Source organism: Zophobas morio, unplaced genomic scaffold (assembly GCF_036711695.1).
Source record: "Zophobas morio isolate AGI-343-1 ecotype UQ-CSIRO unplaced genomic scaffold, CSIRO_AGI_Zmor_V1 ptg000033l, whole genome shotgun sequence".
Lineage (NCBI taxonomy): Eukaryota > Metazoa > Arthropoda > Insecta > Coleoptera > Tenebrionidae > Zophobas > Zophobas morio.
The window spans coordinates 134,279-256,174 of record NW_026972138.1 but is presented as its reverse complement, the minus strand read 5'-3'; the positions used below and the strand labels follow the sequence as shown (position 1 = coordinate 256,174).

Below are 121,896 nucleotides of genomic sequence, written 5' to 3'. Positions count from 1 at the left end.
TAAAATTAGTTAATAATAATAATAAAATATTAAAACATAATTAACCGGATAAAAATAAGTTACATTTATTGTACAAGAATATTTACTACACAGTAACAATCCTTCGCCTGAATAGCAAAAATTTAATCTAATGTAAAACAAAAAGTAACAATATATCATCAATTATATTTAAGGCACAAATATGAACATTTCAAAATAAGTGGAAGAACCAACAATAACATAATTACTTTAATCACTTCAACAATGTAAATATTTACAAAGTTTTTGAATTCACTTATATATAGATACATATTAAAAATTTCAAAAGTGAATTAAAAAAAAAATGGACAAACAAAAAATTCTTGGCACCTGAAATCTTGATCCCAAACGACATTATAAATGAGAAAATCTGAAGACATGTTAAAAAATGTGACTAGATGATGCCTAACTTGATACAGTAAATTTTTTTTATCAAATTTGAGCAGTGATGATTGTTTTGATGACTAGTTAGACTTGCTATACGCAGAAACAAAACAAAAATGTTCATAATGCTTTCCACAGTACACTAGAGAAAATGCATATAAATAAATGTAAAACTTATTCTACCATAAAAATGATTAGTTCTGTTATGTCCGAGTTCCATATTCGAGACGAAAAATTCCACACTCAGGCGGACATGAGCAAGCATTATTTGATTATACTCATAATATGTTTTTAATATTTGTACTTAAATTCTAACTAGCAAATTTTAATTCACCTAAAGTGTAATATCTGATGCGTTCTTTACGTTCAGATCTTACTGTTCGAACGGAATAAAATCTGTAAATAATATCATAATAAATAAATTAACAGTGAGCATTCATTGTATAAAATATAAATGTATAACTTAAAAGAAAACAATAGTTTCATACAAATATGCAATAAGGCACTTGAATTTTAATATAAACGGACTATCGTGGAAGTCCTTTGTTAGTGTATGTGCAAATTGAGTTCCCTGTTTAATTTTACAAGGAGCTTAAAGTGGTCGCGTAAAATTCGCTGGGAACATCCCTTTCTCCCCGGAAGTTTCTTTAATACCCATCAACCATCCCTCCTCCTTAAAAAGTAATATTCAAGGAAATTAATTTCAAAATGTATGATTGCAATTACCTGTTCTTCTGGATCATCATATTCTATTACTTGAATTATCTCTCCAACATCAAATGAAAGTTCATCAACATCTTCTCTGTTGTATTTATATGTTGCTTTTACTCTGTATAACACACCTGGTGGCAAATTATCAGTACTAGCACCTAGAAATTGATTTGCATTCAAATTATTTTTGTCCGAACAGACGATTTGAAAATTTAGTAGCGACTTTGACCAAAACTAACAAAAATGTGCATGGTTTAAAGTTTAATGGTGATATCTATTACAATACATGCATTTTTAATCTAATGGTACTTACCAACAGGAATGTCATAAAGTTCCTCGACTTTTTTATTGTTTGTTTGGGCATTGTTAATACTGGCTTTCTCATTAGCAGCTTGAGGAATGCTGGGTTCAGGGGAGGAAGGCTTACCATCGGGAGTAGTCGCACCGTTTATTTCTGGAGGAACAACTTTGGAAGGAGTAACAGGGGTTGTTGGTTCTACTGGAGTAGATGGAGGATTTGGTTCTGTTTTTGTGGGAGTGGTTGGAACGGCCGGATACAGTTGCGCAGTTTCACTTTTAGGAGAGTCTTTTTTAGTTGGGGATTGTGTAGGGTCTTCGGCTGCAAAACACACGCTCAAATTTAACACAACATAAACAATGTTAGTTAAAAAAAAAAAAAAGTTGTAAAACTTCGACCCAGAGTCGACGTTCTACTGTAACGTGAATTTTGTGCGTTTTTAATAATTCTACAAACCCAACGAAATGAAATTTAGAGTGAAATAATTTAGTTTTAGTAAATGTTGGGATAGTAGTGAAAGCCAACACATTAAGAACAATAATTATTACAATTTCAACTGGCAACGAAACACTTACGGTGCGGTGAAGTTATTGGAGAAATATTATTGATGATTAAAGGTGACGAATTCTTGCTCGATGGACGTGGCAAACTGGAACCATTTGTCTTTTTTACACTATACGATCCCCTTTGACTATCAGTCGCAAGTTTATCGACGACCGCTTCCAGTTCACCAAAAATCTGAAACGACTTTTTTCTGTTAGATCAACATTTGTTTAACTTTTCACAAACAGGAAGGTTTTGAGTTTAAAATAATTTATTGTAGAACACTGCTATACGTGTTTAGGTGGTATCCAGTAGCTTCTTCAGACAGAAGAGCTACTGGTTTAAATAGAATATTTAAATTTATATAGCTGAAATTAACACTAGTAAAAATATAACGGTTTAATAAATGTAACTGTCAGAGTCACAAGCAGACGAATAATATAATTTCCAAAGTTGAGTTCTTTTTCTAGAGGTAATATTTTTATAAACTGCTGCATAGTTCAAAACGTTATTAAATAACTATAAAGTATAACAAATCCAACTATTTCACTCCAAATAATTCTTTTACTTACAAACTTTGAAAACATTATTAATAGAAAATATGTATTGTTTCTTTTCAAAAATAGAAACGACTTCATAGTTCCGACATCTAGCAATATCACGATAAATGACTACGATAAAAAGATACCGATAACAAACTTAGTCGAACTTTTAGGTAATTTGATAAATTGCCATCAATGTTACTTCGATAAATTAAAAAAATCAAGTATTCAAGTCAAAATTACTTAAAAACTACTATCCGCACGTGAAATAATTCTACAAAGTGAAACTTGGTGAAAGACATCATAACATACAATTTTAAAATAAAGACGAGTACATGGAGTCCGTATAAAAAGTTTTGATAAGTAGTAAAAAATTATTCCACAATTAGTGGCGGTCGACAGCGTGGACTCGGCGATTACTAAATCATGTTCACTGGCTTTAAAGTGAGTTTTATCTCAAAGCTACGTGTGTATTTCAAATAATATTGGTATAAAACATACAATGAAATTTAAGCAAAGAAAAATGTTATTTACTACTTAATTTACATTACCAAAGTAAGTATTAATTAATTCTACACGACACTTACACCAGCACAATTAACTTACCTTAGCTGCTTCTGAGTGGAAAACGTGTTCGGCATTAAAAAGAGATTGTAAATTCGTCACAAGGAACAGTATTCTGGAATCATATAAAGCTGGAAGCTCGTCGTGTAATTCCGAATTTAACATTTCGTATGTTCGTTTGGCCTCTTCTAACTGTTCCCGACCCTTGGCGATCTTGGCATCATCCCTCTTTTTCATGTTCGTTTGAAGAGCTTGGAAACTGTGCCTTTGACTGTCATAATCTACCAATTTCCTACCCCTTTTGTCGATTTTTTTCTACAATAAAATCTATATATCCTGCATTGCAACTACTCATACCGACTCACCCTCATCTCCGGGAACTGACTCTGATAAGTATTCAACGGCAAAAGTACTTGGTCGGCTAACTTGTGGCTAAAATCTTGCCATAGCATATCTACCGATTGCGTTTGAACGTACAGCAAATCATGTCCAGTCCATTGACTCTCGTATGTTTCGCCGATCGCTTCCAACAGAGATTTTGAAGCTGCCTGTGCGGCTAACAAGTCCCAAATAAAATAATATTACGAATAAAAACAATTGTCAAAAGAATTGAAACTATTTGGATTTTATAGTATATAAGATTAGTATTAAGGTACACAGACAAATAAACTATCAATATGCTCAAAAATCAAAGTCACACAAGAAATCCAAATAATTTTAAAAAATCTACCAGCCTGTAAATTACCTCTTATACACCTTATGTAATTATTAAACTCTTTTTGTATTCTATTCGCAGCGTTCTGTTGTCTAGTGAAGTTTTGTAGGTGTTCGTCGAATATTTCGTCCGCTGTCCTATCGACCTTTCCTAAGTTTTGCAAGATCTAGAATTAAAGACAAAATTTAGCATGTTTTCTCAAATTGTTTTATTACTGACGAACATGAAACATACTTTATGACAACAAACTGCAATTTATAATCGCGAAGATTATCAACAAGTATACAACTGTATTATACGAAAAAATGTTAATTCCTGCAGCTCGGTGTATTTTTTTGTAAATAAAAATTTGCAAAATCTATTTTAAGCCAAGAAAACTTCCACAATTTCAGCCGCCAAAATACACCAAGGTCATAAAACCAACATGTAATGAAGCTAAAAGTGCACTTATTACCAAAATAAATTCAAGTGGTTAATGCTGCGAAGTTCATCACCCTATAAAACATCGATTTCGGGCGAAATTTGCTTTGCATACTGGAAAAGTTTTATGCCAAAGAAAAATCAACATGGACTACCTTGAATCAAAAGAGGAAATTGGGTGTTTATATGTTGACTTTGGATGTGTAATGATCGCAAGTTGACGTCAACTTTTAATTATTACACGTTCATCAAAAACCTATTTATTTACAATATGAAAATAGCTTTTCGTGTAATCCATGCATTCAAGTTGTCCATATTAACTAGAAATAGCACCGTGGCCAGTTTGTTCAGTTTACACGTTAGGTTTTTATTTTTAATTTAAAGTAACACGACGTTTTACATCACAATGTACTCAATAGTCGTTTTCCGCTCAAAATGCTATTATGCAACGCGACTCAATTGATAATTAAATTAAATTTCTTGTCCAAACGTCACAATAGGAGGCCTGTGCAGAGTGAGAAGGGACAAAACGCACAGCAAACGTTATAACGAGTGTACTATTAGTAGAAAATAAAACTGCCCACCTAATTACGAATTCTATTATGTGCGATTCCCAAATGATTCATGTTGTTATCATATTACATCAATACACAAGTACCTAGTTTGTATTCACTCAACAAACAACATGCGTTTATTATTTATAAAGAAGATCAATGGAAATTGCTACATTTTAATTATTGCAGTCACTCGTTTTTAATCTGCACGATTTTTTCAAAGTATACGTATCGTTGGATTTTGTTAGTTTTTTAAACTACTGTTTTTCTGCAATAAAAGCCTAATGTCTTGAAATGCAGTAAACGAATATTTATGATCAATTCTGCATTACCTACACACACATCATAACGATTTAATACTACAGTTTATTTTGAAATCTCGAAATATATCATCACCTGTTGCTTTAACCGATTTCTACACTTACAACTTACAACATTTCTGCTAGGAATCGGCGAAGCATTTCAACTTAAATGCATTCATAGCCGATGTTCGAATGTTACAAAAAAAGGACGAATTATGCAATTATGAAGGCAGAGATTATTGACTTAAACATATAGAGTGTCCCAAATATGTTCCCTAGAAAATAACTCCCTCATTAGTTGGAGGTATCAGTACGTGTTTAGTACGATTATAGACTAAGCAATACAACAATAAAAAAAAACATGTCAATTCGCCTTTCACAACCCTAATTTTTCACGTCTACTGTGATTAGTTTAAAGTGGACTCCAAAGTTACTACTCTGCGTACACGCAAAGACGAGCCCTAATTTTAGAAACAGCACTCCTTTTTCATCGCCACTCTTAACCCAATTGTCTCAAATTATAAATATTAGATACGCGTACGAGAAGTAAATAACTATTTACCCCCAAAACTTATAAAATGAAATCGAAGATTCCTGAAAGTAATTTTACTGTGAACTGTGACTAATTCCGTGTAAATTGAACATTTTAAATAAATTGAATTTATTTTAAGAGTACGTCCCGTAGTACAAATAACGCCATTTACAGAACAATTTCCTGCTTTCAACGTTAATTATTTAAATAATTGTAAACACGCAACATTGCTGAGCCGGTGAGGTGAACGTAACTTTTTATAGATTTTCAATGACATGTATAAGAATAATGAATTTATAACTATTATCAGAGGAATGTTTGTTGTCTGCGAACCATTCCCACAAGATATTATTATTTACAACTTTCTCGCTCATTTTACTCGAGTTGTTAGAACTGCAAGAAAGGCTTATTTGGAAATGTCAACTCGTTGATTTTAAGCGATTTTTCTCAGTTCACCTGTGAGCACACGCCTTAAAACTGTTATTACCTTCCATTCTTAGCCTGCGTGAGTGTATCCTCTACCCACAGTGGTTGCTTTACGAAACCACAAATGGAATGTGAAGATGTGTAGAGATAACGTTCTTCAGACAATACAACTTCGAAATCAAAGGAAAACGTAAAATAAAAGAGAACGTAACTTCGACGAAAAATATGTATTTGTTCAGCAATTATTACCACTCGAACTTGTAACTCAATCGAAAACAAGTTTCTCTCTTGATGCAAAACAATAATCGGTCTTCGCTGATTGTGAAAAGCATTTGCACCTGTCTGCGCCCTTTTGTAATCTTATAATGCCGCATTCTTCATGAAAATTTTTACTTGAAAGGTAGGTTACTTTGCAAGGAATGAGCGTGCATGTATGTACCTGCCCAAGTTTTTCTGCGACGTTCTCCTTTCAACAATAACTTTAGCTGGACTGCAGGTCATCTAGTGCTAACATTTCACGAATCTTGCACGGAGATGTGGAACAATTTCTCTTCGGCGAGTTGAATGTCTGATGATGGAACGAGACGTTAATTTCAACAGTATTAGGGTACGAAATTAGGAACTTTTCACGGACGTTTTAATTCTCAACAGTTAAGCAACTATTGTGATGACCATTTTGACGAATATGTAATGTCAACTTTTCTGGACGTCTCTTGCTTGCAGAATATGACAATGTCGGTGTCCCGTGACCGTCTTGTCATTGTTACAAAATGAAACACTGAATATGTATGCTGACATAGATTTATAAAATCATTATTATAAAGTTGTTGTTCTAATATTAAAAAAAAAAGAAAAACAAAGACAAAGGTCGCAGTACTCATAATCATAACAAAATCTGCAAAATTATTTGCAACGAATTTCCTTCGCTTCTGAAATACAACCAATACCGTAGTTTTTCTAAAAACTATAATATTACAGTCCATGTTGACCGGGCGCTGCAAATATGCCAAAAATGATACGTAATACATTGATTTTCGGAGAGGTTCTACAAATGGCGAACAAATAACCGAAGTTAAGGCAGATTACAAAGATACATACGGATCACACACCACTTTCAAGAAATTTCAGCGCTCAAGGTCAATGAAACAAATAAATTTACATCAAAGTACCCCCCCCCCCTAACGTAACTTATGCTTTATTTTTTGTTTAAAATTGTAAGAATCTTCAAAAATCATATCTCTCAAAAAAAAAATCCGGAAATAAATACAGGGTTTTCATAAATTATTCTAACATACAAGTGATCACTGATTTGTTTCATCTTTTTCGAAGTGTATAACTATGGTGGTAACGACGGTTTAAATTGTGTCATAATTACCCTAACAGATGACAAATTAACCATTTAATCGGAAAATTTGCAATATTTGGAGGTAAGAAACATTTACGAAAACCCTGTATAACGTAGAACGAGAAAGTTTTCTGCTGAACAGATGAACACTTTTTTTGTTCAAAAAATTACATTGAACAATGATTTGAAAATACAGGCCCAGTTTAAATTCGGAAACAACAAAAATTAACAAATTTTCAAACTACACCTCGTACGTATACGGCTACCGATAATCCACGTCGATGGCGGGATTTAAATAGTTAAAAGTGACGTCATCCATATCATCCTAATAACAGGTTTTCACGTGAAAAGTGCAATGTAGCTGTATATCCGTGTTATGAAGTAATTTTTTGATTATTCGATCTTCAACTTATAACATCGAGATTCTTGCCAGGGTACAGTCCATTAATTATGAACTTATCTCGAAACTCACGAAGCGTAAATAGTTGTCATAAGAAGCAAATTTACACTCAACTTCAATTTGCAAATTAAATTATGTTTACAAAGACGTAACCTATATTTATTTTTACGTACTCTTTGCACTACGAAAGCTGAAGATGTGTTAATTTGCTGGTTGTTTTCTTACTACCTTTTGCACCATGTTTTTTTTTTTTTTCTTTTTAATTGCATATTACCGACTCGAAGAATCACGTGCTACAAACATTATTACTAATGCAGTGGCACAATAATCCAAAGTTTAATTGTGGCAACAAATACTATTTGCTCCTTGGAAACAGGAATTTCGTTTTGAAGATATTGGACTTTTTTTGAACTTTTATATTTATATGTATCAAAGAAGGAAAGTATTTCGATAGTGTTTTGTTGGCTTGTTAACAATGGTGACGATCGTCTATTTATAACTCTCTGCAAATAAAGACGGTAAGCTATCACAATGAAGAATAGATAGTCACGTGCAGGATAAAATTTCACGAAAATACCGCATTTTTGTAAGAAGACCTTTTACATAAAAGATATCTACCACGTATGACAAATATTGGTTAGTGTTTTAACATTTACACAATGTCGGTCTAACAATTTATGTAAATGTATAATAACTGCCAACCGTGGAGGTAGAATCTTCGTCCTGCCAACAAACGACAGACAGCCGGATAATAGACCGAGTACAGACGTGAAAACGGGAGACCAATATTTGCGTATTATATAAGTTGTGAAACGTCGAGGAAATAACAAACTAAACATCAAAATAACCTACTATATACAATACTTCTTTGCAGCAAAAAAAAAATACAAACGTGCATTTTTTTTTAAGAAATTGCCAGGAAAAGTTTTTTCTTTTTTTATAGTAAACTGTCGTACGCAATTGTAAATCAGTTTGAAATTAAACTCAATAAAGAAATTTGGAAAATCTCCAAAGTCTAACGCGAACAGTTTTTGCTGCTGCCGGAAGTATGAAAACATTATTTTAAGAAAAAAAAAAAGTTTTTTCACCTTTACCTTTTATTTATAAACTCCCCAACTGACCTGTATTATCGTAGATTGCATAGTATCACAGTTACAATATTCATACGTCTCCCAAAATATGACAGTACCCGCATAAAAGCAATTGTTTTTAAACTATGTTACTAAACCGGTACGGTGATTTGATTAATCTTTAAACATCGACTTTGATTACAACCAACGGGTAACGGGGTATCAATTTCCTGATATATAATGTTGGATTTGTTTTTTCTTCCATTTGTAACAAAAATCTGATATTTTCATACGCAGTTAAAGGAAATACTTCCAATAAAAAAACTGAGACAATTTTACATTTATATTAACTTAAAATATAAGATCAAGCAGCACTTAATGATAATTTTTAATCAATCACAAACAGAACAGACTTCCACCGGGTTCGAAGCGTAATTACGCCCTATTTATAACCCAGCAAATGCTTGCTATTAAAAGAATATCTTGATTTAAACGTTGACATTCTCTTCTGACACGATTCTGAAATCTTCAGCGTTTGTCCAAGATATAAAATACAACTTTTCTTTATATGAAAACACAAAAATTATTCGCTTTTTTTAAGACATGTAGCTTATCAAAACTGTAAAACATCTGCAAAATTTCAAAGCATTCGGTTTTGCAAATCCAAAAGTAAATTGGAAAATGTTGTTTTATAATTTTGATTTTTTTTCCAAAAATCATTACGCTATCATAAACTACTACATAAACTACTAGTGTAGGACTATGTTATGTTATACAATTTAAAACCCTTTTATTATGTACAATTTTGAAGTGGCGTCATCACATTATTGGTGGCGACGAATATACAAATTTTGGTTAGCGTTTTACCATCTACACTTTCGGAGATTACCTGTATAATAGAAATCTGTGACGGACAGACAAACATACCGACAGAAGGAAACGGGAGACTTATTTCTTCGTACTGTACGGGTCATGAAAGGTCGAGAAAACGTAAAAGTAGAAGGTCGGCCGACAGACTCGATTACAATACTTCCTTCGCTTACGCTTGGGAAGTAAAAACATGTATTTTGCGCCTCCTATAAACGTGAATGATTCGAAAAACTAGATCAGAAAGAAACATCAACGTTTACAACAGGGTACTAATTTAAGAGCAATTATTCATAAAGTTATAAGTTATAAATAAGACGCAATCTAGAAGCTGGCGGAAACCTTGAGTATTTGACTGATTTATCTATCCATTACGTACTGTTTCACATTTTTTTTTTTTTTTTGATAATTAATAAAAATACGATATCTTCATCTTATCTGAAGATGAAGACTGTACATATCATGACAAAGAGAAAATATTGATATCTGCATCGATACATACATGTATACAAAAAGAAAGAACAAAGTTAATACAGCATGTTATTGAAAGGTACGTACAAAATAAAATCGGCAATTGGTCTCGAAGTATGGATGCTAAAAGTTAAAAAAAGTTCAGGTAAAAGTGTTCTCATTTTAGAGATAAAAATTATTAAAATTTATGTCCAAATTCGTTGTACGCCTCTGATAAAAAGATGATCTTTCGTTTCTATAGCAACATTTAGTCTTGACAAAAGTTTCATTGTTACAGTTTTCTAGGATTTACTAAAATAAATTAATTTTACTTATTTATCCTTCAGTAGCGTCTAAAAAGATTAGATCAGGGTTAATTTTACCCTTATAGTTTTGATAACACAAAATAAGTTTTTCAGACCTCTTGGACTTCGCGAAGAACTGTTGTACGTACCTTTAAATAACACCCTGTATAATCACTTCCATAAAAACTTGACAATTACAATATTATTATATCCAAAGTAAGTAAGGTGGATTATGTTGTGCAATACTGTTTACATAGCCCTAATTTTACACACAAAAAAATACGATCTATTAGGTTGGAGGATTATATGCGTTTATATTTATACCTTTTGGTATACACAAGGAGGAGAATCAGTCCCCATTGTTAGCTTTCCGTTTTTGCTCCTACAATTGTATGTTACGCAAGGTTACAAATTTTGTAACGTAATTTAAAAAAAAAAAAAAGGAACTTTGCGAGTGCAGTAGTATGATAGCAAATCACACAATGAAAATTTTAATTAGTTCAAATATTCTGAAGTATTCTTATCTCTTCCTGGCAATGATGGAACCCCTGGAGTGTGGAATTTCGGAGACAGAAAGTTTCGTTATTCTCTCCAACTTCAACTTCTTCTGTTCATATCCACAAAATTCCCGTTAAATGTAGTTACCATTTCTTTATTTTATATAAATTCCACGCTAATAATAAATATCTGACAAAATATGGTCAGTGTTCTCTATAGGCAAGAATAACAGAAATTGCTAATATTCAAGCGTACGGTAAGTAAAAAATTAGTATCCTGTGTTGTTTACTATTTGCGTAATCTATATAAGAATGACAAAATTCTGAATGTTGTTGAGTACACAATTATCGAAAATTACGTGATCAACTAATATAGGTAAGTATTCAATTTTAATTAGTTTCTAAATTTGACCTTCATCTATCAAAAAATGAGAAACAAAAAAATAAAATGGAAATCGCACATACCCAATTGCATTTTCGAGTTTTAGGGTTGAGTGTCGGTTATTCTTTTTTAGAACAAAAAGTACGAATGGAAGACATATACATACATAGGCATACCATACTCGACTATGCTGCTTATAAAATCACGCATAATTTGTCTAATTAAACCTGCGAAACGGAAAAGAATAATAACCCGTTCCTGTATCAATGAAATCAGTCAGACAAAAACTACACAGAAAGTCATTTCCTTTTATGTGAATTTTCTATACGACTAACAATAATTTATTGTGTCAAACATTAATATTGTAATCGGTAATCCAAGAGTTACAGTAAATAACGACAATTCGAAAATTAATGTAAAAGCAAACGACTTTAAAATCAGACTGCACAATAAAAAAAATAATAGCAATTATGACAAAGGCGTGAAATAAAATTAAAGTGTTTGTTTACATGAGTAATCAGTTTAAAACTGTGCTTAATTTCGAAACAAATTACGCGATTTCATCTGTTCTACGTGTAGGAACTCCAACCCAGAATTCGTTTAAAAATACACGGTGCTGTTTTTTCTTTTGTAGTTAAATATGTGTTCACAACTGTTTCTCGTTTTCTTTCCACACAAATCCACTTTAATTACTGTAATTTTCAAACTCAAAACTTCCAACATTGTGAATATCGTATTCATGCCGAATCTTGACATTTGAAAGTCGTGGTGGCAACACGTGGTTGCTATCAAAAGGAATGCAAATTTTGTAGAAAAAGTGTTGCCTCGTACGAATGCAAGTTTCCTTTCAAGCGAAAGAAGAAAGAAGATAATGACCAAATCACAAGTAAGGAAGGAATTATGAAGAAAACTTAGTACGCGCACACTAAAAGCTTGATAAAATATAAATCGCAGGCGTTTAAAGAAGTTTTACATTGAAATGGTAATGGTTATTATGCCAAATTGGAGTAATATTAAAACCAGCGTTGATTTTGTCGTAATGAATCGAAATAAGTAAACCGCTCACACCAAATAAGTTAAAATACAGTTACATCGGCGTCTAACAAACAAATCGTTCTAGGAATGCAGCAATCCATCGACGGACGAGTCGAGGTGTATCAGCGACCTAATTGCAAAACACGGTGAACATTGCATATTACTTAACTTTGCAATTGTTATCTTTTTAGTTTGAAGTCTGTTAGAAAATTCCTATAGAGAGGAGTCGGTTGCAAGTGCCAAGACGTGCTATTCTAAGGCCTGGCTATTTTATTTGGATGGCTCGGTCAACTATTGCTGAAGTTACGCGAATCACAAATAAAAATAGATGGCTCGAATTTACCAAAGACCATACTTTCATTCAACAAATCCAGCAGATTATTATTTTGACGGCAAATATTTGGGTCGATCAAGTGCGAGCGGTGTCGGATGATATAAGGAGGTGCTTCGCTGCATTGAAGGTTGGAAGATTTTTCATCGAAATTCGATTGTTTCGTTCGAGTGATCCAGCGGCGAATGAACAATTCCCAAAAACAATGATAAATTACGGATTTCTGAAATATAAAGGTTTGGCACACTTTCCGAGAAAGTAGGATATAAACACGCTGGAAAAAAGATTGCCTGGTGCTCAAGGCGAATTTTACGAATATATTCACGAAGATGGGCTACTTTTTCGGTGTGAAATTTACGCTGTGGTAAAGTTTTGATATCTTGGCGTATTTGGTAAGCTTGGGAATATTGTGGGCGAGCATGTAGGCTCCGACCAAGCAGACCGATGTTTGCAATAACTTAAAAAATAATTTACGACTGGTGTTTGTGCTAATTTACGATATATCAACAGTGATATTTCATGGGAAATAATTTGCCCGCGACGAAACACCTAGTTTCAAGGTAATTTCTAGTCGATACGGAGGAAAATACCTTAACAAGTGTCACAGAACGACTGTTAGTTGTCATTCAATACCTTTAATTACATTAGATTAATTTAAGACATAACCTAACTCAGTAATGAGTCACTGACCTTTTCTTTTGCTCTTCCTGCATGTTTCTGTACCGACTTGGCCAATAAAGATCCTCGACTTTCTGCCATTTCTTTGAATTTTGAAAATGTTCCGCCCAGACTTATCACAATTTCACTGGCACAATTATTTTTAATAAACGTCTTCTTAGTGATGCAAGCACAAAGGCCACAAGACGATCTACCACCGCGACAGTCTCGTCCACTGTATTACTTTTAGCTTTAGCTTTAGCCGCATATTATTTTAGTACATTTCAGGATGAAATAAACGTCTGGGAACTCGTGTAGGTAAAACAGGTCGAAATGGATCGTTGCTGAGACTGGCGGTAGGGGGAGCGATAGTAGGAGATTCTATACGAGGAATCGTCAAAAAATAGTCGAATTTATTATGGAGGAAGGAATAAAATTATTATATTCTTTCGTCCATGACTTATACTACCTATTGTTATTTTGATAACTTGCCTCGCCCCTGAAACAATCAGTTCTGCATAAGTGCATACTTGGATAAAGACTTATTTATTATTTATTCAGCGACAAGTGTAAACGGTTTTCTTTGTGTTGAAGATTTAGATTAAGTTTGATTAGAAAAATTGTTACAAAACAAAATCATGTTGCGCCAAAAAATTGAACGTTCATTTTTTCAATTTATTGTCTTATGGTTTCTACTAGTGAAACAAATAGTATATTAACCACGGTTGTAAAGCCACTTCTAGACCTCGCGCTTCAGAGCCCTCGACGCTGCGCGTCTCGGGTTCTAATTTGCGCTCGGTCACAGCACTCGGTCTAGAATGCTTGGCTTTGCAACCTTGGCTAATAATTATACTATTATAATGTCCGTACTTGTGTAGAAATGGTTTATAGGGATATACTTGTGATGCTGGACCATGAGGCCCCCGAAGTAAACGGACCCCTTCTGGCCTAAATGTAACGAAAAATAAAATTATTTGTTTTTAATTTGATTGTTACAAAAATATGATTTCGTCTTTGACTGACCGTTTGTTGACACATATGATCTTGAGATTGTGCAAAATGCAAAATTAGCCACTTCCCGGCGCTCCACTAACTTACGACTTGCAGCCAGGCTTCCACCTGCACAAACCACCTGAATTTTGTTTGCAGACTCGTTTCTCATTCTTATTAGACAACGAAATCACTAAAACAGCGGATAAAAATTGGTCTAAAGAGTTTAGACAGTACTTCCCTCGCTGTCGGGAACGTGACGACTGCATGCCTATTATGTTTTCTTTTCGCAGTAGATTTCAAAGCATTCGGTTTTGTAGTTCCTGAGTAAATCAATAAAATAAATTTACGCATTCATTTTTTTTTTTTGGGTCACCCGGTATATGCAAATTCAAAAAATATGAATGGAATGATAAATTACAAGTACAGACTTATCATATTTTGTATATTCTAGATAGGATTTATTCGGCAAACTTTTGAGCTGAGTCATCAGTTTTTTGGAGAAGATAACCAAATATATTTTGACTGCAAGATTTCAAAACCTTCGGTTCTGTAGTTCCTGACTGAATCAATAAAATATATTTACGCATTCATTTTTTTTTTGGGTCATCCTGTATTTGCAAATCGAAAAAATATGAACGGAATGATAAATCCCAAGAAGAGACTCATCATATTTTATACATTTGAGATAGAATTTATTCAGCAAAATTTTGTGGTGACGTCATAAATTTTTTAGGGGGGATGAGCAACACTTTGATCAAAAACTTACCATGCTTATGATAACTTTAAAACATCTTCAAGATTTCAAACCATTCGGTTTTGTAGTTCCTGAGTAAATCAATAAAACAAATTTACGCATTCATTAATTTTTTTGAGTCACCCGGTATATGCAAATCCAAAAAATATGAATGGAGTAATAAATCACAAGTACAGACTCACGATATTTTGTACAGTTTAGATAGGATTTATTTGGCAAATTTTCGAGCTGACGTCATCAATTTTTTGGAGGGGATAAGGAAATATAATATGACTAAACATTTATTATGCTTTTTATAACCTGAAAACATCTGCAAGATTTCAAAGCATTCGGTTTTGTAGTTCCTGATTAACTCAATAAAATAAATTCACGCATTCATTAAATTTTTTGAGTTACCCTGTATATGCAAATCGGACAAATTTGAATGGAATGACAAATCACAAGAAGAGACTCATCATATTTTGTACATTTTAGATGGGATTTATTCAGCAAAATTTAAGGGTGACGTTATCAATTTTTTTAGGAGGGATGAACAAATACATTTTGAACAAAAGTTTACTATGCTTATAATAACTTTAAAATATCTCTAAGATTTCACAGCATTCGATTCCGTAATTCCTGATTAAATCGATAAAATAAATTCACGCATTCATTTTTTTTTTTGAGTCATCCTGCATATGCAAATCCAAAAATATGAATGGAATGATAAATCACAAGTACAGACTCATCATATTTTGTACATTTTAGATAGGATTTATTCAGCAAAAGTTTGGGGTGACGTCATCAATTTTTTAGGGGGGATGAGCAAATACATTTTGATAAAAAATTTACCATGCTTATAATAACTTTAAAACATCTCCAAGATTTCAAAGCATTCGGTTCTGTAAATCCTGATTAAATCAATAAAATAAATTGACGCATTCATTAATTTTTTTCAGTCACCCTGTATATGCAAATCGAAAAAATTTGAATGGAATGATAAATCACAAGAAGAGACTCACCATATTTTGTACATTTTAGATAGGATTTATTCAGCAAAATTTTGTGGTGACGTCATAAATTTTTTAGGAGAGACGACCAAATACATTTTGATCAAAAATTTACCATGCTTATGATAATTTTAAAACATCTTCAAGATTTCAAAGCATTCGGTTTTGTAGTTCCTGAGTAAATCAGTAAAATAAATTTTGCACATTCATTAATTTTTACTTCCCGAGCGTAAGCAAAGGAAGTATTGTAATCGAGTCCGTCGGCCGACTCTCTACTTTTACGTTTTCTCGATCTTTCATGACCCCTAGAAGACGAAGAAATAGGTCTCCCATTTCCGTCTGTCTGTCCGTCTGTGCGTCTGTCCGTCTGTCCGTCCGTCTGTCCGTCCGTCTGTCCGTCTGTCCGTCTGCCGTCCCGGATTTTTATTAGACAGATAATCTCCGAAAGTACTCGACCGATTGTTGTGAAATTTTGTACTTATATTAAGAATATCATGTACATGTAGATGGTAAAACGCTAACCAAAATTTGTCTAATCATCACCACCACTAATGCGATGACGTCACTTCAAAATTGTACATAGTAAATGGGTTTTCAATTGTATAAAATAACATAGTCCTACACATGTAGTTTACAACTCTGAATCGACTTTTCACCCGAAACGTCCAGATTTTTGGAAAAAAAATCAAAATTATAAAACAACATTTTGAAATTTAATTTTTAATCTGCTAACCAGAATGCTTTGAAATGTTGCAGATGTTTTAAGGTTATAAAGAGCATAATAAATGTTTAGTCAAAATATATTTGCTTATCCCCTCCAAAAACTTGATGACGTCAGCTCGAAAGTTTGCCGAATAAATCATATCTAAAATGTACAAAATATGATGAGTCTGTACTTGTCATTTATCACTCCATTCATATTTTTTGGATTTACATATACAGAGTGACTCAAAAAAATTAATGAATGCGTAAATATATTTTATTGATTTAATCAGGAACTACAAAACGAATGCTCTGACATCTTGCAGATGTTTTAAGGTTATAAAGAGCATAATAAATGTTTAGTCAAAGTATATTTGCTTATCCCCTCCAAAAACTTGATGACGTCAGCTCGAAAATTTGCCGAATAAATCATATCTAAAATGTACAAAATATGATCAGTCTGTACTTGTGATCTATCACTCCATTCATATTTTTTGGATTTGCATATACAGGGTGATTCAAGAAAATAAATGAAAGCGTAAATTTATTTTACTGATTTACTCAGGAACTACAAAACCGAATGCTTCGAAATCTTGCAGATATTTTAAAATTATCATAAGCATGGTAAACTTTTGTTCAAAATGTATTTGTTCATCCCTCCTAAAAAAATTGATGACGTCACCCTTAAATTTTGCTGAATAAATCCTATCTAAAATGCAAAAAATATGATGAGTTTGTACTTGTGATTTATCATTCCATTCATATTTTTTAGATTTTCTTAAGAGGTGGTTCAAAAAAATTAATGAAGTCAATTTATTTTATTGATTAAATTAAAGGCAACACTTATTATTAGTATTACACCTCAACCAACCCAATTTGGTAGACACAAAATTTGTTAAAGGAAAAACTCGGTTGAAACATAAGGGTAGCACGCTTATTTACATCGACTTTAACATTACAGACGTGCATTTGTTTTATGCGTTCACTTGGTTCCGCGAATGTGAAATAGACATGTTTATAATCAACCAATTGTGAATTTCACCGTCCAGAATTAAAATAAAACCCAATGTTTTATATAATAAGCGGAAGTCGAAGCAATAAAACCGATGGTCGTTTTGTTTACAGTTTCTCTGTTTGACTCTCACGTATGCTGTTACGCTTGTCATCTTAAATTAAAAATGTTTATACATAAACGATTTTCAGTTGCCGTATACATGAGTAAATTGTTTCGTTATTTTCTTGATTATAAAAAATCAATATTCAAAACGACCCAATTCATTTTCCCGAAAATTTGGGAGTACAATAATTTTATTCTTAGTATTACACTACATCTATCCCAACTGATATACGTGTCCTTGCAAAAATGTTGATGACGTCATCGCATTTTTTTAAAATTCCCACTACAAAAATGTAATGAGAAAAAAACACAATAGCCATGCAGTCGTCAAGTTTCCGACAGCGAGGGAAGTACTGTCTGAACTCTTTAGACCAATTTTTTTGAGTCACCCTGTATATGCAAATCCTAAAAATACGAATGGAGTGATATATCACAAGTACAGACTTATCATATTTTGTACATTTTAGATAGGATTTATTCGGCAAACTTTTGAGCTGACGTCATCAATTTTTTGGAGAGGATAAACAAATATATTTTGACTAAAAATTTATTATGCTCTTTATAACCTTAAAACATATGCAAGATTTCAAAGCATTCGCTTTAACAGATTCAAAATTAAATTGCAAAATGTTATTTTATAATTTTGATTTTTTTTTCCAAAAATCTGGACGTTTCGGGTAAAAACTCTATTCGGAGTCATAAACTACATCTTTAGGACTACGAGTATGTTACCTTTACACAATTTAAAACCCATTTGCTATGGACAATTTTAAAGTGACGTCATCGCATTAGTGGTGGGGATGATTAGACAAATTTTGGTTAGCGTTTTACTATCTACATGATATTCTTAATATAAATACACAATTTGACAACAAACGGCCCAGTACTTTCGGAGATTATCTGTCTAATAAAAATCCAGACAGACGGACAGACAGATGGACAAACGGAAACGGGAGACCTATTTCTTCGTCTTGTAGGGGTCATGAAAGGTCGAGAAAACGTAAAAGTAGAGAGTCGGCCGACGGAAGTAAAAATACGTTTTGCCACACTCAACGCGTAAAAGATAAGCTCGGTGCGACGGACTGGTAAGTCCAATGCATATACTTCAGAGGCAAGGGAAGTTCTGTCTAAATAACTTTAGGCAAATTTTTTTATGTTAATCCGTATACCAACAAATAAAGGAGCATGCCACAATATTGATTTCATGCGAAATATACTAAGTGAAATTTTGAGATGACGTAATCAAATGTGAATGAACAAACAAATTTTAGTTATTGTTTTTCCATCTGCACGATAATCTCAAAGTACACTGAAAACTTCACACCTTCACAGTAATCAGTCCAATACTTTCGGAGATTATTGGTCTACAACCATCTCCGGGTTTTTTAAAATCGCCAGCAGCATCATAGGCCAGCAGATTGACGAGGATTGACAGACGTAAACAGAATAAGACAGACGCCGTCGTCAACAAGATGTGAAACTTCTAGAAAACATTGATCGCATTCAAAGTGCTTCTTTAGCTTATTCTCCAAAAGTAAAAATAATATTGATGTATACAAATTTGCAAAGCTATTTGCACCGACCTTCTGCACCACAGTGATTAGGAAGTAAAGTTCAATGCTAATAATTGTTTTTTTTTTTCATACGTTGTACAGAAACCTGTTTAATAAGACTTGTAGGACACAATTTTAGAAAACGTATGTATCTAAGCAGGTGTGGAAATGACTAACACCAGGTAGGGTTTCTCTATAGTTTATTTACAAACGGATATCTTACACGTGGAACAGGAGACGGTACCCATCTTCTTCGTTTCGATGTCGGCGGCAGAAGAGAGTACTTGCCGTACTCGCGCCTCCTTGTGTCCCCAGTTGGTCTCTGCGTCGGCGCCAGGCTAACCAATCACGAGTGGTGTTCGGTGAGCATATTGAGTTGCCTACTCGTAGGCGAGAGGAAGTAGTACGTGTGCGTTGTGTTGCCTACATTAACATCACAGCAACGCCACATACCCCCCCCCAAGTAACGGGTGACAGCTGTCAAAACGGCTGTCAGTTGTCATTCTCTGAAACGTGCGGGGAGCGTTGACCTGCGGCCTGACCTGGTGGTTTGAGTAACTTCCTGTGTTCGTACTGGGGATGGAGCCGGTGGTGGTTCTGGTTCTTGGAGAATAAAAGCGGGTTTTACTCTGTCGATATTCACTGTTGTTTCCCTACCGCCTACATTGACCTTTATTGTCTTAGCAGTACGAGACAGAACAAGGTGTGGACCGGTGTAGGGCTGTTGGAGCGGTCTTCGCACGGTGTCGTCTCTTAGGAAAACATGGCTACATTTACTGAGCTCTGTGTGGACGAAGGTGCTTTGCCTAATGTGGTGCGACGCTGGAGTTGGGCGAAGTTTCCTCATGTGGTCCCGTAGTTTTTCTACAAAGGTAGTGGGTTCTACGGATCTGTCGATATTGCTGAAAAAGAATTCGCCTGGGACTTTCAGTTGCGTTCCGTAGGTCAGCTCTGCTGGTGAGTGACCGATGTCTTCTTTGATGGCTGTACGTAACCCTAATAATACTGTAGGTAGAACGTCTAGCCAACTTTCTGCTTCATGGCACATGATGGCTGCCTTCATGGTTCGATGCCATCTCTCGATAAGGCCGTTGCTCTGGGGCCTATATGGCGTCGTCCGAGAGCGCTGAATGCCCAAAATTTTCGCCAAGGCATTCATGGTGGATGCTTCAAATTGTCGCCCTTGGTCGGTTGTAATTTGTCTTGGGCAACCGAATCTTGAAATCCATGTTTCGTAGAATGTCTTGGCGACTGTCTCTGCGGTCATGTCGGTCATGGGTGCGATCTCTGGCCACCTGGTGAAACGGTCAGACATAGTGAGGCAATACCTGTAGCTTTGAGAGGGAGGTAGCGGACCTACTATATCGATGTGCACATGTTGGAACCGTTCTGTGACGTCATCGAAATGCTGTAATGGGGCTTTGGTGTGTCGGCCAACTTTGGATCGCTGGCAAGGGATGCAGCTTCGTGCCCACTTCATTATGTGACTCTCCATAAATGGCCACACAAATCGCTTCTTGATGAGCTTACTGGTCGCTCGGCCGCTGGGGTGTGAGAGGTTGTGAAATCCTTCAAAAATTACTTTTCTCGAATCTTGTGGAACGTATGGTCTAACCACCCCCGTTGACGTGTCACACCAGATAGCTTTCTGGCCGGCCTGTGGGGTGAGTTTTTCTAACCGCAGGCTTGTTGTATCAGAGTTTAAAAGTGCTTTTAGTTCGGCGTCTTTTTCTTGTTCCTTGGCTAAGTCGTCGGTGTCAATGAACGTAGGAGTTGTGATTTCATTGACCCTTGAAAGTGTGTCTGCAACTGTGTTTTGTTCTCCTGAAATGTGGATAATGTTGGTGGAAAACTGGCCGATGAAATCTAGCTGCCTGACTTGTCTTGGGGATGCTTTGCCTGCTTTCTGCTGAAACGCGTAGATGAGGGGTTTGTGGTCGGTGAGTATGCAAAAGTCTCTGCCTTCCACCATGTGCCTGAAGAATTTTATGGTTTCGTAAACTGCAAGCAGCTCACGATCGTATGCGCTGTAGTTGCGCTGCTCCTTGCTAAGTTTTCTGGAGAAGAAACCTAAAGGTTGCCAGGTCCCATTGGAGTGCTGCTCTAGTACGCCCCCGATTGCGTAATCAGAAGCATCGGTGATAATTCTGAGCGGCAGATTTTCGGCGGGATGTGCCAGAAGCGCGGCGTTGGCTAACTCTGTCTTGCACGTTTCAAAAGCGGCTTCAGCTTCTTCTGTCCACTCGACTATTGTTTTGTCATTCTTCCGCGCGTTGTTCAGATATTGGTGAAGTGGTGTTTGGGTCTGGGCTGCGTGGGGAATGAAACGTCGGTAGAAGTTGATCATGCCAAGGAACCGTCGCAGATCTTGAACTGTCTTTGGTTTGGGGAATTCGCGGATTGCACTGACCGACGTCTCAAGTGGTTTGGTTCCACTCCCGGAAATCGTATGTCCTAAATATTTCACTTCGGCTTCACCAAACACGCACTTGGTCGGGTTAATCACTATGTGATGCTCCCGTAACCTAGAAAATAACATTTTTAGATGTTCGACGTGCTCTGCTTCATCTCGGGAGAACACTAAGATGTCGTCTATATACACGTAGCAGAAATCAAGGTCACTTATTAGAGAGTTCAGGTGTCTTTGGAAAGTCTGTGCGGCATTACGTAGTCCGAACGTCATAACTGTAAACTCGAAGAGCCCGAACGGAGTGCACACGGCTGTTTTAGGGACGTCTTCTTCAGCCACGGGAATTTGATGGTATGCGCGCACTAGGTCTATGGTGGAGAACACACTTTTACCTTCGAGTCTGTAGGTGAAGTCCTGTATATGAGGGATGGGGTAGCTGTCAGGCACTGTCACGTTGTTTAGGCGCCTATAGTCGCCACATGGACGCCATTCACCAGGGAGTTTCTTTGGGACAAGGTGAAGCGGACTAGCCCAAGGGCTCTTGGATGGTCGGCACCAGCCCTGTTCCATCATATATTGGAATTCGGCTTTCGCCACTCTCAACTTCTCGGGTGCAAGCCTGCGAGGAGCTTCTGCGACCGGGGGACCTCTGGTGATGATGTGGTGGAACACGTTGCCCCTGTGCTTCGTTCCAGGTGGCGGTGGGCGTGTAATTTCTGCGAAATCCGCTAGCAGTGCGTGATATGGCGTCGTCTTGGCCACTGTCGTGATCTGAGGCGACTTGCATATAGCCAGGGTTCCGCGAGTTGATAAGAGGGTGGCTGCGTCTACGAGGCGTCGGTTGCGGAGATCAGGTAGGAGATTGTGATGCCTCAGGAAGTCTGCTCCGATGATGGGTTTGCCTACGTCTGCCACTATAAATACCCACTTGAACGGACGTTTCAGCTTGAGATCAAGGAACATTAGCTTTTGGCCGTATGTTCTGATCGCGCTGTCGTTGGCCGCGAAGAGCGTTGTCTCAGCTGGGCTGAGATGTTGTCTGCCTGAGAACAATCTCTTGGGTAACACGGAAACTTCTGCCCCCGTGTCGATTAAATATCGGGTACCTGATTTTGGGTCGGTGATGAAGAGGCGTTGTGTTTGCGCTGCGTCGTGGACCACCTCAATCGTCGACGGCGCCTCTAGTTTAACGGCCTTTTGTAGTCACAGGGTTTGGCGCATCTTCTGGCGTTTGCTCCGAACCGATTGTGATAATAGCAGATATTATCGTCCTGCGGATTCGACCTTGACCTAAATTTGGCGCGATTCCAGTTTTCGCCTTGCCCATGGCGCCTTCTGTCGTCTGCGAGTTGGTTTACTGTGGTCGATAAAGTTACGAACTGCTTCTGCAGTGCCGTAATGGCGGCAGCCATTCCATCTTCTTGCGCCGATGTAACGGTTTGAGAGGCGTGCGCGGAGGTACCGCGATTTAGGGCACCAATATTTGCTGTGATGGCGCTGGTATGGTGGATTTCGGTCAATTTGTCCGCTATGGTCGCCATTTTGTCCAGCGTTTCTTTATCATTTGCGGCGAGGATCATCTGTAGTTGTGGGGGTAAACGCTGCAACCACAGAGTCTTGAGGACGTCACCGCTGATCCCCTTACCCGCTAGGGCTTCCATTTCTCTTAGTAGTTGTGACGGCTGCTTGTCCTCTAACTCTATTTCGTACATGAGCTTCCGTAGTCGTTTTTCGGGGGTGTCTGCATAGGCGGCGATCAATCTGGATTTTATGCTTTCGTACTTTGTCTCTTCTGTTGGGGGGTTGGCGACCAAATCGGCAACCGGCTGGAGCGTCGCGCAGTCTAAGGCGGTTACCACGGTCCAGTACTTGGTCTGGTCGGACCTGATTCTCGCGCAATTAAATTGGGCTTCGACTTGTGCAAACCAAAGCACCGGGTCTCGCTGCCAGAATGTCGGTAGCTTCAGATTTGAACCACTTCTTACCTCATCAAGGGCTTGTTTGTTGGAGATGGTAGCCAGTTGTGTCTGGAACTGGCAAATTATTTCTTGTTGTTCCTGCAGTTTCTTTTGCATTTCTTCCATGGTGCTAGCTCTTCCTATTTTCTTTCCGGGGTCACCAATGTGGAAATGACTAACACCAGGTAGGGTTTCTCTATAGTTTATTTACAAACGGATATCTTACACGTGGAACAGGAGACGGTACCCATCTTCTTCGTTTCGATGTCGGCGGCAGAAGAGAGTACTTGCCGTACTCGCGCCTCCTTGTGTCCCCAGTTGGTCTCTGCGTCGGCGCCAGGCTAACCAATCACGAGTGGTGTTCGGTGAGCATATTGAGTTGCCTACTCGTAGGCGAGAGGAAGTAGTACGTGTGCGTTGTGTTGCCTACATTAACATCACAGCAACGCCACACAGGGTTTCTGTCAATTTAAAAACAGCACTTAAATAATTCATAAACTCTGAAGTCATCTAACATCCAAGTTGGTGGGTCTATAACACTCACAGCAGACTTTGAAACGTGTACACAGACGAGAGACAACTGAAATTGCAGCGTCTTAAATGACATTCCACGTCCCCACATGTAGTGGTGCGGCCACGCCCACATTAACAGTCGGTGAATAGAAGAATAACTGCAACAACTGTGTATCCACTTCCACTTTCATTCCACTGGTAAAAAATAATATTTAACTGACTATAGAACACGTAAAAAGTAATATTTTTGCAGATGTTTAACAGCAAAGGTGAAATTGCCACTGACTTGAAATATATTTTTTGTTCACTACTTAGCCCTGACGGTTTTCGTGTTAAAAAAAAAAAAACAATTATACTAAAACTGTGTATTTAACTGAAATTACAAGAGATTATCCATTACACAAGATATAGCATATTCCACTAATTCATTGAAAGATCTATATTTTAAAATCTGAGAATAGATTTAATAAGTAACAACAAAATACCAATAATTAAGGAATTGTTGAGCATTGTTTTGTGATGTTCATCTAGTTACAAAAAAAAATGCCTATTTTGTTTCCACTAGCAAATTTAATTAAATCCATTGCATCTTTCTTAACAAAATTATTTGTTAATTTTTACACATGTTATTTTTTATGACCGCATGTAGACACAGCGCAGTACTAGTGGAAAAAAATAAGGAATATACTATATTTACTAAAAAATTCATTTTTGTTAATGCTTAAGAAATTCCCCAATTAGAAATATAGTTTTGATATTCATATCTATATATAAGTTAAATTTGATACAGAAGGCTTCATAACAGACAATATTAAAATTTCTTTCGCAGATTAATACTAAAATGTATAAAATGTTAAAAATTTTGTACTGTATATATTCATGTTTTATGTCTATTATGACTCCTAGCTGTAATACCATTAACAAAATGACGTCAACATAGCTTAATATTAACAATAAACTTCACTTATGTGTTCTTCTTATTTGACGAGTGCATTAAATGTTTGAAAAAGTAACAACTGTCTACAGCAACGTTTCCAAACTAAATGAAGTTTATTGAACTACCACGTTAAAAAAATAACAAAAGATAAAAAACCAATAACTTAGCTATGTAAACGTACTAAACTACTAATACATATAATCTATATTGGAACAAGTGTTCCTGTACAAAATATATTTCCATCATTGACTTACATTAACAACAACTGGCTGCTACAAGGAAATACTTTACAACTATAATAAAACTACTACATTTTCAATTTTTGGAAATTTAGAATATCAATTTAGTAAATTATTATAGACGTATCAGTAATCTGATTTTTTGTAAAGTATGATACCACAGCCAGGGGTGACGTCTCTTCTCGCAAAATGGAGACACAATCATTGGTCAATTTTTAGTTCATATCACTACTTAAAACACATTTTAATTTCCCTCACCATCCTCTAATTTTCTCTTTTTACCCCTTGAAACTGTAAACACATATGGTAAAAATTATAACATTTGAAATAACAATACTCACCATCAGGTGATTGTGTTTCTTCTTCACCAGCCTCTTCCTCTTCCTCTTCTTCAATTCCATCCTCTTCCTCCTCTTCCTCACCAGCTTCATAGTCACCCTCGTCAGAAAGTTCATCTAAATTTTCTGAATAAACAGCACCTAATCCAACACTGTCCTCTAACTCATCATCGTCCTCAGAACTTCCCTCCTCCTCAGACTCGTCATCATTGCCATTGACTTCTTCTTCAGCATCACTATCCTCTGCTTCACAGTCTTCTGCATCAAATCTATAGAAAATATTATATACTAAAGTGATTCAAAACTTTCAGTCGTAGGCAGATCTCATCAAAACAGAAGAGACAGGACTATACCCAGAAAGAAGTTTGGCTAAACTTCTGAGTCATAAATTGCATTAAGAGGACATTATTTAAAAATTTAAATTTAATGCATCAAACAAGAATTTATTTAAAAATTCAGTCCCAGATATGTGTACATTATTTGTTTTTCTCAAATACTAAAGTATTGTAATAGCAAGCCATAAAAAATCTAATTTGTGTGACTAATGTGTAAAATTAATATTTCTCCCTGAACATTTTATTAACATTTATAACATTACTTTGTTGCTAATCTGAAAATATTCTAAGAAAAAACAAAATTACTGCAATGTTTCAAACATTCTTGTTAAAAAGTGGTTTTGCGAGTTGAAATAATCTTAAATAAATTTCGAAAAATGTTAACTTGGGTTTTACCTTTCTTTTTAGAAAAGTGAAAATTTCGATAGAAATATATGCATGACCCTACAGTTGCTTTCGGATTAAATTTTGATATTACAGTGCAACGGTTTTTGTAAATAAATATCTTGTGTTATACATTGAAAACTTTAATTTAATACAGAAATGGAGTGGTAAATCAAATTCAAAACCAACAACGGGGTTGTCCATGACATTGTGAAATTTTTGTTAACTGTACACATAACGTAGGGCTTGAATATGTTGGCGAAGATTAATTGTTTTACCATTTTTAAGATCCAGCAAGGGCAGATAAACAAAGCAGTTAAAATGGGCAATAAAATTTAATTCATTCATTCATAGCACATTACAACTTGCAACTGTTTAGGTCAGGGCACACAACATGGAAAAAAGCTGAAGTATTTTGTGACTGAAAATTGTCAAGGTTTTTTTTTTAATTAAATCTGATAATTTAAATGAATGAATAAAATATACTGTACACCGATTTAATGTAAAAAACTTGACAAATGCTAAACCCTCCACACTAGATTGTAACAACTGAAGGCAACGACTTGAGAATACAACATTTTCCACCTGCTGATATGAGAATATAAAAGAGTGGACTCTACGTTTAACACTTTACATAAAATCAAACAAATTAGAATCGTAAGAACAATCAGAACACAAATGACAAAAACAACAAAATAAACAATAGATTTTGCTTCTCACACTTGCAAGAACCAGTAAGGGACTATGATGAACACTTCAAAATTTTAAACCCATTTTGAATTAATTTTTTGTTAGGAAGCCATAAACTAATCTTACCCATCAAGATATTTAAGGCTTGGGATCATTTTAAAAATTTTCTCCCTGTAGTTTTCAACAGTAGTAGCTTCATTATTAAAGAGATCAAGATTTTTAAGATTCTTGAAGTTTTTTAAAGGTTCCAGTGTGGTCAAATCCTTAATTTTATTCCCACTTAAGTTAAGATGTGTTAACTTGGGGCTTGTCTCCAACAAATTAAGACCATTGTTTATCCTGGAATCAAAATTGATTTCTTCTTCTGGAACATGTTTTAGCAATACCACTACCTGTTGTCACTTAATTCTAATTTCTTCAAATTTGGAAGTTTGGGGAATCCTTTGAGGGACGTTAGACCTACATTGATGAGTGATAAACTCTCCAGATTGCAAAACTCATCTGTGAGCCCTATGATGCTGGTACTCCGGCAATTGTCCAAATTCAATTCTTTGATCTGCGGGTAAAACTTTCGTTAGTGAAACCTCAATTTCGGGACGCTTGGGATTCGAAACTAGCGACGACAAAGAAACAAACGACGCAAAGAAGCGCCAACAGAGGGAACGCGTTATAAAGGACAACAAACCATGTACAAATGCATTAAATCCTGTTTTCTTGCGAATGGGACTACGATGGGCATGTTAGCACATGTATAAAGCCGCTGACGACACCTCGGTACGGGAATACTTACGTCTGCCGGATTTCTTCCTCGTTTTTCCAAATCTATACGCTTTTCCATCCCGAAATGGTTTTATCCTGGTATACACGAAGCAAAATCGACCAGCGCTGGGCTGTTTTCATACAACGTAACCTTGCACTAACACCGCTTCAGCTTTGAGCTTTCAAACGACAACGCAAAGACAGCGGACAAGACAAGAACTCATCGATTAGCCGCCACAGCGTTCATGGCATTTCAATGCTCCGCTAGAGGGGTACCTACAATAACACAATGGATGCGGTGGCGGGAGATTTACCAACCAATCAGAGTAAAGGATTTTTTGAGGTTAAATGCAGTTGAGGCTTGAATGTTGGCACTTTGGGTTATCTGTGGGGGCTGTGGGGTGGTAGAAACGTTTGCACAGAGTTTAAACGATGTTCAAGAGATGTATAATTATGAGAAAATACTCGACGGGGGTTATTCATGCGAGGTCTGCTTGAAGACGCGGATGTAGCGGATGTTGATGGACAGCAACATTTGGGTTTGTGCGGCGCGAAAATATTTGAATTTTTTGATAGTGTTGAATTCTCGATATTTGCTCCAAATATCGTAATAATTTACTATTACAAATTAAAATCTTACGTTCGCTCAATTCATGTTATTTATTTTTATTTAATTTCACAATTGTATTTAATTGTAGCCTTGGCACAAAAATAAAAATGGATTAATGCGTTTTAAATATGATGGAGGTAGAATGAAATAACTATCCTACCTCCATGATTTTAAATAATTTTGCTTTAAACTGGTAAATGATGCACCATTTTGAATTATACATATAACATTCCAATAAAAATGGACGCGAAGTTCAAATACAATAATATAATGATATTGGAGACTACACAGTACTATACATATTATAATACTGTGTATACTTATAATTACTTAAACAATAGTGTTAGGCATTATGGCCTATTAGTAGGTAAGTATGGCATAGAGAAGTTTTAGATGTTCAGGAATTTGGTTTTTAACACTTTGTAACCTCGCTTGTAACTTTTTTCTTGGTACGTCAGAAAATTAATAATTTTATGATTTTTTAAGCTGCTCTAATTGTTTTCTAGTGGGACTTGATATATAACTACTGATTAATTTTTTACCACATAAATCGTCTCAAAAATTTCGAAGAAATTTGTTACGTAATCGGTTCAATTTGGAAATTTCAAAATCCAATTTTCGCACATAGCAAGGGAGCACGGCAAGGGACCACTCGCCATTCCAATTGCTGTAATAAATACGTCATGCCATATATGCACATACAGTTATATACACAGCCCTTACTTGAAGTTGTCTTTAAACATTTTTTTTTTAATTATAATAAAGCATTGTTTTAAACTTTCGCCCGGTGTCAATAAATAAGTATGGCGTTCAGTGATGAGTTTCTCAGAAGACTCAAATTCTATTAGATCCAGTAACGTTGCGCATAGTGTTGTAATACAAATTTCAAAATTAATTTTTAACTATCAAAAAATTAACCAGTTGCATAACGATATAAAAATGTATGAAAAAATTGTGTTTTTTTTTCTCCCAAAAAAAATATATTCGACAGGAATTTTCAACGTAAAGTAGCAAACGTTCTGCCATGATATGTATTTATCAGTCGAATGGTAAGTTTTATTTCTTGATATAGGTACATACGTACTTTGAGTACGTGGTTTTTTAATCACGAATGCTGCTAAAAACACTAGCCCTGTTTAACCGTTTTACCATTTTTCATAGTCATACATGCATTTAATGCTCATTAAACACCTTGGAGTTCAGGTAGCAATTTCAAAAAATTACTGGATTCGCCAAAGTTTCAGGGATTAATTTTTGACTCTTCGTTATTAATTCGCATTCAGATTCTACAGCGAATTTTTTTCAATTTCTTAGATTTGATATCTTAATAAAGTTCAAAAAAGCCTGTAGCTATCTTATTTAGTAGATATTTAAAAATTCATTGCCTTCGTTGGGGAACATTAGATCAGATTTTTTCTCTGCTATAACTGTAACAATTTTCTAAAAAATTTAAATTTTTTTATTTATTGAGGAATCAAACCGTTGAACATCCCATAAAATTTACTGTAATTTTTCACCAAATAATTATACACCAACATTTTTTTCTGCTACAAACACAATGAAAATCGACTGAACAGATTTTCTGTTCACAAGGCAAGTATGTAGGTACCTATATCAAGAAAAGTCACCCAAAACGGCTACTAATAAAATACACATGTATACATATATGTGTCCATACATATGTGACTGCACTCGCGGGTATGATTACAAATTTCTTTATTCAGGAGGTACATATTCAATGTGCACTAGAGGAAAGAATCAAGGAAAGTAAAATAATACACATTATATAAATGTAATGTAAACAATACAAATAAGAAATAAATACACTAAATTTTTGGAATTAATTATTCTGTAATTTACCTACAAGGAAAAAAGATCTTGCACCTTCTTCATGATGGCATCCAAAACAGGTGTGTAAATAATGGAAAAATGAAAAAATGAAATAAAAGAATATAACAAATACTTCCCAAACAAAAATAAACACTTAAATTTTACTTAGGTTGGATTGCATAATTAGCTAATTCTTGTCTTGGTCTCTGGAGTGGATGCCCTAATAGCTTCCCCATTGAATACAGTAAAGTCTTAGCGTCTCGTCCAACAGATAGGAAATAAGAGTAACCTTTTACATCCAAGTTTTGCAAAACATTAAATATTTTATTACAGTTGTTATCCTCATCTATAGTTTCATGGGTCATCAAAACATCCAAAATAAAGTAAGGTGATTTTAACAATTCTTGAATTTCTTTATTTTCAAGAAGCGTTGGCATTGTGTATGAACGGCCATAAAGCAAAACAGTACGCACTATGTAAGGAGGTGGAAAAATTATGTCTTCCATTTTGCACAAACGAGGCACTTGTACTTTTTGACAAATTAACTCAAAGAGTGAATTTAACTGGAAAATGTCTTCAGTTTGACAGCTCTTAATTTCTTCCAATTTACTTATAATTTCATCTATTTTGTTGGTGAAATCCACTACCCAACTAACGTTATTTGCAGTGAGGATTGCCACAGCATATTCATGTTTCTTGTCCATTGAGTGTTTATGATTTAAAAACACTGCTACTGCGTATTTCAGCATGTCAAACGGTTTGCGCTCTTGTCCGTTAATCTGCCAAAAGGGTGTGAACTTTTCATCTTCTGCACTATCCACAACCAGTATAATCTTTTCCTTTACATTGACCTTTGGTAGAGCATTACTTTTTAAATTCGTCGGTTTGGTTTTCTCCTCTGGATCATTGGTATCCAAGTTAGTTGCTGCTTCCTTCGCTTTATTTTCATCAGACGAATCCTCAGCTTCTATTTGAATTGGGACTATTCGCTCTTTACGTGATTTTGATGTAGATGGTTCTCCAGAACCCATTTCTGCTTCTTTGATGCCTTCGACACGATTTTCATCGCCTTCCATTTCTATAGGAATAATTCGTTCTCTGGATGTAGATGGTTTTTCCGACATTTGTGAATTTTCTTTTTGTTTTTTATTAGAGATTAAAAAACACAGGTAGATGGATAAGTACTAGGTTATGATTACATTACTAAAAAATACATTGGTATATGAATTATCTATATTGACATTTGACATTTAGATGCATTTAGATGGTGGTTTTGGCCATAGAACAGTCAATAATATAGGCCCTGCGTCGCCTGCGCCCCCCCGTGGCCCCTACGGTAACTGGCGGAACGATTTTTATACTCGGGTCATCACTGCTTGGGCATTGATTAAATACGTATAGATCAGCGCCAAATTTAAATAGTCGATGCCAATTAAAACCTTGCTTCACTATAATTGTAATTCGTGTGACCTAAATGAAAGTGATGGAAACAGTAAGCAGCTTGTAATATTCTGGTAAATCTAGTGTCAATTTGTCGAAAATAAAACGCGTCGTTAAAAATATTATGACATTTCTTTTTGTTACTTTTATTCCTAGTTACAAACAAACACTGCTACCAACATAAATTGAGAAGTCCTCAACCACAGACTACACAGACAAGACACATACCCACTTTGAGCGAACGTGACCCTTATTGACGACTTACCTCAACCGTCACTTCATACGCGCGATTTTTAAACGCGAGGACTGCCACTTTACAACACAATCTCGGATAAAAACCAACATAATGTTAAAAAAATACATCAACAGAAGTCATATTAATTATGTTTAACCTACTAAAATAATAAAGGCGTTCGTACGTACGTTCATAGTAAAAAAAAACATGAACAAGCTAAAAAATTTATGAGTGCTATTAAATTTATACATTTTTTAAAAGTGAGTGAATGATTATATTGTATTGTATTGTGTATTCTGTCGCCACAGGACTCACAGGAGTGCGTTGTACTTCACACGTCTTGGTCGGACCGATTTTGAGGTTATATGTGGTTATGTTGTCAACCCAAAGCAAGGAGGTTTAAATGTATATATGTAAAGTTTGTCCAGAATTATAAGAATTTTATGGACTCCCAACGTTAATTTGTTTCACAGCTCAGGCGTCAATTCTATTGTACAGGTAAGGAGCCTGTCAGGGGAAAGCCGATCTTTTCTGTACCTGAGTTCGCCCCGCTCTTCAGTTAAACAATAAAACTGACAACAGGGCTGTAAAACAAATTAACTTTGGGAGTCCATAAAATTCATATAATTCTGGACAATCTTTACTTATATTCAATAACTCTGACCCGAAGTGTCAAAATTCTAGTTTTTCTAGTTACATTCTCCTAAAAGTTTCCACTAAACAGGGTAGCCACTACAGTATTTTGCAAATTTTTAAGCGGAATCAAGGTCATTCTTACCTAAACCGTCATTTTCCTGTGTTCAAGGGCAAAATAATTGAAATCGACTGTTTGGACTCTTGAATTAAAGACTATAATGTCGCGATCTTTTCTATAGAACCACTCCCTAGTGTAAATTTTCAAAATTTGTTTGGTGTAAGTGACCTTGACGGGTTTCTGGGGGAAAACATATGTGTCAAAAATTTGACAGGTTAGATGGCCCCATTGTCAATGTAGATATTTTATTTTAATAAATAGATGAACAGAACATACAGTCTGCAGGGGATACAGTACGGCATAGCTGAGGGCAACCGAAACATTCGTGTTGTACTAGTTTCGATTGCCATGTCAACTACCGCTACCAACCGCGTTCGGCGTAAAGTACTAGATGACAGGGCTACCAACTTGACTTTTTATCGAGTGGTTCCGTAGAAATGACCGCTACTGTATATATTCGTTTGTCAGTGGTGGGGGAGTGGCTTGTCGGTATAGTCTGTGCCTCAACCGTCATTTTATTTAAACTATGGCGCTTCTCTATGTTCTCTGTCTATACTGTGTCGCAGCATCAACGGACCTCCTTTTTCAAATAAAATCGTGTGCGCAAATCGATTTTGCGCAGTGTATGCTGTCATTCTGTCTGTCGAGTTCCGTTTTCTTCCGAGGTTGGGAACGGTGTTGTCGTCAGTGAGTCCAGATACTCCATATTTGTTCGTAATTGGCAGATAACGATGTGTTTGTTCTGTTCTATAAACCCCCATTTAATCAGTAGAAAAACAAAGGTACGTACTCTCACCTGAAAAACATTTGTTTATTACAATTTCTCCCAAGGAAAAATCGTGACAACGTTGTTATCCTGTAAAATTAAGAATTATGCCTCATGGACGTGCATTTGTTAGCGGACTATCACGAACATGTCTATCGTTTTACAGATAGCAACCGTATAGTTTAATTATGATATTGTGTAGGTAAATTGATAAATTCAATTTTTCTTTACACGTGTGTAATAGCTGCAAAGGCAGATGCAGAAAAGAACACAGTTGCCGGAGTAAATATGTGGTTATTATTTTTTGGTTTTGCAAGAAGGTGATGCAACGAATGTCAGTTCAGGTCTTGTTTATTTGTGTGCTTGTTCTAAAATAATACTTACAAAAATCCTTTGATATCAATAACAAACAACTGTATTGCATAATTGCAACGTTATTTAGCAGTCGTATGTTTCGTTTTGTTACTTAATTTGACAGCAACAGTGGATAGTAATCGTAATAAACGATAAAAATGTACCCAATTATCGTCTCCTTTTACTCTTAAAAAGTCTGTACTTGCTGGATTTTTTCAAGGTATTTTTTTATTGTGAGGTGAGTTGAAACATGTTATTTTATGCCTAGGTATTGTTTATTTAGATTATTTGAGGTATACCAATATGAAAATTGCAGTTGTGTAATTTGTCCAATCAGCCCCACCAACAATGGGATGAGGTTATCTCCAAAATTTACAGTAATAAATTAAATTTTATAAAATAATATACCTCTGCACCTCTGCTTTATAAATCTGTGGTGAGATTTATCTAGACATTCAGCTTTTTAGAGGAAAAAAAATACATTTTACAATTTAACTTTTAAATTGTAAAACCGAATGTTTTCAAATCTTGCGAACATTTTAAGGTTATGGGACTCATGGTAAATCGTTAATGCAAATTCCTCCGAAAATTGATGACGTCATCTTACAATTTGTCCGAATAAATGTTATAGAAATTTTATAAAACAACACACTCCTACACTTGTAATTTATAAATCTGTTGAATTTTTACCCTTGAGATCCAGATGTTTGGGAAAAAAACAAAATTGTATAACAACATTTAACATTTTAGCTTTGGTACTGGAAAACGGAATAGTTGGAAATCTCACAAACATTTTAAAGTTATCGTAAGCATGGTAAATTGTAATGAAACTATCTCTTTGCTTCTTTCCTACCAGATTGGCGAGGCGGTTGACGGAATAACCAAATTTTCTCTGATACATCCCATCTAAAATGTACAAAACATTTTGAGTCGATTGTTGTGGTTTAATAATGCATTCATTTTTTATTAGCTTAGAGAAGTTATAAAAAAAATTCATAAAATCAAATGATAATTTTTTAAAGAAACGGGATTTGTTGGACTGTAATTCAGGGGCGAGGGAAGTTCTGTCGAAATAACTTTCACGTACAAAGAACAAGTCTTAATTTTGCCCACATTCAACACTCACGATTGTTGTGGATACACTGTACATATTGAAATTGATATATTCATTGCCATCAAAAAATTGATCAAGACGTTTTAAATTTTATTAAGAAAATCTCATTTGAATTTTGCAGCATGTCGTGTTTCTGTAGGTATGGTTTAATAAACCGCCCCCATTTTTAGCGAATAAAGATTATTATAAAAATATATAAACTATGTACATATATACGGGAATTAGATTTTATAATTGCATCTAAGAAAATGGGTTTGTTTAAAATTCTTGATGAGAGACCGATTAATACTGCTTTAGTAATTAGAGAACATTAGCAAACTTTTATTTGTGTATATTTTCCAGAATTTGATGACAACATCCCAGGATATTGTTAAATAAATGCTGATTAAAAGTATGCTTCGAATCACTTTGATTTCGTTTACCGCGAATTTTATTGTTGGCGTGTAAATGAATTAAATCACCAGCATGTGCCAAAAACAGTGTTTGGCGCATTCAACAATGCCTGACGTAACACCTCATATGATTTTATTTTTGTTTACAGCTCAGTAGAATGGCAAAGGCATACTCTTAGAGGCGGGTCGGCTGAGACGTTATAAATTTTAAGTACAAATTTAGTTGTAACTTTAGTTAATAGTACTGTAATATCACTGTATTTAATGATTAATTATATGTTTGGGTTTTTTGATTATGTTACAACATCTTAGTCAAAACTACTAAATTTGTATTGTAATAACTTTACGATTCCATAATTTTAATCATGGCTACTCAAGAAGACCGCTCTTTGTCCTCTGGTATGTCGCTTCCTCAATGGATGAAGACTAAAATGAATGATAGGTAAACCACTAAAATGTTAAGTTCATAACGTTACTTTATTTTTATGTTCTAGGTTAGATTTCGAACAGAGCGCTTTTTCTCCGACTGAACTAGATGATAGTTTTATGTATTATTATCGTAGCAATAAAAGAGGTTTCAGTGAACCGCCAAATCAAACAATCTCGGCGTCTTTGGCAGAAACACAACAACCTTTTGCTTCTGCAATAAACGGGAAAAAAACAGATTTTTCCAAACATACGCCCTATTGTCAGAAGTTTTTGAATAATTCAGTTGGTAAGTTGTTTAAAATTGAATAAACCAAACGTTATCATACAATGACGTAGTGTAATCGAAATGTTGACATAAGCGGTTACAGTAGCTCTAAATATGCTATTTAATTTGAAAAGTAAACGCAATCCGCAGCGGTCGTAATCAATATTGATGTAAGTTTAAATGTTACTAATGCTACTTCTATTATTTTTAAAATTTTGTATCAAAAATAATTTATAATTCTTACATCGGTTATAATTGTAATTAAAACTGGCGAGTGTAGTTTTTTTTTTTTTTTAGTTTTTATCTCATGTAAATACAATAGTACAATTAGAAGTCAATACTTAACCCTTTCAGTGACACCAACAACTAGGGCACACCATTGTTTAAACCGTGTGGTAATTTTGTTTGTTTCTTGGTTACAACTTGTTACTTTTGATCTCATTGTCATTCTCACGTTTTCGATGCTCGAAATCTTCTCCATATGGCAAAAACGTTCGTTTCCAGACACAACCACGGCCCAGAAAGTTCAGTTTCCGTCTGCCACCAAAACGAAATCCAGTGGTGTGGATGATGGCTTCAAAGGAGAAGCGGCCATGTGCGGTTCTTCAGTTGTGCGTGTTGCTCATCAAATGGTAGCTGGAAAAGCAATTCGCGGCTTCACTGCTCAAACAAAAGACTGCGACTTGCCACCAGAAGGTTTCAATCCGTCGCTAAGACGGGGTAGCAAATCGCTTCCTGCGTCACCTCTGGCTTCTCCCTCTTCGTCGCCGAAGAGCACCCGTCGGATTAATAAGTACTTTACGGGACCGTTTGTGGATTCGGAGAATAATCATGGGCACTGGATTCTGTCGAATTTGCTAGCGAGGAGACAGGATGTGTCACAATCAATGAATCATATTGCAGAAGAAGAAGGAAGTGAACTGAAGCTTGCAAATTCGAACGTGAGTATCGATGATCTGTCTGGGAGGACAAAGAGTCAAGTGTTTACACCCAAACCGTCTGAGCTGCGAGAGATGAATTTTTGGTCGCCTACTTCTATGTAATATATGGGGACTGGATTTTTACAACAACCGTTATTATTAGGTGGTGTTAAAAAGCAGTATATCTTTATCTTTAGTTAATTTCTTCTCTACTTTTAGTTATTATGATTTGGACTATTGATCATTTTTTTGTAACACTTAGGGCCGGTTGCATAAACGCAAATCAAATTTAATCTCTGATTAAGAACAATTGTAACTATGATAATAACAATCGTTACTATGGTGTTAATCAGAGATTAAATTTGATTTGCGTTTATGCAACCGGCCCTTAATCTAAATGCTCATTATAATTAATTAAATACATTTTCTTAGGTATAATTGTGAATTTATTTTACTCATCATACATATAATACGTGTCAGTAAAAGGCGATATTCAGAAAAACTAATAATCTAGAAGGTATCAGATAAAGTGATCTGGGATTTTTTTTTCAACATTTCTTGATAGAATTCTTTCAGAATTTTCGAAATGATTTGAAAGTCGCCATTTTCCGAGTAATTTACGGATTATAATAGTAATGTGTAACTAGTAGATAGTTAACGCCGAAGGGTTCACACCTTGTAATTTTCCACATTGTTGATAAATAAACCTATACTTCAAAAAGTAACGTGAAATATCAGATTCAGTAGATTACATTTTGGAATACTCCTGTGTGTTATGACGTCTACATATATGGACTTTATATTTGTGTATCGTAAGTCTGAAGATATTGTCAGTACGGAGTCGTACTCTCTTTTTACGAGAGTGAATCATAGCAGTAGTGGATGATAATAATTAATGTTAAGCGACTTCTCAAATCGCATTATATGAAAGTTATTGTGTTTGTGTACAACGATTATTCTACTTGTGCGGCAACTTCGGTGTGGTAGGTACATTCTGGATTTCACCTGGATTTGATGCAAGGTTATGTGATCATTTTCCTTTTTCGTAATAAGCTAATTAATAAGTTAAAGAAAAAGATGTATTCTAAGAAGATGATCGTCACGGTGAGCCACAGAATATCCTCACTTGTAGGGTTTTCTATGCGATGAATTTCATATCAATTTTTAACAGCACAATGACATTGATTTTTGGGTTTTTTAAGAATTGAGGTTTATAATGCGTGCAAATTTTCAATTTGTGTATTTTCGCATTGCCTTAATTGCAACCTTTTCATCACTAATAAATAAGTCACATTGACATTAAATAGGAAAAACGTACGTTTGACAATATCACCTCTGATATCACATTCGTTCTTTCTAGTAAGGTAAGGTTGCCTTACATTTAAATTCCCATTATATAAGTTAATTTCCTAAGCTGGAGAGGTGAGCAGTAGTTCTGTAAAACATGTACCACATTCAATAATAAAAATCAATTTTAAAAACTATGAAGACCTACGTCGTTTTTTGTTCTTTAAACCCATCGTTACGATGAAAATGAAAGGAGAGGAACCGAACTTATTTATGTGCTAGGCTCGCATAGTACGGAGAAATGGAGGAAAGAATGATCAATGCACAATGTATGCTGGGATGCAAGTGGATGGTACGAGAATATCTGCTTATTTCTTAACGTATGCTTGTTAGCAATCTTAAAACATTCGGATTAATGTAAGTAGAACCTAACTTAAGGATATAGGCAGAGATATTTTCTGAAACGAAAAAATGTTGGTAAAATAAAAATTTTTTTGGATGGTCGATTTATTTCATAGACTCCAAAGTGACGGTGTATTGTATGTAATGTATATCTGGTTGCATATAAGCTGTGAGGCCACAGCACAGTATAGAGATCAATCAGTAGAGACAACTCGTGTCGGCGCCTTTGATCTTTCTGACCCGAATTTTAAGCCGTCATCGGTAGTCGTTGCCCAAAATATTTCTAGATGTCACCACCCAATTTAAAAAGGATCACAAACGCTTCACTTTAAAATTGATTCGTGTACACAATTTACTACACTTTATGCAAATGAATTTTTGGAAAAGACTTAAAAATAGTGTAATAACAATAACATTTTGTAACTAGTTGATCTTAGAAACCACACAGTCTATTATAATAAACAATTAATTAAGCGCCCTATAACAGAGATGCCGTGTAGAAATTTAGATGTGGCCCGCTTCTCTGATTACGATTTTACGTTTTATTAATTTCTTTTTTATGATGGCTGTAAATGGTTGTAAAATTCAACGTTATTAGAAAACGCTAATATATGTACATTTAATTTTTTTTACAAAAAAAATAAACTGTAAACAATGGTCCTATGAAAACGTGAACAACGCTTTTTAAAATGTCTCTGTGAAAATTACACTTAACTGCAATAATTACACCGGAAGATCAGCCTTAAATCATCAAAACCAATGCAACTAAACTGCCAAATTTCAAATATTTCACATTAAAGTCACTAGACAACCAAAGTACCGCAGTTCAATGTCCCAGTGTGTAAGAAAGAGAAGTACTTTGCGTTGCGCGCCCTCATACGGTCACAAGACAAACGACCACCCATGAAAATGGGTCAGTAAAAATACCGAGTTGTCTCTACTGATTGATATCTATACTGTGGCCACAGGGTGAACTGTGGTGTGAATCTGTCAATTGCAAGTTTACCAATTTACGATTTCCAGTTCCTTCTTCCTGCTGCTAGTTACAAACTAAAAACTAATTCCTTCTTGTTATACCGCCAAAATTTGACATCTAGATTTAGTGGAATTGGTTTGAACTTAATTCACATTATAAGTGCATTTATGTGATCCTTAAAGTTGATAACAGGACGTATATTTCATGGAAGGTTTGTTTGAATAGTTTGTAACGGGAATTTTTTATTTTGTAATTTCTAACCTTCAATAGGAGACCTAGAAGTTTTTTCGCCTCGTAGAGGCACCAGACAACGTAAATTAAGTCAAAAGGCTTCAGAATTCCTTTCTACTCACACTAGAAGAAGTACTATAAACGAAGATAAACGACCAATTATTGTGACAAGTGCCTCAGAATCTGAATCAGATGAGAGTGATAGTAATGACAAACCATTAAGTGAGTGATCCTTATAATATATACATATACATACATATATTTATAAATATAATTTTTATGTAGTCTTACATGAAAATGAACACGTTACTGGTGATAAAATTTTTACATTCCAAGTCCGCAAGAAATGTGAAACCATGATTCAGTTAATGGTTCCTAAAACCCCCCAGACATTTAGAACCAAGTTCAAAAAAGGTTGAATTCTTTTTCGTGCTAATTTAATGTTTTCATTAATAAATTTTAGACATTGCTATGAGAGTCCTAGATGATTCGAGTGAGGCAGATTTTTCAGGTAGTGATAGTGAATATGTTGTTTCTGATAATGAAACAGAGAGTGAGGCCACATCAGGCACCAACAGTGATGGTGCTAATGAACCAACACCAATTAAAAGTAAGACAAACGCCCCAAAGGTTATTTTCAAGCAACAACAAACATCTAAAAGAATAACAAAGAGCTACCGAATAAAAACTGAGGATTATTTTTCAAATCATGCTTCAAAGAAGATCTTGACGTCCAACCATACATTGGATAAATTGGAAACTCCAAGATTATCTCAAGATGAACTACAAAAGTTGTTGGCAAGGATAAAATTGAGTACCCAGCATTCAGCAGCTTCTCAGAGATTAAAAGAACGGAATAGGATTTATTTTGAAAAATGGATGTATTTAATGCATGAAAACATCAACATTTTGTTGTATGGGTTAGGTTCTAAAAAGGACATACTAAATATTTTTCATGAAAAATATTTAAAAAAATTACCAACAATTGTGGTGAATGGTTTTTTTCCTTCTCTGTCAATTAAGGATGTTTTGGATGGCATAATTTTAAATTTGTTAGAATTGAAAGAAACTCCAGCCAATGTTTTTGAAGCATGTGAGCTTGTTGAACGAGAATTTAGCTATATCTCTGACACTCATTTGTATTTGCTTGTTCACAATATAGATCTGATAAGGAATGGTAAAGCCCAGACTGTATTTGCTAGACTTTCTACACTTAGTAATATTCATCTTATTGCAACAATTGAACATATAAATGCCCCATTAAGTAATTTATTGGACAATGTGTTAATAAGTATCTAAAAATAATGTTGTAGTTTGGGATCATTCAAAACTGAGTAAATTTAAATTCACGTGGTGGGATGTTACCACTTTTCAATCATACACCGATGAAACTTTGTTTGAAGGTTCAATGATGGTGCAAAGGACAGGCACTTTAGCATTGTCATCATTAAGGAACGTTTTCTTGTCTTTAACTAGTAATTCCAAAGGTATATATCTTATTCTTGTTAAATATCAAATGGAAAATATCAAAAAACAGTATTATCAAGGTAAGTTTAATCGAGTTTTAAGGAAGCAGCAATTTTATATATACTTTGTTTAGGGTTAGCGTTCAAGGATCTGTATTCATTATGTAGGGAGGCATTTCTGGTAAGTTCAGATCTTGCCCTGAGGGCGCAATTGACTGAATTCGTGGATCATAAAATGGTAAAATATAAACGATCTCCAGATGGTACGGAGTATGTAATAATTCCAATTGCTAATACTGTTCTGCAGCAATTTTTGACGGAACAGACAATTTAACAAAAACGACTATTTTTATAAAAAAAATTGTGCTATACAAATACAAGTTACTTGAGTACGTTTTGATTTATTTAATTTGCAACATTCGTATTTACGATGCGAAGAAATTTGAAACGCATAGCGCCATCTGTCGAAGGTAGTTGCAACGATCGAACAAGATGGTTTCGCAGTCCTAAATTTTATTTCCCATGAAAAAAGGTTTTTCCGTAGTAGTTTTGTGATATAAGTGTACATATGGTTCGCAAAAATGTTATTTAATGACATCTTAACATGTTGCTGGCGTGAAGGTGAATGAAGAATTCGTGAAATATTGGGTATGTATCATATGTTTATTTTTGAAGGTTATCTTTTGTGGTACTGACTCTGGGTACTTCATATTTCCAAACTGAAAATACTTTGCTTGTTTGCTTTAAATTTGGAAATACTCCTCGCGTATACGCCATTATAAATAAGTACGAAAGTAGACCTTGTTTGCTCCAGCGTTTGTAAATAAATCCAAATAAAAACAAATATTGCTTCCTATCTGTTTTATTATCAGAGTGTGAACTTTTCAAGGTTAAATCGTGTTGCGGAGCGCGAGGGTTAGACGTAACTATTTTATTTATTTATTTTTTTTACTTGAGTTTTATTTAAGCCTGTTCGCTTTACTTTGATCAGACATTGTTAAGTAATTCAACAAAATCCGGGTCAGGCCAAGGGCTACATTAATTCAATATATTGACACACTATCCTTACCTGCTTTTCTTCCAAGAATATCGTCGGTTTATGCTCTCTGAGATATAAATTTAAATGAACGAAGATAGCATTCACTTCGGAATAGAAACGTAGAAATACACGATACGTAGATGCTATATTTTTCAGTGTCTTATTCAGCAAAGTATACACAACAGGTTCCCTTCCTTACAGGTCTAGTAATAATTCTTAAGAAATATCTAAGGGTGTAAAGCCACTACTTGCTTTAATCATTTGATGTCGCTTTAAAATTTTAATGCAATAATAAAAAAAAGCAAAAACTGCTCCATATTCAAATAATAAAGGCCGAACTGTGCCAAAAGCGGATGATAAGCAGACAGCATTATCAGCGCGTGAAAAGTATTGATATGATATAATGTAACAAATAATGCAATTATAGAAGTTAACTTTTTGTCATATTTTTCTCATTGTTTAATTATCGGTGTGTGTTATTTTTTTTTCCGGTTGTCTAACTCATAAAGCTTACTTTAAAAGTTGCTGTAATAACAAGTTACACATTAGCATTGGATATCCTTCATTGTGCGAAATGTCATTTCAAAGTACCTACCAACTCTTTAGAATGCTCTATCGTAAAATGTGACTGTTTTTGGACTGTTGCTATTAACGAGAAACTAAATACATACATATGTATAAACTACGATGGATCAGGAAACAAGTTTCCTTATTTCAGTAATTTGTGCAAAATATTTTTTATGCCTCCAACCCCGTATCACTGGTTTGGATGAGTCTTTAACGACGAGAAACCAGAAATTGCCGCACTATTATGTACACTAGTTCGGCAAAAACCTAGGGAGTTTTTATGATTATCGATATCGGTTGATTTTTTTTATAAAAATTCATCTATTTTAAGATGTTGTACACTTTTTAATACGTACGGTACGTCATTTGATGTATTTTACCCTAATCTTTCGTCATTTATTGTAAGTTGCTGATTGTTACCAATAGTGCCTACTTGATCAATTTATTTGTTTATTTGTTAATTTATTTTTGTCCAGAAATCACTGCACCAATTTTTTATTTTGTTATTTTGTCATTTCATTTTTCTAATTTCTAAATGTTTTATTTATTATAATTAGTTTGTTGTGTCATATATGAACTTAACTGTTCGTTGGATAATAAAGTTATTATTATTATTATTTTGTCGCTTATCATTCCGTCACTGACAAGTGGATTCTCTGTGGATGTTTCTGCAAAAAGCAAAGTTTTTTTGTTTTTAATTAGAATCTCCGATTGTTATTGTTGTTGTTCTGTCATTAAAAAAAACACGATGAAGTCTATGCTTTGTCAGAATGACTGACACTTTTAAAAAATAAATTTCGACGTACGTCATATAAATTTTGACATACGTCATCATCCACATTCCAGGCTACGTCAAAATGACAAACATGGCAAATTTGAGGTTATAAGTAAAGCCTCTTTTAGAGCTTATTTCACTGGAATGATAGAAACGCCCAAGATTTTGTGGCCGAAACTGTACACTTTAATTTAGGAATAAATAAAGTAAATAATGTGTCTAATGTAAAAAAATCCTGCAAAGGCGAGAAAAAAATGTTCAGCAATCAGCACCAAGCGAAATTCGGTCGTCGAGCTTTCGGCTATGGAGGGTTTATATACACTTTCATTTTTATTATTATGTACATACTGTTTATATGTTTTATTTATATAAAAATAGACACAAAAAATCTTGTATCGTTCGCCCAGAACAGTTTCATAGATAAAAAACAAAAATTGGTTCTACAAGTTTTATTTTTATGATAACCCGTACTTATTATCTTAAAATGAAAATGACGCTCTCAGAATATAATTTTGGGAATATCTGATAAAACATTTTGTATTTAATCACTACTACTTAATTGGCCCTTCATATATTTTTTAACATTCTGTATAAACATTGTATCTCGAAACATTTTCATTTGTTTACTAAATTTTTGCGATGACATCTTTAACTTGTAGAGGGGATGAATAAATAAATTTTAGTCTTTGGTCTCTAATCAATTAATCATTAAATCAAAGTTAGGGTTTACCAAAATTAAAAAAAATATTGTACTACAATACTTTTCGAGCATAAAATAGAGCGTACTAAGCGTAATTTATGTTAGATCTCAGGCTATGCATGAAAAAGATAAAATACATATAGTCTTCTGATACATAATTATTATTACATATTACTCATATCAATTTATTATTTTATTAAAATGATTAAATGTCTTTGAACTGGACTAAGTTTTTAATTAAGCAAATAGGATGTGGCTTTTTAAAACTTGAGTGTGGAATGTGTAATTAAGATTTCGGAAGTTCATTCCTACTGTATTAAGTTCCAGTAGTAAGGGAAATGTCGAGCGGATCATTTGACATGTTTTTTGAATTTTATAATTGTGTTTTAAAGTATTTAAAAACTGATTTTTTTACCTGTAAAAAATCTTTCAAATTTTGTGTGTTCAAAATTGCTGTTTTAAATGAATACGAGGGTTATTCAACCTTCGGTAAATTCAGCGCTTTTTCAGTTTCCTTCTAATCGTAATCACGACGTAGCTCTTCTCTTTCTTACATTTTCAGAACGTATTAACAGTAGTTCCACTTTCCAATTTTTCAGTTGAGATTACTTCTAGTTTTATCAAATTTCATTATTTATCGCATATTACTAAATCAAATCAGTAAAATATTTCTTGCCTCATTAAGTGAAGGGTCTCTCTGAAGTACCCTGCATAGTCTAAATCAATTATTGTAAGAATCGTCCCCGTTTAATTATGAAACTTGGCCACGCTAGTGAAAGTGGATTTCACAAGAGTCTGGATCGAGTGGGATTAAATTTAGACCAGTGGCCAACAAAGTGTTCAAAACAGAAATACAACATACGAAGATAACTTTCACATTGGAATTTCAGCTTTGTGTAAAAGAAATGAAGCTTTCAATGATAATTTTCCTAAATTATTTTCCAAACTAAAAAATTATTATCGATAGCAAACTAAAATTAGAATCAAATGAAGCGTCAGACGTTGTACATAATATTATTTTCCATAAGGACTAGCACGTTTTCTTAGACTACGAATCTTTGGAAAAAATTACCGCAAAATACTTTTTATTATCACATTTAAAAAATGTATCTAAAGTTATTGAGATAGAGCGTCCTTTGCCTTTGAAACACAATCAATGAACGAAGTCAATTTTTCTTATGTAAATTTGATTCTAGAAATTAATTTTTTTGTATAATAACTCCTCTATGGTAAAATAAAATAGCGGTAAAGAAGCATGCTTATGCTTCTGTTGCAAGATATATTAATTTTGATACATACCCATAATATCTCATACTATAGTAGTATTTGATATATGAGACGTATAGTTCATTAGTTCGTACCTCAAAAAGTTGATGACGTCATGTGATATTGATTGTGCCTTCGAGACTAGGAAGCTCTGTGTAACTAATAAAATAACTATATAGTTTTATACCCTTGTTAAACAAATATGTCAGATGCTAGAGGTGTACAAACTGTGAAAAAAAAGTAAGCAGTTTCATTTGTCATAGGAGGTTACAATACGAAAGTGACCCTTTTTATTTAGTTTGACCCAAAAATATTCTTCTTCGCGGTCTGTGGCACAGCGTTTCCTCGACGACCTCCCTGTCCGAGGTCAATATTTCGTGTCCTCTGCTTATAACTCTCACTAAACTAATTATTGTCTGTTTCGGTTGTAACCTTTTCAAGCAGAGTATATAATCTATACACAGGTTAGTATACGTACAGAAACTTTCAATACCTTGGTGATTAATTATTTGGAGTAGCGTGGATAGAGGGAGGCACTGATACACAGAAAGCATAGATAGAAAGTAAGATTTGTTTAACAAAATTGACCGATGAGATATCGTTGGAACGATTGAATCACTGAACTTCGTTTTATGTCGTTCTTTACATGAAATATAAACTGAATACGTTGATGATATACTTTTTTGGACAGCAAGAGGGGTATATTGTTAAACTAGATGCGAGAATTATTTGATAATATTTTGAGATACCATTATCAATTTCTTATTTGAATTGGGTTGGCATCATTTTTACTTTCCGAACATAAGCTAATTTAAAGTTTTTACAGTGCTTCATTACTCCTAGAATATGAAAAATATATCTGCCGCGTCCGTTTGTCTATCGTCTGTTTGCGATTTTAGTAGGCAGGCAATCTTCAAAAACACTGGACTGATTTTGTGAAATTTAATATGTACTTTAGGATGTCGTATATATAGTAAAACGCCGACCAAAACTTGTCTGATCATCTCCACCAAAAATTGATGACATCATCTTAAAATTTATAGTCGTAAATACTATTTAAATTTTATAAAAACATATATATTTATATACTTGTACTTTATGAATTTATCTTGATTTATTCTAGTCCAGTTTTTTGTAAAAAAATGGTCGAAAGTTGTTTCGAGAGAACTTCCCTCGCTCCTGACGTACAATGAAACATATCCAGCATTTTCGAGTTGAGTTTTTTCTTTACACAATTTTGTGATGACGTCATCAACATTTTTGCAAGGACACGCATATCAACTTGGATTGGTGCAGTGTAATACTAAAAATAACTGTATTGTATTCCCAAAATTCTCTGGAAAAATCGAGTGAGCCGTTTCTGATTTAGTGAATAAAATAAATTGTTCCATTCATTATTTTTTTTGAGCCATCTGTTTAAGCAAATATAAACGAGAAGCAGGCTTCACGAACGTGTTGTGTACAATATTTTTTGCAAGGAATAAATTTTTAAACCGAAAAGATTAACTGTAAGTTATTTATAATTAGGGCTAGGCGGTTGAAATTTATGCGCTGCGTATGGACCCCTACCACGGCAGATCAGTGACTCGCAGCCGATGCTACGCATCCCGAAGAAAATTATGGGAAAACTAATGTTAACTGAACGTCAGTTGGTGATTTTAAAATCCGTATCCACGACATAATAATAATGATAATTTTAATAATTTTCAAGTGTCGGCCTCGCTGAAAATAAAACTATTTCTGTAAATTACCAAAAATAATGCACAATCGGAAAGCGAGCAGCGAGTAAAGCAAGCAGCGAGTAAAGCAAGCCTACACTGGGCGCACTGCAGACGGATAGTGGGGATGAATAAATTTCGACCGGCCAGTTTTATTATAAACAACGACGTTGACGCCGCCGTAAACACTTGGCAATTTGACGTCTTCGGGCTATTTTAAGGTTGCCATTGCAACGGAAAGCAAAAAGCACGTGTGCGCGAAGTTTGACCTCCCGCATCCTAGTGAATGCGCGAAGGTCATCAAAAAAGGTCGCGAGTGCAAAAAATTTATTTACAGCACATTATCAAAAATGTTAATGTTGTTATATTATACATCGGAAGAATGTCACGCCTCAAAACAGATGACTAAAATTATCCACAAGTCTCCATTGAACAAAATGTTTTGAATGTTATTATTATAATTCTTACTTTATCATTATTTGATTGTTACAAAGACGAGCGTAAAAGTAGAGAGTCGGTCGACGGACTCGATTACAATACTTCCTTTGCTTACGCTCAGGAAATAAAAAATCAAAAGATTATCAAGCATGGTAAATCGTCAATCAAAATTTAACTGTTTGTCCCCTTCCAAAAAATTTGGAGGGGTCATTTCAAAATTTTGATAGATAAATGATATCTAAAATGTACAAAATAGTAGGATCTACATTTGTGGTATATGTATCCTAAAAAAATTTTAGTTTGTATGTGTTATAATTTAACATTTTATCTCAAAAATTATGTAATAAACGTCTTTTAAATTTAGACAACATACTAACATTGCTTTAATAGTAATTAACGACACAGTTGATTTTAAAATACTTTAATTGGTACACAACATTGCTGTACGTGGTACATGTTTCGGTACAGCAGATCAGTTTCAGTCAGACTCTAATTAAATTACCAATTAAAATTCTTTACACTTTACCGTACTGTTAATTACTATTTATTAACAAAATCGTGAGGAAGTTGATTTTTGATCCACTTGATATTTTAAAAGAAAATTTGAAATTTTATTGTTAATGTTGTCATGATTGTCACGGTTTTTTGTTAACCGGCTGTTTTTAAGAAGGAGATAAAAACTTCGTTTTCGAATGAAGCTTGTGTAAAAAATATTTATCTGGCGAGATGTAAGGAATTTAAGCGCTGACTCATGGGTTCTTTTTTATGCAAATCCATGCGCACTTTTTAATTGAACCGCCAGTGGGAGGAAACAGCTACTTTCGGGACAAGAGCCCCGCGGAACGCTGAATTATATCTGCGATCACCGGCGTCACCCTCTAAAAGAAAGATACGTGCCCTTAGGTTTTAGTAAATGACTTGGAGTACTAGATAACCACTGAAATATGCTGTACTGATGAGACCGTAAGGACATGAAAACTGCAGTCTACAACTTTTCACCGGTTGTCTAGCCTCCAAGTTAAAAACTCTTTGGAGGTAAAAATGTTTATCTGTTTCAGTGTTTTTATCAATAATTATGAGTTTTATAAAACTTGTTCTACAATAGCGGTTGCACTGTATACAAGTGAAATAGTTATCAGATACGCAAAATCTTTTATTTACATTGCGATTGCCGAAATAAATAAGTACTTAACATTAAACTAGTGTATGCCCTTAATAAGGCATGAGGTGGTTACGGGAATGTTCTGATACAATTACTGAATCTAAATTGTAACAATTTTTATTTGTTAATTGTTTGTTACATTTGAATGAATTATTTTAGACTTCGTTACATCTAATTAGGCGACCGAATTAAAGACATACTTCCAAAAATTACCGGCACAATGTATGATACGTCGTATCTTCCGCACAGTAGAAAGTATTGTTTTTTTAATGTAGCGAACAATATCTCGTACGTTTTCAACATGCAATTTACATTCATTTATTTGTAGAGAGCATTTAATTGAGTAGAATGGCCAACAATCTAAAATTCTCATGAGCGGGTCTTCAATAGAAATTAGGCCATAGATGTGTAACTCGAAGTTTACTGTGACAATTTTTTTTTGTTCAAGAATGATCATCTTTAGACGTTGAATTAAATATTTCGTCATTAAACATACAGATGCCATTGATTTATATCGTTGTAACGTGGGTCTGGTTGTAAGTCCCTGTAAAATACAAAGGAGGTGAATGGGTAATTCTTTACGGACACATTTTTTCTGAGTGAGTTAGTTAGGCAAACATTAATACACATTTGATTGTTGATTCCAATCATGAGGAAATCAAAATTAATTTAAATTATAATCACCCCTAAATTGACAGAATTGGTTTTGCTTGGAAAAGCGAAAGTAGAATTACCCAAGTACAGAGCACTTCGTGGGATTATTTTTTTCATTTCTTATTTTTTAATCACATCTCGCGAATTAAAAAAGGGTCCATCATTGGTGGCATGAGCGGCTCAACCACAATGCAATAATAATTACGTAACGTTATCAAAAAAGCAAATTTTTCGAGAGCTCTGCGCGTATATCTTCGTGTTATTGTTTTGTTGAAGTCAGTTTTTATTTACGAAACCCTGGTTAAATTTTTAAAGGGATTTATTAAATCTCAATGATTACCATTCTGAACTTGTTATGACCAGTCGTTGTCGATTTTCGGAATCGGTTTTTGATGTATGTCATTCGGTTGAATAAATAATTCCATTGTATAGAGTACACCTCCTCCTGTTGATGAAGTTGTGTCGTTTTCCCGCTCCTTGAAATTTAATATGACTGGGTGGCACACACATGCGCAAAATTTACGATCATATTGGTCTGGTTGGGTTTTTTGGATCGAGTGCGGCAGAGCTTTAGGTGGTGCAACGCTGGAAGGACTTGGGTCGTATTGATCGAACCGGAGCTTTATCTCTTCACTAGAGAATTTCAGAATTTCTCTGTCTTTGACGTCGCCGACGACCTTAGTCGACTTCACCCGATTGGTGCTTTTTCCACTGAACTCCGTGAGTGGGGGGACGGTAAAGGACGGATCTCTAATTTGATGTAGTTCCCCACCGAATGCAGAGGGAGGTGGGCTTGTTCGAATTGCTCGGCGCATTGTTTATTTTTACAAAGTAGGGTTAAGTTTGACAGTCGAGTGAAAAACGTGTGCTGCGGTGCTGTGCTTTCTGAGTGAAACAGTGAATAATTTTCCAGTGATTGTTGACTAGATTAAGGATTAACCAATGTCAAAATGGCCTTAGCTAGGTAAGGATTTTTGAAAAGAAAAACAGACTTAATTACTTTAGTGTTATTATTATGATTTTAATTTTCTGCAAAGATTACATATGTGGACTTTGATTTTTTTTTTTAATTTTGTGTTGTATTAGCCTTGTGTTAGTTGGCACATGTGTAACTTCGGCCGGCGCCTCGCGTAGTCAACGTTACCTATTGCAAGTCTGCCCATCACCAGAAACGATATAATAGAGTAACCCACCCATGTTTATGTGTGCCAGTCTATGTAGAGCACGGCTGGTTGCTTCAGTTTAGATATTTTCAATGACCCCAAAATGCCGACTAATATCGCCATGAAACCCCACATTCAAATGCCACGCTTTGGAAAACCGAGCACATCCAAATGCTGCGAAAATCCGGCAGGTCCGGCCCTGCTAGGTGGGGAGAGGGTTCGTTCTTCAGCTGTCGGCTCAAGGGTATTTTCACCATAATATTGTTGGTCTTTTTTGGTCGTTGTGTTGTCCTCGTCTCGTACATTTCATATATTTTTTCTTGTCGACGACCGTTCCAGCTGTATACTTTTGTTCTTCTTCGTGGGGCCATCGGACCCAGGAGGCCTTCAAGGCCTCGGTCATCGTCCGGGAATAGCTCCATGCATCGTACTGTTCTTGTTTCTGCATTACGGTCTGAGTATCTGAGTTATTTATCGCCGAGAATGATATAATTTATGTTTTAATTACGGTATTTGCAGCACCGTTTATTGTAATGAAGTGGTTCGTCTTTATCAAAATTAATTTGGTTTTAATTGTGATATTTTTGTGTGGCTTTGGCTTGCAATTTGCATTTGAGATTCACCATCGTGTAACCTCTGTTGTGAACATTCTTGTTACTAATATCAACACGGAGCGGAAAGAATCGGTAAACAGTAGAGACGAGAAAGTGTTTCGTTATGTAAATTCGAAAATTAATTGAGTAACCTTAAATTATACGATGTTTTTGTTAGCTCTATGTTAATTTAAATGAAATGCTGTTGTATATTGTCCCCACCGCAGTTGGAAGATGTTAGTGATTTTTCAAAACCAATACGAAATTTCTTTTATTTAGGTATAATGAATCTACTAGATTTTTTTTTTAGGTTTCGTTACAACTACAAGAATTCTCAAACTGGATCATTACTAATTAGAAAAGACCGAAAGATGGTTAATTCCGTTAAACAAGCTTTCCGGTAATCGTTATGTACAATTTACCATCGAAAAGTGTGCTGCGGGGCGCAAGTACCCCTTAAAAAATGTTTACAATTTTATCAAACTTTTTTCTTCTCTGTAAGTTAAAATGATCTCATCAACTTTTTGATGAGAACAAATATATTCGTTTCAATATGTATCTAGAGATAACGTAAATCATTATGTTATCTGTGCCTTGTGTTCCGTGAATTAAAAAAATATAAAATCGAGAAGTGTTTTCTAATATAATAATAATGAGTCGCGGTACTTGAAAAAAATTTGTTCAAAATTATTAAGACAGAATTTCCGTCGCCCTTTGGCATAATCGATTAAATAAATCCAATGTCTTCTTAGATAAATTATAAAATTTGATTCTGAGAAGGCTTTTTTTGCTGTAAAACTCCCATGCGTTAAAATAAGGTTAGATTACTGTCAAACTGCAGATAAAGGAGCATGGAATGCTTATATTTCACGCGACATTTTCTTGATAAAAGTTTGTGAGGACTTCACCAGATTTTTAGCAGCGACAAATAAATGACTTTGGGTAGATGGTGTGTAATACTAATAACAACTGTGTTGGCGGAATTTTAGGAAACTGAGATCAGCCGGAACATTTAAAAAAAAAATGTATTTCGACAGGACTTCCCTCGCCACCAAAGTGCAGTGTCACAAATCCCGCTTCGTCGAAAAATTAAAAAAAATAATTTTGCGAATTTGTATTCAATAAAACAAATACAAGAGTATGCTATTTTATAAAATTTATTATAAACACTTGAGATGTCATGACATTGATAGGGAGATTGGGCAAATTTTGGTTAGACTTTTACCATCTACACGATATTCTTAACATATATATCAGATATAATCGGTCCGGTAGTTTTGGAGATTATCTGCCTAATAAAAATCTGAACAGACGGTACACAGACTGAGCTACGAGACCTAATTTTTCATACTCTATGGACCATGAAATGTCGAGAAAACATAAAAGTGGTCAGTCGCCCCCCCATAGACTTGATTACAAGACTTTCATTGCTTACGCTCAGGAAGTAAAAATAAAATTCGCAAAATTAAATTTTATGATTTTTCGAACATAGAACGTGTATTTCCACAACACCAAAAACACAATATATTTGTCGACGCGTTTCGCCAAACACGTTGGCATTATCTATACATGCTTACAATAACTTCAAAACGTCAAAATTTCAAAATATTCAGTTTTGCAATTTTGGAATAATCTATAAAATAAATTGACTCAGTCATTAATTTTTTTTAATCACCCTGTATACATATGCAAATCCAAAAAATATGAGTGGAATGATAAATCACAAGTACAGACTCGTCATATTTTGTACATTTTAGATACGGTTTATTCAGCAAAATTCTGGCGTGACGTCATCAATTTTTTAGGGGGATGATCAGATACATTTCGATCAAAAATTTATCATGCTTATGATAACTTCAAAACATCTCTTAAGATTTCAAAGCATTCGGTTTTATAATTCCTTATTAGATAAATAAAATAAATTCACGCATTCATTAATTTTTTTGAGTCATCTTGTATATGTAAATCCAAAAAATATGAATGGAATGATAAATCACAAGTACAGACGCATCATATTCTGTTCATTTTAGATAAGACTTATTCGGCAAACTTTTGAGCTGTCATCAGTTTTTTGGAGGGGATAAGTAAATATATTTTCATTAAAAATTTATCATGCTTTTAATAACTGTAAACCATCTGCAAGATCTAAAGGCTTTCAGTTTTGCATATTCAAAATTAAATTGCAAAATGTTCTTTTATAATTTTGATTTTTACTTCCCGAGTGTAAGCAAAGGAAGTATTTTTTCCAAAAATCTTAACGTTTCGGGTAAAAACTCAATACGGAGTCGTAAACTACATGTATAGGACTATGTTATATTATACAATTTAAAACCCAGTTACTATCTACAATTTTGAAGTGACATTATCACATTATTGGTGGGGCTAAAACGGGAGACCACTTTTTCGTACTCTTGAGGTCATGCATGATACGTCAAGAAAATATGGAAGTGGTAATTCGTCCGAAAGACTCGATTACTATACTTCCTTAGCTTACGCCGGCTTACGCTAAGTAAGTACACGTAAACGTAAAAAGTAAAATTTCGCAAAATTTGTTGGATTGTACCTCAGGGGCAAGAGAAGCTTTGTCGAAATAACCTTCGACCAATTTTAAAATTATTGCACTTATTGCATAAATAGTTTTCACATTGTAGGTATAGCGGGATTTTACAGTTACTGTACTCGCTGAATTCCGTTTATAAAGCCAAAATAAAGTACGCATAGTCAAAACGTCAATGCCAAACAAGCTATAATTTGTAACGTGAACAAACATTAAATTTGAAATACATAAAGATGATCTTATTTACCGCTACCTAATGTACGAAGGAAATACGAACAAGACAATAATAGTTCAAACATTTTCGCCATGTTCCCGGATTGTTCACTGACGATAAGATCGTTTTAAGTATCTCAAGTATTAATCGTTATTATTGTTATTATCATCGGTTAATACGTTGTAACCTTGGCAATAAATGTATATACCAAAATAAAACCGTGCGGTGCTGTAGAGACCGATATAGTGCTGATTTCATTACATGTGCATATTTCATTCCAATTGATTTTTCGGATGACGCCAGCTGAGTTGTACTTTTCGCTGTTTTCAGCATCTCTGCAAAACTTGGGTCGTTCCTCAGATAAATTTGTCAGGTAATTGATTTTTGCACTTGCTACTTCGCGCTTATTGATCGCAGATAAGGAGGCAACCTCCACTGATATCAAAAATTTCGCAATTACGCGTTAATACGCAAGGCCGTTTTATTTAATCGTTTACAGAGTTATTTCACGTGTTGGCCTTGCGAGCAATTTTAGGAGATATAAATTGCACGTCGAAAAAAGCGAACAAATGAAAATATTTTTTTTGCTAACACTGGCCCAATGTCACATTGATAAACCTTTTATCACCTGGCGAACAACGCTAGCAGAAGCAGTGGGGATAAGTGTTTGTGCTAATATCATATCAATGCGGAAACAACGAGAAAATTCGACACGATTAGAATCTTTTTTCTGTCTACTTGATGTCGGATCGGTGATTTTCTTAGCGTGTTGCCGATGCGTGCCTCCACTGGTCGAAATAACTCGTTGGAGGTAAAGGAGATTTAAAATAATTGGATCCTCGTTAATCTTAACCTTTAGTCTTAATATAGCTCAATTGTGTAATCGATATCGAAATTTTTGCGCTCGGCTGGTAAAAATTATGTAAATGCTGCACGAGGACTGTTCACGATAAGATGATGGCCGGACATGCGTTTTTGCTTAAATTTAAATTTACGTACTTGGTAAATTTTTACATTGTTCGGTGTGAATGTCATCACTATAAAATGATGATTAGATATATCCGTATGAGATGCAAATTACTATTTGAGGTTGACTCTGAAAATTAAAAATTTTAGGTACATCTTGTAGTATTTTAGCGCGTTCAATAAAAAGAGGTATGAACTGAAAACATTGCTCTTTGAAATACAGTTTTTCGATACACATCGACCTGAAATATTTATTTCGAAATAATTTTTACAGGAATTGCTTATACTGGACGAGTAATTATGTATTGAAAAATTATGGAACCACACTCCACACTGTTTTTTTGAATAATTTTTACCCCCTTATTAACGATGCTATTTTAGGGTGGGGGAGGGGATCCTATTAAAATGTTGAAATGGTGAACTGAAACTACTGTTCTGTGTTGGGTGATATTCAGGTTCGTTAATTTGTGTATCATTTTGTAAATCCGAAAATAATTCAAAAAATTCACAATATGTAGGTACCAGATTTTTTAGTAGTAATAGTTTCGTAGTTTCTTTTTATTAAAAAATGTGTTTTTATATTTGCGCCTTATTAAAATACCCGTGTTTTTAATTATATACTTGCAAGGTTTAAGCAAAAAATATATATATTTTTTTTTTCAACAGAATTTTATGATTTACCATTATTGAAACCACAAAACCGATGGCTCGAAATTCGTTAGCATGATAAATAGCCCAGTGGATTTTTTTTGTGTTTAGTTCTTACAAAAACTTGATGACATCTCAAAATATTGCTAAGTAAATCTAAGTACAGAATAGCTTGGATCTATCTATATCTGAGATTTTGTAAATCCATTGTTTTTCCGTACGGAGCGTAAACTAAGAAAATATTCTGATAGGGTCCATCGGACGAATAGCTACTGGCATTGATTAAATACATATAGATAGACCCATGCTATTGTTTGGAGCGAACAGGCCAACGGCCGGCGAACAAGAGATGGCGCACCAACAGTCGGCCGTCAAACGCCGGCGAAAAGCTTGGACACCAATCGCGCGCGTAGATAACCCAAATCACAGCAACAATACTTTTAATAAAGCTACCACTCAACAGAGGGCGACGAAAACAATGTGTAAAAATCTCTCAGTAACCATTTATATAATTTGCAACGTTGCCAGATGAGCCTAGCACAACTTTGCCGTTATTTCTAGTCGATTAGATTTTATTTCGTTTAAAAGTTTCTGGTGAATAAATGGAATTATTATAATGAATAAACAATACAAACAAATTATTACTTGTTATTTTAAATACTTGTTAGTGTTGATGAAAACATAAATGGTAATTAAAGTTATTCTAAATACGGTCCGGTCCGGCAGCTCAAATTTTACAGTACGAGTGATATGTTTCAGGACGAGTAGGTAGCCGAGTCTTTAATTTCGAAACGAGTACTGCGAAAAGAGTTACCGGACGTATGTTGTTATCTATTTTATTTCATACTGTCAACATACTTTTTTATTCGATAAAATTATTATTATTTTGAGAAAAAATCCAAATCGAGTCACTTTTTCTGACATCGTTAGCAACCGCTCTTTGGTAAATGTTTTAATTTGTTTATTCGTGCAAATCAGCATCATATGTTTAAACACATAGTACTTATAACACTTTACAGGACTTATTGTTTTGTATAATCCGACTCGATGGACGAATGTTTTGTGCAATCCGTCTCGAAGGACCAATGTTTGTGCAACTCGGCTCGTCCTACCAGTATTTTTTGTAATCTGGTTGATACGACAAAGTGATACCGAATTGTACTTTGATATTGCTCCAATGACTTTTGTTTTATTGCGTGCGAGATAATAGACAGCGTTCGGTTTCGATGTTTAATACAGGACGGTTACAGAAATACTAAATTTACATTTGTATTTACAATAACAGGTAAAGCAAAAGAGACCCAAAAGGGTCAGTGGCCGCTTCCGGAAATGGAACACTTGTCCTTTTTGGCTCAATTTTATCGGACTTGTCCGTTTTTTTGATTTTACCGGAATAGTTCGATCCAGTAAAACGTCAAACTTGACATAGTATAAAGTAAAATAAATAAATTTTATTCAATTTTGACATGTAAACAAACGTTTATTTTGCCGTCAGTAGGCCACTAAAGCTTTGGTTTATCCGGTAGCACCATAAAATTTTTAAACCGCTAGCGAAATAAAATTTTTATTTTGCTGTTTTAAAACCATGGTTACCATTTCTGTAATTTCTCCAATGTCTTGCTGCTCTTTCCATCTAAGGAACTTTTGATACACTTTCTGATTTGCTCTTTTTTGGGAGCAAGTTTTGCCGTTGGAATCTTGCATGATTTTGCAATTTTTCGATAATTTTAGTTTGTTTAAAATAAACAAACACCGTCGCCAGAGTCACATACTACACACACACACCTGATATTGTAACCTAAATTCTACGCATATAAAACTTTTATTTGGTCGCTGTCAATTCTGACGTTTCTCGAATGTGAACTTTGAATCACCAATTTTTTCACAATTTGGGACTTGGGGTTGTCAAAATTGAATAAAAGTTTGTATTACACTCGCGGTTAAAATGAATGTGTAACTCGTGGTCTTAAGGCGCTCGCGGCATACGCCGCTCTCACCTTAAACTGGCCGCTCATTAAACATTCACTTTAACCGCTTATATAATAAATAACTATTATGATGTAAATACAATTAAGTATATCGATAATTCACTACTGAAAATTTATTGAAATATAATTTGTGTTAAAAAAGATTTTTGTGGTTTTATGGTTTATTAACATAATTTACTTATTTGAAATTAAATATTTTTAATACATAGCACAAGTTCTTGATATTCTTTATTTTTATTCCAAGTAATAATTGTGTTTCCTTTAGTTTTAATCAAGAAAATTTTTCGGTTATTATCTAACATACTTTTGTACATTAAGAAACTCCATTCCACGTCACAGGACGTTACAAGACAATATTTAAATAAATAAAGAAGTCGTTTTATGTGTTTTAAAATTCACTCTGATTTCCGGACTTTAGACTTTTTGGTGTTTCACTTCGGCACAAGAACTAGTCGTATCTCAAAGAAAACAAACAGTGGAATATAGCGTATTGTACCAATATTTCATAGTAAAAATGTCTAAATTTTTTTATGAAGAGACAGACTGTTCTAGGAAACTTTACTAAATCTTTTCATTTACGAGCTTTTGAAAGACCGCCGGTCTCACTGATACTTCTTACTTGGCTCCTACGAATGAAGCGAAAAATGCACAGATTGAAAATATAGTAAATGGGGTAGTATGTATGCGTGATATGTCGTTAGACATTAAGTATTTTGCAAATAAAATTTATTTCATTGAAAACAGAAACAATAAAAAACATATCTGTACAAGTTTGGAATCGATATGGCCAGTTGTTTAGAATATGCAAATATGCTTTTGTTCGTATTTACAATTATTACGAAACAGGTTATCAAATAATCTATTTTCACATGGCGAGACTTTCAAGCGGCCGAAGAATTAAAAACCATAAATTTTCATTGAAGAAACAAACTCCTCCAAGAAAATTACCAAATCTTTTAGTTCCATTGATACCTACCTACCGAAAACGTTGCCAGATGAGCCTAACACAAATTTGCGGATATTTCTCGTCAACCAGATATTATTTCATTTAGAAGTTTCTGGTAAATAAATGGGATTATTGTAATGAACACATAAAACAAATAAATTGTGATTATTATTTGTTGTTTTAATCCATTAGACGCTTATAGGCTTATAAGCATACTTTTCTTGAAAAATCGGTATTAAATTCAGTGAAACATCTTTGTGCCTTAATTCCTATTGGTAAACTGGGATTTTGAATAGAGGTCGCAGGAAAATTTTGTATGGTTTTATGGTTTATTTACATAATTTTCTTATTTACAATGAATGTTTTTGATATATAATACAAGTTCTTGATATTATTTATTTTAATTACATTTAATAAACCATAAAACCACAAAAATCTTTTTTTAACACAAATTATATTTCAATAAATTTTCAGTAGCGAATTATCGATACACTTAATTGTATTTACATCATAAAATTTATTTATTTTACTTCATACTATGTCAAGTTTGACGTTTTACTGGATCGAACTATTCCGGTAAAATCAAAAAAACGGACAAGTCCGATAAAATTGAGCCAAAAACACGGAGGTAGAAGAGACACTCTTCTACCTCCGTGGCCAAAAAGGACAAGTTTTCCATTTCCGGAAGCGGCCACTGACCCTTTTGGGTCTCTTTTGCTTTACCTGTTATTGTAAATACAAATGTAAATTTAGTACTTCTGTAACCGTCCTGTATTAAACATCGAAACCGAACGCTGTCTATTATCTCGCACGCAAGAAAACAAAGGTCCTTGGAGCAATATCAAAGTGCAATTCGGTATCACATTGTCGTATCAACCAGATTACAAAAAATACTGGTAGGACGAGCCGAGTTGCACAAACATGGGTCCTTCGAGACGGATTGCACAAAACATTCGTCCATCGAGTCGGATTATACAAAACAATAAGTCCTGTAAAGTGTTATAAGTACTATGTGTTTAAACATATGATGCTGATTTGCACGAATAAACAAATTAAAACATTTACCAAAGAGCGTTTGCTAACGATGTCAGAAAAAGTGACTCGATTTGGATTTTTTCTCAAAATAATAATAATTTTATCGAATAAAAAAGTATGTTGACAGTATGAAATAAAATAGATAACAACATACGTCCGGTAACTCTTTTCGCAGTACTCGTTTCGAAATTAAAGACTCGGCTACCTACTCGTCCTGAAACATATCACTCGTACTGTAAAATTTGAGCTACCGGACCGGACCGTATTTAGAATAACTTTAATTACCATTTATGTTTTCATCAACACTAACAAGTATTTAAAATAACAAGTAATAATTTGTTTGTATTGTTTATTCATTATAATAATTCCATTTATTCACCAGAAACTTTTAAACGAAATAAAATCTAATCGACTAGAAATAACGGCAAAGTTGTGCTAGGCTCATCTGGCAACGTTGCAAATTATATAAATGGTTACTAAGAGATTTTTACACATTGTTTTCGTCGCCCTCTGTCGAGTGGTAGCTTTATTAAATGTATTGTTGCTGTGATTTGGGTTATCTACGCGCGCGATTGGTGTCCAAGCTTTTCGCCGGCGTTTGACGGCCGACTGTTGGTGCGCCATCTCTTGTTCGCCGGCCGTTGGCCTGTTCGCTCCAAACAATAGCATGGGTCTATCTATATGTATTTAATCAATGCTACTGGGAATGGGTCAGTTGCGCGCACCGGTCACAAGTCTCCAGGTGGTCCTAATCCCACCGGACACTCCGGACAGTTGCGTAAACTACTTGAGAGGTAAGGGACAGTTGCGCGCGGTGGTCAGAAAGATTTGCATATAATTTGAAGGGTTAACACCAGAAATAGTTGTTTCCTGTCGTGGTTAGAGTTGCCAATTGGTTGATGATTTTCTTACTAGCGAATTCTGAGCGGATCTTTTTAAATACCGTATAATGTCGGACATTTTGTTAATAAAGCATTTTACTTAGATTAAAATTCACCGTGAATTAACGCATGTAATGTTCGCAACTGGTTATTGGCAAATATTTTTTTGTTCTTAAATTTTCTGTCAATAGGTTCATCTTGTAAACAACAAAACGGTCGAGAAATTATTTTATTTTTTACAAATTTGTAAGAAACACTTTTTACAAAACCCGATATACTGATCTTTTTATCCCAGAAGTTCTAGATTTGTTATGAAATTCATGCAGGACTTTCTTGGGAATAAGACCTGGCACATCGGTTAAACCAATCGAGGCGCGAAAGTGACCAACACCTTGGCTACTTTCATGTTCCCTAGACGGTTTATGACCTCATGGGTACAAAAAAGTGGTCTCCTTCCGTTTCCGTCTGTCGGTAAACTGTCATCTGTGTCGATTTTTCGAAAAACCAAGAAATCCTTCGAATTCGTTGGTTAAAATAGATCTGGACATCAAGTTATTGGATGTATTGCTAGTAATGGTCCACTTCTGGTTAAAATTATCGAATTAAAGTATGTGCACTATTATTAGCGTGCGTCGACTTTTACGTAAAATCAGTTCGTGAAAAAACACTAGCATAACTTAATACAATAATTCAATTAATAATTTTTTGGATAGCTGAGGCAATGGAAGTTTCTTATATTTTCGAGAATCTGTTCACTACATATGTATTAGTGGGTGAACAAAACGAATTTGAATTAATTTCGTACATTGCGAAGGTTAATTATAATTAGATTTCGCGACTATCGAACAAACAAAACTTGACAGAATACATGTGTGGGACAGATATAAAAACTTCCTTTTTTTAGAGGTCATTTGTTATGAATGATCTGTAGATTACCAATTAATTGGTCCGAGAAAGTGCACAGGCCTTACTTTAACTATTGATAGACGCTCATTTAAATCATCACAAATACGTCAATAAGAATCTGAAACCCCCCCACGCGTCATAGTTCTATTTTCTGTACGAAAGTTGATTTCACTTCCGATTAAAAACGTATGCTCGGTACATGGTATTGTTTCCTTCGCTAAAATAATAATCTCCAGTAGCCGTAACAATAAAAAAATTGTCGAAATTTGCATGATAATTTTCGACATTCAAATTGTACCGTTTCATATATTATTTAGAAAACGGCGACACCTCCCAAATTGGGAATACACTTCCAGCATTCAATTCCACAATTATTTATCATCCAGAACACTCCTAAAGCTCGTAATTCTTTCAAAGGATGACCTGATTATTTTTATCATGATGTTACTGTTAATGACCACGCGCATTAGCGACACACTCTTAAATCTAGCGCAAGACTCAGCTGTTCTGTCGCTGGGCCTTCCCGCCTCGCCTGCGAACCAGTGGCATCTAGGGCATTAGCACCATTGAACACAAGTATCCATTTCTTACTACACTTACTTCTTAGTAAGAAATAACATCTTCCTAGTCGTTTTTACTTCCCGAACGTAAGCTAAGGAAGTATTGTAATAGGGTCCATCGGACGACTGGCTTTATTTTTTCCCAACGTTTCATAACCCCTAGAGTACAAAAAATAGATCTCCTGTTTCCGTCCGTCTGTCTGTCTATCTGTGTCTCTCTCTCTCTCTCTCTCTGTGTGTGTGTCGTCTGTCTTTTAAACAGAAAATCGCCGAAAATACTAGACCAATTGTTGTCAAATTATGTGTATACGTATTAGGAATATCAGTGGATGGTAAAACGCTAACTCAAACTGGGTTAATCATTCTACCAACGGTCAGAAGACGTTGCTCAAAATTTTGTATAGCAAACACCATTTGGATTTTATAAAATAACATACTCCTGTATTTGTAGTTTATGAGTTTGCCTTGATTGTTTACTCTAGGCATGGCATCATTCATCAAATTTTGCCGAGTAAATCCTATATTGTGTATACAGGGTGATTAAAAAGAATAAACGAATGAGTTAATTTATTTTATTTCAGGAACGGCCCACTCCATGTTCCCGAAAATTTGGGAATACAATGTCGCTATTATTAATATTACACTGCACCTATCCAAACTGATATACATGTCCTTGCAAAAATGTGATGACGTCATCACAAAAGTTTGTAATGGAAACACTCGCTTGAAATACACATAGGATGTTTCTTTACCTTTACTTAAATAAGATTACATACATATCTTTATTTTAACTTATAAGTGTAATCATAAAAGAACTAAAATTCGCAAAATTGAAACTTATTATATTTTTCGGAAAAGCTGGACTTGTACTGCTTTTCAGGGGCGACGGAAGTTTTGTCCAAATAACCTTGGACTTAAATCTTTTTAACTTTCAGACGTTTTCGCAGAATAAATACAATTTCGCAAAATTAAATTTTACTCAACTTTGAACGTAACTCTTAAAACAATAGAACTTACTTTATTAAAAATTTGAAGTAATAAGTAATGATTTTGTTCGGCAGCCCTGAAATTGAAATATGTACATATGTAAAACAAGGGAGAGTAAGGATAATTTTATGGGCAAGTTGGTATGATTTCTGAAGGTTTAGCGACCAAATAGACTTTGCCGGCGCATAAAGAGAAAACGCCTCTTGGATTAGGTACCAATGTAACGTCGAACGTTAGTATCGTTTGTTATCAACAGCAACATCACGTTTCTGCGGGTGGTATTTGGACGGTTTGTTACCGCGATAAGTGAATCGCACGAGGAAAGTCGTCCGCGATTAGGAAGCGTTTTGGACCAAGGCTTAGGCAGCATTTACTCGTATTTATTGACATTGGAGTTAACCGTTTTGTCATTGCTCCAATTCGAGGCCCCCCGACAACAATCGGAATGGCGCGTATTTTTGCAGTAGGTAGGATGTGGTCCATCGGTACCGTCCTCGTCGGCCATGCCATAACCAGGTTTCCTATTGAGAACAGCGAGCGAATGCACCACGTCCGAGAGAAGGGGAACAGTATGGCGACCCCTGACCTGGCCCGCTCCGGATCTAGAGCGGAGATGTTGGGGACTTCGCCGTTCTACTTTCATACTCCACATCAGACACGCGCGCTCAGAAAATGCTCAACATTTTCGTTTGATTTCGCGTTTTTTGCAACAATGGATTTTTTCCCGCAGTCCAAACCGTGCTCTGGTTCATTCAGTGCTCTATTCGCGAGAGCTGTCAACTTTCTTCGATGCATTTCAAGATCGGCGGATTTTTTTGGGGCGGGCGAGGTAGGCTCGCTGGGTAGTGAAGGTAATTTTGCTCAGCCGCCCATGAATAAGCCATACCGGGATCGGGTCCCCGATGCGACGGAGGGAAAAAAAACAGTTCATTTCCTGGTTTTTGTTCGGCGATTAAATTGTTTTGGAAAGTCAGATTCTGTGTAACCGTTCGAAACTGTTAATTGGAAGGAAAATCGCTTGTCTTGTAAAATAGTTACGTAATTTTCGCAGATGAAAGTTTAGAAAATTGAGCGCTGCAGACTTTTTAATCGAGCACGGTTGAGAACGGCAAGGAGGTGTGCTGCAGGCTCGCTGCGAAAGCAGGCGAACCTAAACGGACACAAAAGTGCTGCTAAGATAGCATGAACGACGAAATCGAGATCTGTGACAACACAGACGAGAATTTCTACGTGAGCACGGTCTTGCACATTGATATATTTTAATTTCGTGTTCCTTCGCTTCAGACATTTACAAACATTGTTATTAGTATTATGTCACATGTGCCAGCGTATTTTATATAGGCAAGGTCGCGTTCGTGTAATGGTCAACATTTCACAGGAGCAAAAATTATAATAATATTTGTTTTGCCAAATCGAATATGTTATTTTATCTTGTGATTCCATAGATTTTTTTTTCAAAAATAAAAATTACCGCATAAAACCTTCAGCGTTTAGTATTTGTTTTGTTTTAACCAAATTCAAGGGCAACAGCACTCGTTTGTTTAATTTAAGTAAAAAATAACCATTGAAAGGCGAGTTTTCTATCCATTCAAACGATTTAAATATAAGGAAAAACTGCCTTGAGCCGTACAACCGACAGTCGAGTTTGTGAAATATTTTACCTTGGAAAAGGAACGTGGTCATGATAAAAGTCGTATGTTAGCGGTTTTCTTTCCGTAAAGATTATCACATTTCGTCGTGCTTATTCAAAAATTAATTTCACGTAAGTCAGCGAAGCCACCTCTGTATTTCTACCTAATTTGAGCAGTTCGCAACATTTGTCGGTGATGAAAATAAAATTACACGATGGATACTAAGTTATGATCTAATTGTAAGGAATTTTCGTGCGTCACACCGTCTTAGTGAAATTTATATTTTGAAATGTTTTCCGCGCGAATCTAAACAATTTTCACTTTTGATACGAATTAAAAGAATGCGAAAAAAATATTCGAATAACAATAGAGCGATTGGTGATACATGTAATCAAAAGTGGTCGATAATGTTTAAATTTTTGAGTTGGTGTTTGCTTGACGTAGAGCAAAGGTAATTATGCCTATCAACTAGTCCTTTATTCGGCCTTCAGCCAACCGATTTGAAGGTTAAGACTTATTAAAAATAGCTAAAGCACCGCACTCTCCGACACACGTGGTTATCTACTTTGAAACAAGTCGGATGATTGTAAAATTGCAAAGTTCTGGAATTAGATTTGTGGTTTAGCCACGTTCGAAAATAATTACATTTCGATTCTCTAATTGAATTTGAAGCGAAGGTTACCTGCGATGATAAAGTAAGTACACGGTTTGTAAATATTGGATAAAAATAAAACCATTTTCCTGCCAGAAATACCAAAAAGTATTACACAGCCGAGCTAAAGGTAAATTTAACTTTTTAACCTAAATTACTCGCGTAACGCGAACTTTTGATACAAGATTTCACCTTTGGATGAAAGAACGTTTTAATCGGAACAAACGATTAACAGGCCGCAGCCACACTGAATATTATTTGTCTTTTCTTACTAACAAACATCGAGGTTTAATTTTTAATTATAATTTATCATTGCGTGTCGCTGTAATTTTTCTGGGATAATAATTACGATCATAACAACAGATAGTTTTCCGAGATGGCCTCGTACGAGCTTTTTATTTAGATTAATTCGTATGAACATTCGTGTCGCGTATAGTAGTACTTACACATTTTCTGTTTTTGCGCTGTAAAATAATTATGTATGTGAGATTACTTAATACAGTTTATGGCCTATTGATATAGCATTTTATTAACATGGCATACATTTAATAGAGCGTGGTAGCGGCAACAAATGTGAAATAATTCTCTGTCCCTGTTGCAAAGTAATGCTACTTTCCAAAAAGTGGAAGCAGAACATTACTCCTAATCGATAAAATGCCACCGTAATGCAACCAGATTATTTATGAACTTAATTAGAGTAACGACGCGTTTTATTCATGTTCACTTTTTATCCAAAGATACGTTTTTATTCATTAAGACTTTGAACGTTTTTATTGTTTTACTGTTTGTGAAAATTGTGGAATTTAGAATGAATAATTTTTATAACAGAAATGCTTCGTATGTTTTTTGAGTAGGTAGCCACTCAGTTTGCGCGTTAGGATGGTCGTTAATTAATCTGTTCCGATTGAGCAGTATTGAGAATGATTTCTTAAAATTAATTTTCTAATCGTGGTTGTTAAAAATGTAAAAAAAAAACTAAACATTTATTACGTATAGTATAAATGAGCATTTCGCTTACGTATACCATTCATTTAGATGGATCGATTAGAAGTTAAATGCTGTTAATAGCACAAACTTTAGTTTTGTAGGACGCGTAAACGTTTGGAAAAATAACCCTTCGTTATGATAATTAATTTTTCAGAGGGGTGGACAAGCGACTTTGTGACGAAAAGTGCCTCTTAGAAAAATCGATTATTCTATGGCCGTTGACAACACATCATAATGAACTTTTTACTTGCCGAGCGCACCGTTACTGAGTGAATCTAAGTTTCAAACAAAGAATTGCGTAAGAAAATTTTAAGATGACTGTCAAATTTTGGTGGGGACGAATATACACTTTTTAACTTTAAATATTGATTAGTGTTTTAGTATCTACACGATAAGTTTAAAGTACTTAGTCCTAAAATTTTACAGGCCAATAATTTCGTGAAAAAACAGAAAGCGAAGATCGAGATTTTGGTATTGTACAAAATCGACCCTATTGTGATAAGCTTGGGAAGCAAAAACGAGCACGAGTCTTGTAAAGTGTGTAATTTCTGAATAACGAAGCAATGAAAAAATGATGAGATTAAATCGGAAATCCTATGAGACCTACTTTCTGTGATTATGTCCTTATTTGCTGCCCTTAACCCAGATTTCGGGGGTAATCGAATGATTGAGGGTGGAAGGGTAATAAAAACCGTCAGTATTCCATGACATTAATTCTGAATGTCATGTAAAAACACGTGCGTTCTCAATACTAAATTATTGAAAATCGTTAGTTAAAATAGACCCTTTATGACGACGATCCTGTAGCATTTAAAACGCAGCGGACAACACTGCATTTAAAAAGTGCATTTAAACGTGGAATTACCACACGCAATGAGTGAAAGTCTTTTAGTGAAATTATCAAAGTAAATTTTAAGCGGACAATTTCACAACTCTGTTTTTTCTCTCTGACCCATATTGTAAAGTGTGCGGTTTTATGATGCTCATCAGTTTTTAATTGTTGTCGTTACGTAATTGTGTATATTGCTAATTAATTACTAATTAGATTATGTCGTTTCGATTTGACCTAGACGCGGAAGCACCATGACACGTTTAGGATTATTTTATGTAATGATTTTTTCCGTTTATGATTTGACGTCTCGCACTAAACTGTACTAACCTACTTAACAGCACGTTTACAGAAGAGATAATGGAAATTGGTAAAATTAAAAGAGACCTTGGTTTTGTGAGTTCTTTGTCTTCATGACAGCGCGGTCAGTTTTTACGGTTTGGGAAGTAGATGTCAGATATGTTTTGGGTGCTATAAAATTTGAGGGCTTTGGTTATTGAGTAGAAATTTTGGAGAAATTCGACCATTTGAACATTAAGCGATATGCGTTGAAGTTTTGAAAGAGTAGAAAGCATCGCCCTTGAACGGTGAAATCCATGAGTAAAATCTAGAGAGAGACAAAAATTGTAGAGTATGTATTTTCAAAGTGAGTTCACTTAGAAAATCCGCAAGAAAATTAATAATATTAATACCTGTCACAGCACAGTCTTGATGATTAGGTACAACAAAGTAGTCTGTAATCTCATAAAATGTGCCCGTTGTTAAGTTTGCCATGTCCACAGATTTCGGTGTCTACATCACTATACATCTATGTGAGAAGTGAAATGACCGTCAGTCATAAGGAACACAGGGTCATGCCATTTCCAACGTGACAACTCGGCGTAATTGTGATGACATGAACTTCTAGCTCGGTGCCAGTAGGACCGACTTTGGGACTATACGCGATCGGGGCAGCCGCGCTAGAGGGTAGGGTAGTTTATAATTGGACACAAAATAGCGAAAGGTACGAGAAACTTAGATATCGTGTTAAGGCACTCCTCTGTCAGTGTACGCACCCTCGTTACGACAAATTTTCACATTTCACTCCTGCAGGAGCTCTATTTCATATGTTTTATATAATAATCGGAACGGTCTGCTAAAGAAGGAGCAAAATCGGTCGTCTATTATATCGTCATAAATAAAATCTAATAAAACGTTGCAATATTATCACAACTTCAAATACAGCTTCCATTCGATCCATTGCGATCTGTCGTCAAATTTGTGTTCCATGGCAAGTTTAAAACGAGAACATTCTCATTGGGGTCACCAAATATTGGAAAATTCAACTTCCACGGTATACGTTGCCGTCTTTTTGGTCTGTTTTATCTCGAAGACGTCGAGATTTCGCAAAACGTAATCTGCGTATCAATTATTATTCAATGCAATGCTAGTTGTGCAATTATTTTAAGGCAACAGTATCGGCTCTGGTGAAATGTTTCCTAGTTTCACCCGATCGAGAGAGCGAAAGGACCCGCGCTTTCCCTTTATGCGCTCTTTATTCCTTATTGAACACCCGCGCTCTACTATATCGATTTCTCTTTTACATGGAACCATCAGCACTGCGTACCTACATTCAGGAGAAAGTTAAAATCTACATTACTCCATGTACCTAAATTTACGCTGACCTCTTGCTTTTGTGTTTGGTAACTACGTACGCAGGCCCTCCTCTCTCACCGTACTGTGATGCTACTAATTGTTGGAATAAACGTAAAGAACCAGTAAACTGTTTAAATGTTGCAGTGTGCTAGTAATACGTAATAATAAAAACGTTGTTGAAGTCATCGATTTTTCGAGAGATTTTTTATTTGGGCTCGTTACGTAAAGCAGGCATGAAACGGTTGCAGCCTATGATAACGTATACGAACTCGATTCGTGCATCTACTCTTTTTAGATGTCGTGAAACGCTTTGTTTTGTATTGTCATTTTATCAATTCAAGTTTGTTATTTATTACATGGCAGATATTTCAATTTTTACTGATCAGTATAGCTTCACGATGTGAATTGAAGTGTCAAATTTTTAACAAGGACGAGACTCGATTGTTGAGAATTGCTTCACTAATTACAATTCGTGAAGTAAAATATTAGCATTAAAACGGCTTATTTTGTTACATATTACATTTCGGTCTGTTATTCTGTAGTGTGAAATGCCAAAATTTCACTTTTAGAAAAACTGCTATTTTAGCTTCAGGAAATTTTGAGATTAAAATTGATCTGCCTTCAAAGTCTATGGGATTGTTTTTAACAAAAGTTTAAGAAAAAGAATCCTTCAAAGTATTTACCAAAAGATGTAATGCAAAGACGAGGCGGCGATTATTTTCTTTTAAATGTCACAATAATAATGAAATATAAAATAGCTTAAAAGTATGTTCTGCCATCATATTCCTTGAAATTTGGGTCTCAGTCTATCTTCCACTTGCATGGAGAAACTTGTAAGTTTCAGTATAATGAATGAGCTGTTCATCGACTTGTAAGGACATCGAAGCTAATTACTAATAAAATTTTGAAAACTGCGTAAGCTACAAAACTTTTAAAGATATCACATGTAAAACTTGTGCACTGCACCATCCAACAGTATCTTATCGGGAATAATGACTACTTTACACATTATTTCAGACAAAGTAAGTTTTTATCGCCAGCACCCTTCAGCAAACTCCCAAAAAAATGATGACGTCATTTCAAAATTTTGACGAATAAATAATCTTCTCTAAAATATACAAAATATGACTCGATACTTGTAGTTTATCAATGCACTCACTTTTTGTAATTACTATAGGTGACTCAAAAAATTATTGAAGGAGGCAATTTATTTTATTAATTAAATCAACAACGACTCACTCCATTTTCCTGAAAATTTACTGTTATTGTTAGTATTACACTGCATCTATCCAAATTGATACATGTCAGCTCAAAATTTCGCCGAGTAATCCTATCTAAAATGTACAAAATATGATGAGTCTCTTCTTGTAATTTATCATTCCAGTCATGTTTTTTGGATTTGGATATACAGGTGACTCAAAAAATTTAATGAATGCGGAAACTTATTTTATTAATTTAATCAAGAACTACAAAACCGAATGCTTTGAAATCTAATGCGAAAAAAAAAAACATAATAGGCGTGCAATCGTCACGTTTCCGACAGCGAAAAATTCTAAACTCTTTAGACCAATTTTTTGACATTAATTTACTTATTTTAAGCAGAAAGGAAACATTTTTCTTATCTAACCTTGGCTTTAGTTCTTCGTGTAATGATATCACAATTTCCAAATCAAACTGTGTTTGTTTGTGCTAATAAATAATCGTCATTTTACGTAGAGATATCATTGTGGATTTTAATCTAGAAGTAAATTAACGCATGTATTTGTACAATATGATGCGATACTTGATTATCCATATACACATATATATACAGGGTGTCTCATAAATAAGTACATTAATTTTAATCAGTTATAGAGCTCATTGAACTCAACAACTTTTTTTAGTAAAGTTTTGTCAAGAACTTTTTAATTATCAAGTTAAAAATTGTTAAAGTTATATCCCAATTAAGGTTACCCGCCCATGGATCCTCAGTCACCCATGGACACTAATAATTATTATAATTAATAATTTATTGTCAAAAACAGTTACTAGGATACGTATTTTCCTTATCTTGTCAATGTGACAAACATTTAGAGAGAAATTGAAAATCCTGCTCCCTAATGGCGTACGGAATTTCATCGGCCCAAATGTGGGTGTTGAACACCTTCCCTCGTGTATCCGGCCTCATCAGTTGATACAAAATTTGCTTGTTCGTTTATTTTTCTATTAACCCACTCACAAAAGTTTTGTCTACGTGGTAAGTCTGTTAGTTTCAATAACTGAATTTTCTGGTCCTGAAAGGGGTACATTTGTTCTCTGAGTATCCTCCAAATACTACTCTCCGATACATCTCACCAGACGTGCTAGTGCCCGGTCGAGCTTCGACACTCTTCAAAACAGCCTCTTCAATATTAGCAATTCTATTACTACGTAACTTACCCCGAACGTGATGTACAGGTTTAAAAGATCCGTACTCTCGAAAATGCTGCAACGTTCTTAAAACTGCGCACATTTGGCAGACGACGATTTGGGAGGTTTTCTGAAAACATTCGTTGGACGCAAGTGCCGTTTCCCCGAGCTTCACCGTACGTTAAAACGATATCGGTGCATTCCAGATTTGAAAACAAAGCCATTTCAACACATTTCGTCTATAAATTAGAAATCTGTGCTAAACAAACTTTAAAGAGACAACGTTTAGTAAAAACATTGACATAAAAATGATTGTCAGTGTCAAAACGGTTGCTAGGGTACCTTCTTCATTGTTCTAGTGTTGTTATTATTTAAGTTATTATTTAAGGTGAACATAGACGGTTCGTGAATATATGGGTGGGAAAATTCGAAATTCGACTTGAGTTTTCGAAAAAATGCTAGATAAAAAAGTTGTTCCGTTTCACGAGTTCTGTTACTGGTTAAAATTAATGTACTTATTTCTGAGACACCCTGTATATTGTATGGATAATCATAAATATATTTAATAATAGGTATTCGTAATTAACATTCTATATATGTACATATGTATAATTTCATACATATATGGAATGTACCGATATTTTACCAGCATAATTTTTGTGTAAAACCGTCCCAAAAACTTTACAAAAAGACCGTTGTACTTAAAAATGATCTTTCGGAGGCAGTTCTTTTAATAGATTCAATTAAAAAAAATTGGTCGAAAGTTGTTTCGACAGAACTTCCCTCGCTCCTGAAATACAAAATTTTTTTTGAGTCACCCTGTATACGCAAATCCAAAAAATATTAATGGAATCATAAATCACAAGTTCAGACTCATAATGTTTTGTACATTTTAGATAGGATTTATTCAGCAACATTTTGGAGTGACGTCATCAATTTTTTAGGGGGAATGAGCAAATACATTTTAATTAAAAATTTACCATGCTTATGATAACTTTAAAACGTCTCCAAGATTTCAAAGCATTTGGTTTTGTAGTTTCTGATTTAATCAATAAAATATATTGACGCATTCATTAATTTTTTTGAGTCATACTGTATGTGCAAATCCAAAAAATATGAACGGAAAGATAAATCACAAGTACAGACTCGTCATATTTTTTACATTTTAGATAGGATTTATTCGGCAAACTTTTGAGCTGACGTCATCAATTTTTTGGAGGGGATAAGTAAATATATTTTGATAACTGTAAATCATTGCAAGATTTCAAAGCATTCGGTTTTGCAGATTCCAAATTAAATTGCAAAATGTTTCATAATTTTGATTTTTTTTCAAAAAATCTGGACGTTTCGGGTGAAAACTCAATTCGGAGTCATAAACTACATGTGTAAGACTATGTTATTTTATACAATTTAAAAGCCATTTACCATGTACAATTTTGAAGTGACGTCATAAAATTAGTGATGGGAACGATTAGACAAATTTTGGTGAGCGTCTTACCATCTATATGATATACCTAATATAAATACAAAATTTGACATCAATCGGCCCAGTACTTTCGGAGATTATCTGTCTAATAAAAAACCAAGACGGCAGACAGACGGAAACGGGAGACCTATTTCTTCGTCCTCGAGGGATCATTTCGGTCGAGAAAATGCAAAAGTAGAGAGTCGGCCGACGGACTCGATTACAATACTTCCTTTGCTTACGCTCGGGAAGTAAAAAGAATTCTCCCGTTTCCGTCTGTCTGTATCCAGTTTTATTAGACAAGTAATCTCCGAAACTGCTGGACCGATTGTTGTCAAATTTTGTATGAATATTAGAAATATCATGTAGATGATTAAATGCTAACCAAAATTTTAATAATCATTCCCACCAACCACCTGATGACATCCCCTCAAAATTTTTCATAATAAGTAGGGTGTAAATTTTAAAAGATAACATATTTGTGCACTTGTCCTTTATGAATCTGAGTTCAAATTTTCCCCGAGGCATCTTAATTTTCGTAAAACAAATCGAAATTGTACATCAACCTTTTCTGCGAGTAGAAGCGAACTTGCGTCAGGGTTGGTCGCGCCTGTTTCGGATTCGTTGCGTACAAACAGCGGACAGTTCAATTCCAGCACGGGATGTTTTTGTTCTTGTACTATGCTGCTATTATCTAGGTATATTTTTTGGACAAAAAAAAAAGAGTACGCTTACGTAATTAATTGGTCCTCTCTTCTGTGTGGAAGAAACAAAATCAAAATTTCAGTTTCTTTTAATACATACGGATGCATTTAATGTCACCGTTACGTACTTCAATATACGCTGATACGATGTGACGTGGTAATGGTCGAACTCTTTCAAAGTATAAACATAAACGAAACTTTTAACGTTAAACGAGTACTAGGAATTAATAATACATCGTTTCCCACTGATTATACGCTTCAAATATATTTAATATTGTCCACATTTGTGCAGACCATGTACCCTTGGAATTTGCACCCTGGTGGCGCTGGAATTTGACGGCGTGTTATTTACTCTACTGGAGCAAGGGAAGTTCTGTCGAATTAACCTTCGACCAATTTTTTAAATTATATATTTCATTGTTAATCATTATAAAAATATTAACTATAATTAATTACAAACTCGTAGAGATTATTACCTTATGATAACTGAAGTATGATACATTAATCTGAGATTCAATTTTGTTCAAATATTTCGAAAAGACTGCATTGATAGTTGTATAACACCTAGATCATTGTTGCTTTCTCAACGCAACTAAATATTCAACTAAAACCATAAAAATCTATAACTTTCTCCAAAATGTGATAACTGCAATAATTTCAAAAATCATCCTTATACTTTCATTACTATACTTTTCATTATTCGCTTAGTGGCTTAATTACTATTGGCTTATTGTCACTTCAATACTGATACTTACCTGAGTTTATCATCACTATCCTCAACTTCTAGTGAATCATTTTCACAATGGTGGAATGTGCATGCTGGTAAAAGTGTGATACGATTGTGTACTAAGGACACAACCGATTTTCATAATGACATTAATGACTAACCATCAGTTACATTTAACGAAGAATAAAAATTAGAAAGATTCTGAAAATTTTTGAAGTATTTAACAGTGCTGAGGTTTTGCGTAATCGTTACACTTTAAATCGGTTTTAGTACCCTGTTCGGAGCGTTAAGGCCGTATGACAAATTTTAGCGAGATAAATTTTGTGCAAAAAATTGTACCGTGTCATACACAATTTACATGCTAAATTTGTGTGCAAATTTTGGTGAGAAATTATTTAGGACACGTTCTAAATACTGACTAAATTTGTTACGAAAACTGCGCAGTACGATAAGGCGCAACCGGTACGACGCCATGATGAAATCAACATAACCAAACAGTTCTTTTGCCCACAAATTGAGCACCCGTTAATCTCAAAAAATTTTGATATGCAATTGGATCTTCTGGCAACAACTCGGTATTTAACATGTTTAAAATATCTCGTCCTTCTTGTCGCCTTGTTAACCAAGGTCTGCTCCATAGTGAACGTCGTTTTCTTCTTTGAATTTTCCGATTTGTTTTATTGGCATAGCAGCTTAGAACAATACTCGAAGCAGCAATAGTTGTATAAACAAGTATTTCCTCACAATTCATTATAAATGATTAATAAGTAAATAATAAACAAACAAATTGTAGGTTATGTCACAGAGGTTATGTTGAAAAACGCACCTTACCAATCACCATTACCAACACTATTTCTTAAATTCCCGAAAATTTTCACTCACTACGCATGCGCGAATGGTAAATTTACAAGAGAATTTAGTAAGGTGGCATACAGGAGATATATTGTTTAGTTGTAAATTTAGTTACATTTTTTCGAACTAAATTTCGTACAAAAATTTGTCATAAATTTAGCATCGTGTCACACGGCCTTTAGAGAATAGTGAAACTGCTGTCAAATCTAGCGAACAATTATCACGGTTTATAAGAAAATAGAAATTTCCGGTTTGACTGGAATTTGTTTTAATAAGTTTATCTTTTTGCCATATCTTGTCCGACTTGAATCTCATGGACAATATGACATTAAAAGCATCCACTGTTTTTGGTTTCCTCTGTCGTTGGTTTTCAGACTTCTACAATTCCAAAAATGTATATGTATATCCTAAAACAGTAGCGGTTAATCGACGAACAAATTCAACAGCGAAAATCCAATGATTTATCTGATATGTGATGCATCATAATAGGTGATACGTGTTTGTTAAATGAAACATGTTTAAACGAGACATCTGCCTATATACATCTACAACCTGATTGCCAAACAGCCGTTGTATAATAATAATAATAATAATAGCAGTAATCGAACCGCGAGTATTAGTGAATCTGCACGGAAAAATGAGTAAGTGAAATCCACTGAGTTTTGCAATTTCAAGAGGTGTTAAGGTGCGACCGTAGCAGCAATCAATTCCACAACGCGAGTTACCTTATTAACCTATCATTGTTCTCATTAAAGGTAACCGCTTACCTAGATAGAGCTGACCCGATTACAAGAGAGATTTCGTTCGTGTAAACAAGATTGTGACGCGAAAATAGGCGTTTATTTTTAATTATAGGGCAGACATGTTAAAATAGCCCTTGTCCTTTTTTCTTGTGTAGGTGTAATACTCTTAGGAATTGAAAATGAAAGAAATTTGAAATGCAAACCTTGGATTATTATGCTCAGTTTTTAGATGTTTGGGGTCAGTTGATGTAAAATTACCTAATTTGAATTGTTCCAGAAACCTCGTAAAGTTGTTTCAGTTACTGTTCAAAACATAGAATTAGAGTGTCATAAGTGACCTTAATATCATGGTGTGTAACATTCAACTTTGTAGGTACATATTTTGCGGGCGATAGTATTGTTGCTGATAAATGTTTTGGATTCTGACCGTTTTTTTTTTAACAGCCCATGCGAATGTGAAGTTTCTTAAGCTGTATTTTTTATGAAATTGTTGTTCGTTGTTGAAGTTTTTATGCAACATTAAGTTAGGATATGTAATAACAACAACATATATATTACAACTGTCTAAAATATGATGAGTCTATACTTGTAACTAATCATTGCATTAATATTTTTTAGAATTGCTTATACAGGTGACTCAAAAAAGTTAAGTCAATTTTAAGACGGCATCACAAAATCTATCCACCCTGCATCATGGGAACTAATTTACCTATACTCATTTTTCGGTGGAGGGTGGTCAAAAACCAACCGCGGGAGCCAACTCGTGTATACTTACCGTCAACGTGGCCGGTTACTTCTTGAAGGAAGACTGCGGAGAAGTTATCTAGCAAAAATTATTGTACTACATTAATTAAATTCTGTTAGCAGATTTAGTATTTCATTCTGCGTAACTATGCAGACTCGACAAATAATTTCTTCTTCGACATCACAACTAGCAACCATCCATAACGTCGACGTTAGAAAATATCGTCATTTCTCCCACGTTTCTCTGCCCGTTCTCCCCAACCCTAACCGATCAGGCTGAGCGAGGGTTCTTGGCACAGGGGCTGCGCCCCTGCAGCCACCATCACTGTCTGTCTTGCATAGAGGAGTAAATCGTGAAACGGTCATTGACCCAAAGCTCTTGAGCAGGAGCGATGTACTAGGTCTGACCTTCAATAAACAGTCATCATCCTCAACCTAACTGTCTGGTTATCATCGAATATGCCGGGGTGTTTGACCTTGCCAACCGCGACCAGTGTTGCAGAATTTTTATGCCTCCTCCTTAATACACGTTCGTATTGATAATTAACTCGGCAATATTGACGTGAATGGAGCGCCGGTACCGCTACTTGTAGTAATACATTATTGTGGTAGCCTGGATTATTCATTTTTCGTATTACATTACCATAGCACGACATCTACCTACCGAAAAGGACCAAGCCCTCGTCTTTAGAAAACCTAAGAACTACCTATATCTATACCTGAGTTCTGTTCGGCGCTGTTCACAAGTTTCAGTTCGGATCGTTGAAGAGTACCGTGAAGGTTTTTTTTACATTTCGTCTCAATGAATTGTTTTTTTTTTTTTTTTTTAATGTGCAGACTGTTATGAGTGTCCTCCGCATCCTCCACATGACTGTTTATGAAATCTGTCAATGTCAAAAGTCACGTTTCTTTGGAGCGGTTATCTTATCGGACAGGGATTTCCTTTTAAACGTTTACGGTAAAGCAGTGTATTCGCCTTCACATGTTTCATCGTAGTGATGTACCTATGTATATTTGGACAAAAATATGTCAAACCTTGTGTCGGATATTGCTACATAGTGCATACTCCGTTCGAATGATGGAAATTAATTACAGATCGCATAAATTTCAGATGTGACACTTTTGTTGTACTATTATCGAGCTTGTATATGCCTTTATTAAGCTTCTATTGAATTATCGACTCATGTGTGGCAGGTCATCATTCATTAATTCGATATGCACTTTGAAAACGCATTGTTGTTATCATCCGCACTGCACCTCTACCTAATACACATCTCGGCTATGTGTTGTGTAGTGGAACTTTTAACGGGAATGTCAAGAATTACTTGCGGAATTAAGTACTGTACGAAGTGATACTGTAGCGCATAAAAGATAGTATGAAAAGAGTGGTTTATGTATGCCAAATTCAGTTTGTCTAATGACAGCATGTCGAGATATGTGGACAGCACAATCACAACCCATTTTATTTTTAAATTACTGTTCAGGTAACACAATCAAAAGTATCTAATACTGTATTCATATAGAGTAAACCATTTATAATTTACATGTTAAAATGATGCATCTTTATATGAAATACGCCATACATTCTTGTGTATTTAAAAATTTTAAAAAGTAGAAAAATGTCAGTTGTGGTCTTTTTACTGATGGTTTTTGAGAAAGTGTTATTTTATGAATGTACTCGTCATTTTTAAAACTGGAATTTTTTTGACATTTCACAACTCGTAAAATAGGAAAATGCAGTATTCTTGACTAAGTGGCATTTAAGCTGCTCATTCCTACATCTAAGATTTAATAAGCCGGCCCTTTTGTTGAGTTTTATTAAAGCCCTCCGCTGCGCGTCGTGCTTCAAAATTAAAACCTCACCTGTAAAATGATACCTACCGCCGCACTCATAATGTAAATAACTATTTTGTACGAATTTTGATTTCAGTATTTAGGGTACATTTACCTGATGAATTTTGGGATGGCACCACTGAAGATCAACATTGTACTTCACCAGATTTATTCGGCAACAAATTTGCAGTTGTCTCTGCCGTCAAAATTTGAATAAATTTGTACTAAAATTATTATTCTTAAAAAACCTAATTTCGGAAACAGCAGTACAAAAAATTATGTACATTATACACGCCAAAGCCGAATAGCTAACTAGCTTACATGTTGCGCCGTCGACCCGCATTTTTGCTCATTATGCTATTCGGTACTTTCGGCTTTTGTAATGTAAATAATTATTTTGATGCACTTGCACGATGTATAATCTACTTGCCACTGTTTTCATGAAATTTTCTGAGAATTCAACTTGAAATGCGTTGATGGATTTTGAATAAAAATAACGTCTATTTATTTGCAGTCTCTTTAATTGACATCACATAAATGAACTACATTTCTTGCAGTTGTTAAATACAGTGTGCACCAGTCATCATTATGAAATGCAATTTATCAACGCCAGCGTTGCTCGTACCTAGTTAATAAATATTATGTTTTGGAAGGATTAATTCAACTAAAATTACATGTAAAAATTAATAGTACATCTACGAAATTCCAATTTATCATGCTAAGTTGGGGGGATCAGCGGTAAAACATATAGTTTATTCAGTATTCCACAAATAGTTAACGTTTTTAGTGGTAGTTGGCAAAAGAAAACTGATGGTTTATTTAAGTCATATACCTGTTTTCAAAAAAAATGCAACTCTATTAGAAAGTTACGGGTATTTGTGTATATCATCTCACTGAAGTTTTTGTATGACTCCAGGCTGCCGGTGGTGAGTGATTGCTCGGCCGGCCAAACGGCCCGAGTCAGCTCCAACCTGCATCCCACGAGTACCATGGCCGTTAGCCGCGTGCCGAGTCCACCACCCCAGGAGGTAAACACCCCAGTGGCAGAGAACTGGTGTTACACGCAGGTAAGCCAAACCTCCACGACCCAACGAACCACCAACTCGTTCTACCTAAAGGTAAACTACTCGTCGGCAAACGACAATGTTCTGGTGCTGACCTTGGTTGAGGCCAACGGCTCTTACTTGAAAATTATACCTCCGGTTGTAACCGGGCACCACAAATGCATCTTTTCGATTTTACAGTACAGTTAGATTATTTGACCAATTGCGATGTGCGACCGTCCAACATCAGGGTTAAATTCTCATTGCGGTTGGCGCTGGTTGGTTAGACGACGGTATCCTGAAAGTTTTCCACCTTTGCAATATCGAGGTTGATACTGAAAAAACCGTCCCGCTGTAAGCTTCCAGCTTATCAGATCACGTTATGGTGATGTTCAGGATTTCTCAAGACCGACGGCGTGAATGCCCTTGTTCAGGGTCGAAATTTCGAAGAAACAGAGGCGTCGCGTACACTTTTAAATGGGAAAAAGATTTTCTAGTGGTTCAGTGTTTACAATGCTAAACGTACAGGGTTATCAGTAGAAAGTTGTGACTGTTTTCAAATATCATACGTTAAGGGAAGTTTAAAACCTACAGTTTGATAAGAGGAGACAATTTTATCAGCTTTCTAGCTATTACTTTTTTCAAAACGTACATTTTTTTTAAGAGAAAGTTGCGATGCTTAACTATTTTTTTACGAAGTGCTCGTAAAAGTTCTGTAAACTACATAATTTAACACAATTGTTATTATTGTTATTATTATTTTTAGCATTATTAATTATTTTAACTTAAGAGATTGCTCCGTGTGTACATGTGTCTTTTCATTTGTTACACCCAAAAAGATATTGGAGAGCAATCGAGATATCTTTTTAAAAAAGTTTTTCATTTATTGTTTCATTGATAACTGCTAATTTCTAAATTTCTAAAAATTGATATTAAAGACCAAATAATTTTAAAAGGGCATTAAAACTATAACACGTAGTATTTTTATTACACAAATTCAAATTTGAATTGAAAATAGATTCACATTTTTTAATGTGCAATAAACTTCTGAAGCAATCAGTAGGAATAATTTCTTCGTTCTCGTATTAATTTTTTATGCATTTTCCTATAGAATGTAAGTTGGCTTAATACTTTTTGACAAGTCAAATAGCAAAGATCAGTTTGTTGTGAAAGAACACGTATAGAAGTGGTTAACAATTCTGCGTTTTTTTTTTTTTTTTGATGTCCGCTACGTTTTTTCTTCGCACACTTCTAGTTTGACGAAATACCTTACACAGTGCATCAGACTGTTATAAAATTGGTTATATTGTCCAAACACTGCAGGAAACTGTTCTTGAAAACCAGTCAAACTTTTATTGAACAATACCATTGACCATCGATTTTTTGGACGGTGCCAAAATAGCTTCTATCATGTAAGCTTTTTGATTTTCAGTGAAAACTATTGTAATTGTAGCGTGAAATAAACAATTATAAATCAAAATTGCTAAACATTTACTTTTGAGGTTTACAAAACAAAAATTTGGCGGTACGCGTATGCTATTAACGGCAATACTTTTTGTTCCAAAGCCAACCTAGATTAGAAATTTAAAGAATCCACTATAAAAATGTGTGTATTTATTTTGGCGATTTGTTATCGCAAGAGTATCCAAGTAGGCCGCGGCCAGTAACTGTCAAATAGCGTGGCGGTGTCATTTTTAAAAATGTACAATTTTCAAAAATTCATGTTGATTTATTCGACATTTGCTAGGCCAAAGGTATCCATCGTATTCATCGGCAATTTTCATTCATTATAATTTTTTTATTGCAGGTGAAAGTCGTCAAATTCAGCTACATGTGGACAATAAATAATTTTAGTTTCTGTCGTGAAGAAATGGGAGAAGTTTTAAAGTCTTCGACGTTCTCAGCAGGAGCCAACGACAAACTAAAATGGTATGAAACCATCCTCATCCCCTAGTTGACTAAAATTAATCCCACTTCTCTGTAGGTGTCTGAGGGTGAATCCCAAAGGCCTGGACGAAGAAAGCAAAGACTATCTTTCACTGTACCTTCTTCTTGTGTCGTGCAATAAGAGTGAAGTTAGAGCCAAATTTAAATTTAGTATATTAAATGCAAAAAGGGAAGAAACGAAGGCGATGGAGAGTCAGCGGGCGTACAGGTTCGTCCAGGGCAAGGACTGGGGTTTCAAGAAGTTCATCAGGAGGGATTTTCTGTTGGACGAAGCAAATGGTCTTCTGCCGGATGACAAACTTACGATATTTTGTGAAGTGAGTTCGGATTTTTAATTGTGATTAATAAATTCACTAAACGATTCGGGATTGTAGGTCAGTGTTGTTGCTGATAGTGTAAATATTTCTGGCCAGTCGAATACGATTCAGTTTAAAGTGCCAGAATGTAGGTTATCGGACGACTTAGGTTTATTATTCGAAAATCAAAAATTTAGCGACGTAACTTTGTCTGTAGCCGGTAGGGAGTTCCAGGCACATAAAGCGATATTAGCAGGTAAGAATTAAAGTTATTTGAATGCGAATCGTTAGTTGGGTGTATGATGATGAAAAGTATTAATATTAATTCACTTGAAAAGGCAATCTTTGTAAATAAGTATTCTTGAATCTTGTTTTTAAATATCATTAACTAATTATAGAGGCTAATTTTATCTGTGTTCCAAAACAATTTCCATGTTATGTTTTCGTTGCCATTAGAAATAACATCGAATTCCCCTGTTACACAAAAGTTTAATTTTTTTTTTCAATATCTCTACGTCTCTCTTGTTTTTTAAATTGCATTTTTGCACTAGTCAGATAACATTTATAATTCAACTGTTTTTAATATTCGATATTCAGAACGATTAAACGAAGGTTTGGTTTACAAGTGCTAGTGTGAATTAGCTTACGTTCGAAAACTAAAAAAGTACATACTTTATGTATTACTGTTTGTTTTTTTTTACATGCGGGGGATGTTTTATTTAAGAATTAGGCACCAAACCTTACTTTTTTAACTGCAGCGCACCAATAAAAAAAGAAAAGACTTGATAACAGACGTAATGGTTTTAATTAATGGTTTTTCAAAATTTTTACATTTTATTGTATAAATACGGTCATATTTAAGAGCTCATAGCTTCACCATTTTTAAAGATTAAAGTTTGGAATTTCAACTTTTTAAGGACTTCACCTTGATATAAGTATAAAAAATTGTCTAAAGTTATTTCGAGAAAAGTTCCTCTGACCGTTGAGGATAATTCATTAGACAAGTCCAATCTCTTGGTAAAATTATAAAGTTTTATTTCGCAAATGTTAACAATTTTTTTTTACGATAATTAAAATAAACAGGTAAAATAGTACTATTATGTATATCCGCTATATTGTATTTTTCGACTAAGATTATCGTAACAGATTTTGTGGTGACATCAAGGTATAATGTAATATTAATAACAACAGTACTCTGTATATAGAATTCCAGAAACATTAAGTAAACAGCTCTTGGCTTAATCGATAAAATCACATTTTTTAAACATCTTGCATGACTAAAAAAAATTGATAATTTATTAGACTACAATTAAAAGAGCATATCACATTTTTATAAATTTTACGGGAGATTTATTTAACAAAATTTTGAGGTGACGTTATGAATTTTTTGGAAAGGAAGAATAGGTGAATTCTGATTAGCGATTTACCATGTTCGTGAAGACCTTAAAGCGTGTGCAAAATTTCAGAGCCATCGGTTTCGTGCTTTCCAAATTAAAATATAAAATTACATAAGGTTAAAAATGTGTGTGGATTAATAAATAACAGGCATAAAAGCATATTATTTTTATTATTTTTTGCATTTTAAATGGAATTTATTTAGGAAAATTTTGACATTAGCATTTAGTTTAGCATTTTGACAATAACATGATATTCTTAAAGTCGTTTAAAAGTTCGCAACGTGTTCAGTACCAAATAAAACGCCAACAGACGACAGATTGACTTTTAAACGTAACGACGTTTGTTTAAAAATAATGTCAAATTAAACGTATTCTATGGACTGCGTTAAAGAATGTTTTCAATAGTCCTTATGATATATATGCTATATGTGCATAATTTTCTGCCGTTACACCGTGTTTATCTATTTTTTTAATTGTAACACATTGCTAGAAACTATGTTTCTGTTTCAAGAGAGTTCGTCAAGCATACCTTAATATCGTGAAGGTGGTAAAACAACCTAAATTTACCAAAATTCATATGGCCAATTAATTATGAATATTATTATATGTTTCCCCTATTCAGTTAGTTATGTGTTTTATTTATTTATGGATTCATTTCAGCGAGGAGTCCTGTTTTCCAAGCCATGTTCGAACATGAAATGGAAGAAAGAAAACACAATAGAGTAGATATTACGGACGTAGACCACGAAGTATTACGGGAAATGCTTAGATTTATATATACAGGAAAAGCATCAAATTTAGAGAAAATGGCCGACGATTTATTAGCGGCTGCGGATAAGGTTCGCATCTTCGTTGTCTATCTGACTAGTTTTATTTATTTTTATTTTTTTTTTTTCATTTCCAGTATGCGTTAGAAAGACTTAAAGTGATGTGTGAAGAAGCGCTGTGTACGAATTTATCAATAGATAATGCCGCCGAAATCCTAATATTGGCAGATCTGCATAGCGCAGATCAACTGAAAGCACAAGCAATAGACTTTATCAATACGTAAGTGATTGCGAAAAGTGGAGTTTAAGGTTAATTTGTTGTTTTAAGGCATGCGACAGATGTGATGGACACACCAGGGTGGAAGAGTATGATCCAGACCCATCCCCACTTGATTGCAGAAGCGTTCCGTGCGTTAGCAACGCAACAAATACCCCCCATAGGTCCACCTCGGAAAAGGGTTAAACAGAGCTGAAGCTCGTGATAGTGCCACAGACTGCTATCGATGTGTTCACAATAAGACACTCTATGAGTGCTGTTGTAGTATAGTATGACTAACATTTTGTTAAATCATCAAAATCCTGTGTAATTTAAGTTTTAAAGTTTTGTTTTTTAGCACAGTGAGTTTCTCTGGTCAATGTTGATCTGATATTTCTATATTTGGCAAGTGTCTTGCACTTGAATAGACAGTGAGAGCTCACTGGTTGAATAAACAAAAAGAATTGTGATATAAATGACCACAGCTTGTTCCTATTGGGGGACTTCTCAACCTCTTTTTAATTTAAGTTAGTGTTGTATTTAATGATCTCTCCGGATAAGTTAAGGTCAAAAAGAGAGCAGAGTTTGTCAAGAATTCAATTGAAATTACTAGGCGTTTGTACAATGCAAAATTATCACTTGTACTGAAGTAATTCAGTTATTTTTCGTATGTTTGTACGTTTTCATTTTCTCGGTGATTCCTTCCTCGGTTTGAATTTACGGGCAACGTTCGTAGGGGATTATCGAAAATTCAAAAATAGCAGCAACAAGTGATTTGTAATATATTATTAGTTAAGTAGTTATGACATTGGACGGCTGTCCATATTCTCAACAAGTTTCGACTTCAAAATCAAATCATTGGTGCGACGTAGTGGACAGCTCACGACGATTTATAATTTCGACGTGGACATGTAAACAAAACTTAAACAAATCTAATTGTGTAAATAGTAGTGCTTCGAATGTCATAGCTAAAGAAAGTTGCAAAACTTTATAGATACAGTTGTCGTTCGTCATTTAGTAAGACAGTGTCAAAGAAGGTTGTTTAATGGCTTACTTTAACGGACTGTACAGTATTGCGCTTCTGCTTCCTGTCCCTGCCTCATGGCAGTTTCACCCTTCGGTATTGATAATAATAAAACATGCCATACATGTTCTGTGATAAGCCCATGATTTCTCGCTTCATTGTGTATTGTTGAATTGTTATTTGTATTAACGATTTCGTTTACGTTTGAACTAGCACTTAGCTTTCTTCCGGAACCAATGAATAATAATGACTAGATAGTTTTTGAAACCTAAGTACAAGACAAGTGTTACCTCATCATTATTATAAAACTTTCTTTCTGATCGCCCTTTGTACTGATTCGTTTGTCACTCTGTACTTATTTCAGTACACGAGGTGCTAACATGGCGGTTCACATGTGTATTTCACTGATAGAATTACATTATTCATGATCATTGTTTCCATTTTACTTTAAATCATAGCACATATTTAATAAAATGCATTTTCATGAAAACTGGGCGTTTTTATTCACGAGCACATCAAAGCGTATGAAAAATAGGGACAATTATAGTGATGTTAGGCTTCACATTTTTTCCGCCGAAACATTGGACAGCCTGATTTTGTCACTGGTTGGCCAAGTCTTTTAACTTTCTGATAGGTGGCAGAATATGTAGGTATGTGGGCATCATCTAATTTCTTGCTTTTTTAGCGCGTCAGAGGTTGCAAAACTGCCGCCGATTTCTCGTTCCCCCATCATATGCGTATTGCTGGACCATTACACTGAGCAACAAAATTTAAACTTTTTGTGAAATATGTATAATAAATGTGCATGCTAGAATGATGTCTAAGTGTGTTGCCAACGGTGTTTTGGAGAAAGTAGGTATGCCCTGAGATGAAGTATTTTACAAAGGATGGTACTTTTCAACAGCTGATGAGAGAAAAATAGGATAATTGTTTACATCAGCCATTGTGCGATTTTTTTGTCGAAATTGTTTCTACAAGCCCCTCTCCTCCTCCAATCACGTTCCTGATCTTCAAATGCTGTGAAAATGAATCCTTGTGCCACAAAAAATGTCAATACTCGCATTTGTGCATTCTTTTTTGACAGCCATTATTGTTAACATGAAAAACTAATTCACGACGACTCGGAAAAGTTAATGGGAACCTCACCTGTGAACAATATTCCACCCGTGGTTATAAATTTGGTGGAATCAGATTCAGATGACTCAGAATTTGAGTTTGTAGACGAATTAGATTGATTTATACATATAGAGTGACACTACTGATATTTTATGAAGAATGAATCATGCGGCTTGACCCTCTATAAGCCGATTATAAATTGGAAAAATGATGTCCATATTTACATAGCTCAAAAAATCAAGAGACTAGATTTAGTTATTTCTATATAGCGATCTGAAATGAATAATACTGGCACAGTATACATATATGTATACTGGTATTTGGTGAGTTGGGTTCACAGAAGAAAATTAATGTGATTTAAAAAAGCTCGAAATCTCCAAAACTAGTTGGTCATTTCACCACATTTGAGAGCTGTTTCTGTTTTATTATGAAAGTTGTACGTCGCAACGGAACAGTAAAATTCTTCAGATTTGGAGACGAAGAAGTCAACAAATCGGCAACACTGACTTTACGTACATTTTGCACGACTAATGCTATTTACGTTCCAAAATTACATCCACATAGATTAAGATCAGAGCGAGCATTTATGTCAAAGCTGATCGATTAAACTTAGAGCATAGAGCATAGAATCTTAGAGTCGTGAACAAATAAAAGAACGTAATTTATAATTGTCAAAAGTATCTCACCTTAAAATTCTTAACGTTACACATAACCTATATTTTTGGCCTGTAAGTGATAGTCTTTGCCATTTCTATTGAAACACCACTTGTTAATTTGCCAACGTTCATATTCAGACAATTTTGTAACTAAAAGCCGTTGTCAATCAACCGAAAGCTGTTATCAATTGCTAAATTTTAAGCAAAATCAACAGGTGGTGTTTCAATAGAAATGGCAAAGATATTTGATGTAACCATAGAATATCCCTCCTTAACTCAGTTTCTTCTGTGAAGAAATAAAAGAACGCATTAACGTTTGTTCTGTTCGCTCCAGTGTTACCAACCTTGTTGATCACTTTCCCCCTAAACCCGTCTAAAAAATCCCCTAAATTAGCCAAAAAACTCCCTAAATACAAAATAGAAAAAGTATTTTGCCAATATAAATTGTATATGAGTAATATGAATATTACTTACACTACTTTGTCTTTTGCTACATTAGAAGTGTTTTTTGTGTTTGTCCAGCAGTTGTCGGTGTGTAAACTGTCAAATCAACTGTCACTTGTCAGTTTTTGTTTCCGATAATTTTATGTAGAGGGCTCACTACCTATTATTATTATCAGTCAGAGACTTTAAATATGTACATATATACATATTTAAAGTCTCTGTTATCAGTCAACACGACTGCACATTTTATTGCGTTCAGGCCTGGATGTTTACAAAACCCCCTAAAGAAGTTTTGCCCCTAGATTTTCCCGAAATCAAAAAAATCCTCTAAATTTCGGGGAAAATCCCCAGAGTTGGCAACACTGATCAACGCAACCAACAACTAACAACTCCCTTGTCTATGGAGCAGATTTAGCATGGATGTAGCTAAATGAGGCAATACCATCGTACAAGAAGACGTGTTATGATATTGCGTATTTTATGTGACGTCATGTGGCTGTCATGACCCCCAACTTTAAATTCTGGCTTTTTGCATGTTCGTATTATCGGCAATTAGCGTTGCTAACCAGGGATACACGGATACATGTTAGTGTATAGCAGTATCAACCTATCTATTCTCTTTAATCATGTAATAAATAGATACCAATACTCAAACTGGAAGCTGTGACTAGAAGACTAGACATGAAGGTATATGTTGTCGTTTTCTACGTCAAGGGGAGTAGCATAATGCTATCCTTGTGTGATCATTACATCTTCATCTTTGTTATATGCATTTCCTCTGTATATGTTTATTTCGCTTCCATTACCGCGCCAGCGTACACATCGCTTTTTTGACAGATGTTTGTTCTAACCTGTCATTCAAGTTCTTATAAGAACAACCATTTCAGAATTTAGAACACAGATCCTATTTTAAGTATCATAATGGATCACAATTTATCGCTGTCCAATAATTTACTATTCCTTTCGTTACCTACTGTGAATTATTTATAAAATCAAGCTGTCAACATCTTTCGCACGAAGTTAGTTCCGACATACTTCCTAAAATTTAGGCGCGCCAAATTCAAATAGTGATCAGGCAAGGATAGCTTCATTGTAATCCCATTATATACAAGAGAGATTTGTGACACAAGGATGTTATCACAGGCTCTCGTAAGGAAAGTATACGGCGTGTTGGTATCTATTATGATCTAAGTCTATTCAACAATTTTTTTTAGGTTAGATATTATTATTTTGTTCCGGTTTAACTTGATATTGACACATACGTACGTTTCTAAACTACCAGTTTACCGAGTTAAAAAAATTTAAAGAAGCGTATGTTAAATTGCTTCAGTTGTTTATGCTCATCTTAAAAAAAATATGTAAATTGACTTCGATTATCTGAGAAATTGTTTTTTCTCTATGATGCTGACAAGACATAGTAACGTTATCTATCATCAGTATTTCAGTGTAATAGAAAACTATGTGCTTTGTGTTCGTTCATCGCTTCAAGAAAGTCGACGACGTCGCTTGTAAAAGTTATTTAGAAAATCTTTTTCAAATTTATAAATGATTATGTGCGCGACATATTAATCCAAGAAAGATTAGGGAAGTTGTGAACAATTTTGTTAAGAATGAAGAATACCACTTCACCGAGTTTAGAAAGAGAATTTTTGTGATAGGTCAATTATATTCGCGCGTGTGCCTTGGTACTTTTGTTCTTTTAGTTTAGTGGATTGGCGATGTTGGTTTAGTGAGTTTTGTCGCTGCGATCTCCAGATTTTGGATCCAGATCTAACGTTTGGAAATAGTCCAGAAGTTTGCAAAGCCTTTGTCCTCTGGAACATTTCGCCAACGTAAAACTAAACTCTGCAGATTACTAATAAAATCGTCGCACTTTCGAAAATCAAACTTAAAATGTGCGAGTATACATAATCCGTTCGCAAATGAAAGGGAAAAGCTGTTTCAGGTAGGTTCATCCATTTTTGATTATTCCATTGACATATCCATTGAAAATTCCGATTTGGTTCGATTCTATTCCCGATAATCGCACATCAACACTCATTTTCCAAAGTTTGATGTTCGGTTTCATCTTTTAATTTGTTATAAACTTTCTCGGTTTGATTATCTTATGCAGAAAAATTCTTTTTGATGGGTCTCTAGATGAAGGAGTGATTTGTTGGGTTGCTTGGAGAGACTATTGAAATGGTTTCAACGAGGCAGATGTCTATTGGTAATAGTGGAACTTCTGAGAGTTCGGAACACTGTAGTACAAGCACTGACAATGGTCCTGCTAAATACACTCGAAATAGTACGGCTGCTGCACATTCCAATCAAGGACAGTGCAGCAGTAAAGCCATCGCCACCAGCAACAGTGTACCTTCAAAGCCACGTTTTTTAGATCTACCTCAGGAAGTTATCGAAAAAATTTTCAGTTATTTAACATACAAAAATATATGCCAACTGAGATTTGTAAGTATACATATTTTTGTGTGTTGTAAAATCAGTTACGAGGCTTTGCATGATTATTCAATATAAACTGCATGTTTTTGTTAAAAAATCAATAATCAACATAAATACTGCATTTTTTAACTGAAAATACATTTATTGTGTATAATGTTGACAAGTAATGTGGAATGCCCTGTTTGGTGCACATCATCTCACATCTGGTAATTAGAAATTATTATCATTAATTATGTGTGCAAGACTAAAGTGGCCAAAGATTATTTTTAAAGCGACAAAGAAGTTATCAGTTTCAATGAAATAATATTCATTACTCCATTATTGGAATAAACGATCACGGGAAAAAAATGACAAAGCCTATGAAGGTTTTCTTTATTAATTACTTTGTGAGACCATCAATATTGGCGTATTTTCAATTGCATGTACTACTAAAATCGGAAGGAGTACCCTAAAATCATTACAGTACTGTAAAAGTCTTCAGTAAAATCTTTCAAGATTCAAAATAGTCGTGAGAATGTGACTTTCTGAACGGTTTCAGTAAAAACAAATTACACTTTTATTTTGACCGGCGTAAAGTAGTAGTGAAATTTAGTTTGTACACAAAAATTACTGAACATTTTCATGAAGCATAAAATTTTTTTTATTAAAATTTCATAACTATCAACATATTTTTGATCTGTTTGTATTGTGATGTTCAGTTCTTAATATTAAAACGATGAAGTACTCTTTGTGAACATTGGACCAAATTGGGTGTAATAAAATGATGCATGATAAAAATATTGAAAACATTGCTTAGCCTTCAAAGGATTTATATCAAAAGTCTGCAGTTTCTGTACTTTAACATTTCCATTTTGCTTCAACATGTGCTGCGATAGCAAGTCTTCTTAATTTTCTGGTTACGTATAACGATATTGTCCTTTGCAGGTATGCACCCGAATCGATCGTATTTGCGGCCATATTTTAAATTCAACGTTTCAACGTCTGCAACATCAACTTCTTGATCGATTTCACGAAATTAAAAAGAAAATGCCTCGTCGAGAAAGCGCCAGAAGAAACCACCACTTAGCATGCGAAAGTGACATCATAGAAACGCTTCACATGAGATTAACTCTCTTACAGATGTCGCTTGGTAAACATATAGAACGCAAACATTGTTGTTTCTTTCCTGGCGAGATTCTGGATGAGGTTTTACACATTTTACACTATATCAAAGTTACCCCAAAATTAGCACGTCCCTATAAGGTCACTGACGAACTTTTTGACTTGTCAACAATGGCAATGGAATATTTTAAAGAAAAAATTGAACCAGATCTGCCCGAAATTGCATATTTCAATACAGATTTCCTTGATTTTGCTGGCAGTTATCCTTGTAAGTATGTATGATTTTTTTGAATTGTCTGTACAGTTTTCGTATGTTGTAGCGACGAGCTCAAAAAGCTATTTGTGTTTGGATTCTTACTCTATAGACATGGAAGAAACGAAAGATAATGATAATCAAGTACATGATGTTCCAAATGCTGACGCTTCGCAGGAAGGGGCGCCGCAGTCCAACATCGTATTACGTAAAGGTAGTACATATATTCACTTGATTAGATTTGTAAAAATTCATTTAGTTTCACATGAATACTTTCATAAAGATCAGATGGATAAACGGTTGCCTTGTCAAATTGCGAAATTAATTCGTACTCGTGGATATGTAAGTGCTAATGTTTTACAAATCAAAAATAATTTCGAGTACCGTTTTATAGTAAATTTTAGCGTCTTTATTTGTATTATCTGTATTTACGGAAAATCAGTTCACGTTGTCTTATAATAATGTTTCTCTTCAAAATACTAAACTCTTAAAGATGTATTTATCATCAAATAAAAAACTGTATGTAATTTTTGTAACACTTGTATTGTTAAATTTAATACTTGTTGCATTCCCTTATCTTGGGCCTTTTATTTTCGTATAATATGGTTTGTAATTTTTAAATTAATTTATCGTGCAAAAAGGTTTACGTTCCACAAAAACTGTATTAAATATTGGCGATGTAGATTGGAGCAATAGATGATTGAAAGTGTAACGTTTGTGTGCAATTAATTATCTTGTTTTGAAAAAAAGTTACATTTTGAAGAGAGCTCTACCAGTATATTTTCGCGTTTTTCACTTCCGACTGCGAGCCAAGAAAGTACATGTATCAATAAGATCACATTGTCGAATGCTTAATTTTATGTTTCCCCACGTTTCTCAGTCTGGTAAGATATTTTCGTCTGTTCTTTGGCGCCAAAACTTGTCTGCTTATTCCGCCTAAAAAATTGAAGAAATTTCACTTATCCATATTCTTAATCTCGTGAAATTTGTGTAAAAAGAAAAAAGAAAATTAAAATTACCGATTTTTTTGAAATTTTGCCAAAACAATAACGATCACAGAACATCGATTTTTTTAAAATTTATCTGTAGAGAAAAAAAAAAATCGAATGCGTAGAATTTTGTAAAAAACAAAATGCCAGAGATGCAGTGTTGCATATAGTATGATAATAATATATATTTACTAACCGACCCGGCAAATGTTGTTTTGCCATATAATTTATTTCTGGTGAATATTTTGGTAGTTAAAATAAAAATTAAATTAAAATAAATAAATAAATTATAATTAAATTAAATTATAAATTATACATAAAAATTTATCGTACGACAATTATTATATTCAACAGCCATCTTTCAATCCTATTGCGCATCTGTGGATGAAAGTAAAGATACTAATATCGTTATGAAGAAATGTGGGTTGGTGGTGGAAGGGTGAAAATTTAGGGTATTTTTTGATGCCAAATCTTAAAAAAATAAAAATAAAAAATTTTGTCCAAAAAATAAACAAAAATGTTTTTGGATGGGCCACCCTTATCACTTAGGGGTATAAAAAATAGTTTACGACGATTCTCAGACCTACCGAATATACACAAAAAATTTCAAGGCGTTTCAGAGGAGTTCGGTTACAAATACTGTGACACGAGAATTTTCTATATTAGATGTTTACTTTCCAAGTGTAAAATAGGAGCTCCGTTTGAAGAATGCCTAATTTGATGTTTTTTCCCACATTTCATAGTTTCTAAAATCTTTATTTAAGAAAACGTTCTAGCAGACATGCAGAATTGGTTGTGCAATTTTTTTTATGACAGATGCTAATGTGTCGCTCTTTATAGGGATAAGGAAGATTAAACAAGGAATGAAAAGGTATAACAGTCAGTTGACAATTCTGCGACAAGATGTGAGATCTTGCAGACAAAAAGCTGCTGAGCAGCAAAAACTCATGTCTGAGCAGCAGAAGCAGTTAGCGGAACAACAGAAACAGATTTTGGAATATGCTTCTCGAATGGACGAAAACGAAAAGAAGAACGAGGAAATTTCGCGTAAATTCAGTACATTGTTACAAGAGCTTAATAAGTGCAAGACAGAATTGCAATATTGGCGTTCAAAATCGCCAGCAACACCATTGTTTTGCACCAGCTGTGGCAACGCCGTTCTTCCTCATCCAGAAGAACTGGAAGCATTGGTTAATCAAGGGGTCAATCCCGAAGGTTTTGGCTTAGAACCTCTTTCGGAATTCGTTCCCATTCCTGAGACTAGCGGTGAATCGACTTCAGAAATTCCAGTTGAAGAACCGGAGGCGGAATCTCCGCTTATAACTGAATCGTACGTACCTAGCACAAGTACTAAAAGTACTAAAAGGAAATTAGATGATAAGGATACGCCGACGAGGGCGACCACGAATAAAAAGTCGCGCAGGATCGTGAAGGGGCGCACCAATAAGAGATCAAAAATTTAAATACGGAAATGTTTTGAGAGATGCATGTTTGTTTTGAGAAAGCAGAGCTTCATTTCAACATTCGTAGTGAAGTGTAAACTATTATTTTTTTTTGTTCGTTTGGAAACCGCCTTTTAAGACTGGTACAGTGTTATTTGTTTGTCGTGAATTTTTCGAGCTTTTTCGTGCACAGCAAGGTTTTTGTTTATCATCACCTCCCACCAAAAAACAGTAGAAGTACAATATTACTCAGCTTTAAAGTATTACATGCTCTCCATGTCTGTTGTATATTGTGTCTCAGGAAGTGTCCATATTTGCTAGCCAGTTTAGAGCATTATGTGTGATAGACTAACTCTCTTGCCCCTTTTGTATTTTGTATAAAATTCGCTACGGTGTATATTATATTGAATGGATTTCATTTGTAGGGTCCAAATTAAATTTTCAAACGTGTTTTGTTTGGACACTGCCAGTTTTTGTGTATGTTAACATACAGTTACAACTTTTCTAGTACAAGATTAATTTTTAATTTACTTAGACTAATTTTTGTAAACATTAACGTTTAGTTAGTTTCTTTTATTTACAGTGTAAATTGACATGTATATTACAAGATTCAATATTATGCTTTACATAGAATATTTTGCATGAAGTATTAACAGGTTTACTAATTTCATTAGTTTTTAGGTAGTTTAATTTACTAAACATTGTTGATACACTATAATCTCTATGATTTCTAACTTAATTTAACAAAAAGTGTCCTTTTATTTTATTCAGAAATTTAGGAATAGGTGTGATAATAAACACTACTAGATTTAAATTAACAAAGTATAAATTGAATAAACAAAGAAAAAAATTGTCTATTTTCAAATTTAATATATGTACCTATGTACCCGTATTTTATTTAGTTAATAAATTATTTGTGTGATAATTTTAACTTATTCATACATCCATTCGTATAGTGTTCTCAAGTTCCGTACCTCATCAGGAATGTACAACGTGACGTGCCTAATTTACTTTGAGGTAATAATGTCTCCAATAGCTAATAAATGAATAAATGATTCAGGTGTCAAGTGTGACTGTAAATTCTTTTGTTAATTTTATCACAGATTTTATTATTTTGTCGCCTCGTTACCACAGTACGACACATTTCCGTGTCATCCAAAAGCACCCATTGATACCAGAATCATTTATTGACACGGTGTAGGTACAAACATTACGCTAAGTATTTTTACTTTACAATCTATCAATAATAATAATATTTATTCCATTACAAGAAAATGACAAAATTAAAGTGCGTGTGTAGTTGGTTGCCTACATTTGGCGGAACTAATAGGGTGCGAAGTGCCGGACTATAGGGTGAACACTAAAGATTTTTTTCTGACACAAGGAGGCATTTGCACAACTTTTGAAGGAGAGTTTTGCTCAAACAGTTTGTGCGAAATCGAGAAGTTTTGTAAAAGTTCACCCAATTCGGTAAAAAAAATAAAATGAGAAAGAGTATTAAATAAATAGATCCATAAACAAATGGATAAGTCATACTCATAAAACTTGTTTTTTTTTTTCTAAGTTAGGCAACACGTAGTACATGTATAAGATGATGTGATTGCATAATGGCTACTCCCCATCTGATATGTTTTGGTCGTAGTTTGATTAAAAATTCCGAATTCGTTGTTTTACGCCTGTGTTATATTCTGCAACAGCTGATTTTTCCTCTTATCTTTCGAGTGATAAAAGTACACCAATCAATTTTTTATTGAGGCAAGACCCATGCACACACAACCAGATTAACCTCCAAGCATGTGCAATTACTCTTTTTAAATATCACCTATACGGTTATCGTTTAAGAATAAAAATGCCACGGGATCACCCGTTTACAAGATGCAACAGTACTGGTTCAATCGGTATTGGCAATTCTTCATCGCTTAATTCAGGTATAATATTTTTCTGTAGGGAAAATTAACTCAACCATTGTTCATAGACGATGAAGATGAGATCGAAAGTAAACCTTCACCAATGAGTTACAAAGAACGACGTCGAGAAGCCCATACTCAGGCAGAGCAAAAACGGAGAGACGCAATTAAGAAGGGTTATGATACGTTGCAGGAATTAGTCCCAACTTGTCAACAAACTGATGTTTCTGGTATTTTTCTTCCCTTTTCTTTTTTTTTTTAACTAGTCACCATTTACCTTTCTCTGACAAGGTTATAAGCTAAGTAAAGCAACTGTACTCCAAAAGTCTATAGACTACATTCAATATTTACAACAGCAGAAGAAGAAACAAGAAGAAGAAAGGAATGCTTTAAGAAAAGAGGTTGTAGCTCTTCGAATTATGCAAACTAATTATGAACAAATAGTAAAAGCGCAGCAAACTCAACCAGGACACACAGAGACTAGAATTTCTGATGAAGTTAAATTTTCCGTGGTATTTTTTTTATTTGAGTGAAAATACAATGTTCTCATTAATTAAATGTTTCAGTTTCAAGCCATCATGGAGCAGTTGTTTCTCACGTTTAATAATGTTTCAGTAAGTAACTTTTCTGAGTTATCTGCGGGCGTTTTTAGTTGGTTAGAAGAATACTGTAAGCCTCAAATGTTAAAAGAGACAGTGGTGCAGGTATTACGAAGACACAATAATCATATGAGAAGTCAACCACCCAATTCATAGCAGATTGTATATTTCTGCTGATGGATAACTTTAACAGAACAATGATTAGGCTCATAACTTTGTTGTTTATTTTATTGTTGTATAGTTTTTGATTTGCTGTAAGTTTAGTACAAGTTTTGTTCATTGTTGTTTACCATCACAAATGTGGGATAAGAATTTCTGTTTTTTTTTTTTTATATTGTTACACTTCTTCAGTTTATGTCAGCATTGCTGATTTTAGAATAAAGTGTTAAAAGAGATATTTCATTGCTATTTAAAAAAAAAACATTTTTTTAATTTAATGTTGTGATAATGAAAGCGCTTCTCTTTATTTTAGAAAAAACCATAAGTTAAACTTAAAAAAAAAGCGGCAATCAGAAAAGAAACAAAAGCAGGTTTGTATCTATTCCATAACAACAAAAAGTGTTTAGTTATGACAAAATCAACAAATACCTACATAATGTCTTTGCCATTTCTATTGAAACACCACTTGTTGATCGTAAATTTGGCAAAGTTCATATTCAGACAATTTTCTAACTAAAAGCCGTTGTCAATCAACCGAAAACTATTAGCAATTGCTAAATTTTAGGCAAAATCAACAGGTGGTGTTTCAATAGAAATGGCAAAGATTATATTAGATCTTAATATTATATGTAGTATTTAACATTACTAGCATGGTAAAAGGGTTTTTAATGGCGGACAGAAGGATATGACTGGCGAGCCAGTAACCTGCTGGAGCCAGTAAAAACCCGTTACTTTGCGTATATTGTTGAATATTTTATTTGTTTCTCACTTGTAACTAACTATTACTCCTATAAACTATTAAAAACTCTAGGGGCCGGTTTATAGAAACGCGAGTTAAATATTTAATCCTCGATTAATTTAACACTGGATTAAAATGTGGAATGGGAGCTCGTGATTGGTTAAAACCTGCACGTCGCCTAGCAACGAACCTCAATTAAAAGTTAATCGCGAATTAACTTTAACTTCGGTTTCTATAAACCAGGTCTAGAAGTTCCAATATTTGAAGAAATATCGTGTGAGCTTTAGACGTATTACCTTGGAAACGCACGTCAGCATGGCACTTATCATAGCAGTTATTGTGTTGTCTAGTTCTGTCATTTAGATTTTTCGATTTATCGTTTTCGATGTATTGAAGTGAGTGTGGCGCAAGCTATATTACTGAGGAAGCAGCAATTGTGAGTGGAAATTTGCCTGAGTCAATTTTGGCTGTCATTTCAACTTATAGTAGTTTAAAATGTTTAAAATACAACGCTGTATGAGCACGAGCAGGGATGTAAAAGTTTGACTGGCTAGCCAGTAAAATTTTTACAGGCTATAGCCAGTTAAGTGACATTTTCATGTTGAATACAGTGACTTGGTAAATTGATGTTTACAAGTGAGGAACAAATAAAAGAAAAAACTTTTTTTTTCAAGTGTACCGAAACACGTGTAGCCGTGCCTACTAATAAATTATTTAAACTCTTAAAAGTTTTTTCTTTAATAATAACATTAATATGGACTTTAAACAAGTAACCGCCTCATCAATACATACAAATATATATTAGATAATGGGGCAGCAGTAATGGGCTGGGGAACTTAATGGGCTTCAAGCCAAAATAAAGATAATTGACCCTTAAGCATTTCATGGTTATGCGCATAATTTAAAATTAGTTTTAAGCGATGCAAATAAAAACTTTCTATTTAGACGTCCGTATATTTTTTCAAAATCAACGAAATGGTGTATAATTTTAGATCAAGTATGTAAGAAAAGAATTCAAAGTAATGTACAGACAAAATGAAATTTTACATTTAGAAGTGTTCAAACAGAGGTATCAATAAATGAAAAATTAAAAGAAGTATTTGATATTATTAATAGTGATAGTTTTGGCAGAGATGATAATTCTGTCAGAGGAGCCATAGGTTTAAGAAATTTATTAAAATATTTTGATTTTAATTTCTGTTTATATAGGTATATACATTTAAATTAATTTTTGACCAAACAATTAGTTTTTAAATATTTTACAAAATAAGTTGACAGACATTTAAAGATTAGTCAAGTTAGTAGTTAGATGTACATACCTACTAATGAGGTTTCAAAAAGTGGAAAAACACTTTCATATTTTTGTTGGGGACCATACCAATAAAATTGAACCTCTAACAAAAAGAGCTAGATTTTATGATGAACCAAGAATTGTAACCTGTTTACACACAATTGAGAGGAACGCGGGAAAATCCGCGAACGTGGTGACACTAGTATAGTTCGGTGTAATTCAGCGTCCGGCGGGGTTTTGTACGGGAACATACGCGAAGTAGCTGTTTCCGTCCACCGGTTGGTTCTCCAAATAGTCCAAATAGCGCGAAAGTACGACCTTTCGGCACAATGGAAAAACACCAAGAAACCAAGAATTATTTATAACAAAGAAGGTACCATGGTGAAGTTACCTTCTTTGTTATAAATTGATATTGGAAGTTTACAGTTTTTTGAATTACTAAATTTTGAAGAATTTAAAAGACTTTGTACGAAATTTAATGAAACAAACTTTATTTTATGACAAAATTCTAGATCATTTTGTTTCTAAAAAAGAAAGACGAATTTCATTAAAATATAAACTCACTTAAATACACACAATAATTTATGATCGTTAATATATAATTTAGCGTATGGTATCATTAGGTGATGCGTGGATCAAAATCGGTAGACTTGCGGATCTGACGTGGGGTTAGAGGGCAACAACAATAAACAAATCAGTGGGCCTGTCTAATTTGCAGACCACAGTTTATCTTGCAGACTGGGGGTTAAAAATGCTGCAATCAAATCGAAACTCGACATTTGCTTATTTCCCAATACGAAGATTGTTGGTACAAAATTTCAACCCGTTCGGAAAAACCCTTAAAAACCACCCCCAAAACAATCTTGCAGACTGGGGCTTAAAAATACTCCAATCAAGTCAAAACTCGACATGTGCTTATTTCTCAATACGAAGATTGTTGGCACAAAATTTCAAGCCGTTCGGAGAAACCCTTAAAAATCACCCCCAAAATAATCTTGCAGACTGGGGCTTAAAAATACTCCAATCAAGTCAAAATTTGATATTCGCCAGTTTTTCAATACGAGGATTATCGATACAAAATTTCAGCCTATTCGAAAACACCCTCAAAAATCACCCCCAAAACAACCTTGCAGACTGGGGATTAAAAATGCTTCAATCAAGTCAAAACTCGACAGTCGCTTATTTGTCAATACAAAGATTGTTGATACAAAATTTCAAGCCGCTCGGAGAAACCCTTAAAAATCACCCCCAAAACAACCTTGCAGACTGGGGGTTAAAAATGCTCCAATCAAGTCAAAACTCGATATTTCCTAATTTCTCAATACGAAGATTGTTTATACAAAATTTCAACCCGTTCGGAGATATCGTTGAAAACTACCCCCAAAACAACCTTGCAGACTGGGGATTAAAAATGCTCCAATCAAGTCAAAACTCGACATGTGCTTATTTCTCAATACGAAGATTGTTGGCACAAAATTTCAAGCCGTTCGGAGAAACCCTTAAAAATCACCCCCAAAACAACCTTGCAGACTGGGGGTTAAAAATGCTCCAATCAAGTCAAAACTCGATATTTCTTAATTTCTCAATACGAAGATTGTTGACACAAAATTTCAACCCGTTCGGAAAAATCGTTAAAAACTACCCCCAAAACAAGCTTGCAGACTGGGGCTTAAAAATACTCTAATCAAGTCAAAATTTAACAATCGCTAGTTTTTCAATACGAGGATTATCGGTACAAAAATTTCAGCCTATTCGAAGAAACCCTTAAAAATCACCCCCAAAACAACCTTGCAGACTGGGGATTAAAAATGCTTCAATCAAAGCAAAACTCGACAGTTGCTTATTTCTCAATACAAAGATTGTTGATACAAAATTTCAAGCCGTTCGGAGAAACCCTTAAAAATCACCCCCAAAACAACCTTGCAGACTGGGGGTTAAAAATGCTCCAATCAAGTCGGAACTCGATATTTCTTAATTTCTCAATACGAAGATTGTTGATACAAAATTTCAGCCTATTCGAAAAAAACCCTCAAAAATCACCCCCAAAACAACCTTGCAGACTGGGGATTAAAAATGCTTCAATCAAAGCAAAACTTGACAGTCGCTTATTTCTCAATACAAAGATTGTTGATACAGAATTTCAAGCCGTTCGGGGAAACCCTTAAAAATCACCCCCAAAACAACCTTGCAGACTGGGGGTTAAAAATGCTCCAATCAAGTCGGAACTCGATATTTCTTAATTTCTCAATACGAAGATTGTTGATACAAAATTTCAGCCTATTCGAAAAAACCCTCAAAAATCACCCCCAAAACAACCTTGCAGACTGGGGATTAAAAATGCTTCAATCAAAGCAAAACTTGACAGTCGCTTATTTCTCAATACAAAGATTGTTGATACAAAATTTCAAGCCGTTCGGGGAAACCCTTAAAAATCACCCCCAAAACAACCTTGCAGACTGGGGGTTAAAAATGCTCCAATCACGTCGGAACTCGATATTTCTTAATTTCTCAATACGAAGATTGTTGATACAAAATTTCAGCCTATCCGAAAAAACGCTCAAAAATCACCCCCAAAACAACCTTGCAGACTGGGGATTAAAAATGCTCCAATGAAGTCAAAATTTTATATTCGCTAGTTTATCAATATGGGGATTATCGATACGAAATCTCAGCCTATTTGAAGAAACCCTCAAGAATCACCCCCAAAACAACCTTGCAGGCTGGGGATTAAAAATACTCCAATCAAGTCAAAACTCGACATTTGCTTATTTCTCAATACGAAAATTGTTGGCACAAAATTTTAACCCGTTCGCAAAGACCCTTAAAAACTACCCCCAGACAGACTTGCAGACTGGGGGTAAAAAATACTTCAATCAAGTCAAAACTCGAGATTTGCTTATTCCTCAATACGAAGATTGTTGATGCAAATTTTCAACCCTTTTGGAGAAACCGTTAAAACCTACTCCCAAAACAACCTTGAAGACTGGGCCTTAAAAAATGGTTCTTCCAGGTCCTCCGAGAAACTGGTTGTTCCAGTGGCGTGCTCGAAAGCGTTTGCGGGATACTAGGCATAAAACAAAAATAATTTCATAAGAAAGCATATAAAAGCAGCAGCAGCAAATTTACTTGAGTTTTTAATTGGTTAAGATTCGTTGCTACGGTCGTTGTGTTATCTCCACCTTTGCGCGAACCGAGCTAATTCCTACAATAATTAATCACCTAATGATCTTAATATGCATTGTTAATTATGAAAAATATTGTTTTGTTACCTTTTATAACTGTATTTTAATGTATATACACTGAGCGGCAAAAAACCTGCCACACTGTAAAATTTCGCGGAACCAAACTTTAGAAATTGTTAATATAACTAGTGATCGTTGTTTTATTAAAGAACCATTCACTGTTGACACATGATGTATAAATTAGCAACAAAAAAGAAGACAAACAAACGCAGAATTAAATTTAATTTAACAAAATAACAGAAACAGAGCGACAATTTGGGAGACGTCTGTAAGAGTTAACGGCATTATTTTCGCGTGAAAACGTTTATTAACTGCCAAACTTATAATCAAATGATGAAAAACACTGTTTACAACAACAGCCTCCTTTATTATTTTAATTAAGAAAATATCCTAGTTGGTCTGTTTCTGTTATTTTGTTAAATTAAATTAAATTTTGGGTTTATTTGTCTTCTTTTTTTTGTTAATTTGTAGATCATGTGTCAACAGTTTATAAATAAGGTATGTAGTGCCATTGGAAAGATTAAAATCATGTATACTTTCAAATTCTATATTTTTTTTCTCGAATTTTCACATCTATATCGTTATTTCCATCTAAGAATTTAATTTATCAATACAACTAAAATTTCCCTAAATACATGCACTCAACTAGATTAGTCTTAACTGTAGTCGTCTTTACTTTTACTAAGATTTTCCAATTCTATGTCACTTTTACCGCTAGTACGTAAAAGAGTTTTGAGAAAAATTTACATATACTCCTATCTTTTTTTGAACTTAAAATGCAATCGAATCAAGTTACATTTGCAACAGCGTAACCAAACAAACTTTCTTATTTCCCATTTTATACAATTTATGTCATAGATTTATGTCAATTAACGCTTAAACAATGTCATACAAAACAGAGTTGCAAAGAGCCATATACCAGTTAGTTACCCAAGTATCTAAAAGTGAAATTGTGAATATATTTTGGACCAAATATATTACACGCGCAACTATATACAGAACAATTAAAGACTGCGAGGTAGCAATATCACAATAAGTTTAGAAAGATTAAAAAGAAAGACAAGAGCCTGGAACATCAACAAGAAGATTGGCTCGATTGTTTAGAGTTCCTATACAATAGTTTCTAGAGAAATAGGCAAAAACAACTTAAAATACAGCAAAAGAGCTAAATGTTCAAAACATACAGCATCGCAGTTAGAGAGAATTCTTAGATGTTGCCGGCTATTGAGAATTCATCATTTTCTGGACAATCGTGTGTTTTACATTTGCCCATTCAGAGATGGAAGGTAACGATGGATTTTATACAAACAATATAGAAGAAATTAAAAGTAAAATTTAAGTCGAAGGCAAAATTTGAAGATAAAATTTTGGTTTGATGGGCTATATCTTCGGCCGGCGTTTCAGCACAATTCATTGGCCGTACTAAAGGTGACGCGGTCAATACATAACAATATATGGGAACACCATAATAACGACGATGTAATATTTTGGCCAAATTTAGCAAGTTGCCATTATACTAGAATGTCCAGGGATTGGTTAGAAAGCAATAATATAAGTTTTGTACTTAAGAAAAGGTAATCCCCCCATAGTGCCCCCAGTGCGAACAATCGAAAACAAAATTTGGGGAATACTAAGTAGAAAGGTTTACAACAACGGCTGGGAAGCCAATTTAGAAGAACAATTAAAAAGAACAATTTACCAGACAGTTAGAGAAATGGACGTGGACACCATCCAAAGGCTGTAAGACCTACATATGAAGACAATTTTGCGTCGTATTGAATATAACGAATCTTTATTTGTTTTCCCATTAATAATAATAATTAATTAAGAAATTAGCATATTTCTGGGTTCTTTTTGAAATTCAAATAAAATTAAGTTTGAGCTTTCTATTATTATTAATTTAAATTTTTTCTCAAAACGTTTTTTTTTACGTTAGGTTTCTCGGAAAATGTCTCTAATTTTCTTTAAAATATCTTTAAGATTTTGTTTCCTCTGAATTTTAAATTTTCTCTTTTGGACACCACTAACTTTGTATTTTTTGACTGATGATGAAAGTTTAATTATATCTCAAAGAACTCAAAAGCAGCATATAGTATGTACTGAATGAACCAAGTTAACAACAAAAATGACGTGTAAAAACGCACAAAAAATGAGAGATTGGACGAAAAAATGCCCAACTTATGCATTCTTACATAGTAGCAACAATTATCTAACAGCGATAAACATGAACTCAAATTATCACAATTCACGTATCTGTAACAAATACTCCTATATGTATTCGTAATTTATATATTTTTTAAATTTAAATATAAATAAATTAATTAATAATTAACAATAAAATAATAAAAAAATAAATTAATGTCAAATTTTGACTTGAGTATTTTTATATATATATATTATATTTTTAAGCCCTAGTCTGCAAGGTTGTTTTAGGGGTAGTTTTTAACGGTTTCTCCGAACAGGTTGAAATTTTGTATTAACAATCTTCGTATCGAGAAATAAGCAAATATCGAGTTTTAACTAGATTGGAGCATTTTTAACCCCCAGTCTGCAAGGTTGTTTTAGGGGTGATTTTTGAGGGTTTCTCCGAATGGGCTGAAATTTTGCATCAATAATCCTCGTATTGAAAAACTAGGGATTGTCAAAGTTTAACTTGATCAGAGTATTTTTAAGCCCCAGTCTGCAAGGTTGTTTTGGGGGTAGTTTTTAACGGTTTCTCCGAACGGGTTGAAATTTTGTGTCAATAATCTTCGTATTGAGAAATAAACAAATATCGAGTTTTGATTTGATTGAAGCATTTTTTACCCCCAGTCTGCAAGGTTGTTTTGGGGATGATTTTTGAGGGTTTCTCCGAATGGGGTGAAATTTTGCATCAATAATCCTCGTATTGAAGAACTAGCGAATGTCAAAATTTAACTTGATTAGAGTATTTTTAAGTGCCAGTCTGCAAGGTTGTTTTGGGGGTAGTTTTTAACGGTTTCTCCGATCGGGTTGAAATTTTGTGTTAATAATCTTCGTATTGAGAAATAAACAACTGTTGAGTTTCAACTTGATTGGAGCATTTTTAACCCCCAGTCTGCAAGATAAACTGTGGTCTGCAAATTAGAAACGCCTCAAATCAGTATAGGCACGTTGTGTAGTTCTAGAATCTCAGGTCAGGTTAGGTCAATTTTAAAAGCAATTGTCAACGAATGTCATTATTATTTTGATCTCTGTATTCGTAATGATAATAAGTCTTGCTTGAACGCCGTTTTTTTCCGACTCAGTAGTGGGTCTTAAATGTGATTAAAATATATGTAAAACTCCATATTTTTCAGCGCCTATTTTTAGATGTATTTATACAAAATTTCTAAATATTATTGAACATTTACTTGCGAAGAGAACATTTTTATCTAAAAAGTAGTGGTAATTTACGATTATGACTTAAGTAAGTATACTTGAGAGTTAAATTATTTGATCGGTGGTATATTGTCAATCCTAATCAAACTAAATAAAAAATAGGTAGTAATATTTATCAAATGTTTTATTTTGCGTTGAATTTTTGCAGTCAAACTACATTTAATAGCAAGATACTTTTATAATGATTAATGACGCACAATTTTATAAAAATAATCATGCAAACAGTGGCCTCTTCGAGAGAAAAAGTTACGAGCCGCAATTGCATGATTATATTATATGCGTATGTTTCAATACATAAGATTTTGCTCAATAAAATTGTGTGATGACGTCATCAAATTTGTAGCAGAGACAGATAAACCACCTTGGACAGGTACAGTGTTAATGTTAATGATAACAGTGGGTACTGTGTGTTTACAGGATTTTAGTAAAATGAGACAAGTTTTTGATTTAATATAAATACCACATTAGGTAGTAAAATACAATAAATTGCTTCATTTTTGAGACACTGTAGTAACAATTAACAATTCTAAAATATAGGAATGTATGAAGAAACTCTAAGAATCATTCTAATCTGAACACTTCAAATGAGATTAACTGTACAAAATTTTGAGATTAATTTTAGAAAAAAATCAGTTAGATCTGAAAAATATTTATTTTAGTCTACATTTTAACAAAACATATAAAATCTCGGCGTTTCTTTCTGCAACAGAAAGTACACATAATTCACAATATATTAATATTTACATGCTATATGGCTAGGTTATGGTACGTACAGTCTTATTAGCTTATTACCTCACTTATATTACCGATGCCGAGCACTTCTTATTATAAACATCTTTGGGCCTTGTGCAAAATATTTTCTGATTTAAAGTTCTTTAACATTATTAACCAATTATACTACACTTGTTTCGGTGGGTTGGTTTGATAGATGCATGATATATTTAAGGGAAATAGATTCTCTTCTACATTTCTGTCGATGATTGTTCTTTGGTGGACGCGGAGGACAGCAAATGTGTCGAAATACTCGAGCATAACATAATAGTAGAACAATGATGACGATACTCCCAAGTACTGTGATCAGCACTGTCTCCAGATATTCCGGAACGTGCATATCGCTAGCATTTTTACAAAGTTGCTGGTGCTCCTCGACGATCGGACCTGAAAACAGTACAACGTACCTAAGTATATCAGTTTCAATTTTGCGTTAAGGAAAAAGAAATTATTTTGTACATTTGTTGCTGGGAAAGTAATACGCATTTTTATGCTGGAAATGTTCTTCGTTTACGTTTTAAGGTGAGTTTAACGATTCTACGTAGTTCGTTGGCTTGTTATTGCGCTAAAATAAGATTTTAAATATTTATAAAGATCTTCTATTTAAATGTTGTATATTCATATTTTTATTTCGATAGCAATAGTTAAGGGAAGCATTGTAAGATGGTCATTTTAGCTATGTCTGATTTAATGTTTTCTTGAAGTTTCACATATTATAGAAATATCAAAATGCAAGTTTCATGTTTTTTCCCGTACCGATCCGATAATTTGAAATTTTGGGAGCATTTTACAGTTATTGTCTTTAAGAATGTTATTTTATTAAGAACGGCTCATCCTATTTTTCTTAAAATTTGGGAGTACAGTAGGTACTGTTATTGTTAGTATTATATTGTCCCTATCCAGATTGATGTGTTCTTCCTAAAACACAAAATCACAAAATTGCATTTAAAAAAAAACTTATTTAAAACATACTCTATTTGGGAGTATTATAAAAAAAATCGTAAAATTAAATTTTAAAATATATGTATCTAATAAAGTGGATTTATTTATTTTTTAAGTCAGGGGTGAGGGAAGTTGCTTAAATAACTACCAGACCAATTTTCTAAATTTTGATATTATATGAAGCAAGTTCTCAAAGGATCGTATTCAATGCCATTAATTTTTTTTAGATATGTCATAGTTTTGATACATCTATACGTAATCGGTTCCAGATTTATAACGGGAGAAAGCTGACTTTAAAATTGTATTGTAGGTATATGTATAGAGACTGTCCCATTAAAAACTAACAGTAGAACATATCCAGATTTTCCGAAAAATTATAAAATTTAATTTTCCGAATTATATATTTTTTTATAAATGAACAGCAAAAAGAACTGCTGTGAAGGTAATTAATTTAGAGTGCTTTTTAAAAATTTTATCAGTTTTTAAATTATTGAATTATATTGAATGGAGATCGAAGTTTATCTACGGTAGCCTTTCTTGCCTAACATTGATCCAAATTAATGACATTACGGGTTATTATATTTCTCAATTGAAAAATAAATCTTATTTATCCCGGTTACGTCTTCGTCGCACTAGAACAGCGTCTATTTGATTCAAGTCATGTACAAAAGTCGTACAATGAATTCTGATTTAGCTTGCGTAATTTCTATATTTGTTCTTAATTATTTCTCTTAGGGTGAGATTGAAATCTGTGAAGAAGAAGAGGTTACGACGAAATCAACCCTAAAGATATTCTCTTGACAGCAAGATGCTCATTTGCTCGAATTTAACAGTATAATTATAAAATATTGAGGTTTGTTTCACTTTGTGCAACAGTAGCTAGTACATCTCGGCAATCGCAACTGTGTAATCGTATTTCGGCAAATAATTCGATAATAATAACGACAAACTGTTATTAGAGCAAATACCTACTGGAACGCATAATTATGAAATCGTGAGATCATATATATCGAGTTTGCGATTCGGATAGTAAAACAGCCGTTATAAATGGATTAATCAAACACTTACTGCGAGATATTTCTGCTTTTGAATAGCGCATGTAGAACTGTCGTCATCAATCATAATTGCATAAAGTGGGATAGTGAGAAACGAAGATTTACTTTTGTGATAGGAAAAAATAGTCGGAGACCAAACATTTTCCAGAGATAAAAGTTAGGTGCTAGAGAGCAAATTTTTAGCTGTAATTTTTATTAAAAAATTGCTTGAAAACGTGAATAATTAATTTACTCCGAAATGGCTTTATCGTTCGCAAGATATTTTTTTTGAGACTGTCAGGTGGCGCTTATAAGTCTCAGTTAATATGAGAACTATTACAGCATGTTAATATTAATAATGTTATGGATGATGTAATATATAAATGCCTTTTAAGACGCTCTATTTTAGAGAGTAAATGAAATGTGGGCTTGTGTATCTTATTTCCATCGTAATGCATTGTTCAATCCTAAATTAATGCTGAGTAAATATTGCGGTTTTCTTTAGTTTAGTTTTGCGTAATATGTATGAACATTTCAGTCGCCTGTTCAAAATAAGAAACCTAGTGTTAGTGAGATGTAATGTGGTGACCTATGTGTTTACCTTTGATTTGCCGAAAGATCGTACGAAACAAAATAGGTGGACAGCGATTAAAGAATGCGAAAAATAAGACCTCGAACGTTGTTTATTTTGTTGACAATTTCATTAGCGGGTATCATTACTTAATGATAGAAGTCTTGCCTGAATGCTGGTCATTTCCAAGTCAGTCTTATAACAACAATAACGTGAAATACAATTTTCGTTGATTCACTTCTGTGTGTTGCGTTAGTATCTGATCATAGCGAATTGTTTATTGTTTTGTTGGTTCAGAATATCGTGTTTAAAATTTTTGAGACAACTATGGAATTCACTTGTATTTTCCTCATTTTCTAAATAAATTCACTTGTTCGATATGTAACGTGAAAGCGTAATTTTTTAGGGCATCGTCCGGCAATTTCCTTTCCATGTCTTGTTTATGCATGTTATCTGAATATTTAGTGTAGGTAAAGTTCATAAAAATGAAAGAAAGCAAAGTGGAGGAATTTCGATTAATAAGGGGGTAAAGCTTTTACGAGCGTATTCTGTTTTGTAGTCACTTCAGATAGTCGGCTAGTGGTTTGCGGTCATAAATAATAATTCTCTGGTGTCAAACTTCTGTATTTCCGAAACTCTCCAGCCTTTGTTATAAAAGTAGCTGTGGTTTTGTGAGGATCTATAATTCTATTCTATAGTATGTGTAATATCCTTGCAACTAAATGAAATACAATTAGTTCAATTTCTATATGATGCATTTTTATTTTTACGAACCCACCAACGAAATCGCTTGGCGGTTTGCCTTTTTTTTATAAGTTGAGTAGCATGATGTATTTTAGAAGTTAAATGTATGCAGGGACTTCGATGCTTCTTGACTGTAATTAATAAAGTTGTCCGTTTTCAACTTCCAACTAATCACGTAATCTGAAACTTTGTCTACATTTTATGAAATGGGGTGTAGGTGCTCGAAAGCTTCAGTCAATTTTTCAGACCACAGCAAGACGCTTTTAGACGGTTCTTTTATTGTACGCATTTTTTGCGACGACACATCTACCGTCAAGCCTTCCATGTCACTGCTGAACCGTAGAACGATTAGATTAAGTCTACCGGGAAGCACTCTTCACTGTTCAATGAGTTTAGTGATGACCATACTTTATGTGTACGTTGAATAGGGTTTATAGTTTATATGTATACCTAATAGTCGCATGATTTATGAGGGTTCTTTTTTGTAAGACATAAATATAATAAGAATTAATAATAATAAAATGTCTTATCATCATTATTTCTTTTCAGTATACACGATAGATTTTAGGCTCACAACTTGAGTGATGAAAACGGTATAGCATTCAAACAAAATGTCACAAAAAAAATTGGAAGTATAAGTGCAACAAATCCCGCTTCTTTGAAAAATTATAAAATTTGATTTTGCGATTTTTGTTTTGTGATATCCTCTATAAAGTAAAAATAAACCAACGGCATAAATAACACCCTCGCAACCTTAGATCATATAATAAATAGATATTATATGATCTAAGCTCGCAACCCCTGCGTCGTGGAAGCGCTAATTCCAAGGGGACACCGTACAAGTACAGACAACGTAAGATATTTTTAAAGCAGATAACCCACGGGAAAAATGACCTCTCAGCAATAATAACATGTTTAACTTCGAGTGTTTATGTTCATACGTCATAAGAATGTCATGTAGAAATTTGTTTGATTTGAATGAGTTTGTCTTCTCAAAACAGAGGACTAAAATTATTAATTAAGCCACAACCGAACAAAATGTTCTGAATGTTATTATTATAACTCTTATTTTATCATTATTAAATAAAGACGTGCGTATTCTCACATTTTCGAGAAAATAGGGTGACTCGTTCTTAATTTGATAAATAAAAAATTTGTGATGACCTCATTACATAGGTAATACTAGTCACAGCGCGAAAGAAAAAAGAACGTGCGACCGCTGGTCCGTGTGCTGAGACCTAAGCTGTAAGACTATGGACGGTTATTTCCAAAGTTAGTGGTATAATGTTATTATAGGTACTGTGTTAATTTTTTTGAGAAAATTTCTATGTTTAGGGAAGAAACTCAAAGCGGATTCGTACACTACAAGTATAGCAGTATATTGTTGTATAACATTTAAATCATTTTAAAATAGAATTCTTTGAAACGCCGTCATCAAATTGTTGGTGGGAACGATTACCCAAATTTTTGTTAGTGTTTTACGATCTACATGATATTCTTAATATACATACAAAGTTTGACAACAGTCGGTCCAGTAGTTTCGGAGATTATAAGACTACAATAAAACGGACAGACAGACTACAGGCAAACGGAAACGGGAGACCAGTTTTTTCGTACATGTAGCTGGCAAGTCGCCCGATGGACTCGATTACTATACTTCCTTAGCTTACGCCGTGAAATTGTTATTGGATATGATTAGGCAATCTTTGGTTAGCGTTTTACCATCTACAGCGCATTCCTAAAATATACACGTATAAAATTTGCCGACAATTGGTTCAGCAGTTTTTAGTCACACTGTTACATACATAATACCTCGAAATGCATCTTTAATGTGTTTTTAGTGTTTTAATTAAGTTCTACTTTGTGTACCTCTTCATGTTGCTGAAGAGGATCAAAGGTGATTTATTTCCAGAATTAACATTTCCCAATCTTGTGTCCTATACAAACACATTTAAAACGGAGAGCCGATGTCTGAAATTTAAAATATTTCTCACCACGAACGTGAACACTTCAACAGTAAACGCTCTAAATTAAAAAGAAACAAACACGGACGAGTTTAATAAGATTAAATCTGATTATAAATTTATATATAGTTTTTGATTTATTTTTGCTGACGACTGCTAATTTCTTTCGTATGCATTTTTGTAGATATTGTATCAATATATGTATACTTCTACAAATTTATTTAAAAAGATCACACTATTCGGTGGAGGATATGTAATTTTTGCGAAAGATAATTAGCGTATGTTGTCGGCACCATATTAAATACGGAAGCAAAAAAATTAGTTAAAGGAGTTTATTTCGACAGAACTTCTCTGCGTATAAAGTATAGTCGAACACATACAGTTTAAAAATTATAAAATTTAATTTTTTGCAAATTGATTTTTTAATGATAAACCAAAAGTTAAAATAAAGATATGTGTGATTGTTAAAGTATAGGTAATGGAATATGCTATGCGTGTGTTTCAAGTGAGTTTTTTTATTACAAAATTTTGTGATGACGTTATCAACATTTTATCAACGACACATATATCACTTTGAATAAGTGCATTTTTTTTTCTGATAATAATAATCTGCATGATTAAGGTAATACCACAACACGGATTCATAGATTACACATGCAGGAGTATGTTTTTCATACAATTTAGTTAATACTCATTCGGCAAAATTGTAAGGTGACGTCATTTTTAAATGTTGTTATTCCATTTTATTATTTTTTTTTTTCAAAAATCCGGGTAAAAATTCAACAGGGATTCATAAACCACAAATGAGAAGGGTCTTATTTTATAAAATGGAAATAATATTAGATAGTGTTGTATATTTTGGAGATGACGTCATCCCATTGTATATAAAAGACAATCGATCCAGTAGTTTGAAAAAAAGTTCACTACATGTATCAAATTTTTTATTGAAAAGTACGCCCTGATGTGTTCCCGGAAATTGTTATGGATGAGAGGAAATGGAAGTTTTCTGGGAATACATTCAGAAACTATAGTAATAGTAATTATCTAAAAACAAAATATAGAAAAAAAAGAAATGAACCTCCTTTTATTTGCACACTAACGAAATAAAAAATGTATGGCCAAGATCTCTGTTCCGTGTCGACCAAAATAATAGGGAAACATCTGGCAGCCTCTTTAAATTAATCATCCGTAATACACTTATCTATCGATTGCTTTTCGAATTTGCAATCATTTATTTATAAATGGTCCCTATTTCAGTCCGGATAATTTTCTTTTGTGGCGTACAAAATACAAATATTGTTCTAGAAAAAAAGTAAACGAAGTAAATTTATTTGAAGAAACGGGAGCAGCGCAGTAACTGTCCATTAAAGTTTGTCAATTTAGAGAGGCGTTAATCGAGCATTTTCCATCGAGAATACAAAGCGCATTGAAGCACAGTTTTCTCAACTTGTTTGGCTGCAAATTAGTTTACTCGTCCTTTGCGAATTACTCCTTCAAATATTGTCACGTTCGTGCTTACATGAAAATCCACGAAAATTGACTTTTTCTAATCGAATGTCACTGTTGATATGAGACTATGTTGCGTTTACCGGGGAGTTACGACGGCTGCGGGAAAGTGAAAAAGGAAAGTCAGATGGGAACATAAAAGCAGAGGATAGCTTCGATACATGACATATGTGTATATAACGAACCTGATGTGAACAAGCGCAGTTTAAAATAATTTCCGGTGATCGTTTGTAATAAAATTAATTTAATAAAAATTGGTCGAAGGGGGCGTGTTTGTGTGGACAATTTGAAACATGTATATTTAAAGCAGATAACCAATGGGAGAAATTGTAGATATTTTTAATTTCTCGGTGTGCTATAATAATATAACGTTTATTCCCATAACACCTAAAACACAAAATATTTGCCGACGTGTTTCGCCAACCGCATTAGCATTATCTAGACAAACGTTACATTATTATAGCGCACCGAGCGATCAGGAAGATTCCTTAAGACACAATGAATAATTTTCCCCCTACTTTAAAAATTAAATTTACACTCAGTGCGACCATTCCCGTGAAAGATAATGGACGGAATCAACAATTTTTTTTTGTCGCAATTGAGTAAAGAAAGCAAGAATGCGGTCGCCTTTCGTTTTTAAAGCATCACTTCAAAGTTAATAAGAGGGTAATACTGTTTCTGAGATATCAGAGAATCATTATTACTTAAGTGTGGAATAAAAATTTAGTAACTCATAAAATAATGTAACGATCAATAAAATACCTAATAAAATGGCGATATTAAGTGAGCCGATTAAAAATCGTTTGGGTTATGCTTCTGCCAGCGAGAGAAAAATCGTTTTTGGAGATTTGTTCTTTCTACGATTTGTTTACAAATAGCAATTATTATTTTACGTGGTCGAAAGAAGTTTCAAATTTACAAAATAATTTTAGGCAAAATATGATACGAGTTTAAAAAATAGAAACAATTCATAACAAACAATTTTCTGAGGCAAATCGAAGGAAATTATTGTAACAGTGTAATTTTGACGAATATTTAATGTTTTCATGATTTTTCAGAGCTTAGAGCAAATACAAAATAAATTATTCTATTCATGCAAATGTAAAAAATGTTAATGCAATGATAAATCACAAGTATAGACTCATCATATTTTGCACAGTTTAGATAATATTTTGAGACGTCATCAATTTTAGAGATACGTTTGATTAAAAATTTACCATGCCTTCAATAACTTCAAAATGTCTGCAAGATTTCAAGGCATTCGGCTTTGCAGTTCTTGATTTAATCAATAAAATAAATTGAGTCATTTTTTTTTGCATCACCCTGTATAAGCAAATCGAAAAAATATTAATACAAATGTAATCATTGCAAAAGTGTCCGGTATACTTTATTGAGCGATAAAAAAAGCAAAATAAGGATGGGAAACGATAATGCAAACAAAACTCAGGCGGCAGCTCTTTGTGCAGGTGGTTGCCTGGCTGCAAGACATAATTAGTGGCACGCCCGGCAGTGGGCAGTTTTGAATTTTGCACAATCTCGAGATTATATGTGTCAACAAACGGTCAATCGAAGACGAAATCGTATTTTTGTAATAACAAAATAAAAAAAAATACATTTTATTTTGCGTTTCATTTAGGCCAGAAGGGGCTCCTTAACTTCGGGGGCCTGTTGGTCCAGCATAACAAGCATATCTGCTGTAAATATATTTTACAATGTCCATACTTGTGCAGAAACGGTTTATACGGATATGCTTGTGATGCAGGACCATGGCCTTCGTCAGTCGTTTTATGTCATGGTAACAGTTGTAAAGCCAAATATTTGCATGGCAGATGATAGTAATGCTGGGCTTATGTAGATACATTCTCGCTGCAGTAACAATCGTCAATAAAATAACTTGAATGAATTTACAAAATTTACCTATATATAATAAAGCTGTATTACTTACTGTACACGCTTTTGGTAAAAAGTGTGCGATATCGTTCGCTTTGTCAAATGTTACGTAATATTGAAAATATGTATAAATAAACAGTCTTATACAGTAACTTGTTATTACAAGATTACAAGATTTCCCATTAAACTTTCATAAGTTCCTAAGGCCCTACTTTTCACTTAGAATTGACCTAACTTGGTTAATTGCATTTTCGAACTAATTCAAATTACTTATAAGTAGAAGTATTAGACCCCGAGATCTCAACCGCCTACATTTCCTAATAAACGCAATTAAAATGAAGTATCATCGGATCATCACAGATTCATCTTTTGCAATCAGTAAAGAAATTCTTACAAACCAACGCGGTGGGAATTAAAAATGCACACTGAATAATTATTTTTTTAATTAAAAAAATGTATATGTTTCTATTTGAAAAAAAGTCCAAGGTGAAACTGGAAATAAAAAACTGGGACGTAAATCTGTCCAGAACAAATCTCTTCCAACTTACTCTATCAGCTGAATTATTGTAGGAAAAAAGCACAAATTTTAATAACGCGTTGGTTCCAATCAGTGCGTGTGTGCAAACACGCATAAGCACTCGTAGAAACTCCACCAACAAGAGCAACGTCGATTACGGAACTGGCGCGGGGTTGAAACGACGACGACGACGACGACGACGGCGGCGGCGGCTACGCTTGGTACTTGAAAACGTTCGGCATCTCTCGTTTTCCCGATGCTTTATTCGCCCTAATCCAAACATCTTCATCGTAATTTTATTTCAACTAGTGAACGCTACTGGTTGCAGTCGTGCCGATATTTATGTTGTTCTTTCATAGTCACGAATTTGATTACAGAGGAGATAAATTATAGCTTTATTTTTGTAGGATAGGGTTGTATTTGGTGATTTTAACTGATTTCTTTAGCTACTAATTCATAAGTTTGTTATTTCTTGTGTTACTAAAAATATTTTCAAAATTTTGAAAAGCATTTTTGCTTCCCGAGCGTAAGCGAAGTATTGTAATCGAGCCCGTCGGCGGACTCTCTACTTTTACGTTTTATCGACCAATGATGATACATCACAAGTATATACTCATCATGTTTTGTATATTTTGGATAGGATTTACTCGGCAAAATTTTGTGATGACGTCATCAATTTTTTGGGAGGGGATAAATGACTTAACGATTTACCATGATTACGATAACCGTAAAATATTTACGAGATTTCAGAGCATTCGGTTTTACAGTTTCAAAGCTATATTGCAAAATATTGTTCTTCAGTTTTGAATTTTTTCTAAATATTCTGGATGTCTGGGGAGAAAATTCGACACGGATTCACACACCACAAGTGCAGGAGTATCTTATTTTATAAAATTTCAAAAAAGTTTTTATTATAAATTTTGGAGATGACATCATCCTAATTGGTGGTGAGGATGATTAGCCAAATTTTAGTTAGCATCATCTAGATGGTATTCCTAATATACATACCAAATTTGACAATAATCGATCCAGTAGTTGAGGAGATTACTTGTCTAATAAAAATGGATACAGACACCAGACAGACAGACAGACAGACAGACAGGCAGACAGACGGAAACGGGAGACCACTTTTTTCGTAATCTAGAGGTCATGACACGTCGAGAAAATATGAAAGTGGAAATTCGGCCAATGGACTTGATTACTATACTTTCTTAGCTTACGCTCGGGAAGTAAAAATGTAGTATAGTTTAGGAAATATCGTTGTACTTACCCTATAAAATTTTATTGACAATAATGAGACGGACAGTCTTACAATAGCAAGAGATATTTACAACTTAAAGTTGTCGCGTGGCGGTCATCCCCAGATGTTAGAAAGCGGAATAATTCAGATCCGGACAGAGACCATCGTTACTCACAAACAAAAATGACCATTATTTTATGAGTACAACTACCTATTAAATGTTCTCCGACAAATTCGGGTGGACGGGTGTGAGCCATAAATATTTCTTACCATTGTACTACTATCCGCCTCGTTATTGTCAATAAAATTTTATAGGGTACAACGATATTTCCTAAACTATAATAATAAACAAAATCAAGATATATTCGTAAACCACAAGTACAGAAGTATATTGTTTCATACAAAATCGGTAATGTTAATTATGCAACATAATGAGCGGGCGTCATCAAATTGTTGCTGGATGTTATGCGGCCCTTGTGCTTGAGAAGGAAATCCTGTGTAAATAAGTTTAACGATTTATTTGTACTATATATATGCTCGATATATCTCTTAGTGTCAATTATTATTAATCAGACTGATCAATCTAATTTTACCTGCATGTGATTGTTGGCTATGCAACTCTTTCATTACAGCACTTTACTAAATTAAATTTATACCTCTCTTGTTTTGTTTGATTTGAGCTTGTTTGTGTTCGTACATGGTAAATTATAAAGTCAACATTCCAGCCTTTTCCCAGGAAGCCTCCATATTAAAAAACTGCGTCTTTTTTGTCGGGATGCCAACAGTTGGAACCGCTCCTCTCGAGGCAATAAAAATCGACCTGATTGTATTTTCCGAGCCGACGCACCCAGCTTCATCAGTGTGAATTCCAGCATTTCATACCTCACAAAACTAAAATCCAAATTTATTCTCTTATAAGATTCTGAGTGCGGATTCCTTAGCAAGGGTTATTACTCGTATTTGAAGGGCACACCAGAATTTTCATGAAATGCTTGAAGGTTGAATTATAAATCAATTTAAGTTTTATTTTATCTGTAAACTGCTATAATGTATTTCGACACTTTATTGTATCAACCTGGAATGGAATTATAATTTAGGCGTACCATTTGCGATCGCTTGTACTTACTTTAAATGGTCAGTCACTAACCTGGTTTGCCGACATTCAAGCAAGATTTTTGGAGTTTTAACTCCTTTCTTTTCGTATTATAGAACACGTACACGACGCGCGCCGGAATAGGATGTCGGTTCGACTTACGAGTTCGAACTCGGTGTCGGTGTTTTCCACAATATTATTACAATAATTAATTATGATATTTCTATATGATAAATAAATAAAATGAATGACAGATCATACTTATCAAAAAACACACGAACGAAGTCATTCTCATTGACATTGCTGTTCCTAACACAAACAACATTATTCAAACATACCACACCAAGATTTCAAAATATCTACATTTATCGATAGAAATGAAATCCATGTTGAGTCTTAAAAAAATTTCAATTCTACCCCTAGTTATTTCTAATGTAGGTGTAGTTCCAAATAGCTTAGTTGAGAATTTAAAGTCTTTGCATTTGAATGATTCAATAATTATCAAAATTCAAAAAGCTGTTTTGTTAGGAACATGTTATATTGTTCGTAAGTTTCTTGAACAGTCTGATCATGTCAGTCAGATTAGATTAGCACCAGTAGGTCAGAGTAGTGTAGGTCACTTTCCAAGTGATGCGCGGATAAATGGTCGGTAGTTACGTTAGATTTTTGGGGATGGGGTGAGATTAGAGAATAATAGCAGACTAATTTGTATGCTGTAATTCTAGAATCTCGAAAGTTGTTCTGTTAATCTAATCAATGCATATCATTACTTGGTCTTAGTACCCGTAATGATAGAAGTCTTGCCTGAATGCCGGTCATTTCCGGGTCAGTGGTGGGTCTTAACACCCATAAAAAAGTATATTGTATAATAAACAACAATTGACAATACATGGATATTTACTTTATTTAATCCAGTTATCATCATTAATCGGCATATTGTCAAAAAATACAAATGCAACATATTTTTGGTTTTTATTATTTTTTAAAGGAAAATTAATGACTTGGCCGCGTATATGTGTTTAATTTATGTAAATTGACAACGCAGAGTTAAAACTCCATCCGTGCATCCCTGGGTCGACGTGCTCTTTTTATTATATTTATAATTTAAGACCAGGGTAGTCATATCCATTGATACAACTGATGACAAAATGAAACGACGAACGTTCGAGATTTTAGAACTAAGTAGGTACATACTGGCATACTGATTTGTTTGCTATCGTTTATTCTCTAACTTCATCATACCCTTGCGAGTTTTCTCAAAATATTTATCGATTTCTGAAAACGCTGGATTAGTTTAATTAATGTTAAAGGAATCTGCAGTATTTATGCATAATAATTTATTTCATCAGTACGTAAAATCAATCGCAGTATACACTCACATTCCTAGAAATTTTAGTACCTACATATTATCATTAAACCGATAAAGATATTTCGATTAGTACTTACCTATTTGCTATATTAAGCAATTACTTATTGCAAAAAATATGTCATAATTTACTTGAAGCATGTTTCAAAACCTTGAAATATGGATATAGATAATTCTCGATAAGAATTATACATACTTTTCTATTACCCACCCACTTTTGATTCTATCAGTTCATGTAGAAAGTAAATACGTACAATTTTTAGATAGCCATGTCACCATTTCAGACTTTTAATTGTTCAATATTTGGATTGTCACTGTTAGCGGAACTAAGTATATCAAACACAAACATACCAGAAAGCGATAAATTTACGCTGAAATTTACTCAGCTGTATTTCCAGTTATGCAGAACTTTTCTTTATAAAATATAAGTTCTTGGAAAATGTACCATATAAAAATGACAAATGATGTTTAAGCAAATTATTCTTATTGTAAAAATTGGATCGAAACAAAACTGCGTATCAAACGATAAAAATATGTACATCAGATTAATTAAACTAATGGAGCATATAAATGACCATTGTATTCGAAGTTTTCAGTACAATAAGCTTGAAGACAAATAAATGCATGTCTTTAAACGTGGAAACTATTCTAATACTTACTTCTAAAAAAAAAATATTTTAAATATAGATAGAAAACAGGCACCAGAAATAAATAGTTGCTTACTTATTTATCTTATCTACCTATAAAATATTTTCGATAAGAATACTTTTCGCTGTGTTCGTGATGAAACAGTGTGAAACTTAGCTGCGTTAATTTTTCGGTCGTCAAAATGAAAGTTATTGTACGGTCAGCAATTTCGGAATGTGAACTTAACGCATTACCAAAAACCTCCATTAGAGAAATTTTCGATTTAATGTGCAAAAATTTACTAATCTTTGAAAAATGGTACTTTGGGTTAATGTATAGAGGTTCCGATTTTGAACAAATATGGGTTGATGGATCAAAGAAGGTATTTACTACTAGTATTACCTACGTAATAACCTTAAATTCTGACTTTACAGAGCCTCAAAGATTTCAAAACAGTCGTGGAAAAATTATCCTTTAAGGTTAAGTACTTCCCAGAGGATGTTGGCGAAGAATTAATCGAAAAATCTACAATAGAGTTATTTTTCGCGCAAGTCAAGAGTGATATTTACAGAGACGAAATCTATTGTCCCGCGGATACCTGTGCTCTTTTAGCCTCGTATGCGTTGCAAGCAAAATTTGGCGATTATGAAAGTGACGAAAACAAGAAATGGTCTGCTCAAATCAAAAAACTGATTCCAGAAAGGTATTTTTTTTACATACCAAAACTTAATTACCATTGTATTTTTCATTAGAGTGCTCAATCAGCACAAAATCGATGATTCGGTATGGGAAGAAAGTATAATAACAATGTGGCAGAAACATAAAGGACTAGACGAAGAAGATGCGATGATGGAATACCTAAAATTAACTCAAAATTTAGAAATGTATGGGGTTAGTTTTTTCAAAATTAGAAACAGGAAAGGCACAGATTTACTTTTGGGTGTTACCGCTCTGGGTATTGATATATACAAACCGGAAGACAAGTGAGAATATAATATTTCATATTCATAATTATTGGAGGTTTATTGTTTTAGACTGAATCCTCAAATATCCTTCCCATGGGCGGAAATTAAGAATTTAAAATTTAAGGATCGCAAGTTTATCATAAAACCAACTGATAAGACCGCCCAAGACTTCATATTTTTCACAACTGATCCAAAAATTAGTAAACTAATCCTGAATTTAGGAATTGGAAATCATGCGTTATACGTTAAAAGAAGAAAACCAGAAAGCACAGAAATTACAAGAATGAAGGAAAGAGCTCAAGAAATGAGAAAGAATCGAGAAGCACAAAAGTATTTTCTTTATTATTAATATTATTATTATTAAAATAGTTTTTAATTATTAATCGTAGGTTGAAGTTGAATAAAGAAAGATCGGCAAGAGAAGAAGTTGAGAGACGTGAAACTCAGTATAAACTTCTTATAGAGACAATGAAAGAGGAAATGGAAAAAAACAAAGCAAGCTTGTTAGAAGCTCAGAACACCATCCAAAAACTTCAGCAACAACTAGAAGAACTTCAAAAAGCCAAGGAAGAATTAGAGAAGCAGCAAATGGAGTTGAAAGAAATGATGGAGCGTCTGGAACAAAGTAAAAATCTGGAAGCCACTGAACGGCAAAAGCTTGAAGAAGAGATATCAGCGAAGCAACTAGAAGTGCAGCGAATACAAGACGAAGTCACCGCAAAAGATGAAGAAGCTAAGCGTTTACAAGAACAAGTGGACGAGGCGCGTAAACGAGAAGAAGAAATGAGGCAACAAGAAGAGGAACGAAGACAACGTGAACTTGAGGAAGCTGCCAAGCAAAAAGTTGAAGAACAGGAACTAGAAGAGGTGCCAGAAGGAGCCGATACGGCTTTACCAGAACTTGCTGACGTTAATGATCAATTGCGTGAACAACTAAGGGTTAGTGCTGTGGTATTTATGTAAATAACGTTTAGGAGAAAATTTTGTGTCTTTTTGTAGATTTTGCAAATGAAATTAAATGAAACGCGTGAACAAACTTTGGACACAGATTTAGATAAGATTCATCGTGTCAATTTAGCCGAAGGGAGAAACAAGTACAAAACGTTGGCTGAAATTCGTCGAGGAAATACGGTCCGACGAGTAGAAATGTTCGAGAACCTGTAGATAGCTTGGAAGTTGTTTAATTAAAAAATAATATTTCTTCATGTGAATCGTTATGTTTATGCAATTTTCATTAAACATTTTTTCATACTTATTAACATTTATTAAATCAGATCAATAAATATTTTAAATAAAAAAAATGAACACCTTAATCATGCAGTTTTATTATGCATAGTTGATCAGTTTAGCTCTATGATAAAGCCACAAAGGTCCTCCGAGTTTTAAGGCTTATTCAGTTTTCACGTTTCTTCAATCTTTAATCTTTATTGATCATTCTACAGGTAAAAACCGCGTTACAGAGATCAAAGTATACAACATAAAATATATACAATAACACAATAAAATGATAGGGTATACATACCTAATAGAGACAACAGAACGTTTCACGTTTCAATAACACTTAAAGCGGCACAAGCATGATTTAAAATCGAATTTATTGAGTCATGGTGTAAATCACAATCTTGACAAAGGACGTTGTATGTGGACATCAATACTGCTACTGGAGCTTTGACAGCTACATTGGTACGGCTGTAAGAGAGCTTGAACAACGGAGCAT

General features: G+C 34.2%; 9 protein-coding genes and 4 long non-coding RNA genes across 18 annotated transcripts; 7 read left to right on the top strand and 6 right to left on the bottom strand.

The window, feature by feature from the left end:
* Positions 1 to 837: 837 nt before the first annotated feature.
* Positions 838 to 13,683, bottom strand: LOC135139756 (myc box-dependent-interacting protein 1). Of its 2 annotated transcripts, none has more exons than XM_064070085.1 (8): positions 13,382 to 13,683; positions 3,806 to 3,941; positions 3,426 to 3,616; positions 3,103 to 3,375; positions 1,987 to 2,158; positions 1,427 to 1,732; positions 1,129 to 1,271; positions 838 to 1,075 (listed from the first exon to the last, which is right to left on the bottom strand). In XM_064070085.1, exons 1-8 carry the CDS (start codon positions 13,448 to 13,450, stop codon positions 995 to 997), a joined length of 1,371 nt encoding a protein of 456 aa, XP_063926155.1. In that variant the 5' UTR covers positions 13,451 to 13,683; the 3' UTR covers positions 838 to 994. The 2 variants fall into 2 exon arrangements, with proteins under 2 accessions (XP_063926155.1, XP_063926156.1); XM_064070086.1 differs by having other exon boundaries at positions 1,987 to 2,149.
* Positions 13,684 to 19,527: 5,844 nt separating this feature from the next.
* Positions 19,528 to 24,680, top strand: LOC135139810 (uncharacterized). Its single transcript, XR_010282201.1, has 3 exons — positions 19,528 to 19,616; positions 24,281 to 24,535; positions 24,591 to 24,680. It is a non-coding gene; the product is annotated as an uncharacterized LOC135139810 (long non-coding RNA).
* Positions 24,011 to 28,530, bottom strand: LOC135139809 (acidic leucine-rich nuclear phosphoprotein 32 family member A). The gene is made up of 5 exons (XM_064070151.1): positions 28,051 to 28,530; positions 27,653 to 27,816; positions 27,387 to 27,599; positions 25,855 to 26,120; positions 24,011 to 25,804 (listed from the first exon to the last, which is right to left on the bottom strand). The coding sequence occupies exons 1-5, from the start codon at positions 28,096 to 28,098 to the stop codon at positions 25,758 to 25,760; spliced, it is 738 nt and encodes a 245-aa protein (XP_063926221.1). The 5' UTR covers positions 28,099 to 28,530; the 3' UTR covers positions 24,011 to 25,757.
* A 1,875-nt stretch (positions 28,531 to 30,405) lies between these two features.
* On the bottom strand, positions 30,406 to 32,230 carry LOC135139721 (BRISC and BRCA1-A complex member 1-like). Its single transcript, XM_064070038.1, has one exon. It carries the CDS (start codon positions 31,581 to 31,583, stop codon positions 30,621 to 30,623), a length of 963 nt encoding a protein of 320 aa, XP_063926108.1. The 5' UTR covers positions 31,584 to 32,230; the 3' UTR covers positions 30,406 to 30,620.
* A 1,283-nt stretch (positions 32,231 to 33,513) lies between these two features.
* LOC135139722 (uncharacterized) lies at positions 33,514 to 37,429 on the top strand. 2 transcript variants are annotated; one of them, XM_064070039.1, is made up of 4 exons: positions 33,514 to 33,670; positions 35,664 to 35,956; positions 36,009 to 36,229; positions 36,713 to 37,429. In XM_064070039.1, the coding sequence occupies exons 2-4, from the start codon at positions 35,880 to 35,882 to the stop codon at positions 37,249 to 37,251; spliced, it is 837 nt and encodes a 278-aa protein (XP_063926109.1). In that variant the 5' UTR covers positions 33,514 to 33,670; positions 35,664 to 35,879; the 3' UTR covers positions 37,252 to 37,429. The 2 variants fall into 2 exon arrangements, with proteins under 2 accessions (XP_063926109.1, XP_063926110.1); XM_064070040.1 differs by lacking the exon at positions 33,514 to 33,670 and adding an exon at positions 33,866 to 34,246.
* A 2,412-nt stretch (positions 37,430 to 39,841) lies between these two features.
* LOC135139817 (origin recognition complex subunit 2-like) lies at positions 39,842 to 41,882 on the top strand. Of its 2 annotated transcripts, XM_064070167.1 has the most exons (7): positions 39,842 to 40,004; positions 40,064 to 40,246; positions 40,310 to 40,438; positions 40,488 to 41,117; positions 41,187 to 41,288; positions 41,338 to 41,571; positions 41,625 to 41,882. In XM_064070167.1, exons 1-7 carry the CDS (start codon positions 39,998 to 40,000, stop codon positions 41,822 to 41,824), a joined length of 1,485 nt encoding a protein of 494 aa, XP_063926237.1. In that variant the 5' UTR covers positions 39,842 to 39,997; the 3' UTR covers positions 41,825 to 41,882. The 2 variants fall into 2 exon arrangements, with proteins under 2 accessions (XP_063926237.1, XP_063926236.1); XM_064070166.1 differs by having other exon boundaries at positions 40,488 to 41,288.
* Positions 41,883 to 50,571: 8,689 nt separating this feature from the next.
* On the top strand, positions 50,572 to 85,663 carry Rdx (roadkill). Of its 2 annotated transcripts, XM_064070168.1 has the most exons (8): positions 50,572 to 50,773; positions 79,360 to 79,510; positions 81,294 to 81,415; positions 81,471 to 81,750; positions 81,808 to 81,985; positions 83,787 to 83,965; positions 84,031 to 84,173; positions 84,222 to 85,663. In XM_064070168.1, exons 1-8 carry the CDS (start codon positions 50,760 to 50,762, stop codon positions 84,364 to 84,366), a joined length of 1,212 nt encoding a protein of 403 aa, XP_063926238.1. In that variant the 5' UTR covers positions 50,572 to 50,759; the 3' UTR covers positions 84,367 to 85,663. The 2 variants fall into 2 exon arrangements, with proteins under 2 accessions (XP_063926238.1, XP_063926239.1); XM_064070169.1 differs by lacking the exons at positions 50,572 to 50,773; positions 79,360 to 79,510 and adding an exon at positions 81,151 to 81,240.
* Positions 85,652 to 87,180, bottom strand: LOC135139820 (uncharacterized). The gene is made up of 2 exons (XR_010282202.1): positions 86,976 to 87,180; positions 85,652 to 85,929 (listed from the first exon to the last, which is right to left on the bottom strand). It is a non-coding gene; the product is annotated as an uncharacterized LOC135139820 (long non-coding RNA).
* Positions 87,181 to 88,974: 1,794 nt separating this feature from the next.
* Positions 88,975 to 94,538, top strand: LOC135139723 (F-box only protein 28). Of its 2 annotated transcripts, none has more exons than XM_064070042.1 (5): positions 88,975 to 89,334; positions 89,503 to 89,837; positions 90,753 to 91,197; positions 91,250 to 91,396; positions 93,012 to 94,538. In XM_064070042.1, exons 2-5 carry the CDS (start codon positions 89,571 to 89,573, stop codon positions 93,632 to 93,634), a joined length of 1,482 nt encoding a protein of 493 aa, XP_063926112.1. In that variant the 5' UTR covers positions 88,975 to 89,334; positions 89,503 to 89,570; the 3' UTR covers positions 93,635 to 94,538. The 2 variants fall into 2 exon arrangements, with proteins under 2 accessions (XP_063926112.1, XP_063926111.1); XM_064070041.1 differs by having other exon boundaries at positions 88,980 to 89,334; positions 89,529 to 89,837.
* A 662-nt stretch (positions 94,539 to 95,200) lies between these two features.
* On the top strand, positions 95,201 to 98,017 carry LOC135139724 (max-like protein X). The gene is made up of 4 exons (XM_064070043.1): positions 95,201 to 95,541; positions 95,589 to 95,750; positions 95,812 to 96,032; positions 96,087 to 98,017. The coding sequence occupies exons 1-4, from the start codon at positions 95,463 to 95,465 to the stop codon at positions 96,273 to 96,275; spliced, it is 651 nt and encodes a 216-aa protein (XP_063926113.1). The 5' UTR covers positions 95,201 to 95,462; the 3' UTR covers positions 96,276 to 98,017.
* Positions 98,018 to 105,582: 7,565 nt separating this feature from the next.
* On the bottom strand, positions 105,583 to 116,121 carry LOC135139766 (uncharacterized). Its single transcript, XR_010282194.1, has 2 exons — positions 114,920 to 116,121; positions 105,583 to 106,107 (listed from the first exon to the last, which is right to left on the bottom strand). It is a non-coding gene; the product is annotated as an uncharacterized LOC135139766 (long non-coding RNA).
* A 352-nt stretch (positions 116,122 to 116,473) lies between these two features.
* On the bottom strand, positions 116,474 to 117,197 carry LOC135139798 (uncharacterized). Its single transcript, XR_010282200.1, has 2 exons — positions 117,083 to 117,197; positions 116,474 to 117,019 (listed from the first exon to the last, which is right to left on the bottom strand). It is a non-coding gene; the product is annotated as an uncharacterized LOC135139798 (long non-coding RNA).
* Positions 117,198 to 119,354: 2,157 nt separating this feature from the next.
* LOC135139764 (moesin/ezrin/radixin homolog 1-like) lies at positions 119,355 to 121,492 on the top strand. Its single transcript, XM_064070096.1, has 6 exons — positions 119,355 to 119,596; positions 119,649 to 119,917; positions 119,967 to 120,197; positions 120,249 to 120,509; positions 120,569 to 121,118; positions 121,179 to 121,492. Exons 1-6 carry the CDS (start codon positions 119,417 to 119,419, stop codon positions 121,341 to 121,343), a joined length of 1,656 nt encoding a protein of 551 aa, XP_063926166.1. The 5' UTR covers positions 119,355 to 119,416; the 3' UTR covers positions 121,344 to 121,492.
* Positions 121,493 to 121,896: the final 404 nt, after the last annotated feature.

Coding starts and splice junctions, on each gene's coding strand:
- LOC135139756 (XM_064070085.1), bottom strand. CDS start 13,450: ATGGCAGAAAGTCGAGGATCTTTATTGGCCAAGTCGGTACAGAAACAT. Junction 3,617..3,805: donor TTACATAAGGTGTATAAGAG/GTAATTTACAGG, acceptor GGGACTTGTTAG/CCGCACAGGCAGCTTCAAAA. Junction 3,376..3,425: donor GTCAGTTCCCGGAGATGAGG/GTGAGTCGGTAT, acceptor ATTTTATTGTAG/AAAAAAATCGACAAAAGGGG.
- LOC135139809 (XM_064070151.1), bottom strand. CDS start 28,098: ATGGAAAAGCGTATAGATTTGGAAAAACGAGGAAGAAATCCGGCAGAC. Junction 27,600..27,652: donor TTAGAATTAAGTGACAACAG/GTAGTGGTATTG, acceptor TTTTGATTCCAG/GATAAACAATGGTCTTAATT. Junction 25,805..25,854: donor AGAAACACAATCACCTGATG/GTGAGTATTGTT, acceptor ATGTGTTTACAG/TTTCAAGGGGTAAAAAGAGA.
- LOC135139721 (XM_064070038.1), bottom strand. CDS start 31,583: ATGTCGGAAAAACCATCTACATCCAGAGAACGAATTATTCCTATAGAA.
- LOC135139817 (XM_064070166.1), top strand. Junction 40,439..40,487: donor TAGAACCAAGTTCAAAAAAG/GTTGAATTCTTT, acceptor AATAAATTTTAG/ACATTGCTATGAGAGTCCTA. Junction 41,572..41,624: donor CAAAAAACAGTATTATCAAG/GTAAGTTTAATC, acceptor TACTTTGTTTAG/GGTTAGCGTTCAAGGATCTG.
- LOC135139723 (XM_064070042.1), top strand. CDS start 89,571: ATGGTTTCAACGAGGCAGATGTCTATTGGTAATAGTGGAACTTCTGAG. Junction 91,198..91,249: donor TTTTGCTGGCAGTTATCCTT/GTAAGTATGTAT, acceptor CGTATGTTGTAG/CGACGAGCTCAAAAAGCTAT. Junction 91,397..93,011: donor CAACATCGTATTACGTAAAG/GTAGTACATATA, acceptor CGCTCTTTATAG/GGATAAGGAAGATTAAACAA.
- LOC135139724 (XM_064070043.1), top strand. CDS start 95,463: ATGCCACGGGATCACCCGTTTACAAGATGCAACAGTACTGGTTCAATC. Junction 95,751..95,811: donor TCAACAAACTGATGTTTCTG/GTATTTTTCTTC, acceptor TTCTCTGACAAG/GTTATAAGCTAAGTAAAGCA. Junction 96,033..96,086: donor ATGAAGTTAAATTTTCCGTG/GTATTTTTTTTA, acceptor TAAATGTTTCAG/TTTCAAGCCATCATGGAGCA.
- LOC135139764 (XM_064070096.1), top strand. CDS start 119,417: ATGAAAGTTATTGTACGGTCAGCAATTTCGGAATGTGAACTTAACGCA. Junction 120,510..120,568: donor AAGAATCGAGAAGCACAAAA/GTATTTTCTTTA, acceptor TATTAATCGTAG/GTTGAAGTTGAATAAAGAAA. Junction 121,119..121,178: donor AATTGCGTGAACAACTAAGG/GTTAGTGCTGTG, acceptor GTCTTTTTGTAG/ATTTTGCAAATGAAATTAAA.
- Rdx (XM_064070168.1), top strand. Junction 81,416..81,470: donor GCCAACGACAAACTAAAATG/GTATGAAACCAT, acceptor ACTTCTCTGTAG/GTGTCTGAGGGTGAATCCCA. Junction 81,751..81,807: donor AACTTACGATATTTTGTGAA/GTGAGTTCGGAT, acceptor TCGGGATTGTAG/GTCAGTGTTGTTGCTGATAG.
- LOC135139722 (XM_064070039.1), top strand. CDS start 35,880: ATGGCTACTCAAGAAGACCGCTCTTTGTCCTCTGGTATGTCGCTTCCT. Junction 35,957..36,008: donor AAGACTAAAATGAATGATAG/GTAAACCACTAA, acceptor TTTATGTTCTAG/GTTAGATTTCGAACAGAGCG. Junction 36,230..36,712: donor GTTTTTGAATAATTCAGTTG/GTAAGTTGTTTA, acceptor GTTCGTTTCCAG/ACACAACCACGGCCCAGAAA.